Raw genomic sequence first — 144,179 nt, 5'->3', positions numbered from 1 at the left:
GTTGCACACGGTCGTAGCTTCTTGAAATCAGAACCTTGGGGCTCTCATACTTGCAGATATTTTTCCCCAGGGCCTGTTGTCTGGAAAGAAGGAAGTCTGGCCCAGAAGCCTTGGGTAGGACACAGAAGTTAATTTCAAATGTCTAGGGCATTCTTTGAATCATAGAAATTTAGAATTAGGAATTGTAGAGATCATTGAGTCCAATTCTACAGCAGCAAATCCCAAACATAAGCTCTCTCTGTGTCACCAGGGAAGTTAACAAAATACAGATATCCAGTTGCCACCCCTAGAGATTCTGGTTCTGTGGTTCTGGGGAAGGGGTAAGGCTGGGGGAGAATCTTTAACAGGCTTCCTAGGTGATTAGGCAGCAAGGTTCGGTGTAGCCGGCAGGTGATACCCAACATTCAGTGCAACCCAGCCAGTGACCAGAGTTCGCCACCTCCCAAGATGGCCATTCCTGCTATGGCGTTTGGTTGTGGTGCCCAGTAAGTTTCATCACCAGGATCAGACTGAAGACCCTGTTAAGTGTTGGAGGGGCATGGCATGGACCAACCTGTGAGGTGAAACATTGAGCTGTATGAACATTCACATTGTTCTCCCACTGAAGTCTCCCCTGGTCCCCGATCTTACCCGCTGGTCATTCGCACCCTGGCATTTACTTGCATCTCCAGTGTTGCCCTAAATCTGACCGCTAACTTCTGGTCTCCCTACTCAGTGTTAGTTGCCTTGACCTCTTTGACATGGCTCAACTGTTTCTATCTTTCTTCCTTTCCTTTTCTCTCCTCTCTTACCCTCTCCTCTCCATCTTTCTTAGGGTATCGGTGATGAACTGAACAATTTGATGAGTTTTGATGTACACAAACACCCCTGAAACCCCCACCACAATCAAGATAATGAACATACCAATGACTCCCGAAAGTTTCCTCATGCCCCTTAGTCATCCCTTCCTTCTACCTCCCATCTCCCAGTGGCCACTGAGGTGCTTTCTGTTTGACTGTTTTCTACCTGGTCTTGGCCCAGGCCAGTCACTCTCCTAAAACTGACCCCACATACCAGTGTTTGAGGGCTCCAGCCTCAGAATTCCTCCCAACCTTATACCCTGGCACGGCCCCTCACCTGGGTTTTGAGCCCTAGTTCTACCCTCTAGGTGATGCTGGATGCATTTAACTCATTTTACATATGATAATTCTTCAGTTAGTATTTCACTTTTGGTGGCCAGCAAAGTTACTAATAATAACCACCACTTACAGAATAGCTATTCTCTACCACAAATTAAAATATAAAATATGACAATAAAATTTTTCTCTATGTCCATAACCCTTATACTAGCTATATAAGGAAGATCTTCATTTCTCCATGCTGTCCATGAGGTACAGGACTGATTTAGTCAAATGCCATGCTGAATTCTAGACATACCACATTTGCAGATTCTTCTGCTGTAACAGTTTGAAATCTTAACCATAATAGATATTTTTTTCTTTTGGATTGCACTAATTCCCTCATTAGAAAATTTCCTGGTGCAGCCTACAGTGCCCAAGATAAAATAAAGGGTTCTGTAAATTCAGAGTCACTAACAATACACTCTTATTCTGTATTGATCTTATTTCCAGTAGACAAGTAATTTTAGATACTTCATAGGCAGTCAGCAGTTCAAATAAATATTGCGTGACTGCTGTGAAAGCCTCTTGATATGGCTGATATTTCCAAACTAATCAGAAAGAGATCTGTGTTTGCCTCGGCAGGGGGTGTGAGAGGCAGGATAACGCCTCCTAATCCCATAAGGACGATGTGTGAAGCAAATTCTCCCATTCAGAATTTATTTATATCAGCCCTGAATCTGTGGAACATTTGATACAGTTTTAGCATTTTCATCTTATGAGAGGTGGTTTTCTGGACAAAATGCAATTAGAACATTACAGATCAACTAGGATTTTTTTTAAGGACAAAGATGTTTTCTAAAGTCATAGTACACTTCACCCCCATATATAAAACAATATATTAAATCCATATTAAAGATTTGGATAATACAACGATGATGACAGCAAAACATATTTCTTGCAAAATGTATGAAGTGAGTTTACAGAATGTTATAAACATAAACTGTAAGTGAATCTAAGGTCACTTCACTGTAGGGCCTCCTTTCCTGTGTCACCCACTGGGACATGAGACTAGGGCCGGATATTAGCTTCTAGACTTTGCCCTCCGGCCTTCTGCCCAGCCAGTCTCTGGCTCCATTGAACCTCTAGGGAGTTACTTCCTGTCTGTCAGTGGTTAAGTACAGATGTGGTTTTCTGCAGTTTTTTCAGATTGAGCTCCTTTACATGCTCACTCTTTCATTCAACACATATTTATTGAACACCTACTCTATTTTAGATGCTTGGGATGCAACAATAAACAAAATAGAGAAAATCATGGAGATGATATTCTGGTATGGAGACAGTCAATGAAATATGTCAATAAGTGCATATACCTTAATGTATGGCAATAAAGGCTGAGATGAAAAATAAAGAAGGGGAGGGGAAGAGAAGTTGTGTTTATGTGTGCACATGTGTGTGTATATGAGCAGGTGTGTGTGTCCATTTACATGTGTGTGAATGTATGCATGCACGTGTGTGTTAGCAAGGGGCTTATAATTTTAGAAAGTGAAATTCACAGGAAACAGTGCTTAAAGCCAAAGCCTATGTGCTTTTACTTGCCAGATGAGAAAATTCTAGAGAAGCAAGAGCGAGGGGTGGGAGTAGTGAGGCAGAATATGTGGGAGAATCAACGCAAGGATGTGTTTCATAGCTGTTCACTCAGGGTGCCAAATGCAACTGATCTCTGGGTCTCACAGGACTGACTTCTGAGAGGCTGCATAAGCCATTACATCTCAGGGCACTTTGTCCAAAATGAGGAAGGGAGAAGAATTTGGCCACAGGTCCCTGTATCCCTTTGGGGCATTAACTACCCCACAATGCTGGGGTGCAAATATGTGGGCAGCAAGCAGGTCCTGTGGCATCTGTCACTGTGCACAGGTAGGAACCCCCTGAAGTTCAAGGTGAGTGGGGAGGAGGTGTCTGACACAGAGACTGGCCTGGGGCAGGAGGCCCATCAAGAAGGTGACATTTAAGTAAAGGCCTGAAGCTATGTGACTATGTGGGAGAGGACATTGCAGGGAGAGAGAATACATGCAAAGGCGGTCAGGTGGGGGCATGGCTGGCATGTTCCAGCAGCAGGGGAGGCCAGGGCAGCTGCAACAGTAAGAGAGGAAGGAAATGCTGGGGAGGTAGCAAGTGGTTAGGGCATGAGAGGATTTGGGTTTTACTCCAAGACTGATGGAAAACTGTTGGGCAAGGGAGGTTCCTGCAGAGTTCTGGCATGCAAGAATTCTGACTTACACTTCCTAAGGGTCACACTCTGGGCCTGCTCTGTGGAGGGTCAACTCAAGAGGTCAGGCAGAAGCAAGCAACCAATCAGGAGGCTGCTGTGGCATCCAGCAAAGTGGCGGTGACTCAGACCGGGATGAGGCGATGCAGGGCCTAAAAGGTGGCTGGATTCTGGATACACACTTGGAAGGACGGCTGATGGGCTGAACATACAGGCAGCTGAGCAAGAGAGGAGGCAATGATGATTTTAAGGTCTCTGTTCCGAGTAATTAGAAGAATGCACCAGCCATGTATGGAAATGACGAAGACCATGAAAAGAAATAGGTGCAGGCAGAAGAGCAGGAGCTCAGGTTTGGACATGTAACGTTTGAGAGAGCAAGCGGGCAGCTGGGTAGCGGAAGGATCCGGAGTAGACATGTGACTTTGGGAGCCACCGGCAAACAGACCACATTAACACCCGCTGGTCCTGGTGAGACGGCTCAGAGCGTGAGCAGGGGTGAAAAAGCACAGAGGTCTCAGGCCTGAGCTTAGAGGTAGTAAGAGGCTGGGAGGATGAGGAAAAACAGCAAGAGGGTTGAGAAGAAGCGGCCTGGGAGACAGAGGGAGAACGAGGGGGTACAGGGCCCCCAGGAGCCAAGTAAAGACAAGGCTTCAAATGTTGCTGATTGCAAAATAATGGCGATCCGGTAGAAGGCTGCCCCCTTCATTTGTGGGCACTTTGGAAAGTTAGCGATAGCCTCAAGTTCCTCTTTAGTTCCTTATCTGTGAAGTGGTGACAGTAACATCTTCAAGACTGTTGTTGGAAGCTTCCACAAAGAGCCTCGTAAACTGCTCATGGACTATGTGCCAAGTCGTTGTCTCATTTACTTCCATCAGCGATGCCAGCGCTGGTCCTTTTCTCTCCCTCTCCTTTGTGTCTCTTTTTCTTTCTTTCACTTTCTCCCTCTACCCCTCTTTATATCTTTTTCTTTTTGTTGGTCCTTTCCTCTCTCACCCTTCTTCTTCCTTTATTTTATTATATATTTTTTTCCCTATAGAGGAAGAAGAGCTGGGAGGACAGCGTTGTGCTTGGAGAGTGTTAACTCTAGGATGTATCACAGCGTGCTAAATGGGGCCTTTTAGGTTCTTTCTGAGTTTTCGGTTTTGGCCAAGGTGCCCAAAGGTTAAGAACAGTGGGTGTCAGATGACCCACGGAAGGAACATGAGGAGATTGTGAAGTAGGTATTGTGACCCTTGGCTCACAGTCCCCCTTGCGGTGTGTAAGGAATCCTTGCAAGAGGCAGAAGTCAGAGAGAGAGAGACAGAGACAGAGAGATAGAGAGACAGAGAGAAAGAGAGAAACAGAGAGATAGAGACAGAGAGAGAAAGAGAGACAGAGACAGAAAGAGACAGAGAGACAGAGACAGACAGACAGAGACAGAGACAGGGAGAGGAAGAGAGACAGAGAGACAGAGAGACAGAGACAGATACAGAGAGACAGTTAAAGAGAGACAGAGAGAGAAAGAGACAGAGAGAGACAGAGAGAGACAGAGAAAGAGACAGAGATAAAGAGAGACAGAGAGACAGAGAGAAATAAAGAGAGAGACAGAGACAGAGAGAGATAGAGATAGAGAGACAGAGAGGAAGAGAGACAGAGAGAGAAAGAGACAGAGACAGAGAGAGATAAAGAGAGACAGAGACAGAGAGACAGAGAGATAGAGAGAAAGAGAAAGAGACAGAGACAGAGATATAAAGAGAGAGAGACAGAGAGAGAGAGAGATGAGATATTCTTTGGAGAAAGATGTCAGGATGCTGGTGTTTCCTTCACATGAAGCCATGTGGGCCAAGGGTACCTTTCAGGGGCTTAACACATGTCCCTGGACATTTGAGAACTCCAGGGTCTTGTTCCTCATGCATGTCTGAGAACTAAAGGCCGGAGACTGACTGAGCAGCTAGCCGGTGGCAAAGCAGAAAGACAAGACTATTCCAGGAAGATCTGAGTACCCAGATTGGTGCTTTCCTGAGCCCCAGTTTTGACTGGACTGAAGAAATCCAACAGAGAGTCATCTGGGAAGGGTCCCTGGCACAGAGGACCCCTGGGCATGTCTAGGCAACCCTAGCAAGGGGTGTGTGGTATGAAGGTGGGGGAGTGCCTGGTGCCAGAGGAGGTGATAGGGAATGATATGAACAACATGAGGCATCGCTCAAGTCAAGGTGAACGAAATCTCCTTGCCAGTGGATGCCAGCGTGGATTGCCCAGGTTTAAATCCATTTTCTAACTGTGGGCAAGTGAGAGACTGTCTTTCTGCTTTAATTTCCCCACTGCACTATTATAAGTGTATTCCCAGGAGCATCAACACCAGACTACAGGCACGCATGCCTTGCAGACTGTTTCCTCTAACCCTTCCTGCCCTGAGCCCAAGCCTGAGGGGCTTAAACCAGACACTGTGAGCCGGAGGGGAAGCTGAAGGAGAGAAAGGGCTTCTTCCTTCCTGACTAAGATGTATAGTGCTCTAGTGCTCGTCCCCTGCCAATAGATTTCACAACCTAAGTTAGGCCCCAGCTGGGGGGAGAGAAGGAAGAAACTTTAAATAAACACAAGAAAAATAAAAAATAAAAATATGGGAAAGAGATGGCATTGGTCTGGTGTGGAGCTGTGCATGTCTGGGAGTAACAGGAAAAGCTATCAGCTCTGGTGGAGGGACTGACAGAGGAGAACCTCAGCCACAGGCGGTTTTAAGAGCATTTGTAGGAAGTAACCAAGTTATCTTCTGCTTGTAGCCAGTCACGTCTAAAAAACTCATTCAATAAATGCAAGTATAGATTGTCTTGAATCTGGTTTTTCCAGCAATTGCTTCCAATTCTGCCTATAGGCCTTTGGAGCAGAGAAAGGTCTTTCAACCCTTTCACTCTAGGGATTGGCTGAGCAATGTTATTATTTCTGGGGATAGTCACTTCCCTTCCATGACTCAAACAGTGCTGGAAATATTGGAATTTCAATTTTGTCTAGGAGAAACCTGGGCGTATTCTGTGTGAGGAAAGTTGGGACATGTTGGCCTTAATTTAAATCATCCGTGAAGAAGACTTGGAAAATCTTTGGAGTAGTTTTGATTTTTGACAAAACCCTTTGTTGAGTTATTCCCCAAGATACAGCAATTTTTCTCTGGGTTTTTCTAAGTGTCTTGCAAATTCCTTATTGTTTTCTAATTTAATTTATTATTATTTTGTGATCATTTTTCCAGGAGACACCCCTGTGGCTTGAAACTTCCAGCTGATTTAGTTAAAGTTGCCTCTGAATCATGGGCTTTCCTTGACTTACTGTTCAGGTATCTTTCATTTTGGCAAAGAACAGTTCCCAGCTGTGAGTGGAATCTGGAGCCAGTGCCTCAGGACTGACACAGAAGACAGTGTTCCTGCAGGACAGATGGCACCTCCAGCATTACTCAGACTGGCAGTCTAAGCCCATGTGGCCTTGGATGTATGCCTGAGGTCAAGGGTCAAGCCAACTTGTAAGTGGGCCCCAGGCCAGCTTAGCAGATGGGTAAGGATGGAGATAGCCAGACCACACAGGGCCTGAAAAGGATCTATTCACTGGGGAGAGGTTGTAGCATTTTATCATCTCCCTGAAGAGGCACAGGTACTTACACACAAAAATAATGATTTACTACAGGAATTTAAAGAGATTTCTATGCATCCCCAGTCAAATGCCCTCAAAGCTTGGAATCATGTGAGAGAATTCTGAATCTCAGCCTTTATGTGAATTGACCAAAACAGCTCCTTTTGGGCAGAAAACTGGAACTTCCCATAATCTGATCATTGTGTCTGTCCTGGCAAATCCTGAGCATAGACTGAGTGCCCTTGGCCTGGGTGATGTGGACACGGGAGTGGTAGCTCCTGATGGCTCTCACCAACAGAATGGGGTGGGGGACAGTGAGGCAGCGAGAGCCTGTAGAGGAAACAGGTTTTCAAAGCTTTCCCTCTTCCTCTGTTAGGACAGTCTCCTCCTCTCTCTCTCTTGTCTGTGCCATAAATACCCTGTCTGTTGTACAGCTGACATTCTGGAGTCTCTATCTGTGGCAGTTGGCTGACTCTGGGTCCTGCCAGCTGAGTGTCATGGGTGCCCTTGCAGGGGACATGGCTGGGACAATAAAGAGCATCATGTGCCAGTCTTGCAGATCTAAATTTATTTTTGTTCAACAGGCAACAGGCTTACCTGGCCTGGTTGGAAGCTTGGAAGGTTGGAAATGCAAAGCTTCCTGTGTGTGCATTCTGGGACATATGAGCGAATTTCTAGGGAAAGCTGGAGGCAGCCTAGCAAGGTGGTTCTGCTAGAGGTTTTGTAGATGGAGAAGGATGGGAAATGGACCCTTCACAGATGGAGGAGCTGTTAATGGCAAAGGAAATGCACTGTGATTGGCACATGCAGTTCCTCCTCTCAGAAAAAGCAAACAAGAGGGATGCTGAGTGCACTGCCGACCAACTCAACTCTACCTTGGGCTGCATATCTAAGTTTGAAAGACATGACTTCCTTCACCCAGAGAAGGTGTCTTATAATGTTGTGCAACAGTCAGGATAATTGAAGCACCGTTCGGCAGAACAGCTGGGAAGCTGGAGGGTACCCACATCACAGGTGTAAGGTAGCTGGATACCACCTTTATAAAAGTGTGTGTGTATGGAAAGGTGGTCAGGCCACATTCAAGACTGCACTCAAAGACTTGTTCATTTCCTCTATTTGGAACTTATTTAACAAACCTGTTTGTTAGACATAATCCTCAGCACTTTATAACTGTCAACACATTCTGTTCTCATCGCAACCCTATGACAAAGGTACTCTTACCATGTGTGTTTTACAGATGACAGATTAGGTAACTTCTGCAAGGTCACACAGCTACTGGGATGCTGACTGGGATTCAAACCCTTACTCCCGAGTCCATATTCTTAATTATGTGGCTTTGCTTTACACACCATAAGTATAGCTATGTTATATGGGCATGACTTCAGGCCTTCCTGCCTCATGGTTGGGGAGCTACCTATAGACAAGGATCATGTCCAGTTTACCTCTGTTTCCTCCCAACAAGTAACACAGTGCCTAGTACCTAGTTAGTGGACACTCAGTGAATGTGCTTTAAAGCCACAGTTTTTGGTGCCAATGGCCATGCCATTATCTCCTCTATGGCACAAATTATAGAATAAACAACTTTCATTTTTATTTCTCACCCTGGCTGCCAAGCAGACTGCCACGCTTTGCCTGGGACTCCGTGCCCTTGACTCTTCCTGAATGTCTATTACTGCAGGAAGCAGCTTGTAATGAACAGGCGGCTGCCAACTAGGTGTGACCAACCTCTCGGATCTGTTTGTTCCAGCCATGGAGAGCCACCCACTGCACAAAGCAGCACTTTTGAAAGCACCTCCTCCCTCAAGACTTCTCTCCTCTGCCCCTAGACGTTGCCTAGCAACCTCCCTCCTTCCTTCTCCCCGCTTCACGTGGAACAAGCGCTGTTCTTCCATTACCCCATCAGCAAACCTCCAAACTCTCTTCCCTACTTTAACCCCTTGATTCTCTCTGCCTTATCCCACAGTCAGACTTTGCATGGATTCCATTTTCAAAACAAACAGACTGACCCAGAAAGCATCCTGTACTTTCTTGTCTTTATCTCGATAGAAGTCTTTATAACATCCCTTTAACATTAACCTCAAGATCAAACTACCAAAGAAAGAGATAAAAACACCAAACCAAAGCAAAAAACCTACTGACTGGGGTTTCCTAAGAGGAAATGTATTCGAGCTTCAAATAACCTTTTTCCCCTTAAAAAGTCAGATCATGTCATACACCCATTGTGTATGATACCAATACAGATACCATTACAGGTGCCATCAATAGGACATAAAGATAAGATGGAATAATATAGGAAAGTAATGTGCAGTCTTTTCACTTATTCTGGTGTTAAAATAAAAAATAAATGGAGACCAGCCTTGAAAATTCCCTAAGCAGACAAAACCAGTTCAGTCATACAAACAAAGCTTAAGTTAGCTCATTTTGCAAGACTAAATCGACCTGCATCATTTCTTGCTAATGCCTCTGGAAATCAGAGGTGAAGCTCAAACTGTTTCCCAAGGTAGATGGGAGGTAAACCCTGACCAACTCCCTATGAGTAAGATGATTGTAATATAAGCTAACTGAGCTCACCCTGTCTTTACATTGCCTACCCACAAGCACAGCCCACCCCAGACTCTCAGCCAACTTGCACATGGCTTGCCACAGTTTGCGTGTCCAGAATTGCAATTCCAAGGCTATTCCAGAAAAACTCATCTCTTTGACAATTTTGAACTTGCCTCAGTTTACTTCTTTATCTTCACGTCAATACTGGCACCGTAAGATGCCTCTCCTTTGCTTGTTGTTGTCTAAAGACACAGCTACTGGAGACAGGCAACAGGTGGCATCTCCATCCCTGCTCCCTCTAGAGAGAAAGGCAGGTTCCACAGATGAAAGGGGAGAATCGCCTCTTGTTATTTCGGTCCAGGGCATCTACTTAGCTCCAGCCCTGAGTTTTCACAAGTACACACCTATCTCTCAGCTCCTGACCCTAGACTGTGTTTCATCTACTAGACAGAGAAAAATGCAGCATGCTACCACAGTCTTGCTTTCAGAAGGAGGAAACCAGAAGATGAACTGATTGGGGCCTAGGGCTTTATTTCACTGAGAACACACAACCAACAACCACCCCCCCAAGTGACAAACTGCTGATGCAATAATAGGACTCTGTCAAACAAAAATGCTGTGGTGGTTCCCACTGCTGCCTACTATTTTGAACAATCCTCCGACACAGATTTCCAACTCTGTGTCACCTCAGAAGGGACCTCTGCAGTCTGATCAGAGCTTCCTGGGAGCAGGGCACGCATGACTTCACATACAGCCTAGCTGGATGCGCCTTTGCCATTTGTCAGAGAGGAGGGGATTTTAGACTCTGTCTGGATTGCCATGTACAGTTGTTTAGATTGTACACCACACAGCCTGCACAGCCACTAGGGCAGCCCTGGACCTTTTAAAGCTCATTGTACTTCATCCGTAGAGAGTGTCCTTTACTCCTCCACCTTCATCCTTCCCGTTTTTCTGTCCCACATATTTGTTCTACTTAAGCAAGTAGTCATTTGTACAGCTACATTTGCATCATATTGGACTTTAAAATCAATTTTAAAAAATTTCAATCTGTATCTCTTCTTATTTAACTGAGGACTGGTTTCCCAGTAAAGGAGAGGTAAAGGGGAATGGAGGCAGGGGTACAGTCAGATCCAAGCCCAGCCTTGCCCTTCCTGGCTGAATCCAGTCTCAAGTTCTCTTTCTTCTATGAGTTCACAGCCCTGTGTCTAAATCCAGATCTGACAGCAGACATGTAGGGGTGGGCGGGAGGGAGAAGCTGATCCCAGCTGCAAAGGGATCTGCACAATTTCATACCAAGAGTCTTTATCTAAACTCCCATCCCCATGGTAGTTTCACTAGACTATGTAGTCATTTCTTCTTTATCTCTTAGGCCCAGAAGACCGGGTTCTGTTAAAATTACTGCCACAGTCCACGGTAGGAGAGCTGGAGGACACAGACATGGCAGGCAGAGTGACAGTACACACAAATTTCTGTCACAGAATTAATTCTTCCCTACAGTTTTTTGTGCTGAAGAATTTCTTTCAAATGTTCAGTGTTGAGCTTTGGGGGAAACTGCTAAATGGAATAAAACTGGGGGAAAAATGTCTGATCACCCTTGGGAAAGATAGGTAAAATATTCTTATTATTGCTACATTGATAATAGCCACTATTATTTGCTGAGCACTTACTCAATGCCAGGCACTTAGATAAGTAAATGTTTTACATGAACTTCCTCACCAGGTTCTTTCAACAGCCCTGTGAAGTTGGTATTATTGGCCTTTCCCATTACACAGATGAGAAAACTGAGGCTCATACAGACTAAGTAATCTCTGGAAATTTGTGATCATCCAGATGTCAGAGCCCAGATGCCTCCTTCCAAATGACCTAAAATGAACTTAAATAGTTCATTCTGTTCTAAGGCATTATTATTAACTTAAATAGTTGATTCTTTCCTGAAGCAGAAAAATGCACACCCAACAAAAGAAAAAATTGAGAAACACTGACAGTTACTAATATAGACAAGCAGCAGCTGGAAATTATACCTCCCTGGATCCTTCAAGCCCTCTGGTGGCCATGTCAGTTTTTTAACACACTTCTCTCTCTTCTCAAGCTCCTCTTAATGCACTCCCTTGGAGCACAAGTATCTGTTTGATTAACTTAAGGATGTTCCAGTGGACTTGTTTTCCTTCCATTTCTGACACTTCACAGTTTGCAGAGTAAAGGAGAGACAATGTGATCTCCAGACCCAGAGCCCTGAAGGATGGCTTGGCTGCATTTGCTGCAGCCTCTTCAGCTCCTCACTCTGCCAATGGACCTGGTAGATGCTTCCTTCTGCTCTTGCCTAAGGTTTATAATCTCAGCGCAGCTGCATTTCTGGAAGAAGTAAAATGAACTGCATGGTCAGGTTGCTACTCTTGAGGACTCAGAGTTCAAGTCAAAGGAACGGAAGCCAAGAGAAACAGTAAGGCAGTCCTCTCCTTCTGCAGTCATACGAAGCAGGTTTTGAGCAGAATAGGGAGACGTAGAACCACCAAACTCCCACAAAACACAAGAGTCCTCTGGGCCCCAAGTGTCAGCAATATAAGCCATTCATTATTAAACTTTGGATTAGATTCTCTATGACAATTTGCTCTTCCTCCCCAGGGCAGCCCCACACAGCTGTGCAGGTTGAACACTGACCAACCTAGTGAAGGCCATAGACATTATACCTATAGAAGACTTTAATATTTATTGCATCAAATTTCTGGCAGATAGCAGCAAAGATTTTGATAAAGGGGTGCTTTGTTCTAACTCATGCAAAGGTGCCATATGAACTGGCAGTGACTCTGCTACTCTTCCTGGTGAAGAAGGCAGATGGCTCAGTGGCAGGGAAACCCTGAGGTGGGGACAGCAGTAGACAGGAAGTCTTTGAAGAGAAGTAAAAGGGTACCGGGGTTTGAAGGTTACTTTGCCACTGATCAACATAATGTCTTCAGAAGTTCCTTAACTTCTAAGTCTAAGTTCTTATCTATCTCACGGGCATAATGGTAGTAGTACCAATATTGCAGGTTCATTGTTCAGATTAAGAATATGTATTATGACATAAAAGCATCAAGAAGTGAAATAAAATAAGAACAATCTGTAATGCCTCCACACCCCCCCACACACAGAATATACATGCATGAATACATGAGTATGTGTATATGTGCCAGGCTATCTATCAATCATTTATCTATCTATCCATCCATGTATCATCTATATTTCTGTCTATCTGTTATCTATCTGTTTAATCTCACCTTGCCTTATATTAGTCACTTAGAAATCATAGCTATCATTATTATAAGACAGAAGAGACCAAGTTCAAACCAAGATTCTTGGTTGGCAACATGCCACAGAAGTTCTGCTCATGTTTCCTAGCTAGCGCCCAAATAGGAAAATGATTTTCAGGTAATGAAATTGGTTAATAAATTCATTATTTATTGGTAAGATCAAGATTATCTATGATCAATACCCCATACATTAAATACCAACAATGATGATTTTAGAGCATTCATTGTTTGCTATGATGAAATTATGTTGGGTTGCGAGAAGAAAATTAATAGAAGATGGTTGGATTCGGAACTGGTACAGATATTCACTTATTCATTCTTTGACTAATTGCTTACTCTGTGGCGAGCACTGGGCTAGGAGCCGTGAAAGCAGAAGAGAAGGTGTTAGTGTAGGTCAGGCTAAGGTACCAAATCGAACTAAGTAAGAAGTGCCTCAAGACCATAGAAGATTGTATTTTTCTCACTTAAGTGTTCTGAGAGGGCACTCAGGTTGAGGGAGCAGGTTTTCCCTCATCTTTGGGTGCCTTTCATCTCTGGCTTCTTTATGCCTGAAGACCTCGTCACCAACTACAACAAGCCAAAGGAAGGGGAAGAGCAAAGAGGAACAGGTAGGGGGATTTTTCATGGGCTAGGCCAGGAAGTGGCCCACACACTTCTGCTTATCTTCCACTGGAGAGAACTGAGCCATGTGGCCATTCTTAACCAAAAGGAACCTGGGAAGTATCATTTAGCTTTGAGCTCATGAAGGGAAGAACACATATTGTCAGTCAGCTAGTGAGGACTTCCCCAGAAGGACCGTGCCTCCTGAAGGGGCCATACTGTAGGATGACTGAGAATTGCTGGACATGGAAAAAGAGCCTCTGAACAAACTATGATTGGAAATAGGGCGAGCAGCTGGGCTGTGTTCCCAGCAGTCACTGGGAAGATTATGAGGTAAAGAAGCGAGGATGCCAGCTTCCACAAAGGGAGTTGACAGCCTCAAATTGATGGGCCTATCTTTATCTGTGCACAGGGTGAAAAGATACAGTCAGCTGCCCAGGGGGAGTGTCCCCATCAGTGGTGCTGCTTTTGGGCACTCAGAATACCTTCCTGACCTTCATTATTGGTCCCAGTGAAGGTCAAGTTGCTCAATCTTAGGTTTGCTGAATATATTTCAACTATGTCCTCCATGTGAGGAGAGGGGATTCAAATGACTTTGAGGAGGAGCTCTACAAGGAACATGGATGTGATAAAGACCAGGTGTGTAGGAGTTCAAGGCCCCTCATGACCCACCTCTTCAGGTCACGTAGAAAACTGTTAGATCACCTAGATCTGAATTTTGATCCCTACAACAGATTTGTGGATCTGTGGAGGACAAACTCCACCCCCCAAGATTGGCCCCCAAGATTCCTGCTCTCTGCTGCACACACCCTGTATAATTCCCTTGTATGTGGGATCTGTGAATGTGATAGGAGAATGGCTCTCCTGAAAAGTTCATGTTAAATGGCAGGGTTACTGGCATAGGCACTCTCATTACTTTATATTATATAAGATTTCATCATAGCCCACTGGAGAGAGGTTCTCTTCTGGGTTTGAAGAAGTAAGTTGCCAGATTGTGAGAGGGCCCCAAACTAGGACCCAAGGGAGGTCTCTAGGAGCTGAGCCTGGTTCCTGATTAACAGCCACATGAAAACAGGAACCTCCACCCAACAAATGCAAGGAACTGAATCCTTCCAGCAACTATGTGAGCTTGGAAAAGAACTCCAAGCCCCACAGATCGCAGCTTCATCCAACAATTTCATTTCACAGCAGTGGACACAGCTAACTTGTGCCTGGACTCCTGATACACAGACACTTTGATATAGGAAATTTGTGTTGCTTTAAGTTGCTAAATTTGTGGGAATTTATTACATAGTAATAGAAAACCAAGAGGTTATTTAGGTAAGTTGTGTAACTTCCCTGAGCCTCCAGTTGTTTTGTTTTTTTGTTTTTGTTAATCTCTAAAATGGGTGTTACTTTTAGATTTATTCCAACAACCAAGTGAGATAACATATCTAAAAGTGTTTTAAAAATCATCAAGTTACCAACACTGGCAAAAAGGACTTATTAATAACAGGCAGTCATGCCATAAATTAATACTGAAGGGAAAAAGAAGGGACTAAGCACTTGTTTTATAAAAGTATACCTAATTAGTGTTTATTTTTAGAAATCATTCTAGTCTTCCCTGCTATTTAATGATCTATTTTTTCCTCTGTAGCAATCAGAGTTAGCAAGACCTTCTGGCATGAGATTCCATGTGATTCTGGGGATACAAACCAGAATGTCTCCAAGATGAATTGCACTGTGTAGGTTATTCCTATTTAAGAAGTAGCTGCAAGAAGGTTTTGAACATTATTTTGCCCTCCAGCCAACTCAGGTTCCCAATGTTGCCAGAGTTGCTTTCACAGTGAAAATAAGAACAGGCCTAAAGACTTAAGGACAGACAAAACCAACAGTAACTATTAGTGGCATTGGCACATTTTAGTTGAATGACCTTTTCATTTGTAAAGTCTTCCAAGGCTATGTCTGCTCGATTGGTCTTGGGGATTCCCAGGGGTCTGCAGACTGCAGTTTGAGAACTGGCACACAGAAGCCAATACTGCGAGAGCTAGGGAATCAAGTGGGAATGATTTGCAGCCTTTTTGATTGTTAGACATTACAGAGGCAGCTCCAGATAGCAAATACATTCTTGGAATAGACAAGACCTTTCGGGGAGTCTGTTGAGGTCAAAACTATTTTCATAGTAATATTAAGATATTTGTCTTTGTCTTGTCTTGACATTTTCCCTGATGCTTCAAAGACAATAGTGAGTAAAGCTGCTGGGTCTTTAGGCCCAGCCAAGGCAGTGGTACCAAACTGCCAGGAACTCTCAGTAAAATAAGCAAACATTTAGAAACCACTATAAAGCCAAAGCCATTTCCATTTTAAAATATTTATGATGAAGCAACAACAAGTATTAATTTTCTTAATTCTCAGCTCTTGAGTACATGCCTTTTTAATATTCTGTGTGACAAAATGGCAAGTATGGATAGAGCCCTTATGTTTGCCAGCCCAGTTATGACTGTCTCAAGGAAAAACACTTGTCTCAAGGAAAAACAATTGTCTGAGTTGTAAACTAACTATCCATTTTTTTCCCCCATGGATCACCATTTTTATTTGAAAGAAGAGCTAACCATGGCTATTTAGATGGGTATTAGGCAGACATTTTCTCAAAAATGACTAAGTGAGTCTGTCACTTCAAGGAAACAACTGACAGTATTTGCTGCCAAAGATAACATTTGAGTTTTCCAGCAAAAATTAGAAAAGTTATAATTTTGGGAAACTTCTTGGCAGCTTCCTAATTCTTAAAAACTTTACTGATAAACTCATGAACTGGTATTGATGACTGTGATTTTTAAATATTGTCTAATGAAATGTGTCAACATGTGGAAGATCTGCAGACCTTAGTGAACCAATATTTTCTAATAACCAGTATTATAATATGATATTGCAAGATCATGCATGGATAAAAGAGCCATTCAAAGTGGACCTAAAGTAGACCAATGGGTTTACTATAACAGGGTACAAAAGTTCATGGATATGTTCAGATTTTATGTGGCAACTAATCTTTAAGAAATTACCACTGAGTGCGTTTTGGTGTAGTATAAAAAAGAATAGCCACAAATTCTATGAAAAGACTATTAAAATATACCTTCCTTTTTAAAGTACATATCCGTAAGAGGCTAGATTTTCTTTACATACTTCAACCAAAAAAATTTCAACAGATATGAGAATCCAGCTGTCTTTTATTAATTTGAACATTAAAGAGATTTGTTTTTTCTTGCTGCCTTTTCTTTATGTTGTGACAAATAAAATTATTTTTCATTAAAATATGTTTTTAATGTTAACCTGTATGGGTTATTATTATTGTTTAGTGAACTAACTAAATAAATACTGTTTAAATCTCTTCTAATTTCTAGCATGACAGACATTGATAGATTCAATACACAAAAACTAAACCTCTATGGGATCTATGATAGGCTGATTAGTGTCCCTTTAAAGTTGTCCATGGCCTGTGAATGCAACCTGTGAATGTTACTTTATACAGCTAAGAGAACTTTCTAGGTGTGATTAAGGATTTTGAGATGGAGATTATCTTGGATCATCTGGATGGGACGGATGTAGTCACACAGGTCCTTATGAGAGACAGGGAGGTGATCAGAGGGAAGAGCAGGAGATAGACAAGAAAGTAGAGATTAGAGTGGTGTGAAGAAGGGACCATAAATCAAGGAATATAGTTGGCCTCAAGAAGTTGCAAAAAAACAAGGACACAGACTCTTTCCTCAAAGCCTTCAGAAGGAATCACCTCTGTTGACACCTTAACTTTAGCCCAGTGAAACTGATTTTGGATTTCTAACCTTCAAAATTATTATTGTTCTTTGCCATTCAGTATGTGGTAATTTGTTACAGCAGGAACAGAGAATATGGAGTCTTTAGTAATTTTTAAGAGTGTATAAGGGTCTTTCTGAAGAAAAAAAGGACCTTTTTGAGACCAAAATGTTTGAGAACCACTACTCAAGGATAGCTTCAATGGACTAAGATGTAGGTAGGGTGATGGTCCCATACCTCCCCATGGGAGGGGTCGTTGTGTAGGACTAATCCTGTTGCCTCCAGGGCCCCAGGTGATTGCAGATAACCTTGCTGCTCCTTCCAGGCCTAGAACATAGAATGTTCCATAATTTTATATAAATAAAGGAGGTAAAAAGTGACTGGACCCCTTGCTCTTTGTCACTTGAACAGGCTACAAAAGACAATATTATGATTTATGGAGCTCCTAGGCAATGCCAGACACTGTTAGGCCTTTTCACACTGTTATCTTTATTCCATTAAACAATGCTGCACGGTATGTCCGGGAGGGCCAAAGAACTCGTCTGAGTCAAACAGCTAGTAAGTGGCAGTGCCAGGTGTTGAATTGATGTCAGTCTGCCCCTCAAACCCATGTTCTCCATGGATTTGGATGAATTTACCCCATGTTGAATAAGGCAGTAAGCTACAGGTGGTATTTATGTATTATATCACATTATTCTTTTCTGGCCAGAAAGTAAAGAAGAATCTAATCATAAAGATGGGCCTGGGTTGAGTTAGGTAGAAAGAAGGGTGAGCAGGTAATTAATATTTCTTGAGGGCCTACTATGGTCATCAGCTACTTTTGCTGAACCAGGTATCCCGTCTTCTGCTTTGGCAAAAACTCTTCAGGCAGTTTATCCAAAAAGGTGACATGTTTTCATGTGGATGCGTTTCTTCCCCTCAGATTTTAAATGAAAGGGATAGAGAAGTTCATAGTAAGGAAGCAATGACTCAGTTGCTGGTATCTCTGGGACAAGCAGTATCTAATTTACCAGCAATTGTTATCATTTCTGCTTGTCTTCTGGCCACAGTACAGCACCGAGAGTGAAGTGTTACCATGGAGCCTCTGATCTTTAGCAATTTTCCCTTTGGTTCTGTTTCACTGGTAAATATTTCTTGCTTTGCCCTTAACCTAAAATAAAACATCAGTGGACTGACCAGTCCCTAAGTGACCTTTAGCAGTGTCTCCACTGTTGGATGGCTAATAAGTCAATTAAGCTTCCTGTTAATTAACTTCAATAATTAGCCTTGATACAGTCCTACCAAATGGTTATTACCTTGGCTACGGACTGTTAACTCAGCCTGTCAATCAGATTGTGTGTCCACATTGGCAAGGGGCATCCTGACCCTGTTGGGCGAGAAGTACAAACCTTCACCAGCTGCCTTTGTCTTGGGTCAGCAGAGCTCCAGAAATGGAAGAACGATTTGTGCCCAACTTTGTAATGTCCAAACTTCTGGTTTTCTTAAGGTAGCTCTATTTTAATGAGCCATTGGCAGAGTGAGTCATCTTGTCTTAATTTAAATCTAATTCCAAAAGGCAAATCTGGTTAAAAAGAAGTTGACAGATTTCAGAGGGTTTTTTTTTTTAAGGAAACTTTCCTGTTTCATAAAGACTGACTCACAAGAAGCCATCAGTGGTGTGTGCTAGAATTGCCTTTCAAGTAAAGTGTTTCCCAGCCCCACATTCGCGTGGCTCGTTCATGCCTTCAGACTCGATCTGCCCGGTAAGGGCACAGGCAGAGCCAGCTGATGAATAATGAACGTGGGCTTGAAAGCAGCCAGGAGCTCTCTCTGGCCACAACGCCTTGCTAATAACTTTTAGAGCTGCTTGATGTCAGGCTGCACATAGACTGGAAATGATACTTGTCAGCTAATTTGGCTTTTAATATGCTGAGCATCCTGACTGCTCTGAGGTTTCTCCATAGCCAACTTGTCTTGCCTGTTAAACTTGTAATGTATTTAGGAAACCTCATTTTGCATGTTTAGAAAAATGGCCTTGAAGTCTCCTGGCTGCTTGGGTAGGAGCACCGTGGGCCTCCTGGAGCCACCATGCACCCACGACGGGGCAAAGGAGCCCAGACCACCTCCCTCGGAGGACTTGTGCACTTCTGTTCGGGGCTGCAGAAGCAAAAAATCCAAATGCTGATATTTTTAGCTCCCACTCACTCTTTGACTATGAATAGGAATATGATTGAAATTTCTACCAGTCTTCAAAGCAGACTTACATTTAAAGTAAATGCCAAGGGTTTGAAAACTCATTCTAGATAGAATAACATTCACATAAACAGAGAGGGCCTTAAAGAAAGAATCACAGACAATAAAAGCCCTTGAGCTCTGAGCAGAGCTGGGTTAGAGTCCTGTCCCCAACCCTGTGCGCTCACGTGAAGACCAGCAGCGGCTTCCAGCTGGAAAGGCAGTGTATGTAATGGAAGGGAGGAAAGCCTGGAGCCCCAGCTTGCCCCAGGGCCTCAGCTTTCTCCCGGGTACTAGAGCACTGGCCGAACCAGGGCGGTACTAAAGAAATGACCTACAGGGCCATGCTGGGGTGGGTTCAAGAACCAGGGACTGGAGAGAAGCAGGGACAGAGAAGAGTGGGGGTAAAGGGGGAAAAGGGAGAGAAAGGCAGAAAATAAATTATAAAACATGGCTGAGGAGCAAACACCCACTAATGGAGTCCTGAGTAGGGTGGAGATTGCTCAAAGCCCTTTAGCTTTCATATATCTGTCATTCCTGTGACAGCTGAGTGCCAACAGAGGGAAGCCAAGTCAGGACGTGCCTTGTAAACTTTCAGTACCTCAGTCCTTCTGAGCAAGTCACCCACGAGCTCATTTCTTCTGCCTATGAAGCCTACTAGGAACTTTGTGTCAATGCCATTATCAAAAAAAATATTTCTTTGGCCATAAATAATAGCAACAACATCGATTACATGATCTTTCCTTTTCAGGTCACACACAGGAGAAATCACCATATTACATGTGTCAGTTCAAGAATTTGGAATATATGTAAAAGCTGCCAAAATCATCTAGAATCCAGCATAAAATGTTAGCAATGGTTAAACATTTCTCAAACTCTTAGCATATCTTCAATTCCTTTGTTCCCTTGCCCTTCCAGACCCACCCAACCAAATCCCAAATTTGGATCAGCTCTTCCGTGAGCATTACCTGCCCCTACATCCGGCCTGCAGAAACTGTCAACATCACACAGCTTGGGGCCAATATTACCTACAATTCACAGCCTCTCACTTCAGCTGGCCTTCCTTGGCACTTTTCATTCCCTTTCCTAAGCCTTGATCTCCAGCTGTTCCCAGTCTCCTCTGTGACTATTACAACCCCCACCAGGCCTGTCAATTCCCTTCCTCCTCCCACTCTGTTCCCTCTTCTAGCCTCTGCCCAAGCAGCCAGGTCAGAACCCAGGAAGGCACCCTCAATCTTACTGCACAGTCTCCCCTCATCAACATCTAATCTACAAAGTCTACCAGGGCTCTTTGCAAAATGGCTCACCCATTGCATCCATTCCCTCTGTCCCCACAGACACTGGGTGAATTCAGGTGCCTGTCACTTTTCCCTAGACCCTAAACTACTGCAATGGCTTCTGAATTGTTATCCCTTCCTAATGTCTGCTCACCTCTGTGTTTTGTCTTGCCTTGTCTCACATCTCCTGCCATGTCTTAAATGAGCCACTATTGTAGGAATCATCTCCCCAAAAGCACCTTACCTGGACTGCCCTAAGGCTTCTCTCACACAAGGTGTTTGGTGCCTGCCAGGGAGCCCTCCTCTGATGCACACCCCAAGCGACCTATTCAATGCAGGGTGGGAGCCTGAGAATGCATAATGCCCTTACGCCAGGTGGGGGCGGGGGGGGCTCAAGAACACACCCTGTGTTGTTTTCCCCTTCTTTACTTCTCCCTCCCTACGCCCCATCCCTATTCCTGAGACTCCTTCCCAGAGAAAGAACCTACATCAGTACCCATTTAGGTCTCAGCACAAATGTAAGTAAGCGTAAACCTCTTCCCACTGGGGCTCTCATCTGATGTAGAAACAGACCCACTGCTAGGAAAACATAAAACAACAGGGCCCTGGCAGGTATTTATTATGCACAGGGCTTCGATGGATGCCCTAAGGAAGACAGAGTACTCAGCCCCAGCGGGTCAGGAAGGTGTCCTTTGCTGGGCCAGAAGGTGGGCAGGATGAAGAGGATGGTGGGCCAGGAGGTGGGATGGCGGTTGGGGGGCGCAATATACAGTTAAATGCTAGTGAATGAACAAATTCAGTGTCCTCAGGCACCTGGATTTCTTAATAAGAAAAAAAAGTTCTAAGATGCATGCTTTATACCATAATATGCTCTCTGGCTCTCCCATATTTTAGGCTAGTTAATTCCCCCATGACAAGAATGTAACACACCTCACAGAGCTGGTTACTTAGTTGGTGTGTACTGAAGTGTTTTATGACAATGCTGTCGGAGCAGAGATGACTTGAAGGAGAAGAAAAATCGAGCTATCTTGTGAATCAACCTGGGCACTAGGGTGTTCGCTATCAAAGGCTAGCATGTTAAAATGGATTAGAAAGCTCCTTATTTGCCTGTTGCCTCTTTCACTATGAAGGGGGAATTTTTTGATTAACAGAAGTTCAGTATCCCTGCAACATGGAGCCGGAACAGCAGAGGGCTATACCAGGTACCCAGCTCCTGGCCAGCAGGAGTTACATTTCTCCTGGTAGCATTGATCTACAACAAATGGAGCTGTGATTAACACCCCTCTCCCACTCACCAGCCCTGTCATCACCTCTAGAGATGAACTCAGCTCTTAGCTCCAACATTGCTTTCTGAGTCACCACTCCTTTTTCTCACCTGGGATCTAACTTGAAGGCTTGACAAAGGATGATAGTAATTCACAGACACAGTGGACCTTACCATCTTGGTTTTAGTCTTCCATTCTGGTCTCAAGTGGTGCTCACTTTTAAGATTGGCTAGGAACATAGCTCCCTTTCTTTGCTTTTAAAATTTGTATCCTTCTTTCTTGTTCCCACTCCATTTGGGGTCACGTTCCCTCCCCGACATAAGCCTATGTTTGGAACTTCACGGAGTTCCGTGAAGCAGTTGCTGGATGCCTGCTGGCAGCATATCAACTGGAGAAAAGCATTTTCTCTTTCATCCTTTTTGGCTGTCCTTTCTTGCATTTAGGTAAAGTATATTGAATACCAAGCTGTGCCTCAGCTATATGTACCTTTTAAAAAATGACAGAAGCTTTATCTTCTGAGCAGTGCTTTTAAAATGTCCCTAAATTCTTTGATACTCCTCCTGTCAAAAGGTGGAGCTTAGTTCCCTTCCCCTTGAGGGTGGTCCACGCTTAGTGACTCACTTCTCATGAGCAGAATGCACTGGAAGTGACTGGTGTCTCCTGAGATTAGGTCATAAGAGGCATCGTGGCTTAGTCCTTGCTCTCTCTCGTGCATCCCTTGCTGGTGCAGGAGGCGGGGATCGGGAGGAGCCTCCCTGAAAGCTGACTGCCCCACTCAAGCCTTCTGACTGTAGGCCTGGGCACAACCTCTTGGCTGAAATCTCGAGAGAATCCAGAATACCTCGTTTAGCTGCCCCCACTTCTGCACACAGAAACTGTGTGAGATAACAGACGTGTTGTTTTAAGCTACTAAGCTTTTACAAATGTAACAATAAGTAAATAATAGAGTCTGCTCTCAAGTTATTTCCTATGGGGACTAGAGATGCTAAGGCTATGTCTCTCTGTCATGTCAGAGTGGCTAAGGTCATTAAAGCAATAACTAAGGACAGGGGTTATTTAGGAATTCTTAGTTTGAGAAGCTTGGTCCAGAGACAGACAATAGAACTTCTTTCTTTATACTTCATTTCCCAAAGAATACACAGAAATTTATAACAAAACTATGTGCAAGGAAGTCATAAATACAAACAGGAAAGAGAGAATCAGGACCAAACAAAGGGAATGATAATTAGAAGCATATAGCCAACATACTTGCAACAGTTAAATCTCAACCTGAGTTTCCTAGTAGCCATGGTCAAAGGGGAAACTTAAGTTCTATAGTTCTTATTACTGGAAAGGAAATGAAACTTTTCTTAGCATTGAATTTTAAAACAAAGTTCTCTTGTGGACCTCAATTCATACAGTGATTTAGGTAAAAAACAAGTCTCTCAGACATACTTTCAGAGATATTGTGTGAGCAAAATTCATTTGCTGCTACTTGTGTTCATTAGTAAAGGAGAAAGGAAAGGGATACAGCTAAGCACAATAGTGAATTATAGAAAATAAAAGGAATTTCTTTGACCTAAACTACTAGGCCTTTTGAAAGTGGCATGTAAATGTATGTAAAAAAAATTTTTATCTTAGCTAAGGCATTTGCTTTTTGTTCTCTTTTTCTGTTGGTATATATATAGCACAAAAGCACTTCTTGGGCAGCAATTTAAAATAGCCCAGTTTATCTCTTTGCTTATATTCTGGGTCTTGGCTTTGGTCTATAAATTCTTGCTGCTATCTTGGACTTTGCCTGAGAATGTGGCTCCTTCAGCACATTCCACCAATTCCTGACCTCCTACTATACTCATCAGCCACTCTGGGCTTTGTTTAAAGGCCTGTGGGGGGCTGCCCGGGTCACAGAATACACAGACTGCAGGAGCTGGCCTGGAGGGGCTGTGGGGCCCAACTGGCTGTGGCAAGCTTTCAGGGCCTGTGTGCCAGTGCAGTGCTTCGGAGAGAGAGCTTGCCGGGCCGCAGCATGGGTGGTCTGTGCAACCGGCCCCACCTTGGTGATAAGGAAGGCAAGTGCCAGGGCAGCTGTGGGGCCGGGACCGGGGTGGGGCACCTGCAGCATAGAAGTAAAGGAGGTATTGCCCCCTTAGGGTCCAGCAAGGGTGCCTCTCCTGCCTTGCAGTGGTCCTGTGTAGCTGTATTGGTTACAGTTGAAATATGAGCTGAATTATGTGAAGATGCCCAGCATATTGCCTGGCATATAGTAGATTTTGATTATTGTTTATTTTTTCCTTCTCTTCTCCCTCCCTTCTTCTCTTTCCCTACTTGCTTCCCTCCTTTTTCGGTCTCTGCTTCCTCCATTCTACAAGCATCGGAGAATGGTGTGTGTTGAGTCCTTTTCTTTACATCATTGTCCTGGCTCTTCCCTTCCTGGAGTCCTAGGCTTCCTCTATGCTCAGTTACCCCATCCTACTAGTCTTATGAGACTCAAGCCTTACTGACCTCCCTACTAGGTCAGGATCCCCTGTAAGTGTTTCCATTGCACTGTGTAACTCTCCTTTTTAGTTCTTACCACAGTTGTTATTTTAATTGTATTAGTATGATTAATTGATTAAAATAAATTGTACATTTATTTGTATGATTACTTCCCTGAGATTATAACATGGTTCTGGCCACCTCTGTATTCCCAGGACTCAGAACAGTGCCTGAGACATAAGCAAGAATCAATAATCATTGGTTGAATGAACCAGTGCCTCGGTGAATGAAAAAGTCTATTCCATGAGTTGTGCCGGGTGTGGGCCAGTGAATGACAGTTTCTGCAGATGAGGTTGACTATTTCTATCTACCAGGGTGTGCTTTGCACTGAGGAGACCATGGGCATCTCAGGCTGCTGGACGCCGGATGCCCAGGGGACCAGAGATGCTGCCATCTCACACTGAACACAGGAGAGACAGCAGGGCCATACTGGGAGGCTTCGTACATGAAGCACAGGGTCTCCAACTTCTTCAATACTTACTATGTACTTATACCCACTTGCTAGGCCTGCTGTAACAAAGCGCCACAGACTGAGTGGCTGAAGCAACAGAAATTAATTTTCTCATAGTCTGAGATCAGGTTGTTGGCAGAGTTGATTTCTTCTGAGGCCCTGTCCTTGGCTTGTAGATGGCCAAGCCCTCCCTGTGTCTTCAGTGGACTTCCCTCTATATAGGTCTGTCCAAATTTCCTCTTCTTATAAGGACATCCTAATATTGGATTAGGAGACACAGTAATGATGTCATTTAACTTAGTTACCTCTTTAAGACCCTGTCTCCAATGATAGTCACATTCCGAGGTACTGGTGGTTTGGACTTCAACATATGAATTTGAGAGGGATACTATGAGGCAATAATAGTAGTTCTAAAGTGACACTGCTGCTGACTAGATGAGCAACCACAGCCAAGGTATTTAACTGAGGAAATGCCTCCATTTCCTCATCTGGAGGTAATAAAAATATCACCCCATTGGTATCATGCACCCTGATTTCAAGCTCTACTACAAAGCTACAGTGATTAAAACAGTATGGTACTGTCATAAAAACAGACCCATAGATCAATAGAACAGAATACAGAGCCCAGAAAAAACACACACATATGGTCAATTATAATATGACAAAGGAGCCATGAATATACAATGGGGGAAAGATTCAATCAATGGTATTGGAAAAAGTGGACAGCTACATGTAAGAGAATGAAACTAGATTACAGTCTTATATCAAAAGTAAACTCTAAATGGATTAAAGACCTAAATGTAAGACCCAAAACCATAAAACTCCTAGAAGAAAACATAGGCAAGAATCTCATGAACATCAGCAGGAGGAATTTATTTCAGGATATATCATTCTGGGCAAGCGAAACAAAATAAAAAATGAACAAGTAGGATGACATCAAACTAAAAAGCTTTTGCACAAAAAAGGAAACCCTCAACAAAACAAAAAGGCTACCATATGGGAGAATATTTTTGCAAACGATATAGCTGATAAGGGGCTAATACCCAAAATATACATAGAACTCTTACAACAATTGCAAAAAAGCAAATAAGCCCATTAAAAAATAGGCAGAGGACCTGAATGAACATTTTTGCAAAGAAGACATACAGTTGGCCAACAGACATATGAAAAAATGCTCAACATCACTAATCATTAGGGAAATGCAAATCAAAACCACAATAAGATATCACCTCACACCAGTCAGAAAGGCTTCTATTCAAAAGACAAGAAATAACAAGTGTTGGTGAAGATGTGGAGAAAAGGGAACCCTCCTACACTGTTGGTGGGAATGTAAATTGGTCCAGCCACTATGGAAAACAATATGGAGATTCCTCTAAAAACTAGAAATAGAAATATCATATGAGCCAGCAATTCCACTTCTGGGAATTTACTAGAAGGAAATAAAATCATTAATTTGAAAAGATACATGCATACTTATGGTCATTTCAACATTATTTACAACAGCTAAGATATGGAAGAAACTCAAGGGACCTTTGATAGATGAATGGATAAAGAAGATGTGGTACATATACAAAATAGAATGTTACTCTGCCATAAAAAAGAAAGAAATCTTGCCATTTGCAACAACATGGTTGAACCAGAGATTATCATGTTAAGTGAAATAAGCGAGGCAGAGAAAGATAAATACCATATGACTTCCCTTATATGCCGAATCTAAAAAGCAAAACAAACAAAAAGAAATAGACCCACAAATATAGACAACAGACTATTGGTTACCATAGGGAAGAGGGTGGGGCCATGGGTGAAATAGGTGAGGAGATAAAGAGGTGCAAACTATAAAATAAGTTAGTCATAGGAATGAAAGTACAACATAGTGAATAAAACCAATAATACTGTAATATCTTGGTATGGTAATGGGGTAACTACACTTACTGTGGCAAGCATCTAGTAATGTATATACGTATTGAGTCACTATGTTGTACATCTGAAACTAGTATAATATTGTATATCAACTTTATTCCCCAACAAAAAAATATCACCCCACTGAGGGGAGTGAGGAGCAAATGGGTTGATACCCATGAAACCCTTGGGGCAATGGCATCTGGGGAGCACTCACTAAGTGTCAGCCATTATTATTGCTACTGATCCATAAGAATATTATCATGGAGGATTTGACTTTAAGAATTCGTCTCTGCCCTCAACACACTTACAGCCGCTTAGACTGCAGATGAAACTAATAAGACAACATGAGGCATTTTCCTTAATGGAGGGAAAGTTAAGGGGAGGAAGCAACCATGGCAACAAGATTCCGTCTTGGGTTGAGCCCCTCCCACCCCTCAGAGCTACAGAGCTTCTAGAAGCATCCAGACTCCTTGGCTCCCCAGCAGGTTGCTGGCTGGCAGGGGCCTTACTCCTTGCGCATTCAGCACTTTCAGTCCTGGGAGCCACTGCCCACAGCTCTCTGTCTTTCCCCAAGTGTCAGAGCCACTCTGTGGGCTACCCCGAGCTCTGCATTCCCTGCCTACAGGATGCCATGGATTTCATGCATGTATCTCTGTTGTTCATTATAATGTAAGCTCCATCTGAGCAGGGTGTGTTGTGAGCTTTGTTCATTGTTCTACATTTGGCTCATAGGTCAGTGCTCAGTATTTACCGGACACTCACTAAGTACTTATTCACTTGTTCAATGAATGAATGGATGGATGAAGTATGTATGGCACAGTGAGCTCTTGGCCCTCAGGAGCACACTGAAGGTCAGGGACAGTGGGTCTTCCTGCCCATTTACAGACTTTCACTGATTTCAACAGCCAGACATGAGAGGACTACATTTTCTTTTTTTCTTTTTTTTTAAATTTTTTATTAAGGTATGATTGATATACACTCTTATGAAGGTTACACATGAAAAAACAATGTGGTTACTACATTCACCCATATTATCAAGTCCCCACCCATACCCCAATGCAGTCACTGTCCATCAGTGTAGTAAGATGCCACAGATTCACTATGTGCCTTCTCTGTACTACACTGTTCTCCCTGTGATCCCCCACACCATGTGTACTAAACATAATCCCCCTCAGTCCCCTTCTTCCTCCCTCCCCACCCTCCCTACCACATCCCTCCCCTTTGGTAACCACTAGTTCATTCTTGGAGTCTCTGAGTCTGCTGCTATTTTGTTCCTTCAGTTTTGCTTCATTGTTATACCCCACAAATGAGGGAAATCATTTGGCATTTGTCTTTCTCTGCCTGGCTTATTTCACTGAGCATAATGTCCTCCAGCTCCATCCATGTTGTTGCAAATGGTAGGATTTGTTTCTTTCTTATGGCTAAGTAGTGTTCCATTGTATATATGTACCACCTCTTTATCCATTCATCTACTGATGGACACTTAGGTTGCTTCCATATCTTGGCAATTGTAAAAAGTGCTGTGATAAACATAGGGGTGCATTTGTCTTTTTGAATCTGAGAAGTTGTATTCTTTGGGTATATTCCAAGGAGTGGGATTCCAGGGTCAAATGGTATTTCTACTTATAGTGTTTTGAGGAACCTCCATATTGCTTTGAGTGGACTACATTTTCAATCCAGTTCCACCAGTCAGGAAGTTAGTGGACCGCCCCACAAAATCATGGCACTAGGTGGTCCATTCCAGCTGCAAGGGTAGTAGTTGTGATAGTTAAGATTTATGCTATTGAGACAGTTCATACTCATAATCAACTCATCTCCCAAACCCTGTAAGGTAGGTATCATTATTATTCCCAGAAATGAAGCATGGAGAGGTTACGTAACCCCTCCCCAAACTGCACAGCCAGTAAGTGCTAGGTTGAGAAATTGAATTTGGATCTGTTTGACTCCCAAGTCCTCGCTTTCACTCTGAGCTCTCATCTCTTTGTTTTTGTAGGTATTTTAAGCTGTGTCAGGGGCTGTTCACCAGATGGCTTTTTAATCTCTCTCCCGTTGCTACATTATTAATCTCTAAATTGTTTAGTGGAAAGAAGAACTGGTATAGAAACGAGGTATTTACATGGGAGAGGCTTCCTTGAAGAGCTTCTGACAGTCTGTGTGTGCCTCGAGGGCGGGCTGGGTCCGGGGAGAGGAAGGAGAGGCAGACGGCACTCTAGCTGGGGAACACTGGGACCCTTCCTACGGCAGCTGCCGTTATGGGGGTCAAACAGACACACCCTGTGTTAGCAACACAAAGCTCTGAACCTGAGTCAGTCAAATATTTAGCTGATGGTTGCTTCCTACTTTTGTCTGCTCAGAAAGGGAGAAAGAGCTCCATGCAGTCTTCCATTTTCTAAAAATCCACACTGTACTGGATTTCTGGAAAATGGTTGATGTTTCAGACAAGGTTCTGTGAGTAGCAAAATCCCACGAACCTGGAAGTTTTCCCAGGGAGAGCTCATGCCTTAAGACTGTGTCATGCAAAGCCCAGGACGTGCAGCTGCCACATGCCCTTTGAATAGGCTGTGTTAGGAGCAGATGAAGTTTGATGTGGCTCCTGAGAAACTGAGTTCCAGGAAACTCTCTGGTCCTTGCATCCCACAGAATGGAGCAGAAAGTACCCTCAGACGAGTAAAGTAGTTTGAGGTGGGGAATCTGCAAAGCTCATTTATTCTGCCAAGTATAAAGCATTTTGAACCTGCTCCACCCTTGCTATTTCCATCTGTCTCATTATTCATCACAGTAATATTTGGGCACTTTGAAAAGAGTGGTATTTTAACATGAAGCTATTCCAAAGAGAAAGAAAAATATCCTCATTTGGCATAAACCAGTCATGCAAATTAGCTAAATAAATATAAGACTAAAGGCAACTTAGAATATTACTGTGCTTTCCCAGACTCCTGTCAGTCTCTGCTGTCAGCTGTAGCCTTTCTCCATCCTGGTGACAATGTTGAGAAGTGGGGCTTATATTTCTGGAGAGGTTGATACTAAAGAACTCACTATAAAAGAATGGACATCAAAGATCCTGCACTCGGGTTACTTTGAAACCAGCCCTCGAAGGCTGCACCACGCACCATGATGGGGTTTCCTAGAAGTGCACCCTATATTGGGCTCATCTCAGACCAGCCCATCAAGGATTCTGACATTCATGCTGTTTGTGTTGCTCCTTGGACACTATTTAAGTAGTGTGTGTGTGTGTGTTTTGTGTGTGTTTATTAAGGGACCAGTATGTACAAGCTGACATAAAATGCAGCAAATTTTTTTCCTTCTGGAGAGAAGAGAATGTAATATTTCAAGACCTCTGGCACAGGAAGCCTTTTGAACATGGCTAGCAAACCCTTGTTCTCATGCTGCTGTTGACAATGAAGCAGTTTCTCTACTATCTCTCCATTTGCACCTCTTTCTTTGCTCACCTTCTCTTCTCTTTATTTTTCTCCTACTCTTCTTCTGTCTTGCCTCTCTTCTTCTTTTCTTTGTGTGCCTTATGCTCTGGGCTCCACAGTCACCCTAGCTTAAAGAGACATGCCCGTCCAAAATTGAGGGCATATTCCTTGGCCACCACTGACAGTGGATCATAATTTTTATTATTAATTTCCACAAGACATGGTTAAAATGGCATCACTGAATACATTCTCAAAATGCCTCCCTAAGCCTAGTTGTATTTGTGAACTGTTCTTAAAGGAGAACCTCACCCTGCTATATTTATTCCAAGGTTCTATTTCAATCAGACATTAAAACAACGGGGACAACACCCTTACAAGACTTGCAGCAAAAGAGACAAACATGTCACTCCAATCATTTCACTTCTTTAATTTCAAGCATCATAAGCAGGGAGGTGGTTATATACCCTTCTGCAGCTTTGATTTGTTGGAGGGGAATTTGCAAAGCTCCATGAACTCAGCAGTGCTGACTTTCCAACTTCCCTTTATAATCCCCCTTTTTTTTTATGAAGATCATGATCTTGTAATCTGGTTTTGATCTAAGAAATATTTCACTAAGGAATCATGCCAACAGATATTTGAAGAAGTGCTGAGGTGTTCAGTCTAGGAAGTTTTCTACTAAGTCAGGGAGGAGACTAACAGGATGTGTGAAGTATCACATGGATCTGGTTCCTTAGATGTTTTTGTTTACAGACTGTTTTCAGTCTCTTTATTTGTTTACCTGAGTGTTTACGTCTCCCTCACTAATGATGTTTTTTTTACATTCTCTCAAGCAGGCTCATTTTATTTCCTCTCACCTCAAATTCTCAATCTTTCTGACAGATCAGATTCCAGACCTCAGCCATGTTGATTTGTGAGGAAATCCTCCATATTTTGCATGCCCTTTGATCTAGTAATTCCACTCAGAATTATTTCTTTAAAGAGGTATGTGTAAATATTTGGGCATAAGGGCTCATTGGAGCATCAGTAATGAGGATAAAATTGGAAACAAGAAGACAATTGGTGCATAAATTATGAACACTGATGAAATGGAATATTATGCAGCCATTTCAAATGATGTGAAAGATTAATGACATGGAAAAATATCCCTAATGTATTATTTAGCAGAGCTGAAAAGAGAGTTACAAATAGCACTGTCCCATTTTAAGAACATGTACACATGGCTTTTCTTCCCCAAAGACTATTAGTATATACATCAAAATGTGGGCAATGGTTATGGTTATCTCTGAATGATAGGATTAGAGGTGATTTTTATAATTTTTTTGGTTATCTATTTTGTGATTTTTTTTGCTTGTATGTATCTTCTCATGCCTGGTGTATATATATATATACATGTCTGTACATGTAAATAGTATAGTTTAAATTTTATTTAAAAAATAAACTTTATCCTCTTACTAAAGTAAAATTTGCTATTCTTCAAGAAGTGAAGACTTAGCTAAGGAAATAATCAGGGAACTTGTAGAGGATTCAAAGGCAAGCCACAATAGTTTGGGCATGACAGGGGAGCAGAAATGGGAAGAAAGAAAGACAAGGATAAAAAGACAAGTGAAAGGTGCTGTGTTACTCAGTTTCACCAGAGGCTGGGGAAGAGCTCTGGTCCCTCTTTGGGTCCCTGAAGGCTCTCTCACCATGCAAGAAGATTGCTCTTTCTACAGGGGTGCAGACAAAGAAGTGGCTTCAAAGTCTAGTATAAGGCATGTGGGGAGGGTCCCTTTTTAGGACTGCAAGAGGATACCAAGAATTCTGTACTGCTGGGAGTTTCCATGTGTCTATGATGTTTTGTTACTTTGGAGATAGGCCAGAATCAGTGCTAAAAGACAAATTTCTGAGGGGACAAGAAGTCTGGACCAAAGGAAGTTACCAGAGAACATTGCCAGGGGATTACTGTGAGGATAAATAAAATCATCCAGGGAAAACCCACTGATGCTGAGTTACAACCCTCTTTTGAGGCTGTGGAAACCAGTGCTCTCTGACCAGTCTGTGCTTGTGACAGACTGTGGGTCCTCACGACACAAAAGTGGTCAGATAAATGGCTCTCACTTTTTCCCAAGGTTATGAAAGGTCTGGAGCAGCTTGTCAATCCAGCTCTTAACATTACTAGGGAACATGGGTTACACAGGAAGTTTAAGAGAGCATTACAATGGTCTCACCTAAAGGAATGATATTTGAAAGAAGAATTAAGACAACACTCCCCAGTCTCTTCCAGGCTGAAGTAAGAAAGTAAAACAGTCCTTTGAATGGCAATAGAAAAAAAGAAAGTCCAGAGACTTAATTTAATAAAGATAGTTAAACCATTAGGGGGAACTGGAAAAGAACCCAAAGAGAAGTCAAAATATGACCGTGGCAGAAGAAAATTTTTTTAAAGAAGTAAAACCTCTACTCATTGAAACCTAACTAGCCCATTCCTAAATTAATAGAGGGTTTACACTTGAGGAAAAATGTAGACCATTTAGCCCAGCAGAGAATACTTGGCAGGCTAAACCAGCAGTCTGAGCTGGTATGGCAATTCCCAAGTGCTTATTTATGTTTAAAAACTTTGAGTGTCTTGAAAGTCAGCTCTGTTTCCCACACCTAAGTTTAGAATGACATCCCTGAGTGTTACTAGATTCTCAGTCATCAAAGAAGTATTTCTTCATACTCTGTATAATCCTCTTAAAATGGTGGGAACAGCCGATGTTATACTTTAAGAAGAACTTTCAATCATGGGAGTAGAAGATCAAAGAGGATTTCTGTGATTGCTTTTCTTTGTGGATAAATCTTTGATGAGAAAATACTTCATTCATTCATTTATTCATGTATCCAGTCATTCACCAAATGGTTACAGTGCTGGAAATTAAGGATAAAGAATAAGGAACAGATCCCATCTTCAGCAAGTTCACAGTCTAACCAAAGGTTAGGCTATAACCTAATGTAACACCCTTAGAGGAAAAACTGGGAAGTGCTGTCATCACCTTCAGGTTCAATTACCAAAGGTAATTCCTAATTGGGTGCTTTTATGAGATGTACCACCAAAATTAAAATGCTAAGGCATAAAATGGAGCTGTCCATCAATTCCCCAAATGAATATTTTTATTCCTTTTGCAATATCTTTGAGGCATCAATAATATGAATGCTTTTCTCAGTGAAGAAGGTGTGCTGGTGACCTACTAGTTGCTTCTCCAGGCAATTTCCTACCCCTCTTCACCCTATCTGGGAAGCTGGCTTGTGCCCTCTGGCCTTTGGTTGAGTTCAGCCAGTGAGCGTGGTATCAGGAGATGAACAGTGAGTGAGAGGACCGTATGGCTGGGGTGTTTATTTTCCCATCTCTCCTGCTGCCACATGTCTCTGCAGAGACCAGTAGGGAACCGTGTCCTCATGCTGTCCTTCATGCTGAGGGTGGAGAGCTCCCCACCACTGACAGTGGGCCCGGCACTGTCCCTGTTGGTTTCCAAAATCCAGCCCACAGCTTCATAAGCAGGTCCTTTGTTCAACTCTCTTCAGATTACCTACTGTCAGGGTGCCCTCTGTTTGTGCCTTCCTGATACAGAGGGGGAAAAGACTGCCTCATTAAAGGAAAAAACAAGATATTTATTCTAGATTATTTCTGGGATTCATATTAATAGAATGATTAGAGGAAGTCTTAATTGTTCCTTTTCTGACATGTAAATCGGTAGCACCTTATGAGATGTTGGTAAATCACAGATTTTATAGTCTTTCTTGTTTCTTTCACCCCCCAGAAGGCCATAAACATGCTAATTCCCTGGCATTACCAGGTTTTCAGCCTTACCTATAACCCAGTGTAACACCCATAGAGGAACAGCTGAGAACTGCTCTCTTCACCTTCAGGTTCAGTCTGACCCGTGTTCCCGCAGCAGATGCTGACCTCAGGCACTGTGGCTTGGCACCAAGGCTTGCTGGCTACTGCACTGGCTGTGGCCTTGCACTCCTCTCCTTAGTCTAGTGCCTCTCAGCCATTCTCTCTGGGACGTGAAATCCTCCCCGACCAATTCCCCTCCCAGGAATCCTGTATCCTGTGGGTGGCTGCCCCCAGCTGGAGTACAGTGACCAGGAGCCGGCTCTCTGCTAAGCAGCCACCAGCGCTAACTGCCAGGGGGATTGGGCTTGGTTTATACTTCCAGATTCTGCCTTCAGAGTGGACCACAAGCACTCTGCCCAGAAAGAAATAGGATAATTCTATAAATGCCAATGTTCTAGGCACTGTTCTAGGTCCTGGGGAGACTGGTTGCATGTTGCATTTAGAAAGGAGGAATAAATGAAAAAATGCTACTTTTGGTAGCAAAAGGAAAGGGGATAACTTACATATCAGACCTTAGCTTTAATTCATCACATTGGTGTCTTGTTTATTCCATTGAACACATATCTACCACAACTCTACTTACTTCCTTTTAAAAATAATTGCTTTCCCTTAATAGGTAGTAAAGCAATTATATTTTTTAAAGATTGAATCCAAGTATCTGATTCAAGTATAATTCTAGAACTTGTGTTTACTTGCAAAGACCATAGGTCTAAAATCATAAAAGCTTTTAAAATTTGACAGTGTAGATTATGAGATATATTTCATATTTTGTCCATTTCCATATAATGAGGATATTTTCATTTTTTTACAAACTACACAAAATGCCTGCTTTGTTGAGCTGGAGTTAACAAATTCTTTTGAGTGAAATAGTCCATACAATAGCTTTAGTAACAGGTGTCTGTCCATTTAACAGATTTTAAAGTTTTATTTCATAAAGCTGTTTGAGAAAGTTGTTTTTTTTGGTATGGTTTGGGTGACATGTCTGTTTCTTAATTCAATGACTGATGATTTGGCTTTTATGACCACTCCTTTTTTAAGGTAAAGACAAATAGTATAAAGAGGGTTTTCTGCCTGTTGGTTCACCAGCAGGGGAGGGCAAAAAGGCCAGATCCTCTGAAGAGTTCGCAAGGCTATTAACCACATTAACAAGGCTTTAGTGCATCCCCTAGATGGAAATAATTGCTTTGTAAATGGGAAACTGGCCATGTCAAGAGTATCTACTCTGAGGCTAGAAGAGACAGAAACAGAAAACATGATTCCCGATTCATGCTCCATTACTTTGATCGCTAAACACCACTCAGTTTAAGCTAAAGAGATATAATGGTGCATTTGACAGATGCCTTCATATCAAGATTAGATAAGAGCCCTGAAAGTCTAATGTTGAATCCTTACCTTCTGCTGAGTACGTCACTCAAAATCTCTTCCCTAACTCCCTCTTCTCTGACTGATTATGAAATTCAGAGCCATTCCTACTGCAACCCAACACCTTCCCAGGTGAACCTTGATTTACACGATACACCTGTGTGTAAATAACAGCACTAATTCAAGTGGTATAGTCTGAATGCAACATAGGGATCTCACTATTGAAGGGAACAAAGAAGTAAATACTTTTATAAGGCAGAATACCTCTTTTGTAATGCAAACAATATAAATGTAGATAAAGCTTCCTATTTACCTAAGTTCAGATTTTTACATATTGGCTTTCATGAAAGCAGAACATATCTGTAAATGAAAATACTTTAAGCCTCAGCCATTTGCCCATCATAATGGTTTTTAAAAATGTCATTACAATAAAACCCATTAGCTTGAATAATTAAACACAAAAGAAGGCTTTCCATATGCATTAAAATTTCTGATTTTAATAGGAAAAATACCAACTGAATGCCTTGATTTTAAACTTCTATTTCAATCTTGTTTGAAAATGGCTGACAGTATAATGACTAGCATCACACAGAAAGTACACTGCAGAGTGAGGGGAGGACTGAGAAAATGTGGCCAGTGCCTAGGACACAAAGGAGCAGGTTCTGGGTGCTCCAGACCTTTGGAGAATGTACCAGCTACGTGGTCAGCCCGCATAACCTTATTTAAGTCTCTACAATGAAGCAGGTGCTTCTCCCCCCACCCCCCATTCTATGAAGAAATGGAAGCTTGGAAATGTTAAGTAAACTCATCCACAACATCACACAGGTTTTAAGCAGCAGTCAGAATTCAAATTCACATCTCTGCATCTCAAATAAGTGCTCTTAACTCCCTGCTATTAGATTGAAACTTAAATTGTCAATATTGTACATTTTTGACCAACAAAAGTGGAATTCCATATGGTCCAGTTAAAACCTCTCTACTACAGAATCCAAAGTACAAAAAGGTGGAGATGATCCCAGGTGACCTGAGTCTGTTTTGTGGGACAGGAAGAGCCCAGATCTCCGTGGTTTCTCACCTGCAGGCCTGCTCAGTTCATGCACCTACCTCCCACTTTTGGAGGAACTCTGCAAGTCCCCTTATTTATTGAAGAATCTTTATAGAGCACCATCTGCACTGCAGGTCCTGTGTGCGGTACCAGTGATACCTAGCTGAGTACAGCTTCATCCTTGACCTTGAGAAGTCTAACAGCCTCTCTCCTAAGGGTATATAAATCAGGAGTGTAAACGGCATGAGCAGAAAATCATTTCAAGGGTGGGTCCAACTGCCTTTGCTCACGCGGACACAGGCTCCCGGAAGGGTGTGTGTCCTCTCTAGGACCTCCTGATTTCCGGAGTCTTTTCACCTAGGAGGCGAAGGAAAGTAGCAAGTGACATGACAAGAAAATTAAAAGTCTAGAACCCAAAATGGAATGTAATTCCTCATCTCATTTGTCACTCTTAAACACCTATCATTTCACGGTCCAAGTGAAGCCACGTCTCACTGCAGTTTGTTTCCTTGGAGGCTGAAGCCAGACAGTATGGCTTCTATTCCACATACTGAATTTAAATTTTTACGAAATGCCAGCAAAAAAAATAATTTTGGAAGAGCCAAAAGTTAATGAGATTTAGCTTACCTATCCATGTACTTAGGTGTTCGCTCTGGAGAGTTCACTAAAGTAAACAGATAGTTCGTGTAGCTTTAAAACAAACAGACTAACTAACCAACTAACTCAGTTATTTCTTCTAGAACATTTCCTCACAGAACAGTGGATGGCATATTCCTGCCTAGTGTGCACGATTCACACACACCTTGAAATGTTTTTCCTCAGAACATGGTCTCTTCAGCTGTTTTAGATCAGACTTTGATTTAGTCAGTTATTGTGTTTAGTTCAGAGAAGAAAACAAACTCACCTTGAACATTCTGGAGGATTTCTTTTGTTTAGTGGAGATAAAGCTTTCTCTTATGGCTGGTCCTTAGTCCTAATAAACTCATTTCTCCTGAGCAGTCAGGTGGGATGTCATGGAGTTGGTAATTATTAATGACAATGAATGGTTGGTAGTTATTGATGACATTTGTGAGAGCAGGATAAAAATAATAATTATAATAATGTGAGGTGTCACGAACAAACAGCAATTGCAGTAATGATTGCTATTATAATAATGAGTGAGAAAATGATTTTAGGTTATTAAATCAATGAGGATAATAGAAGCCTGCATATGTGTGTGTGTGTGTGTGTGTGTGTGTGTGTGTGAGTGTGTGTGTATATACACACATATATGATGGTGGAAGTTTTCCAGATAAAAATAAAAGTCACACTTGATCAAAGACATACTATGTGCCAGGCACTGTGCCCAAGGCCTAGTAATACATTATCTCCTTTAGTTCACAGCAGCTCTGTGAGTAGATATTATTGATAGCATGATTATCCCAGTTATGTTAATGAGAAAACAGAAGTTTAGAGTAGTTACTCAATTTGACAATGGTAACTTAGCAGCTGGTAAATGGCAGAGAGGAAATTTAAATCTGGTCTAGCTAACACCAAAGCCCCTGCACTTAACCAGGATTCTAATGGTTACTGAAAAGCAATGGATACATCCTGTTATCTAGGACAACGTGACACCTGCTGAACTGCCAGGCACCCCAAGGGTATGGGTCAGCTTGGCAAGTTGTCTTAGACCCAAGAGTCCCAGCTGGTATTAGGCAAGTATGGTATGGAGCTGAAGGAGAGGCCTGCAGAACTGTCCAATGGAGACACCAGTATTTCTGTGAACGGGAGAGACTTGGCTTACTCCTGGGGTTGTATATAAAGTCTCATAAAAATATGCCTTCTTGGGGTTTTTTGATCAGAACTGTGACCCAAGCCATCTGTTGACTCTCTCCCTATAGGCAAGGGGTAAATTCACTGCACTCTAGTGATCTGACATGCACACGCAGAAAAGGCTGTGTGTTTGTATACATCTGTTTTGCCTTAAAAATGTGAGTGGAGCTGAAGCCCCATTATGAACATATCTATCAAAAACCAAAATTCTGAATCCTTTGGTGATTTATTTTCAAAATGGCTATCCTAGCTTCTATTTTTGAAAGATGTCAGTTATATTTTGGTTGTTGTTTGACAATGGGGCAACAGAATTGTTGGTTAATATTTCATCTAATCTGAAGTTACCTACATATCAACAAAAATCATCAGTTTGCAATGAATTACAGCAAAACCACAAACACTTAACTTTAAGTTTGTGGTGAGCATGATTTAGTCCTTGATGACTCTACAGGCACAGGATTTCTTCGTGCTTGAAATCATCATTAAGAACATCAATTGTCACTGTGCAGGAAAATATGGCCACTGGAGCATTGTTAAGGCTTTTGGACAAAGAGCACTCACTACTGACTTTGAAAAGTGATACATGGGAACTGGTAAGAGCTTGAAATGGTTGAAAAGTCACTTTAATGCAGATGAAATATAAGCTTTTTTACTAATAGCAAAATAGTGCACCTGTTCCCCTCATGAAAATATGATTATGTTCCAGGGAAAATGGGCCTAAGTGGAAGTGACATATACATCAGGGCTTCAGGGTCTGTCCCGCGGCTAGTTGTGCAGCATTTTCTGGTCTAATGCAGTCACACAGTTGCAAAATGTAGTTGGAGGTCTTTTCCTTAGACTTTACTTCCAAACCAAAGCAAGGAGACTCAAAATGACTTTGGCTGGCAGCCGTGGGGAGTTGTCCGAGAACCGGATTCTCTGGGACAAGGATACCCTGCTCTTGACTTAACTCAAGAGAGCCGAATGGGAGAATGCACCTCCCTCCCATGGGTAAAGATGAGCATAGCTCCCGTAAAGCATGCGTGCAAATACTGAACAGTCCTGTGATGCTAAAGTTAACTTTCTGAATTTTAGGCCAGCATGCTCTGGTTGCACAAATATAGCTTTCATAAAAAATTAAACAGTAGTGAAAGACACTGAATAATCAACATTATGAAATTTGAGTTTTCCCACCTCTTTGATTCCTGGGGTAAATTTTGTAAGTTAATATTTCATGAACGTTATTTTGGTCAGGTTTGCAGACACATTTATACAACACGGTGATCCTATAAAGCCATGTTGAGATGCCAGCAGCTAGGAATCTGGAAATGGTTCACGCTGTGGGCTTGCTCTTCGGTGGGGAGACAGTATTACTGCTCACAGTAAGACTTCTTGCAGGTATGAAGTGTTTGCTGGCAAAGCACATGCTGTCATTGATTCTTCACTGTACCCTCCAAGGTCGGTAGGGCGGGGATTGTGTTTGTGGTAAGAGTGATGAGATAAAAAATAATGGGAAAAAGAATTCCATAAAACCAGTTAAGCTCAATTATAATCAGACAACCCCAGTACACAGGGCAGAAATATATTGCAATGCTCAGTCTATAAAATGATAGTTCCTGTTTGGGTCAAGTTCTCATTAGTGATTCTCCCACCTACAACAACTGCGTGGATTGGACTCTTCCTCCTTTTGTTTATCTTCAGCAGGAACATTTTCATCCAAACTGAGTATTTGGTGCTTAAAGGGTTCTCCTGACACTGCTTCTTATTCACTAAATAGAGTCATAATCCTTAGTATGTAACTTTGAAACCCTTTACACAATAACTAATTGCTTCCCCTAAAAGGATTGTGACTTCAGATGGAGAAGAAGCTGCTGAAGGAAATTAACTCTCAAGAAATGAAAGCCTTGTTTCTGTGCACTTGGGGGCAGAAAAGAGAAATCCAGATGCTCTCACGCAAATGCCACAATCTCCTTTATTCTGCCTATAGAATGTTGAGACCAGACAGGCTACTTACAGGGTGACTCTGCCCCCTTAGCCACAGCTCGCAGAGGGATAAGACGGGTGGGACTCATTCTTTGAAATCACTCGGCCCCTCTCAGCAAACTTTCCTGAGAGGCTATGGATCTTAAAGACTTCCTTAATTCACTCACTGAAACAATACCCAAACCATCTCATTTACTTTCCCCTTTAGATTTTTACTTATGAGTGGAACCCTAGAAGATTTTCTGCTTTTTTGCACTTGAAGAAGGGAAAAATCTCAGAGATACAAGAAAACCAGCATGTGTCATTTAGTCGGGAAAAAAGAAAACACAGATACACATTCTGAAATGTGGTGTGTGCACTCACAGGGTTGACATGTTTGCTCCGAAGGCCAGATTAGCAAAGATTATGAAAACAAATCCACAAGAGCATAAACTGCTCCGTCATGTCACACAACTCGGTCTCTTCTGCATTTGGGCTTTCTAGGGGCACCAGTCAACACAGGATGGGCAGCTGTGCAGAGGGTGAAAGAGCCTGGTGACCAGGGTCGTACTCTGAGTGCCACGGCAACACTAATGGCCTGGCCGAGCTTGAGCAACTCGCCTCACCTCCTAACTCTAGTTTTCCTCCTCTGGACCATAAAGCATGGGATAGCATCTCCTCTTTCCTATGTCAGGGGTTGGTTTGAGGGCCAAATTAGATAATGGACATGAATGTGTTTTGTAAAGAGTGTGGTTAACATCCTTGCACAAAATGAAGAACCCAGATATCTGGAAGAGGGGAGTGGGAAGGGGTGCTAGCCAGTGCTCCCCAGAGCCAACACCACTGGTGCTTCTCCTCTGTATGGCTACCAGAATACAGTCCAAGTCCTTTACATCCACTATGTCCCTGGTGGTGTTCTGGGAAGCTGAGCCTGAGATGGTTATTCTCATGTAAGTGATTTTGGAGGGCGCACACTCAGGAGAGACACCCAGGAGGAAGTGAGGGCCACAGGAGAAGGCGGGAGAGGAAGCAAGCAGAGACATGGTATTAGGTGAAGTCCAGACTCAGTCAGATCCCACACAGGCCCTGCAGTGTGAAGGACAGACAGCCTGAGGCGAGGAGCTGGCTGGCGTAACCTATACCAGCCAGTCCCTCCCTGCCTGCACAGAGGGTGGATGGGCGTACCATCACTTTCAGCTGTTTCCAGGTGACATGGCTGTGTGGGCAGAGGACAAATTCCCTAAAGGGGCAGCTCTGAGCTCTTGGCAGCCAAACCTCACAGCGGCTGCTGCATGTGTATAGGCCACCACCAACTCTTACTACAGATATGGAAAGTAAGGCTCAGCTAAGGCTAAGGGACTTGGCCTCAGGGCCTTTGCTTCTGCCTAGAACTCTCCTTTCCTTCTACTTTACTTGCTAATTCTACTGATCATGTAAATTTCAGTTCAAGGGTCCCTCCTTTGAGAAACCTTCCTCCCTGCACCTCAGATGAGTCTAGGGCCTCCAGATGCTCTCATAGCACCTTGGACCTGCCCTTGGAGGCATTTATTAAATGTGTATTCAAATAATTATTTCAACAATTATTTTCCATCTGCCTTCTCCACAAGACTGTAAACTCTATGAGGGCAGGTATCATGTATGTCTTGTTTGTTGCTAGAATCTTTGAGCTATGTATCAAGCTCAGAGCTGACACATAGTAGGTGTTCAATAAATATGTGTTGAATTAAGAACTGGAACGCAGTTACTAAAAGAGTTTAAAACCTGGTCTCTCTGCCTTGAGATTCTTTTTCTTCTTTTCTCTTTTTCCACTCTGCCTTCAACCATGCAAAATCCTTGTTTGTTTATATTTAATGTCTGTACAAACTTTTGGAAATCCAGTCTTAGAAGTCAGTTTCCAGCTATATTTATTTTTACATTTATGCCATACTTTATGTCAGTAGTGAATGCTATAGAAAGTACTAATTTGGTTCTTTACCTTAAAACTACCTCTTTCAGGTTTCAGGATGTGCTCCTTTGTATGGTTTTGCAAGTTTGGGTGAGACAGACTGTCTCTTCTCGTCCTTCTGTCCCCTTCATAATATAAACTTTGATCACATCTTGTTCGGCCTTTGTGCTTCCAGGCTGAAGAGTTCCAATCATTTTAGCTTCTCCAACAAAAATCACATTTCCTTGATCATTTTTGTTCTTCTCCTGTGGACATTTTCCAGCCCTTTGTAGTTTTCTTGAGAAAAAATCCAACTTAGTTGGGCTCTAGGTAAGCAGTCCCTCTGTGGGCTTCCGTGGAGTCTCGAGTTAGCACAGAGAGCACAGCGATTATTTCAGAGCTTGTGGTCTCCCCTCCAGTCCCAAGTCCACCCCCACCCGGCAAGCTGAAGGGTTAACCCCTCACCTTCTGCTTGTTGAGAAGACTGGATCATCCAGTGGAGGCCCTCAATCTTGCCTCTTGTCCTCTCAGCCTTTCTCCCACTTCCAAGGGAGGAACTGTTCTTTCAAAATCCCATTCCTTCCTGAGTCCTGGCAAATGCTGCTCTCAGACTTTTCCTGCCCCTCTCTTTTCATGCCATCCTCTCTTTAGTCAGAATAATTGACACTAGCCGTTTCATCAGACAACACCCTAAATTTCAGTGGCTTAATGTAGCACAAACTTATGTCTCACCTTCACAAAGTCTGGTAAGGGTTCAGGGGGGCCCTCGTCCATTCTGAAGTGATGTTATCTGAAACATGTGACCTCTGGGGATGTCAGGTGATGGAGAAGGCTCACTGGCTCTTACTAGCCTCCACCCAGAGTTACATGCCACCCCTGCTCATAGTCCATGGTCAGGAATAACCACATAGCCCCAATCTCTTTGCAAAGTGGACTAGAAAAAAGTGGGAAAGCATTTGGGCTATTCAGTGAGCCCCAATTGTCTGTGCTACATCTTTACAAATGAAGAAGTTTCCCTTGACTTGAGAAAACATTGTTTGGTCCCCTTTGCCCTCAACTTCCTTTCAGGAAGAAGCTTCCCAAATGAGTGTGTGCTTCTCTCCATATTTTGTCATCAGCCACTCTTCCTGTCACTCCCTGCAGTGTGGCTTTCATCCCCATCCTTTAGTTGCAATACACTCTCAGAGGTCACTGGTCACTCTTCCTATAACTCCCAATTCTTGGGTCCATTGCAAGTCTTGAACATGTCAGCTTTCTTTTCCTAAGGACATTTTCTTCTCCCTTGGTAGAAATCATCACCTAACAAATTTTCTGGTTTCCCTCATACCTTTCTATTCACCTCTTTTCTTTCTTGTCTTTACCTGTAGGCAATTCCCCAAACGCAACCATGGGCTTTCTTCTTTGAATTTATATTCTCTGCATTGAAGAACTCACTGATGTTCATGCTTTGCGCTCCCAACCCCTCGCAAGAAGCCAGACAGAACTGACTCTGCTATTTACCTTGGACAAGTCATGTGATTCCTCTCAACTTCAGTTTCATCTGCAAGCATCGAATAATACAGCATAATTCACAGGATTAAAAGATGGATGAAGTGAAAGCATTCATTAAGTGCTGGATTTAAGAAAGGTACTCAGTAGATACTAGTTTCTCTTTACTTCTAGTTTTGCATGTCACCTGCATTTCATTCAGTTTAATTAATTCACTCATTCTTCCTTGAACACCTCAACACCTGTTATGTGCCAGATACAGTGCCAAGCTTTGGAAATAGACACAGGAATAAGGTAGACCCTTCAAGAGCCTAGTTCTGTCCAGGCTTCACCATCCATCAACCCCCTCACCAGCCTTTCCCCTGCCCTGGCTAACCCATCAGCCTCTCCCTTACCATCTTCTCCCTGACTGCTAACTCTTATTTATTTCTTCCCTCTAAAGCCCTAAGCCAGTGATTTTGATTGTATCTTATACTGGAGTACTCTATTACTCCAGTTATATGCACATGTAGAGCCTTCCCAACTAGCCTGAAAATCTCTTACTTTATGCTTTTGTTGCTGTAGTTTTTGTCCTACCACACTGCATCTATCACTGTAGATACTCCTTAAATATTATTCAGTTATGCTAAGATTGATACAGTGGTCTTATCAGGGCAAGGGATTATGGGAGTCTTTCTTTCCAAATATTTTTCATATTCTTTATAATGTGGCTGTATTACTTTTGTAATGAAAAAATTGCAAATAAAAACAAATAAAATACTTCTTTAATTCAATTTAATTGAAATCCAGAAATAATTGTTCTCATTAGGTAGCTAGACCTTGGCAGTGCTAGGGCTAATTTAGACCAGACTGGAAAAATTCAAAATTGGCTATTAACATACGCCAGTTCCTCCAAATATAAATTGCTCTTTCTCAATTACAGACCAGGTTTTCTGGGGCACACCTAATTTTGCCCTACTTCTGGGTTTCCTAGAATACCCTCTGGGGTCAGGTCAGGAGCTGCTGCCAGAAATGCCTGATATTAGGACCTTGCTTATAGACTGTTAAGACCAAAAACATACATTCATATAATTTTCTAGAAGGTGCCAATAGATCTTGAAGGAATTTTGCTTTTAGTGTATCCTATAATGGTAGTTGCGGAAAATTTAAGAAACCCAAATTACCAGTGATAGTTGGAGATGGTTCAATGCTGTTTGCCTCTACTGCTGTCAAAATAGGGAGGCAGGATTTGCATAGGATGATGGATTTCCTTAATTTAACTGGTTAATATTTTAAAGTAATGTAAGTGGGGAGGGGAACTGAGGTTGGAGGATCTCCTACAAAATTAACTACCAGCCTGAATTCTGCAGCTGAGCCAAGCAGGCTGGGGTGACACCTCGACATGACTAGGATCCCTACAGATCAAATATACACTTTTCCCAAGCACCGCTCCCCTCTACCGCCTGCCTCTCTGAGTGACTAATTGAGTAGTGAGTTTTATTGCTTTGATCACTTATGTCACATATTTTTATCTCTTTCCCACTTAACTCTCCCTGGTCCATGAAGGGCAGTTTTGATATCTCGCCCTGTTGAAATTTGCTGGACTGGTTCAATGGATCATATATCTGAAGTACTAACCTGCCAGTGCCTCTTCCCACCTGAGTTCTGCAGAAAAGAAAAACACATTTCCACCCCACTTTTCCGATAAAGAAAGCCCAGAGCATTGAGCTGTCTCTGGATGTAGATAATAAATAAGGAAGACAGAGCAGCTTAGAGGACTAAAGTACAGGCTGTTTCTTCTCAGATGTTCTTTGCTGTAAGATCATATCATGGAGGTATTAAGGGGTAGGAATTGAAAACTTCTGGATCAGACAAAATAAGCACACCAAATGCTTTATTTCTCTGAAGAGGTATGATGATCAAATTTAGGAAGGAAGGTGTCCCAGATGATAGATGTTCATTCTGGTCCAGCTCCCATCTCTTCTTACTCCTACAGAAGAGAAAATGTTTGCAGTGCTACAACGTGCCACACTGTTAACACCTCTCTCCTGTTAAGTCCAATTGCAAAATGAACTATGGTTAGAATGAGATAATATAGGGAAGTTGGGTGTCCACAGACTGCAAATTCCAGCATGTTCCCTGGTACCATCAGAGCTAAAGGATCCAAGGAGCTGAGAGGCCTCCAAGTGTGAATCAGATTCAGGATGAACAAGGCAAGCTGCCAATGGCCTTCCCCAGCAGGGTTACATAAGCACATTTCCACTTTTCCAAAAGTTAGAAACTCCATTGATTAGTGTTCACCATGCCTCTGTGTGATTTATGACCCACAAGATGTCTGACAGCATTTCAGGCTGCTCTGTGAGGTTCCAGGCCAAAAACACCATGAAGAAATGTAGAAAGAACTTTCCTCACTTGCACATAAGCATTAGAAAATCCCATCCTGTCTTTAAATTCTCCTCTGCTTTGCTTAAGGCCTCCTTTAGATAAATCATGGAGAAATTAAACTTCAAATTTGATCCCTTTCTCTGCAAATGTCTATCTCTTGGAACTGAAATACCATGACAGCTGCCTTATTCTGTTTTTTGATGGTTTCTTCAACTCTTTCCATACTCCTGGCTGAGATACTTTTTTAGGTACTTTTGATTATATCAACCAACATTTATTATACATCTGTTTCATGCCAGCACCATTATGAAACTAACAAAAATGAATGCATGAAAACAGAGCCTTTCCTTCAAAGAGCTGGTAATATAGTAAGTACATAGCAAAAATGGGTAGCTGGTCAACAGACTTCAAGCAACCTTCCATGGTATAGAAGGTCATTGGGACCACATTTCCTAACTTCCTTGCACCTAGGTGGAATCATGTGACTATTTCTAGCTCTAAATATGAGCAGAAGTGTTGATCTTCCAGTCCTAACCCATAACTGCCCCCATCCCACCACAACACACACACACACATGCATATATATACTTCTCCATGCTTTCTTCCTCTACTGTCAGGGCAGAATGAAAATGAGTTCCAAGGCAACCTCCAAAACCACGTAACGAAAACGGCAAAGCTACCATCCGTCTGGATCCCTGAATGACTTAATGGAGGAAGGATACCTACCAACTTATTCACCTGCCCTATAAGCTTAGTACATCAACAAGAAATATATTTCTATGGTATCTGAGCCAGTGTTCATTTATCAGGTCTCTTAATTATAGCATTTAACCTATCCTAACTAATGTAAGAGAAGAAATAAATATATTCAAATAATAAAAATTCAACATTGTGAACAGAGAAGTGGGGAAAAGTATGGATGTACACAAGGTTCAAAATGGGAACAATTTGCAGCAAAAGCCCTGGGACAGGAGCAGCATCTTGATGTTAAAGGAGCATAAAGGGTATAAGGACATCAATGTGAGGCAAAGGACTCTTTCTCCTAAGTTCAAAATTGTGTTTCCAGTGTGCTAAAGGTATTGTAAGTCAAATAAGTTGGAATAAATGGATTGAACAAAGCTTTACAGGTTTCTTCTCAGAAGTTCCCAATTTCATATTCCACTATGTATTAGACAGAAAATATTTAAAACCTTCCAATGACTACCTGTTTGAATCATAAAAGCCAAAGTCCTTACTATTATTTATGAGGCCTCACAGAATCCATCTCTGCCTTTTCTCTGATCTTACCTCATGCCACCCTCCATGAGAATCCAGGCACTGAATGACTTGTTTATCACCGTATCCCCAGCACTTGGAAATAATTTAGAAAGCATTTCCAAGCTTACTGGATCAAGGAATTCTAATTTGAAGAACATCTTGGAAACTAGTATTCTGTGGAACACATTTTAGAAAATGCTGGTTTAGAGGAAGTCCTAAATATATCCCCCTGTAACTTTACATGGCTTCAGATACATACAAATACAAGGGAGAATTTGTAGTTCATCTTATCAGGCACTGGGAATAAAGAGGAATCCTTGGCTGCTGCTTGGAAGGCTTTCAGAGCAACCTGACATAAAGGTTCATAAAGTGAATGGAAAAGGGAGGGCTTGACTCTCCAGGACTTTACTGCTTCTTTTCTCAGGTGCCAAGATCTTGATGATGAGTGTTTTTGCCAGGTCAAAGAATCCCCTTTGGGTTTAGTGGCCAAGTGTCAACAGCACTTAGCTGATTTAATCTCCAGTAATTCATCAAAGATCTGACCTGCCATTTGGTCCTGAACCAATTTAGTTATTATGGGTGGATTTGCTATGGCAAAGTAGGGTGTGTTTCGCCTTGGTGAGCCCCCAAGTTCCTTTTCTACCTCTGCAGCTTCCTCCAGCACTCCAAAGCAGATAGGACTCACCTTCCACAAGTGTTATCCTGCGGGCAGTGTGGCATTTGCTGAGAAGTCAAGTGAGTTTCATCATCATCATATTATCAGCGGGCACTTGCTGCTCACCTCCTCTGAGGCTCAGCATGCTGCACATTCTGCAAAGCAACCTCTGGCGAGGCTGGCATCTCGCGGTCACAAAAACGAGGGAACAGAGCAGTTAATCATGTGCAACTCCCATCTGTTAATAAACAGTGCAAATAGGGAAGAATTCATCATTTGCTTTTGGGGACACAAAGGTTAAGTGCTTTGTCCCACCCTACAAATCAAAACACTGTCAGAACCCAGAATGGAGTAGGGAGAACTGACAGGGCTCTTTTCAGTCCTCCAGCACCTTCCACCTCCATAGAAGTATTAGTTGGTTAAATACCTCCATGGTGGAAGCCAGAAAATGGTAGTTAAAAAAAAATGTAAAGCATTCAGAGAAATTGATGGATGCTTAAGGAAAAACTATGATAGAGAGTCCAAGAAGAAATATTCAGTCAATAGAATCAACTTTTCCACATTGAAAGGCAAGTTTGATTTGCTAAATTTCACCCCATCCATACCATAAAACAAATGAGTGTCATTTAAAGAAAGGGTTTCAAAATTCTCCAGTCATATCGACTCAATTACTCCTCATTTCCAGGCATGTTAAATAAGGCAGAATGCCATCTCATCACATCTGAAAGTAGTTTGGGCATGATCTAGAGAAAAATATTTCCTGGACATTAGTCTTTATATGATTTTTGTTTCTTAAAGTGCCAAGGGGCAGAGAGAAATATAAAAGCCAGAGTGTATTAGTTGGCTGTCAGCTCCCTCCCTGGACCCTAACACGTTTCTTGCAAGTTTCATACCATGTGGTTTAGGGACTTTGCTAAGAGACATTGTTTGGGCCAATGGGCCTCGGGATTTCAAGCTTCTAACTTTGGGGCCAATGTCTCATTTGATTCCTTCTATCTGATAAAGCTTCTTCTTTCCTAGACCACCACTATTTTTCCAAGGCTTGATCCTCAGGTGGATGTATTAGCTTCCCCCTGTGTCATGGGTGCCGAGCACACCATCTTGGAATCCCATTATTTAAGAGATGATAGAGTGAGTGAGTGTAGGTGAATCAGAAGAAAGTAACCTTCCTCCAAAGGCTGCTTGTTACCTTTAAGATCAAGTCGAAATCCCCAGGTATATTTGAAAGGATATACCATCATCGGGCCTTGATTGATAAGCCCAGCTCCATCTTTGTCACTCGCTCGTGAGAACCCTGGGCTCCAGCCTTGCTGATGCACTTGCAGTTGCCAGAGTGTTCCATGTTCCTTCTTTCCCTTCTGACTTTCACATTGCTGTTTGTAGTTGCTGGGAATTCCTCAAGGAAGTGCAAATGTCTTTTCCTCTGAGAAGCACATGCAGAGGCAGAGTTAAGGGCTTCCACCATTATGCATCCATGGTACCTTGAAATATACTTCTTTATAACATATCTTATTCTATGGAACTCTGTGTTCACATCTTTCTCCTCCACGAGATTAAGAGCTCCTGGAGGGGACTGGGATTGGCACAGTACAGGTACTCAACAAATGTTTACTAAATGGAGCATTTTAATATTAGAAATACAATCTACAAAGTACATTTCCTAAAGATAGTTGACTGGAAATCTTATTTTCCTGTATAATCTTACCCTTGGGTCTTAGATGTACATACTTAGATGTAGATCTTTCAGTTGTGAATTTGAGAATCTGCTCATGATTCTTTGGAATGAAATGAACATAGTCTTATAAATTTAATTAAGAAGAAAACTTAGTTAAAATTCCTATGGAACAGTATTTCAAATTACTTTAAATTTGCATACAGGATATAATATTTGTAAAAATTGTGCACCACATTAGTGAAATTCCATTTTGTTTCTGCCCATGAATGAGAGGTCCTGGGCAAGAAATTCACCAAGAAAAGAATGGTAAAGTAAGCTGAAGGTACTACATATGATTTTTTTTTAAGCTGCAACTTTGGAGGAAAGAACATTCCTAGACATATTATTGCATGATTTATAATCCTCTCACTTAAAGTCTAGCAGATGGTTCTCTGAAGTCCTGTAAGGCAGTTTGTCTGTAGCTGTAGTTACATGGTTTAGAGTCAGAAACATCTTAGTGAATTATTATTGAATTGTAGGGCTTCTTCTAAGATGCAGAAAGGCTTCCCCATCCAGAAGTGTTGGCCAGAGGATGTGTGCCTCTGAGGCAGCCAGTCCCTGTGGCTCATTTCCTGGCAAGAATTTTCCCAGCTGCCTGAGGGTCCCCTTCCCAGGCAGCTCTTGTCTCAAGGAACAAATCACATAAATAGCCTTGGTCCCATTTGATGGATGAGACTTGATGGCATAAAGCTGATCCCCCTGAATGTAAATTCTGTGAGGAGATAGATTTTGTTGGTTTTGTTCACAGATGTATCCCAGGCCCTTAAGTAGTGTTGCACACAGTAGCCATAAATCAACTTTGTTGAATGAATGAATGAATAAAAGATCCTGATAGTCTGACCTCTTCACCTCACCTAGGATGCTTCTGTGCAACCACTGTGCTCCCGTGAGTCAGGAGGGACAGGATTGCTGAACTTCTGGGCCTGAGTTCTAAAGAGTATGGGTGTGCTCTTCCATCCCCACCCAGGGCTCAGTGTGGTCCTTGCCCAGATTCCATTTCAAGTTTCATTCATCTTGATGGGTATCTATTTGCTCTTTTTTAGCCCCCCTGAGGGAATTATTTGCCTCTCGATGGCTGGAGATGGCTGCTGTTTGCTTTGCCTGCCCATCAAACTTCCATATGACACAATCCATGCCTCTGTTTTGGGGTACAATGACAAGTCCTGGTCAGAGTCCCATCTCTTGTAAGCAAACAGCCATCCTTGTCCAGAAGCCCTGAGCTATAAGTTTTGAGAGAAATTACGAGGCCACTGCTGCCCTGGCACTGAAGCAAATGAGGTCATCAGAGAGAATTATGGATGCATTGGTATCTTAAATGCGTTGGTATATTTTTCTGGTTCAGGCCTCCTTGCTTGAGATGTAAAACCAAAAGCCCCAGAAGACTCAGCTTCTCCCTTTCAGTGCTTTTCATACAACATCCTTTAGAGATTACCAAGGGTCATTTTAATCAAAGTGGAAGACATCTCTTATTATGATGGCTTTGCTGACAAATAATTAAGATGAATTACTAGCATATACTTGTCCCAGCTGCCTCATTGGTGTCCATTTGGAGTATGCATACGAAGCACATAGTCCATGCCTCAGCTCTTTAAAAGCAATTTATAACCTAACTCACCATCCTAACTACCTGCGAAGATTTTAATCCTAAACCTGTCACCACCCATTATTTTCACAGGGTCCTGACAGTTCTACATTAAAACAGTTTATAAGTAAAAGTTAACAAGGCCTAGAGAGGGTGATTTATGTTTCAGTGTGTGAAACAGTCAACATTCTTTTCCTGGCCAAAGATAGCCCAGAGCTCTTTGTGGACTGAAAGAAGAAAATTATCTGGGGAAAGATGAATGGCTTGTGCCTTTGGGCAGGTGGCTGATGTGTGGTCCTGGGCTGAGACCCAGGCTTCCAGCAAAGCTTAGGAATGTGAGAACCGAAGTGCAGCATCCCTGCCTTCCCACATTCCCACTCAGCATCACCACTGGGGACTGGGGCTACTTCTCAGGTATTGGGTGCGTGAAGGAAGTGTAAGCCTTTGTCTTTAGAAACTATTGATGACTCAGAAAGTATTCTTGATCCATCAAAGCCAATAGTGAAGCATCACAAAACTGTCTTGCTTGCCACAGGCAAATACACATGGTTGAGTCAGAGAAGGTAGGAGAGGTATTTATGATGTCAACATCCCATTCCCCCAAAAAAACCCTCCACACTTCAGGCAAGGTAGAACAACCAACTGATGCTTTCTTCAGCCCTGACCTTCCCCATTGTACTCATTAACACAGCTTCTGAGAAGCTCTCCTTCCTATGTAAGGATGCCTAGCTCCCCACTCCGTTGCATTAGTTTTCTGGGGCTGCCATAACAAAATACCACAGATTGGGTGGTTGATACAGCAGAAATTAGTTTCTCACAGCGCTAGACTGGAAGTCTGAAATCAAGATGTCTGCAGGTTTGGCTTCTCCTGAGGCCTCCCTCCTTGGCTTGCAGATGGCTGCCTTCCTGCTGTGTGTTCAGATTGCCTTCCCTCTGTGCAGGTCACCCCTGTAGTCTCTCTGGGTCTTAACTGCCTCGTTTTATAAGGACACCAGTCAGATTAGATTAGGACAGTAGCAGCCTCAGGTGAATGTAACCCCTTCTTTAAAGGCCCTATCTCCAAATAAAGTCACAATCTGAGGTATCAGGGTTTAGGGCTCCAACAAGTGAATTTGGAGTGTGACACAATTCAACCCATAACACCAGTCACCCGCCAAAGCACTCCAGCAGAAAGTATCTTCAGAGGTAGTAAGTATATCGAAGTTTCTCTAACTCTCTGATATAGCCAGTATAATCCTATTTTGAGGAATAAAGGACAACCCATCTCACAAAAGGAAATAGAAATGTCATCTTAGGGGAGCTATCAAAGCACTTCTAAATGGCACAGCAAAACAAACTCCTCCCCAAGACATTAATTGCATTTCCTCCCTTTAATGCATCATTAATCAAATTCTCTCTTTTTCTTTTTTTTTCTTTTTAAAGAAGAAGGCAGCCTGTCATTTCTTCTTTTATTCAAGTGTATCATTAAAGCCACATCCTCTTTGCCACAACCACATTCCATTTTTGGTGCTCAACTTTCTAAATGTGAACAGAAACTAATTTAGACTCCTTCTTCTAAAGCTGGTATGGTAGGTATTTTTCCCTCCATTATTTCAAGTTATAATAAGCGGGTGTGATTGGAGCTACTCCCAAGATAAGCAGGCCATAATATTTTCACTGTCACCATGATCACAGACTAAGATAAGAGGCAAACGTGCTATTTTTACTCCCTGTTTTTCACTCCTGGTGTTAAACACAAGGAGAACGAGTGCAAAACAAACTGGCTCAGCCCGGGCAGCAGAATACAACGCGCCCAACCTCTTTTCTTTTTTCAGGCTGGCCGTGATGTTCCGCAAGGATGACACAGATACTATTGAGGTGCTTCGGCGCTGCGGAGATGCCTCCTAATTGTGTTTGCAGCTCAGAGCAGAAAGCATGCCCATTAGAGGTACTTGTTGTATCATTTTTAAATCAAGGCCATCTTTTTCTCAGTGGTAAACGTGAAATGTTTTTAAAGGCCAGACTTAGCATAAAAAAAAAAATCTATTGGTTGCCATGGATACCACTTACCACACAGGACTGCGCTCTGTGTTCAACTGTGTGATTTTTCTCTATTCAAAGGTTCAGCATTGTCAAAAAACAAATTACTTTTTCTGTTGTTTATCGCGAAGTTCATTACAGGGAAGGCAATAAATAAGATATTCACATATGGAGGGGAGAGACGTGGGAAGTCAGTTGGGCACTCTGTCTTCAAATTCAGGATTTTACAATAATGATAGCCAAATTGGCGATTGTTAGAAAATAAAACGTATTTTGATCTTTTTCCTGTGTATGTGAATATAAAGGAAAGCAGGTACTTGGAAGTCTGCTCCCAACAAAATTACATAGTAATAAGGCTTTTCCCACCTACACAGCACTTAGGAAGCTCTGAAAGAGTGAGATTCAGCTCTGGTAGGCTTGAAACTTGGTCTGAGGCTTGTGGCTTTCCTCTTCAGGAGAGAGGACGTCGGTTTAGGATCTGTAGTGGCTGAATTATTCATGCCATCTTTCCACCGCATATCTTCAGGGTTGAAACCTGTTAGGCTGCTGTTATTAAGTGCACAGGTCCACCTGCGTGCAAGCAGCCAGACACACCCGCGCCGCCGGCCTCGGCGCCCTGCTATTTAGCCTGAATATTTGCAGCTGGGAACTCCTTCCCAGCACCACCCCTTCTCCCGTCCCACCTCCACTCCTCAAGGGAAAGGGAAGAAAACACCCACAAAGAACTGACAGAAGCACGGAGAGGGAGTTTCTCACATTACTGGAGGGTATGCAAAGATAATTTGGTGTCAGCAAGTTCCCATTGGCTGAAGCCTGGAGTATTTTGCAGTAACTCCCAATTAATCAAGGAATGCCCTGAACGCTGACTTTTTACTTAAGATGCTCTCCTGTCACCTCTCCAGTACTTTTTAGACGCCTTGATTTGGGCTATTTGCATGACAATGAGGTAAAGGGGCGACCTTAATGAAAGCATCTGGTTTTCAATGTGCTTGTTGGTATTGGATGTGTATAATAATAGCCTGAGGGAGTTTGAATTCTTCTGGTTCACAGGAAAGCAGTACACTGATGCCCGCTAATATGCAAATTACAACTAGTCACCAAAATTTTGCTTATAGCTGGTGGAGTTATCGAGGCTGCAGAGCAATAGTCAAATTGCTGCCCAGGCATAACCTACTTGCAAGATGCACTGGCAATTAATTTACATATTGCAAACATAAAAAGAAGGCAAAATAAAAAGGAGAATGTCCAGGGAACACATAAGTGGTATTGATAATCTCCTCGCTGCCCACTCTCCTTTGTGGGAAACTTGCCGAGTCCTACCTGGAGTTTGAGCCTCCCACCAAAGGAACTGAGAACAGAGAGCCTCGAGAGTCAGGAGTTTTACTCGCAGGAAATCAGAAGAGGCATCTGTGAAAGACTGCTCAGTGAGGGCAGGGTTTAACTCTGTTTCATTTACAATGTTTCCTAATGCCTAGAACACTACCTGGCACATAGTAGATGCACAAGAAATCTTTGAAATTCAATGAACAGCAGTAGGTGGTTATAAGAGGTAGCTGCATCAGTCACATCTTTCTTGAGAGCAGTGAACACCAACTCTGGTTAGCTTTAGCAGAGACAGTCTTTACAGCAATGCCATAGGGAAAGGTGAAACGAGACAGGTATTAGGGCAATTCCAGGAGTCTAAGAGGCAGAAATCAATGGAGGGTCCCTTCAGAAGGCTGCCCCTGGGATGGAGTGGCTCCAACCATTTTCAGTCTTTTTGTCATTCACATTTCTAGGGAGAGGGTCCTTTACCTTAGCTTGGATTATACATTCATCCTTGGGTAAGAGCATGGCTGGCACGCATGGGACCTGGCTAGAGACGCTAAGTTCCAGTCTCCCTTGCAGCTAAGTATGACCAGGTGACCACGCCCACACAATGGAATGGGGTGAAGTGATATGTAGTCATTTACAGGGTCACAGGGCTGGCACTCCTTGCTCCCTTTCCTTCCTGCTGGGTGGAATTGGCACAAACTGGGGCAACCTTGGAAACCACTCACTGAGGATGGCAGATCCACCCTCCTAGTCTATATCCCCAGTGACTGTATGAAGCTTGTCTACTGGCTCTGGATTGTAATATGAGAGAGAAAAAATTTCTATTTTGTTTGAGACATTATAATTTGGAGTCTCTTTGTTATGGCTACTAAGCTTTCACTTAAAAATATTGAAAGAGGGAAGAGAAACATCACCCCCTCCAAAGCAATCTGCGGGGTCACTTTCATCAGAAGAAGGAGAAATGGACACTTGAAAGCACAAATGACAAATGCCCACTACAGTAGTTGCTTCTATTGCCCATATGATCATCACACATGAGCTACATTTAGCCCAGGTAGTCACAGCTCCTGCTTACGGACTAGGCTGCCTGGTTAGACATTCCTAACCAGTAAGTGCCTCTCTTTTTTTGCCCCTCAAACACACAACTTGACCCATGTGTGCAGCTTTCCACTTACTGCAATACCAGCCATAGAATTTCTCATTAAAGGGAATGACGAGTTAAATCTCACCCACCATAAAATGAAAAGAAATGAAGTTTTGTGTCTGCCATCTTGTTTCTGTAGCTACCAGCACTTGGGGTACAGACTAATCTCTCATGAGCACAAGCCCAGCCTCAATAAGCTCTAAGAACCCCTTAAGGAAGGAGAAGCTATCACCAGGAAAATAAACAGCACGTTAGTCTGGAGAGGGAATGGCCAGCAGAGGCACAGACTCTTAATTTGTATTTTCATTTTGTGATTTCTTTTCAATCAGTTAGTACTTATTGATTGCTTACTATGTGCCATCACTGCTTTCTTTTTGAGTAGAAAGATGTATTATTTTCAACATGGGTTATTGTTGCTAGTGTTTAATGAAAAAAAAACATTATTGGATTTTTTCCTATTAAAATACACACACACACTCATGCATTTTAACTCTTGCTTCACTGTTAAGGGTAACTTTCCACTTACATGCTGGAAGTTTAAAAGGAAAATCGTATTTATTTAAAATAATTCCATTCTATAGTAAACATTGTGAAATGTGCTTATTCCATGGGCAAGACCTTCATTTTTTCTCTTTCTTCAATTTACTTTTATCCCATTTCTGGGTCAATAGCTCTGCCAATATTCTGGCATTACACAGTTTTGAGAACTTTTGTCATTAACTGCACAGGTTGTTTAACCAGTTCAGAGTTTTTGTCTTCGAATGAGAGAGTTGAAGTCAGCAAGCTTCTGTTCACTTCTCTCTCTCTGTCTGCAAATCCTTCGACACCATCTTTCCTGCTTTGCCCAAGAACCTGGTTCTGATTAGCCCAGCGCTGATCATCAGTGTCTGTACACAGACTCTTCCGGACTGCCCACCCAAGTCAAACCCTTAGATTTCTCCTTGGCCTTTGGCTCACTGGCCCCTGGGGGTGCTAGCTTGCCCCCTGCCTGCCCAGAAGAAAAAGAGGAATCGCTCCAATGATTCAGCATTCAGGCAGAGGTACAATTCTGATCAGAGGTGAAGAGGCAGCCCTTCCGGGTAGGGAAAACCTTTGAGCAAACTTTCCTTATGTAGAGATGGCTGGAACCTTGACTAGGGAAGAGGTTTAACCAAAAGAAATTGTGTTTTTTTGTGCCTTAATAACGGAATGGGAATATAGTGGGGAAGGGAGTCTGGAGCCAGAAAAGGAGTCAGGCACAAAGTCTAGATCAGAACTTCCTGCAGTAACGGAAGTGCTCCATTTCTCTGCTGCGCAACACAAGTGGCTATTGAACTCTTTTAATTTTATATAAGTTTAATTGATTTAAATGTGACTAGCCACACATGTGGCTGGAAACTACCCTGTTGGGCAGCCTAGGTCAAGAGGGAGAAGCCTCAGCAAACTCAACTTGAAGACTTAGGAAAAAAAAGCCAGTGAGAGATTGTGGTGCAGATGGCTGAAGGCCACTGGTTTTCTGTCCTGTGTCATCATGACAGTCTGCTAGGCAGAGGTAAGAAGGGAAGAGGAGGTCCTTGGATTTCTGGGGCAATGGAAGAAGGTACAGCAGATGAGAGGTGAGCAGGGGGACTCAGGCCAGACATGTCTCCCCCGTCCAGTACCCTGGCTTTGCCTCATTTCTCCAGGTCCCTAACACCTGTGAAGTGCCTTGGCTGACCCACATGACCCGTGGCTGCCCTTGGCTGGGAAGGGAGATCAGCACGCTCAGTAGCCCACAGTGCTCAAGCAGCAGAGACTGGATAGGGAGAGCAGAAGTGAAGTTTTATCTGCTTTTACCCACAGCCTTAGGACCCTGCTCTCAGCCAACCCAGTGCTACCTGGGCACAAGAAACTGTGGAAGGATGCAGCATGGCAGAGGAAGGACTGCTTCACTCTGCCGGCTGTTCCTTCAGCCCATGTCCTGAATGGCCACCAGAGGTGAGATTCTGTGGCTCCTCTTTCACCCTTGCCAGTCATCATCAAAGCCCATCCTAATGTGAACCCTCACTTGGATAAACTCCCACTGGTTCAGAAGACACAGAGCATCAAAGAGGCGGCCCTAGGAGGTGGGGAGGGTTTGTAAGAAAAATGATTTACCTGTGAGTACAAATGGAGAAACATCTCCACCTTTTCCCAACTTTCTGTGGTGTCAGCATCACTCCAGGCCGAGTGCAGTAGATGCAGCTCGAAGTTGATGGACCCAGCGATGGCAATAAGCAGATTATTTATGCTCACAGTGGTGGCTACAACAAGAATGATAACCTTTGCCCTCAGGGTGGGTGGGAAGATGGAGGAGAGAGAATTTTCTTATTTAATGCCTTCTTGTACAGTTTGAACTGGAATAAAATTTTCAAGATGAATCTGGCCATGTTTATACTGATGTTGGTGTTGAGGAGAAAGAGCAGGGCACAGGGTACCTTGTTCCTGAAGGAGCTTCCAGTAAGAATAGGCAATCGGGGGTCCAAGAGGGCATTTCTTGTGGGGTATGTGTCTAACAAAGGGAGGTAACATGCCACTGTTTTTCTAATGAAATGTGGATCTCACTGTGCGGAGGGACTGGATGACACAGTCTGGTTCTGAGCTCTGCACTGAGAATGTTGGCGTCTCATTTAGGGACATTCTCTGGACAAGATCCCTCGCAACCACCACATGGATTGGAAGAGGTACACGAGGAGAATCTGAGGTCTTGACAGAAGGGTGCTTTGAGGCTTAGTATCCAAAAGGATGTGAATCAGATGAAGCCAATTCACACAGAGGCTGGGGAAAGTCAGAAAAGGCCCTGGGAGGGGCCCTGAATGTTGATTTACAGGCTGACGTGGCAAAGCGAGGTGTGTGTAGTGATATTGGGCTTGCACCTTGTTAATGAAGTCTGTAGGGCTAGAGGTCCCCAGAATGCGGTTCCACGGCTGAACTTCAGAGATTGCTGTGGGGAGAAAGGGCCCACTAAAGCCTAGTTTGGGGGCAGAACTAGTGACCCCCTGAGTGGAGGGAGCTGTAAGTCACCCTAGCGGCGGCTGGGAGGCCTTCCCTTCAAAAGCTGGTAAGCTTTGCTGTCATCCCAGAAGGTCCTCTCCTCAAGGACTTCTCGCTTCATTTCTCCTCCTCCTTGTCTTGTATGACATCATCCTCAATACTTGCACAGTAGGGCAGAGCAGAATCACGCAGCACTCACAGGACAAACCTGCGCCTACAGTGATCAGCTGGCGGATAAACTGGAGGCAAAGCAGTGTGTGGCATTGCTGATGAGGGGCCGCAGGCCTGGGAGTTGCACAGAGCAATGTGAACCTCCAACCACTCCCAGTGGCTGGACTACCAAGACATATTCCACCTTAGCAGGAGGCCCGGGCTATCTCCAAGACAAAGGCCTCTGTTCCTCCTCCCATCTGTGGGGAAATATCTTTGCTGGCTTTCAGTTCTCAAGATACTGGCCCCAAAGTGCTTACACAGCCTCAGTGCCTCCAGAAACCCACTGCTGGCAAGCAGAGAGCTCAACTCTCTCGGGCTGCCAATTCAGGCCCTTTCCCCAACACTACATCTACTTAATTATTTTAATTGAAAAAAATAGGAAACTAATGATTACAGTTCTGTCAGCCAATACATAATGGACCCCCAAAGCTAAAGAAACTAGGGCCCTTGTAAAGGCCCACTGCTTCAGAATGGCCCTCACACTTGGCCTGGAGCAGGCAGGTCCCACTCCTGCGGGATGGGCTGCTTAACATAGTGTCAATTCATTCTTTCTCTCTTTTGTGGAAAACCCACCCCTTAACTCTGCCTGAGTCAAAAGGGTTCTGGAGTGCCTATGATTTCTTGCTTAAGAAAAAGAACAGCTTTTTTGGCATAATTCTGAGAGCAAGCAACATGACTCTCCACCACATCCTGGAAAATTCCAAGATACACAATGCATAACATGAATAGAGCTCCCAGCACGCAAGCCATGATAAGGAGGTGTGTGGCATTCCGCAGCCAGTCTCCTGCCTGTGAAGCTGCATAAAAGCCCAGTTACTGCTGCATAGCAGCTGTATTTTTCTTGTCTACAAGTTCCAGTTGTATGTAAGTGGCATGCAACAAGGAAACACCATGTCTGCCAATAATGGAAATTGCTTGAGATTTCTGAGGAACTGATGAATGAGAGGGGGTTGCAGAGAGAGCTTGGGAAGCTCCTGCCTTGACTTGAGAGTTTAGAGAGAGGTGTATTGATCTCAGTAGTCCGAAAGAGTGGTGAGGGAAAAGTTGGTGTATATGTGGGGCAGAGGGATTGTTGGGGTGGGTGTGTGTGGAATTTGAGGGTCTCATGGAGGCCAGAATTGCAACAAGGAGAGGAAGGGGATAGAATTCATGCCAAATCAGGTAGCAGGAGCCCCTGCTCAGATTCCCCCAATATCTGGCCAGTTGCCACCACATCCTGAGTTCTTCCACTCAGAGGGCCTTAGCAGGACTAGAGCACAGACACAAAAGTTAAGAAACTATTGCCTCTGGATCAAGGTGTCCCAGATAAGAAGCCTCCCCATTGCAGTTCTCATACCTACTAGATCTTATATTTGTGTGAGGGAAACACAGAGTGTGGAGCCTTATGAGTACCTATGGAGTGGGCATGGGTGGGCGTCATTATGTCTAGCTTTGCAGATGAAGAAATTAGGGCTTAAAGGTTTAAATGCCCACATCCTTGCAGCTAGCACAGACTCTGCAGAAGCAGGATTCAAGCTGGGCCTTTGGAGTCACTCTTACTCTCTTCATGACCTGCACTGCTCTTCCAGGTGTGATGGTTTCTGACCATTACCCACCCTTTTGGCCCCAACCTGGCTTTGCCCTTTTCTGTGTCCATCTGGCTCTGAACAGCCGCCTGCCTCAGCTCCACTGTCCACACATGCCCCCATTTCTGTCTATGAGACTTGGCTTAGAGACTTGGCTGGTGAGGGCTGTTTTCCCAGGTTTCCAAACTCCTGACACTGTATCTACCTCCTTTCTGACCCCAGCTTCAGCCGGCTCTAGGTCTGATAGTCTCTGAATTTTGCTCTGTCTAGATTTCATTGGTCATGTTTGCTAGAGGACTGTCCATGAAGCTGGGTCATGTTTGGTGGGAACTGGGCCAGGTGGCAGGTCGTTAGCCAATACTGCTTCACTGAGATGCTGGACCAGATGGGAGAAGCAATGTCAGAACCAGGAAATGGAGCCAAAGGTGCATCAGGTGCAGGCACTGGGGCAGGAGGCATCGAACCTGAGCAAAAGCCAGCATGTGAGAGCTGATGGGAGATGCCAGGCAAAGGTGGATAAAATGGGGGCAGCCCTGGGGTTACCTCTATGAGCATTGGGCATCTACCCATGGGGTGTTCCTTAAAAGCAAGGCAAACATGTTTTACTAGTGTTTTAACCACATTATCTCGGGTGAAATAATGGTGAGGCCAAATGCAGATCAAGAAAGAGAAGCTAGAAAGAGTTTTATAGTTTGTTTTCCTCACAGTTTCCTAGGAAGAACACAGGGCACCATGCAGGACCACATGGGGAAGCACCAGGGTCCATCAAGGCAAAGAGAGAAAGTGGGACTGTGTGAAGGAATGTGAAAGTCAGGGTAAGCAGATTTAGGACTGACTAGTTTGAATAATTTCACCAGACTCTGGGGCTTAGAGGCTGTCCCTGGTTGTCTGGTAATTAGGACCTGGCCCTCTGGCAATTAGGACAAGTGAACAGTGGCCTGGAGTGTGAGAGTCCCATGAAGGAGGTGGTAGGGGGTGTGGAATTAATTGGCTGCTCAAGAAGGGAAACTGATCCGCCTCTAGTCAAGGCCTCAAAAACTGAGTCAAGACAGCATTTAGACAAACATATAATTGGGTTGGGATAGACCCCTAGAGTTTTCTTTAAATGTGTAATTATAAAAGTAGTATATGGAGGTTGAGAATTCAACAATACACTGAAAACTGATTGTACAAGTGACTCCCCAACATCACAGGGAGTTCAACTTAATAGATAAATTATGTAAATAAATTCAATAGATAAACGTCTTTTTTTCAGAACTTTTGCTATGCCTGTAGGATATGTGTATCCATGAACACACACATACATCTACTCACACATATACACATTGTCTTGTAGTTTATACTAAAGATAAAAATAGGATCAATACTGTGGCATAAATTTCTTTTAGGTGCAATAGTAAAACATGAACCTTATTCTGTATATACAGCGACATCATTCTTTTCTAACATCTGCATAGTGATTCATAGTGTAGTTGAATCATAATACAGTAAGGATCACTCTACTATTAATTAATATTTATGTTGCTGTCATATTTTTTTCTTATTTCATTGGCTCAGTAAACATTGTACACACTTGCATGACTTTTCTGGTGAAAAAAATTCTCATAAGTGAAATTTCTGGATCAAAATTATATGCATTTTTAAATTTAATTAAGAACTGTTGAATTTCTCTCTGAAAGTATTATACCAGTTTTTATTCCCAGAACAGTTTATGGCTAGACATTAGACATTATTGATCTTTGTTTTTGCAATCTAATTGGTGAATAATGTGTCTCTTTGTTTTGGTTTATATGTATCTGATCACCGGGAAGGTTTGTGGGTCTTCTTAAATATTTATTGCTGTTTGAATATCCTCAAGTGTAAATGAATTCTTCAGGTCTTTTCCCAATTTAACTTTTTTTTTGGTATTTTAAGAATATTAACTTTTTAAGTGTAGATTTTTATTAGCCTATCACTTGCTTTTAATTTTGTTTATAGCATTTTTTTCTGTATAAAATCATTTTACTTTTATACAGTAAAATCTGCCCCTGTTTTATTTTTTATTTTTTTATTAATTATTTTTATTTTTTTTTTATTAAGGTATGATTGATATACACTCTTATGAAGGTTTCACATGAAAAAATAATGTGGTTACTACATTTATCCATATTATCAAGTCCCCATCCATACCCCAATGCAGTCACTGTCCATCAGTGTAGTAAGATGCCACAGATCCACTATGTGCCTTCTTTGTGCTACACTGTTTTCCCTGTGATCCCCTATACCATGTGTACTAAACATAATACCCCTCAATCCTCTTCTGCCTCCCTCCCCTTTGGTAACCATTATTTCATTCTTGGAGTCTCTGAGTCTGCTGCTACTTTGTTCCTTCAATTTTGCTTCATTGTTATACCCCACAAATGAGGAAAATCATTTGGCATTTGTCTTTCTCTTCCTGGCTTATTTCACTGAGCATAATGTCCTCCAGCTCCATCCATGTTGTTTCAAATGGTAGGATTTGTTTCTTTCTTATGGCCAAATAGTATTCCATTGTATATATGTACCACCTCTTCTTTATCCATTCATCTACTGATGGACACTTAGGTTGCTTCCATATCTTGGCTATTGTAAAAAGGGCTGCAATAAACATAGGGGTGCATATGTCTCTTTGAATCTGAGAAGTTGTGTTCTTTGTGTAAATTCCAAGGAGTGGGATTCCCGGTCAAATGGTATTTCTATTTTTCATTTTTTGAGGAACCTCCATATTGCTTTTCACAATGGTTGAACTAGCTCACATTCCCACCAGCAGTGTAGGAGGGTTCCCCTTTCTCCGCATCCTCACCAGCATTTGTTGTTCTTAGTCTTTTCGATGCTGGCCATCCTTACTGGTGTGAAGTGATATCTCATTGTGGTTTTAATTTGTGTTTCCCTGATGATTAGTGATGTGGAGCATCTTTTCATGTGTCTATTGGCCATCTGAATTTCTTCTTTGGAGAACTGTCTCTTCATATCCTCTGCCCATTTGTTAATCGGGTTATTTGCTTTTTCAGTGTTGAAGCGTTTAAGTTTTTTATATATTTTGGATGTTAACCCTTTGTTTGATATGCCATTTACAAATATATTCTCCCATATTGTAGGATGCCTTTTTGTTCTGTTGATGGTGTCCTTTGCCATACAGAAACTTTTTAGTTTGATGTAGTCCCATGAGGTCATTTCTGCTTTTGTTTCCCTTGCTTGAGGAGATGCATTCAGGAAGAAGTTGCTCATGCTTATATTCAGGAGATGTTTGCCTACTTTGTATTCTAAGAGTTTTATGGTTTCATGACTTACATTCAAGTCTTTAATCCATTTCGAGTTTACTTTTGTGTATGGGATTGAACAATAATCCAGTTTCATTCTATTGCAAGTAGCTGTCCAGTTTTGCCAACACCAGCTGTTGAAGAGGCTGTCATTTCCCCATTGTATATCCATGGCTCCTTTATCATGTGTTAATTGACCATATATGCTTGGGTTTATATCAGTGCTCTCTAGTATATTCCATTGGTCTATGGGTCTGTTCGTGTGCCAGTACCAAATTGTCTTGATTACTGTGGCTTTGTAGTAGAGCTTGAAGTTGGGGAGCATAATGCCCCCAGCTTTATTCTTCCTTCTTAGAATTGCTTTGGCTATTTGAGGTCTTTTGTGGTTCCATATGAATTTTGGAATGATTTTTCTCTAGCTTGTTGAAGAATGCTGTTGGTATTTTGATAGGAATTGCATTGAATATGTAGATTGCTTTAGGCAGGATGGCCATTTTGACAATATTAATTCTTCCTATCCATGAGCATGGGATGAGTTTCCATTTATTGGTATCTTCTTTAATTTCTCTTAAGAGTGTCTTATAGTTTTCAGGGTATAGGTCTTTTACTTCCATGGTTAGGTTTATTCCTAGGTATTTTATTCTTTTTGATGCAACTGTGAGTGGAACTGTCTTCCTGATTTCTCTCTCCACTAGTTCATTGTTAGTGTATAGGAATGCCACAGATTTCTGTGTATTAATTTTGTATCCTGCAACTTCGCTGAATTCAGATATTAGATATAGTAGTTTTGGAGTGGATTCTTTAGGTTTTTTTATGTACAATATCATGTCATCTGCAAACAGGGACAGTTTAACTTCTTCCTTGCCAATCTGGATGCCTTTTATTTCTTTGTGTTGTCTGATTGCCATCGCTAGGACCTCCAGTACTATGTTGAATAGAAGTGGGGAAAGTGGGCATCCTTGTCTTGTTTCCAATCTTAAAAGAAAAGCTTTCAGCTTCTCGCTGTTAAGTATGATGTTGGCTGTGGGTTTGTCATATATGGCCTTTATTATGTTGAGGTACTTGCCCTCTACACCCATTTTGTTAAGAGTTTTTATCATGAATGGATGTTGAATTTTGTCAAATGCTTTATTAGCATCTATGGAGATGATCATGTGGTTTTTGCCCTTCTTTTTGTTGATGTGGTGGATGATGTTGATACATTTTTGAATGTTGTACCATCCTTGCATCCCTGGAATAAATCCTACTTGATCATGATGGATGATCTTTCTGCTGTATTATGAATTTGGTTTGCTAATATTTTGTTGAGTATTTTTGCATCTATGTTCATCAGGGATATTGGTCTGTAATTTTCTTTTTCTGTCTCGTCTTTGCCTGGTTTTGGTATTAGAGTGATGCTGGCCTCATAGAATGAGTTTTGTCCCTGTTTTCTTTTATGGTCTCTGGATTTCCTGTCTTGCTTAGGAAGGCTTTCCCATGGGGCATAGACTTTAAAAGAGGAATAAGCCAGGCTGGGCAATATTCCTAGCACTCACATTATCCTGATGCAGAGCTGTTTCTGCTTTCCCTAAGTCTTCTGTTTGCCAGGGGGCTGGGTAGGGATGCCAAAAAAGCACAGATCACTGATTAAGTGGTTCTTTACTTTTCAAGTGCAACATACATCTTTGAGATTCTGGTAAAAGCAATGCACCCCACACATGAAATTTTGACTATAATTTCAGAGGTTTTATAGATCCCTGGAGTCTATCATAGAGCCCTGTTTATTCTGCTTCAGATTAAGAACCCTCTTCTACTGCATTTATAAATATCTGATCTAGTAAATATTTCAAATGATTTCTGCATCGAGTGTATAGTCCTGATTGTCTCCCCATGTAAAATGTCACCTGGGAAGCTCCTTATGCAACCCCTTTGCCCTCCCTGGATATTCATGACATCATTATGGCTTCAACTGTAAGAGTGAGTGTCACCCCAGCTCAGGACCAGCGTCCCCATCCATTTCCAGGAGGGTAGCCTTCTTCAGTCCACCCACATGTTCCCTTGGATTGCTCTGATTTCACACCTGAGTTCGGACCCAGAGAGATGACAGCTGGGGCTTCCACACACTACACACTCTGAGGTGGCTCATGGGGGAGAGGGGATTGGCAGGGAGGGCTGCCAGGGCTGCAAGAGAGTCATTGAGATTGGAACTCATCGATCTTCAGAAAGCCCATAATGAGGGATGATACATTTAGCAGCAGAATTTTACAAGGGCTCTGGAGGGGAGAGGCAAGGAAATTGGAGCTTACAGATCTCTTCTGGGAAAACCAATAGACTGTCATTGGGCAGTAAGGCCCCAAGACCTCTCCTGAATACTGGTCTTCCCGGAGTGCCAGGGAGAAAGGGAAATCCATTATGGGGGCCTTGAGTGCTTGACTGCCTGCGAGCTCCAGAGCATATGCCAGCATCCTCTGTGTTTCTCTCCCTCTGATAGAAAACTTCCTGGGCAAATCTAACCCGTACTTTCATAGCAACACAAAGGGGCTGCTCTCAGCTGAGAAATGTCAGCTTGAAATGGTTCTGAGTGCTTTTCATGGGGCTTTGGTCACCAAAGGGTCAGCTCAGAGCAGGAAGGCCAGCACATTCGGCACTTGAATTTAGGAATATTATCGAAACCCACCCTCTCAACAGGAGCTCACATCCTATCTGAAGCAGGCTCCAGCCCTCTATTGATCCGTTTTTCCTGGGCTTCCCTTTTACACCTCCAATTTCCTTCTGGTATTTATATGCAATGAATAAAATGTTTGATGATTTGTGCCTCCAAACATAACTCCTCTTGATCATAATCCTCCCAGAGAAGTCATTAGCTAAGGCTCAACTCTTAGAGAAATACAAAGAATAAGCCATGTAGCCCAAAGAAAAGCAGGCCATTGGCTCGATTTCTCCCAATTGACTGTATTTGTTTAATCTTCTTGCTCATAAAACATTTCAAATCAAGAGGACGAAGATTACTACCCACAAAGGGGATCAGGACAAAGTGGAGAAGGGCTGCTTGAGTTCCAGCATAAGCAGATGGCTTCCGGTGAGAGACCAGTTTCCTAATCCTGATTAGCATTTAGGTGAAGTGTTATGCCGGAGAAAATCCTGAGTTGAGTGTAATTCCTGCCCTCAAGGAACGTTCCATTTAAGAAGTTTCTATTAACAAAAGAAACACATGGGCAGTGGCGAATTGCCATTCAATGCACTTTCAGCTAAAGCTCTTGCTTCATGCACCAATCTAACGTGGAGCAGGCTGTATACACATAAACCCTGTTGGGAACGTGGTCTGGAATGATTGCTGATTGTCTATATTCCTGGGCACCAAATCTTAGCAGTAGTAGTGAGGTAAATACTTTAATCTACATGTTCAATCACTGAGCCCACATTTTAGAATGAGAACATTCTGGAGATACACATTTTACTCTAATGTTTTTTCATATACAGCTATGTATACAATATCTTGGCACTTCCCACTTTACATTACCTGTTTCTCCTCCTCAGGGAACAAGAACGGACCTGTATCAGTGAGAACAGTCTCTGTTCTGGTCAGATCTTGAGTCCTCTTTGTGCACCTTTGCCAGTTCCCCTTTCACAGGTCCTCAGGTAGTATTATATGGTAGAGACCTCAGTTGGGATAAAGTTGGAGTGTCTCTTGTTTCATCTGCAAAAAATTGTTAGTTTTAGCTTGCATCCTCTATTGACTAATTTCTTCAATGAAACTTTCTAGAACCCCTACAAAATGCTGTTTTCCCATAATGCACCCCTCTCTCTTTCTTCCCTGCTCTGGGTCTGTATTCTCTTTCCATTCCTTGCTGCTATCAGTATTTTTCACTCTGTGGAGATGAAAGGGGAACTTTATATTTCTTTTTATGGAACTCACTTCCTACTTAGATATAAAATCAGAATTAATTTCCTCAACTTCCCCTGTATTTGGGGCAGAAATATGAATGACTGGTGATTCCTATGTAGCAACCACCCCCGCCACACACACAACATATACACACGATTGTATAAAACTGCTTTGTCTAAGAAGGGCTCCTCCTTAACATTTCAAACCTGTTGTATGAGCCAAGGGGCAAACCTGGCTGAAAAGGGCAGTACTTCCAGGAACAGAGATTCCTGAGCTCACTCTGGACCTTTGGAGTGAGAACCTTTGCAGGTAAGCTTTGCAGTCCTGATGTCTAACCAATTTCTTTGCTGATTTACTTAGCACAGGTGTAAAAACTGGTACAGTTTATAACAGCTAAGAGTGTGTTGAGGACATTGCATAATCAAGCAAAGTAAAAGTTAGAGAAAACCTCCCTTTCTTGAAACTGGGGAACAATCCCTGGAAGACCAGCCTGAACAAAGAGAGCTCACGGAGGAGTGGGGCATTCTAGACAGAAATGGAGCTGGGGGGGATTCGAAAACAGGCACCCAAGAGAGGGGAATTCACTCATTTTCCTGGAGGAATGCAGAGGCCAGACTGAATGGCTCCAGGATTTGGGATCCTTCACTCCCCTGGGATTCTCTGCCTTTGGAGAAGAAGTACTTGAAAGCCACGAACCTGGGCAGAGGGAAGGCTGTGTTGATAATGATGAAATTCCCAAGAAAACCAGGTGAGGGCCCTATATCTGCCCTACCTCCCACCCCTGGATGGAGCTACACCTCCTGCCTGAGTAACCCAGCACTGGGAGCTCCAAGCCTACTTCCCTTGTTGCACACTAGAGTCACTTGGAAGCTTTAACAAATGCCAAATGCCTGATCCCTTCCCCAGTATTATGATTTAATTGGTCTGCAGTGGGACCCTCGCATAATTAAGAGTCCTAAGTTATTCTAATGTGCAGACAAAGCTGAGAACCACTGAACTGGCTGGTTGGAACCTACCCGTTGGGAAATTCTTGTTTGACACTGTGTTAATTTCCTCAGCTGTCCTGAAGGATGTTGCCGAGGAGATGCGGGTCTTCAGTGCTGTCCCACCCCTACTGTCCTTGCCTCTTCACAGGCAGCTGGTTTGGTCAGCAGCTCTCTCTGTTGTCCCCCTTCCATCTTTTCCACTTCCTATATTCTCTGTCGTGCTTTGGCTCCTCTGTGCCCTTGACCTCTGTTAAGTGACAAAGACTGCTAATTGCTTAATCAGATGAACGAATTGCTGTCAACACTACCTGGCTAGAGTATTCTCCAAGCCAGTCAGACCCAGGAGAAGTCACTACAAAGGGAATTTCAGGGGGGCCAGCAGTAAACAGTGGGGCTCTCAGTCCTTCCAGTCCTACCTTAGGGGGACAGGTCTAAGGGGAGAGGTCAAAACAGAGCTCTCTCCTTACTAGGTGTGTGAAACCGGGCCATTATTTGATCTCTGTGATTCAAGGCATAGCAACACTCCCCTTCTAGAATCATTGTAAGGGCCCATTAAAAGGTGTGGCCCATATTGGAGGTGTTCTATAAATATTACCTTCATTTTCCTTCCTGTCAAAGGCCAGATCCAATTACTTCTTTTGATAGCCACATTTCACTGTTAACACAAGGAGATTAAATTGGCAGCTAAGCCACATCTCTTTCATCCTGCTCTTGTGCAGTTCATTTTTTTTAGATCTAAATATTGAATTTTATATTTTTCCTGTTAAGTTTTCTCTTGTTATTTCCTGCCCAGCCCTTCAGCCTTTCCAGAACTTCTGAATCTTGATTCTATTACCTGACATGGTAGTTAAACTTTCTGGTCTGTGCCATCAGCAGAGAGAGAGAGAGGGCTCACAGAGACTTCAATCAAATCACAGATAACATTGTTGAACAGAAAGATAAAGCCCTTTTACATCCCAAGTCCCCAGCATGGTGCTGACAAGTTAACCAGATCTCTTTAGTTTTAATATTAGTTTCAAATTAACCAAAGCATACCTTCATTCAGTTTGCATGTCTACATTTCCCACTGTTAAGCTAGTTTCCTACCCCAATATGCATTCTTTTCTTCTCTCTTAGTAACAGAATGCTATAGTTAGCTGCTCTGATTGCCACCTCTCTTGCAGCTAGATATGGCTGTGTGTCTCTGATCTGGCCAATGAGTTTTAAGTACAATTGTTTTGTGGACTTGAGGCAGATCTGAAAGTAAATGATTCAGCTGGGAGGAGTTAACCCTTCTTCCTTCTTGAGGCTTGAATGGGGATATAATGGCTGAATACCCAGCAGCCATCCTGGACCATGAGGAGGCTTTGAGGGGAAATACAGAAGGAGCCTGGCCTTTGCTAAACCTGGAATCACCATAGCAGCCCATGGCTATCTAAAGATTTTCTTATAAGAGAGAAATAAGCTTTTATTTTATTTAAACTTTTGAATCTAATCCTAATGAATACATCTTATTAAAATCCAAATATTCTGTGTCTTTCTCAGGAAAAAGAAAGAAAGAAAAAGAAAGAGAGAGAGAGGGAGGGAAATATGGAGGGAGGAGAGAGAGAGGATGGAAGGAAGGAAGGAAGGAAGGAAGGAAGGAAGGAAGGAAGGAAGGAAGGATAAAGGGATCTTGAGTTTTCTGATAGGAATTTGGGATTTCTCCCATATCTGGACGAGTTCTATATATCCACAGTCCTTTTAACCTCTGAAAAATAGCTTGGGAAATCATGGTAAAAGAAGAGAAAAACAAGAAGGGAAATTTGTCAGATTGCATTTGAGTAGCTCTCCTAATGTTAGGAGCTAGAAAAGCCTTTCTTCGGAGACCTAGGCCATTTCTAACAGTTTCCTTTGAAAGCGCTAATTATGCTCTAAAGGAGAAGGCATCACTGGAGCCAGAACCAGCAGCCAATTACCCTCAAGAAATCGCTCACTGTGTGGGCTGCCTTCTCTCTGTTCGCATAATTTCAAAATGTAATTTCTAGAATCATGCTAAATAGTTGTAAACAGAGATTGGTTTAATTGCAAGGAGGAACAATTTTAGGAGATAAAAAAATGAGAGTTGTTTCTCATTTTGTCGAGAACAGAGCAATTCCCTTTGGGTCAGACTCGCAGTTCTCATCCGTCTTCCCACCCAAGTCAGGTCCCTGTGCAACCCCAGTGAGAGGTGCTGACGTCAGCAGAAGGTAGGGCTGCTGTGGAGTAGTGGAGAGAGTGCAGCAGTTGGAATCAGGAGAATCAGAAGAAAGAAGTTCAGTTCTTGGCTCTGGCACTTAGTAGGCTGTTGGCGGCAGCAATTAGCCTTCTGGAGCCTCTGCTTTGTCATCTCAAGAATGGGACTGCCGCAGAGGGATAGGAGGATGAAGCGGGTAATATATGTGTACAAACTGGGAAGTACTCTCCTGGGATGTAAGCCCCAGGAGAGTGGTGGCGCTCAGTTTTATGCCCTGCTGTTTCCTCCAGTGTTCTGAACATTTCCCGGACAATTAGGGCTGTGTATCAGTTAGTACAGCCACAAAATTGTAGCATAACAAAAATAATAAAATGGCAATGGCTTACCGCCATCAATGTTTGTTTTTCACAGGTCTGCTGGATCTAGCCCCACTGAGCCGGGCCTAGCTGATTTCCACTGGGCTGGCTCATACCTCTGCACTGGCTGGGGCAATTATCTGGGGTAGCTCTGCTCCATAGGTGTCACGTATGCCTTTGGGGACTAAGGGCTATCCTGGGCCAGCCCCTCTCATGGCGGTGGCAGAGCACAGGAGGAAGCAAGAGCAGAAGACTTGTGCTTTGTCTACTAACATCCGACGGGGCAGTGGAGAAAGGTGCACGGCCAAGCCCAGGGGTGGGAACTGCGCTCTGCTCGCAGAGCAGGAGGACCCTGCAGAGTCACACACGGCAAAGGGCAGGGGAGACAGAGGGGTGAAGAACGGGCCATTAACGCAGTCTCCCACAAGATGCAATGGGCTGTTTATTGCTGGAATGAATATACATGTTTTTTGAATGAAGATAAATAAATGTGGGACAGTTGAAGGTCTTAAAGCAAGCACTCACCTCACCCACCAAGGCTCCCCTTCTTCCCATGTGTGTCATCCTTTAACAAATGGGGGAGAAAGCAGCTCTGTGACCTGATAAAGCCACGCAGTAAAAGAAATCCATCTACTGCTCCTTTCCTCTTCCCTCTTCCCTCTTCCCCCCAAGAGGTCCCTCCTTCCTCTCTAGCCTTCCCTTGCTAGAGCAGCACCTAGCCCGATGTGCTTTTAGCTCACTCTTAACTAATTGTTGCTAAGATTGCAAATGACCTCTACACTAAAGACACTGAGCTCATTTAAGAAATAGAAGGATAGTCAAATTGAGAAAGAACATGTCTCCTTTCATCATAGGGAACTGTTAGCTTCTTGATTTGAAATAAACAATATGTATCATTTAAAATTATAATAACTATCAAAAGAACTAAGAGCTGAGACTGCTAATAATGGTGGCTCCTTTTGAGGCTTTAGAGTAGCAGCAAGGTAGATAAAGAGGGCGTTTCCTTTATAGTTTATCCTTCCTGTGCTATTGGAAAAAAAATGTTTAACCACATGCATGTTGTATTTAGAATATATTTTTTTAAACGTTTAAAGATACAGTCTGTGAAACTCCCTTCTTCCGTGTCCCTTCAAGCCCCAGAGGGATGCAGCTATAAAGGCGGAATGCAGGAATCAGTGACAGCAGGCAAACCCTTCCCTGTGGACGGCGGCTGGTCTCCTCTATCCACGAGGCCTCCGTGAAAAACAGGAAAAGAAAGCAATTCGCCCTCCCTCAAAAGAACACATAGAAGAGAGCATGAATGAAATTAACATTCTTGTCTGCTCACCTACAATAAAATGTCACTGAGTGGGTAAGAAAGCGATTACCTCCAAGGCTGAACGAGCAAACTATGGAGGCAGCTGGGGAAGTCCTGTTGTACTACTGATTTGGAGGTTATTTCCCTTGTCTTTCCATTTCTTCCTGCCCCCTCCAGGCTTCCTGTGGGGCTGGGTTTGCATAAAGAGTATGTTTGGGGGAGCATAGCCTGGGAAAGCGGTGGCCTCTTTTTAGAATTTGCAATTTGGTTTTTAAATGTTGCTGTACAGCAGGAAGGCACAGTAGGAGAAGGCTTATGAGACAGGATAGATTTTTTGGAAAATGCTGTTCACAGCTCTCATCTGGGTAAGGCTTGGTTGGTTCTGTTCTCAAAGTTTATTTCCACTGCAGAAGAATTCAGGTGGACAACAACCTGTCCAGAGTTATACTTTGCATAATGGCTGGATAGGGTCCTTCAGCCACCGAGTCCATTTCTGACATCACAGGCTGGCAGAAATCTGCTCATTTTCTCCTAGGGAGAGACTCCAGCCCACCCTCCTCTGAAACGATGGCTGGGGACCAGGCCCGAACACCTGAGCTCCTTATTCAGAACTGAGACTACAAGTTATCTGCGTGCGCATACTTGCGAATGTGTGTGAGGGAGTCGGGGGAGGGTAGGCACTTGGGACGAGGAAATCTTGGAGCAAAACGACTCTTCCAAGGAACATCGCCTGCCTCATGCTCCTGTCATTCCGGACCCGGAGAACCGAGCAGAACAGGAAAATGAAAGCTGCAGCCCCTGATAAACTAAGACAAACGACCGCAGGCCTCCAAGTCACTCCAACCTTGAGAACAGTAAGAATGGGTCCTGAGTGTCCGGTGACCTTGAGACTCCCAGCTGGGCAACAATCTTTCAGTAACAGGGAGCCACAAGTCATCCAGTCCTGGGGGATTTACCAGCTGGTGAGGACATGCTCTCCCAGAGGGGGTACCTGGAATAAGGGGTTTTCTTCAGCCCAAGTCACAGGCCCCAGGCCTCCCCTCCCCCACATTCTGCTTTACCATCTTTGCAGAGATTTTCAGCCTATTGCAGCATCTCCCCATTAAAATAAATAGTGCTTTCCTGAGAGCACATCTTTGCTATTTCTGCAATTGTGCCATAGCCAGCTAATGTGTAATGCTGTAGTTTAATAGTCTATTAAAACACAGCACTGCACATTAAAATCTCTACTGTATCACTGCAGATCTACTTAACAAAGGCAAGGTCCCCAGAAAGCACTATTCACTTGCTGAGAGTTGCTGCAACAGAACAGGGGAAGCCTCTTATGGCAGAAAAATTTCAAGGGGAAATGAGATGGTGAAGGGGTCAATAAACACCTCCCCGCCAGCCCCCTGCCCCAGTAGGGCAGCCCTCTTGCCTGTCTGGAAGGAACAAAATCTGCTGGTGCTGGTGTAGATGGCATCTGGAATTTCTTGGAGTTTAAGAACAAATCCCTTCAGATCAAATCTCATTACTTAGATCTTTATTTGGAAGCACTTCAGTTTCCCTTCTCTCCTTCTCAGAGAGAAGCCGGCTCAGGAAAGCTGCCCCCCACTGGGAACATGCACTACCTGGCTCCTCCCTCCAGAACAATTGCCAGGGTGGAGGAATTCTTCAAACAACTGTAAATCCTCCCACCAACATCTCCCTCCTTTAGAAACTACAACATAACCCACATCAAAGCCTCCTGTCAGCTGCCAAGAGAAAGAATCAATAGTGGAACAGAAACAAAGCAATGGAAATGCTGGGTGTGTGGTGTAGACACCTGTACTGTAAATAACCCAAATACCACCTTAGAAGCAGGAAGGAATCACACTCCTGGCACTATGGCTTCTGAGGGGCCCCACAGTGGTGTCAAAATGTGGGACTCCACAAGTGAGCTGTCAAAATAGCAGCGGGCTTTGTGCAGAGTTGCTCAGGGGAGTCAGGAAAGGAAAGATGGGAAGACAAGGATGGGAGTTGGAGGGTGGGAGGGCCAGGGCCGAAGGCCTGTGTAGACAAATGTGGAAGAGACCCGTGTATTAGAATGGCGTCCGGAGGTCTGCCACCCAGTCACCAAGTGGCTCAAGCCAGTAACTCTGCGATCTTCGTCCATATGAGGAAGCCAGTGAAGGAAGCTGCATATGTCACCCCAAATTATCCTCTTTGACATAAAGATAATTTGAGCTGTAGGCAACTTAGAAGCACTAAATACAGAAAGAGCATCTCCTTTTCTTCTTAAAGGCAAGAAGTAAATTCTCCTTTTATTGGAGACAGACTCACATCAGCCCAGAGAAGGCAGGAGAGGAACCCATGAGAAGCCTTGCTAACCTAACCCTGGTTCCCAGTTAAGGAAGACGAGGACTACTGAGTCCCGGAGGGACTAGCCCCGGCCCAAACCCTTCAGGCCTGTCAGTTCTTCACAAAGTCACTGCTTCTTGGACTAGGAGGTGTAAAGCTTTCTGCTCTGGTCACTTTGGGTCTCATTTTCTTGTGAAGGCTCCCATGTAAACGTATAAACTCCATACAATGTATATGCTTTTCTCCTGTTAAGGTGTCTTTGTCAGTTTAATCGTCAGGCCCAGCTAGGGTCCCTATGAGGATTGAGGAAGACTTTTTCCTCCCCTACATACTCTCAGAGTTGCCTTCCAGTGATCTGAGCCCATGAACTCCAAATAAACCTACACAGTGGATGAGTGTGAGTGTGTGTGTGTGTGTGTGTGTGTGTTTAGGGGTGTCCATCTTTAATCATCTTAGTTTTTGAACTCCCAGAGCAACTTAATAATTGTGTGCTGTTTAATTTACTGAGCTACTCTGATATCTAGAGTGGTGCCACGTCATGAAATTAGAGCTTGCTTGAATTTGTAGTGGAATTGCATTTCCAACAAAGCCCCAAGTTACCTTGATTTGGTAATTTAAACGAGGAGTATCTATTCCCTGGATACGAAGCACCTGACCCACATCTGACAGGAGACTACGCAGAAAGCAGTCATGGTTCCACCTCCTCCTAACCCTACATGCAGACATTAGTGCCCTCAACACTTTCCTGCCCATGTAAGAAATAAGGGGTGCTGTGAAGTTTGTCATGTTCAGGGGGACCCTGTGCATTGCATGGGCACTAAGCTTCCACATGTCCTTCAGTGGCCTGTGGCTTTCCTGTGCATTCTCACTGAGTCCTACCGTGATGCTTCCGGAGAGGGATTGTTCCCATTTATAGATGGACAAACTGAAGCAGAAAGGGAGTAATGGGCCCAAGGACACATACCAGCCATGGGCAAAAATTAGTACTTCTGTATAGCTCCTCTGATCGTCCAGTACTACGTCATGGGGCCACTTGGCCCACTAAAAACACTGGATTCTGAAATAATGAGTCAGCCAGTGTCTTCTCCCTTAAGCTGTGTAAAATCTGGAAGACGGAGGAAGAAAATCCAGCAATGCCTACTGGATAAAGAAGGCACGAGAAAAGATAAAACAACTGTTTCAGGATGATTCTGTTCAGTTAAAAGGACTTCTGAGGGAAGATGCAGGTAGAAGCAGGCCCCGTCCACGTTTCAGGTTCCACCATGGCCTCAAGTCTGGAAATGACCCAGATCCTCAAACAGCGTCTCCTGTGTCCTGGGAATTCCCCAGAGTTCTCCACTGGCCACACTGGCAGGCAGGCAGCCTGGAGGGCACAGAGGGGAGCATGGGGAGGAGGGGACACAGAGATCCTTGTGCCAGAGAGGCAAGGTTTGGGTTGGGAGCTAGAGCGGATTTCTCCTTCCCTCTCTCCACACTAGAGACCGGTAACTATAGGTGACTGTCTTTGTGTGAAGGCCCCCCAAACTGAAGAAGCCATAGTTAGACCCACAAATCCAGGGGAAGGGCTTTAAGGGAGGAACTGTGGTCCCTTCTCTCTGCCCCCAGCTGTGAGGCTGATTGTTGCTGTTAAAATTCCCAGGGAGCCTCTTTTAGCAGCATGTGTAGTATGTTGAGGTAGGGGGTGGGGGCAGGGCCAGGGTGGTGGGAATGTGCAGGGAGAGGGAAGGAGAGAAAGAGGGAGAAGCAGCCTGGGAAATGCTGGTTGATTTCCTTCTCAAAATAGTCCAGGTGGGAGGGTGATAAGTAAGGAATGGAAATGCACCACAGGAGGGTTTCACAGCTGTTGCCCACGATAGTGTGGGGTAAGTGCTATCTAAAGACCCCTGCTGCTACCTTGTACACAAGAATTTAGAACCATGTCTCTAAATTAGAATAACCAAATCAGTACAAAAGTCTTATCTCTCAGGCTCCCCTCTTTGGTTCCCAACACAGAATTGGAGGAGAATTTAGGAATAAAAATTCTAGGGCTCAAGTCTGTTTAGGCATATGACCTTGAAAATCTTTTTAATAACCTTTTTAGTCTAGATTATCCATCATCAACTTCATAGTAGTGTTATTAAAAGACAAAGAGAATGGATGTGAAGGCACTTTGCACCCTGTGGACTGTTATACAAATAATGTTTATTACAACCAGCATGCAGCCTTGAGAGGCCCCAGACAGCATAGGCCAGCTTCAGTGGGTCCCGGGATCCTATTGGAGGTCTGGCTCCCTTGCAACTGGCTTCACAGGGGTTTATACAAGATTCAGTTCCTGGATGCCCTCAGCAGTGTTCCTCGGGCTCTGCCAAGGAGAAACCCATCAACTACTCCAAGAAATCAACATGTGGCCAGTAGAGGAACCCCGAAAACCCTGCCCCCTAAATGAGTGCTTTGCTGATAAGTCCCACTCAGGCATGAGGCCTGGAAAAGAAATCCAAGGTGTGCTGGTGTTCCTCTGGCCAGGCAGGTAGAATGGATCATGGTGCATCTTTAAAGGACCCCCAGTTCCCTCTCTGCCAGGGAGAGGAGCTTGGTCCTGCCCTGTTCCAGGAAAAGGGGAGCTCAGATTGGCATCTGCCGTTCCCTTCACCCCAGGGTGAACACACAGCCAATCCTTAGCACAGCTGGAGAGACGGCGTGCAATCAGATGCCATCTCCAGGTCTCCTTGGTCCTTCTTTGGCAGGTGGGCTGGGGAGTCAACCAGTATTCCTCACCAAACATTGCGATGAGTTTGATAAGCACCCTTCTCCGTAAGCAAGCGCCTGTGTGCCTCTCTGTGTCTTCCAATTCCCCTCACTGGAGATCCTGGCCCCTGGTGCCCTCCCGCAGCCTGTCTCGCTGTTCTCTGCTGCCAGGTTCCTGAGGTACCGACTGCATGGGCGTAGCGTGCCCTTTGCCTGGGTACTTTCCTTCTGGGACTCTCAGCAGGCCCGTCAGTTATTCACGCCCCTCCCAGACCCTCCTTTGTGCTTTCCTCTCTGCTTCTACTGAGGCCGAGTGCATGGGAAGGGAAGGGTATTCCCAGTGTACCCACTGGGCCAGCCCAGGGGTCTCCTCGTCCTCCTCTGATTTCCTTGGCCGCCGCTGCCTCCTCTGCCTCCTCTCCCCCGTCCTCGGGCAGCCCCTCCTCCTTCTTGCCCCCTCCGCAGCCTCCTCTTCCTTGTTTTTCTCCTCTCTCTCTCCTCCTATTCCACTTCGTCCGTCCACTTTTGTAGTCAAACAAAACACCACCATGCAAGATGTAGGGTTTGGTTTCTGATATCAGGGTCTGAACATTATAATCTGGAAGTCTCAGAGAATAGCTCCCTTTGGGAAGAGATCCAACAAATGGGAGATGGGAGGTGGCTCCTCAGAAAACTCCCCCGCCTGTTTCCCTCCTGCACACTGTTCTGAGACACGAGGTGTGCTTCTCCTTGCTGTCTTTCCAGAGAAGTCCCTTGTATCAAGTAAGGCCCCTTGCTAAGCCCCAGGAGGCACATTGTACCAAATCACTGCTGACTGTGACTTACCTCACCTCCCGTTACCTGCCCCACCTGGCTTGCACCTCTCCTTTGCCCCCACAGTCCCTGCTCTTCTAGAAGACCAGGGCCAAGACACCATTCTATTTGACTGTGAGATGCAGGCATGCTTACTTACTTCTCAGAGATACTCAAGACAACTCTGTGGCCTTTATGTCTGATATTCACTGAAGAAGGGATAAGGAGGCAGGGGAGAAGGAGAAGCAGCAGGTCCCTGCCTTATTCCCAAAGCCCATTCGCAGAGACCCTCTTTTATCCTGAAGGGGAAATCTGCCATTTGTCTATATACAAAGTATCAAGTTTTTTAGAAAGAGGCAGGCCCGGAATGTAGAAACTTTCATGGGGTGAAACTTAGAACAGCTTGGCAAGCCTTTTCCAGGCTGAGAGGGGCTTAAGAAAAGGCTCTTTCTGTCCATTCACTAAAAATGTTCCCAGAAAGAAGAAATCATAGCGGGTGCAGCTCGTCCACTGTGAAGGGCCTCTGTTCTCTTTTTGTCTCTTCAGTCTCTCGCTCTCTCTTTTTTTATCTTTCCTCTGACAATATAATCAATGAGAGGATTTAGAAAAAATGCACTGTAGAGAGTATAAGGATTCTTGAGATGGACTTTTTATCTGCATTGCGTCTCTCACAGAAGTTTAATTTTATTTGCCTTTTGAAAGATGGGGCTGTGCCAATAGCAGCCCGTGAGTCCCTTAGCCAGGCTGACAGCGGAGCTCACAGAGGGAGATGGGGCACAGAGCTCGGGGTCTGGTGCCTTCCTGCTCGGGGCTCCTGGAATTCCGCGTGCAGCACATGCGCCTGTGATGGACTGCCGGGGGCAGTGACCAGCTCTACGCCGGGATCTGAGCAGCTCCTACGTGCAAATTGCACAAACTGGCTTCTCCTGCTCTGCTGCCAGGAAATGAAGAGCGCATGGAGGAGGAACATGGACTCGAAGAGGGATGTTTGTTTCTGTTTCACTGTCTCCAGGTCTTTTGCCTTTTGTGGATTCAGGAAGAGAGCAGGAGAGACCAGACCAGAAGTCGCTGGTGTTGACTTGGTCCAGCCATCAGGGCCAGGGAAGGCAATTTCAGCCACTACAAGGCAAAAATGTCACACAAACGCTCCGTATCTCTATGCGCATGCAGACTGAAACCCCAGTATGCCCCAGACTGAGCTGGCCGTGTGCTCTGCAAAGCCTGTTCCTCTTCCTCTCAAGCCAGCAGACCGTCATCAACCCCACCCAATGGAGCGTCAGGAGCTTGGGTCACCATTGACTCCCCTGTTCTTTAGCCTCACACCTATGACTGAATTACCAATTTTATTGCATAAGATTATAAGATTAGAGCATCTCTGGACATCTATCCTCCCATCTGCCCTCTCCCATCATAGCCTTACCTGGGTGACTGCAATGACATCATTCTGGCTATACTCCTACTATTTCTAAGCCTGCAGCACAATTCAGATATTTAAAAATACAAATCATAGTATTATCCCTTCTGCACTAAAGCCCTTAAATGTCTTCTCATTGTCCTGTAAGTTGAATTTAAGTGCCTTGTAAGTTTGAGGTCAAGTCCCACAGTCCTCAGCCAAAGTTTTCTAGGTACGGTCCTGACTGCCTCACTGGCCATCCTCTCCCCTCCAGGGCGCCTTTCAGTCTGTCACGTGCTCCATGCTGGCCTCAGGGCCTTGAAATATGCTGTTTCCTTTGCCTGGGAAGGCCTACCCCGCACTATGCCCCTTCATAGCACTCCTTGGCTCACTTATTTATTCAGCTAATTTTTGAATTCCTCACTAGATTCTCAGCTCTGAGGGAGAAGGTACTATGTCTGTTTTGGTGACTTCTGTATCCTTAGCACCCAACACAGTGCCTCGCACCTGTAGATGCTCAGAAAATTGGTGTATATATAATTGAGGAGATTTGGGTAAAACTGCTTTAGAACTGTAAAGTCTGTATAATACTGGGGATTTCTATTTCTGCTTTCTAGCTCAGGAGAGGCAGGATAGAATATTCTATTATCATCTGGACTTGAGTGGGACTTATTTATTTCTGTGTGTTAAGGCTTCCAGGTATTTGCATCTTAAGCTTTTTATTTATACCTGCAGAATGAAGGGATTTGTGCTTCTTTAAAGGAATTTCTGGCAATAGCTGGCAGATGTGCTCATTAAGGAAGCAGCACAACACTCTGAACCCTATTTTTATTTCTGCTTTATAGTTTGGAAACTGAAAAACAAAGAGACGTGTGGCTGTGGCCAAAGAAAGAAAATGTGACTACACTGGCTTTGGAGCTCCATTCTGACCCCTTTAAAGCATTAACCTGGGTTCCCCACCCTCAGGGAGGGGCTGCCGGCCTACTGGGGAGGCAGCTTTGTGGGGGATGTGGTGCTGGGCTGCCCCCAGGTATGCTAGGTCCAAACTTTGTTAATCCTGGGACTTTGAATGGTCACTTATTTTGTGCCTAAATTAAAGGGGGTAAGCTGATATTACTAAACCAGACTTCCCAAATACAAAACTAGGTCTGATATTTCTTTACCAAGAGCCACCCCCACCTTTGTAGCCCATGAACACGATCATGTGTCAGCAGCTTCAAGACCAAAACCAAGCATTTGCACTCTGTCCCACTGGTCTGTAAACTCACACATGGCTGCAAGCCATCTCACATCCCTAGTGACCTGCAATGTCAGATACTCAGGACATTTTTAATAAATGTTTGCTGAGTGAATATTAGGTGGGAAGCAAGGAACAGGAACCTATGAAGGACAAGGTCAGTAGGGCAGGAGTGGGCTAGATCCCCAGAGAAGGTTGCATTTTCTTAGAAGTCAGGGAGCTGAATTAACTGGGCTGGGCCCTCCTAACACCCTTGGTTCATATCCCAACTCCTTGAATTCTCCAGAACCAGGGCCAGCTTCAGGGATGGGGATGGAAAAAGAATGAGGTGCTCTTTGTTTAGGCTGAATTCATCTGCAGTGGCCTCTCCTTGGGGAGCCCTGCTGAACTGCTGGGAGGATGGTATAATAAGAATGCCCAGAATTACAGATTTGGGTGCCTTTCAAGAGATGCATGCCCTGGTCTTCCCCCAAACAAAGCTCACAGAGCCAAAATACAAAGAAACATTTCATCCCAGTCACCCACAACAAACTAAACATCTCTCCATCCATTATCATCTCTCAGGTCCCTGCTGTGAGCTGTACCAGGTGCTGGAGTGACATAAAATGAATCACACTCCATGCTGGTCTCATGCAGGGGGAGTGTGACTTCTCTTCCGTGGAGGAGGGACAAATGACACAGGTCCCGGGGCTGAGGGATATGTCCCTGACACCTGGCAACCCTGCCATGTCTCTCCACCGCTCTTGTGTCTTCACCTGTGGGTGCCAAAGGTACATACTGCCAGGACCTCAGGGGACTCCCTTGGACCGTCCCCCTTGCTGGGAAATTGCACACCCCCAAATAGGATGTTGGCCATGCAGCAGACTTTTGTAATTACTCAAGAGCTTTCTGCAGCAGTCTTTTCTGGAGCTGGCAAATAAGGAAATCATTCCTTTAGGATCCAAAGGAATTTTTTGGTGGAGGGGAGTGCTTGTCTATTACAAACTAAAACGAGGCCTCACCTTGGCTGGAATGGAGCCCATTTACCAGCAATACGTGAGGCCTGGGAGTTGAGGCTCCAGTTATTTTTCTAGAGTCAGAGAAAAATGACCCGAGGACCCATCTTCCCCACTGGCTACCTCTGACTAACATGGCATCCAAGTTTTGGGCAGTGCGGCCAGGAGCAGGGAGAGAATGGCCCTGAACTGGATCACCGAGTGTCCTCCAGCTGATAGAAGATCACTTCAGGGCAGATGGAGCCGCCACAGAAGAAGAAAATGGTAATCACTCAGCTGGTCCTGTGCCCCATATTGAAGCTGCTCTGCTCTTCAGCTCTCCACACACAAAATAAGAGGCTCTTTGTCATTTGAAAAGATTGCACCTGCGTCAGTGTTGACTGAGCCTTCTCTGTCGGAGCCACTTTCTCAATACATTTAACAAGAACGACCTGCCCAGGGCCCCCGGCCAGAGCCACAAGGCCTGGATGACACCCAAGTGAGGTTTTGCCACTGTTCTGGCTGAGCCCCTTCAAGCTCCATTTTTGGATGTGCTATAGCCAACTAGCTTTCAGCAAGGGGCCCCTCTACTCTCAAAGCTGATCTGTCAGGCAGCTTGACTGCAAAGCCTTTCTTCCTAGGCTTTGAGGAAAGGGCCCAGGGAAGCTGCCTCTGCTCATGCACGCCACATTTCTGAACAAAGGGGCCTGTGTGCAGCACAGCAACAGTGTCTCTGGATCCAGAGCACAGGCATTGCTTGGCAGGGTTCCCTGGAGGGCCAGAGACGTGGCCGAGGTTGTGCGTTGGAATACAGATTGCTGCCAAGCCTTTGGGGCAGTGCCCACCATGTGGCTGGGCCTGGCTTTGGCAGCTTGACATTTGGCTGTCAAGAGCTTGCAGGCCTGTTTGTTGCATGGCCAGCATCCTGTTTGGTGAGTTGACAAGAGTCCCAGGCTTTCTTTGCATATCAGAACTCCCATCTCATGCATCTGGACAGTGGAGATGTTCATTGCCATTGATCAGCCCCTTGCTGAACTCAGAAATATGGTACTGGAAGCTCTGCTAGAATCCTCTGCTTACTGGCCTTCACCCAGCCTCTCCCTGCAAAGTGGGGCATCATTATTCATGGAAAGACACAGGTATCTCTGACAGGTATCTGTCTTGGAAAAGGACTGAAATACTTGACCAGGTTCACATAAAGATAAGACAAATCAGATGGCCTTTTCCTTTATTTTCTAAAGATTCCCCCCACCCCATAATAATTAGTGATATCATCACATGGGACACAATCTAAAGGGCACTGTTCTAGCCAGCTGAGATGCATCTTATGTGCTTTCCCCTTTAATCCAGGTTTAATGTTCTTCGGTGAGCAGTTTGCAGAAGAAACATGAACTCGCTAGTGGGAGGTTTCCTGCTCACTTGTATCCTGCACCCAGTAGGACTGTAAGCAGGATAAGCACATCGCTTCTTGATCACATCTGTGTATCCCTTCAGTTCTCTCGTGTCTTTGCTTCCGCAGAGGCCTCCGTGCCCTCTCCGCTCCTCACAATTGTCCTGCGCTCCCCTCCTTCCCTCTCCCACCTGGAACCCAGTGGCTCATTAGGTCTCACCAGATCCCTCAGCAGCCCCCAACTCTCTCCAAGCACAATCCCAGCCTGGATGCATGGACACCTCACAGCCTGTGCCTTGGCTAGGTCTTTGAGACAGCAGACCTGGGACAGTGAGCACTCCTGTGCCTGTGGGACACCACAGGTTCATGGCCTGTGACCTCTGCTGGGCCCTGGGTGCTGCCTGTGTCCCCTTTGCCAGTCCTGGGACCGCTCCCTCCTCTGTGTCCCTCGGTGATCACACCAGCTCTTCCACTCTCTTGCCACAGCACCTACTCAACTTTTCATCTCTCATATTCAGCAGATAAACTTGTCTCCAACTTCAAGGTCATTGGGCTCACTTCCCTTTCCCCTTCCCACCGACTTCCTACAGACACCTCTACATCCACACCACCTTCGCTTTCTCTCTCACAGGTGCGTCCCTTCTCTCTGCCCTTTTCCTCTCCCCCTTGACACCTACTAACAGATTCTGCTAGTTATCCCTTCTGCTTCATTTTTACAAAGCTCTTCCACCTCCCTTTGTGCCTCTAAATACACTCACATTTCATGCGCCATGCCTTCCTCTAGTCACTTCTCAGCAACCTTTGCCCTGCTCTCTTCCAAACACCTTGCTGTCTACACATCCACTCCTTCTCAGCTCTCTGTACTCTGGTTTCTGTTCCCACCCTCCACATCACTAAAACCGTTGTCATGGAAGTGACCAACCACTTCCCTCATAACACACTGAATATTCTAGTTTCAGTCCTTTCCTTACTAGAACTTTCTAAGGCATTTGAAGAGCTGGATTACCCTAAATTGAAGCTTTCTGATTCCTTATCTTCCATATGCCACATTCTCCATTCTCTACTGGCCCCACCTCCTCTGCCCGTCCCTGGCACGTGGGGGTCTCCAGATGCTGTTCTGACTCGCTGCTTGTCTTGGTTTGCTACACATGCTCCCTGGTGATGCTCATTGTCCCTGTGGGATATACAAATTACTTCCAAATCCCTCTCTCTAACTGAGATCTTCACCCCCATCTTCCCCCAGAGGCACCAGTAATCCAACACGTCCCCAGTGGCAATTGGGGGCAATTTCCCTGTTAAACTACCTGTTTGCTAAATTGTTGAAGGTCCCAGGGCCTCCCTGCTGGGGTGGGGATGCTGCAGCTCTGCCTGTTCCCCATCTCTCCACTCCTTCTCTGCATCACCGAGTCCTTCAAGAGTCTCTCAAACGTCTCCTTCCTCTCCCTACTATCTATGGGTGGTTCCGCTCTTATACCTGGCCAATCCAGCAGCCTTCTGGATGTTTGTGCTGTTGGAGAGCTGTCTTTCTCCTAGCTGCTGGACCCCTTTAAGAGGGAAACTGGGTGTGTCAAGCCCCTCCTTAAACTCCTTCCACCAGACCTGTCTGGTCTAGACTCTGCAGATAGCCTAAGGCCATCTGCGACCAGAGCTGCTGGGCCTCCTCTGCAACCTGGAGCTTTCTGCTCCCTCAGTGCCAAGTTGCCAGGTCTCTCACTTGTTTTCCCCTGGTGCCTGGTCCTCCTCCTCCTCCTCTGCTCACTCATCTCCTCACTGGCTGACTCTTACTCATCCTTTAAAACCACGTCGGTTGCCCTCTCTTCAATCCCCCTCCACAGCCATGGTGTGTGCTCCCATAATTCCCTGAGCCTAGCCCACTATTATAGGCTGAATTCTACCCACAAACAGTTGATGTCCTGACCTCCAACACTTCTGAATGTGATCTTATTTGGAAATAGGATCATTACAGATTACAGCTGTAAGTGTTGAGATGAGATCAGACCGGAGTAGGGTCAGCTCCTAATCCAATGTAAGTAGTGTCCTTAGAAAAGGGGGAAATTTGGGCACAGATGCACGCACAGGGAGAATGTTATGTGAAGATGAAGGCCTGGATTGGGATTTGGGATGATGCTTCTCCAAACCAAGGAATGCCAGAGATTGCCAGCAACCACCCGAGCCTAGGGAGGCCTGGAGCAGATTCTCCCTCACAGCCCTCAGAAGGAAAGCCCTGCTCACACCTGGAGCTCACATTTCCAGCCTCCGGAAATGTGAGACAACAAATTCCTGTTATTAAAGCCACCTAGTTCATGGCACTTTGCTACAGCAGCCCTAGGAAATGGACACACCCACCATTGCACTATTGGCGTGTACTGTCATTGCCCGCCTATGTCCCCCATGCCCTACTGTGAGCTTCCTTAGGGCAGGAAATGTGTCCTGTTCATCCTTCTATCTCCGGCGTCAAAAACAGTGTCTTACAACCTAAGAAAGACCCAAGTATCCAATGAATAAACTGAAGAAAGCACAATATTCCAAAACAGTCGGACCAGCTGTAGACTAAGCAGCTTAACTGATCTGTGGCACCTAAATTTCTTTATTCTGGTGAGTTATTGTTGAATCTTCTTGTTCCTCATGGGTGGGTATGCTGGTGATTCTCTGCCTGGCCTGCCAAAGGGTGCGCCTGCCCTCTCCTGCCCATTTCATGCCCATGGCCCTGTCTCAAGTTTCCAGCTCTCACAAGGTTCCGGCCGCCCTGCTCTGTCCCCTGGACCCTTCAAGTTTAGGGTTGGTTAGGACATCTCACTATTGCTAGTCCCAGGACTTCATTCCTTGTTGTCCCATTAGTAGTGCCCACTTCTCTGGAAATAGTTTCTCCATTTAACTCTGGTGTGCCATCTGTTTTCTGCTGGGACCCTGAGGAATACAGTCAGTAGGCAGGTAAGTGGGGACTAAGATGGTAAATATGGTGCAAAAATAGTTGCTTGGTTTTTTAAAAAATGATCTTTCTAATCCCATTGCTTAATTCCATCCTAGTTCTGTTTTCAAAGCACCTAGGTCATGCCTAGCGTTTTACATGAAGCCTGCTATTTGACCTTACCTATGCATTTGACTAAATACAGAAAATGCTTAGTTTACTTTGACTAATTTATTGAATATCTGCAATTTGTCAGGCACAGTGAAGGACATTGGGAAACCAAAGAGGAAAATATCCTGTTTCTGCTTGAGAAGACCCAGAATTTAGTGGGGGAGACAGACACATTGTCGACAGAGCAGGGGGCTCTGGGAGAACTGAGGAGGCACTGAAGCTGGCCTTAGGTCAGGTCCCACATCTGCATTAGCGCTGGAATGTGGATCATATCCTCCCAGTGTAGACATCTCATGGCACACTGGTCCTTCAATTCCTGTTGTTTTTCATAGAATCATCTTCAGGGTTTTTTTTTTTAACAGAGAGATGCTCTCTGAGGGCTAAATACACATAAGATGATCATTTAATATGTTTGGGGGTCAAACTTCCAAGCATACAGTTTTTCTCTTTTCCTAATATTATAGATCCCTTGTATTGGTAAGGACTTTAAATGATCACCTAGACCAGCAATTACCAATTGTGGATGAACATGGGAGTGGTTCTTTAAAAACAGAGACAGTAAACTGAATAGCCATCTACTGAATCAAAACCTGAGGACAGGAGAGGGGATGGGGGAGAGGGATACCTGGATCTCTGGATTTTTTTCTTTTTGAAGCCCCTGCAATGATTCTGATGGTTAGTTTGGTTGGGAACCACTGTTCTAGATTACCTCTTATTTGCAGCAGTAGTAATTTAGACCAAGGTTGTTCCAAACGGTTCATTATCCATCTGAGTGTGTTGTATAGTCATAAGGATAGTCATATCTATATACACACACACACATATCAATGAGATATAATAGTCCAGAAATAACCTTTACATTTACGGTCTACTGATTTTCTATAAGGTGTCAAGGTCATTCAGTGGGGGTAAAAATAGCCTTTTAAACAAATGGTGCAAGGACAACTGGATATCCACATACAAAAGAATGAGGCTAGACCCTTAACCTTACAACATATAAAAAAGGTAATTCAAAATGGATTCATGACATAAATGTAAGAGCTAAAACTATTAAACTCTTAGAAGAAAATACAGGCATATATTTTCATGACCTTGAATTAGGCATTTGTTTTTTAGATATGACACCAAATGCTTGCAAAGTAAAAGAAAAATAGATAAATGGACTTCATCGAAATTAAAAATTCTTATGCATCAAAAGACTGTCAAGAGAATGAAAAGATAACTCACAGAATGGGTGAAAATATTTGTAAATCATATAGCTGATAAGGGATTAATATCTAGAATATATAAAGAATTCTTACTACTCAGCAACAATCAAAATGCCCAAAAAGCCCAAATAAAAAATGGGCAAAGCACTTGAATAGACTTTACTCCAAAGAACATATACAAATGGTCAATAAACACATGGAAGATGTTCAACATGACTAGTCATTTGAAAAATGCAAATCAAAACCCCAAAAAACTATCACTTCATATCCATTACGATGAGCTATTCACTTCATGCCCAATAGGTAGCTGTAATAAAAAAGAAAGACAATAACAAGCATTGATGAGGATATGGGGAAACTGAGACCCTCATGCATTGCTGATGGTAATGCAAAACAATTCAGCAGCTATGAAAAGCAGTTTTGGCAATTACTCATTACCCATGAAAATTGAAGACATATGTCCATACAAAAATTTGTATGGACAAATGTTCAAATCAGCATTATTCATAATAGGAAAAGAGTGCAAACAATCCAAATGACCTTCAACTGACAAATGGAAAAACAAAATGTGGTATAAATCCATAGAATGAAACATTATTTAGCCATAAAAAGGAATGCAGTACTGACACATGCTATAAAATGGATGAACCTTCAAAACATGCCAAGTGAAATAAGCTAGTCACAGAAGACCATATATTGTATAATTCCACTAATAAGAAATATTCAGGCAAATTTATAGAGACAGAAAGTAATTTAATGATTGCCAGGGGCTGAGGGGAAGGGTACATGGGGAGTGACTGCTAATGAATGAGTTTCTTTTGGAGATGATAAAAATGTTTTGGTGATGATTGCAGAAATTTGTGAATGTACTAAACATGGAATTGTATCTTTTAAAAGGGTGAATTTTATTTTATGTGAACTATTTCTCAGTTTTTAAACATTAGTTAATTAAATTGATGAAAAGTAATTAATTTTTAAAAACTACAGGGGCATTTGGGGCCTGGGGATGTGCATCTGAAACAAGTCCACAAGATGCTTCTTAGGCACATTGAGAGTTGAAAACCACAGTGTCTCATTTTTATTACTTTGTCACCTGAAAAATTTGAAGAATTTAAAATCAGTTAAAAAGCAAAATAAACAAAAAACAAAAAACCCCCAGACAACCCAGGGAATGGTAAGTGGTGGTTTCATTGAACAAACATTTAGCTGCTATCTGTTAGGTAGCAGGTCGCATGCTACACCAGATAAGCTGGTCACCAACCATGCCATATAGGAGTTGAGAGTCCAGGAGGGTTGCAGACACGTATACAAATAGTTACAGTACAAAAGGACAACTGTGACATCTGCTTTAATGGAGGCATGCTCAGAGCAGGTCAAGGTCAATAAGGAGCCCCAGAGTCAGCCTGGATTTACCAAAGGATGAGACAGTATTTGAGGAGCAAGATCTGGACACTTAGAAAAGAGGAAGAGAGTATGAAAGAGGGACGGGAGGGCCTTCAAGGCAGAAGAATAGCATGCACGAAAGCACAGAGGTTTGGAAGAGCGTGATGTATTAAAGCAATTGTAGCAGGTTGAAACAAAAATGCCCACTGGAGAACAGGCAAGAGAAGAAGCAAAGAATTAGTTTATTGTACAGGAAGGAGCCACTGGAGAACTTAGAAAAATAGGAGAGTCCTAGTTTGGGAAGATGGGTCTGATGGCAGAGTGGGAGACTGGGTCAGAGGGAACGGGGAAGTGGGAGGCAGGTGGGCAAAAGGCTTTGTCTGAAATGCTGAAGGTCCAAACTAAGGCAGTAGGAAGAAGAGGAGACTGATTCTGTACTTGTTTAGGAAGGAGTGTGTAGCATCCTGGGGACTGAAAAAATGCACCGCGGAATGGTTAGCACCATCTCTGGCCTCTCCCCATTACATGCTAGAAGCACCTTCCCAGTTGTGAAATCAAAAAACCTGCCTAGAGGGCGAAATCTGGGGGACAACATCTGTTCCATTTGAGAACCACTGGTCTAGGTTACTGTAATCCTGCGATGGGATATGGCCACGTCTCCGTCAAGGTGAACCTTTCATGCAAGGTGCTTTTGAATGACCAGACGATAGGAAGCTGGGGCTCCATTGAGCTTAACAGAGCTGGTCGTGTGACCATTTTTGCACTTGTTGACTAATAAATGTCTGTATGCGAGGCAGAATCTGGCCTGAGGCGTGCTCTGCTGTCAGGTTGTGATTGGCTTACAGAAATTCTCACCCCAAACTCATGGACCTGTGATTACCACAGCATGACCCAAGCATAGCTCTGCCGAGCTTTTATGCCAAGATTTTCTCAACAAGAGCTCCCCCTTGACAGCCAGAGCACCCAGGTAATAGTCACAGAATGCCTGGGCAGGAAGGGACCTGAGAGAGAACTCCCCTGTCGCCACTCACAGCAGTGCTGAGCCCCACATCAACACTAGATCTGCAATGTGTCCACCCTCTCTGCCCCCTCCACCAGCACCCTGGTCCAAGCCAGCATCAGCTTCCCACCTGGACTGCTGTGATTGCTCCCTGACTATAGTTCAGTTTCCTTCTTCTTCCCCTATGCCTTGTTCTCCACACTGCCTCCAGAATGATCATTGGTGCATAAATTTTTCAACTCCTGATGACATCCCTTTGAAGATCTCCCATTGTATTTAGAATGAATCTATGGTCCTTGTTTTACAAAGTCTGCCTCCCAGCCTCCTCCAACTGTTGCCCATCCACTGAACTCCAGCTATAGTGGAGACCTTTTAGATTCTGGAATGTGCTTAAATCTTTCCCAACCAAGGGCCTTCAATTCTGATGGTTCCTTTTCCAGAAGTGCCTGATGCCAAGTCTTTCCAGGCCGCCTTCTCATCCATCAGACCCCCCAGCTGAGACCAAACACACTCAGGAAGGCTTCACATACCTCCTTATCTATGGAGGCTCCTGGGGTCCCCACTCTCCACGTCACTTCACTCTTTTACTCCTTTGTTGCCACTTTCACTGCAGTAAATTTTCTTGTTTGTTGATTCATTGTTTGCTCCTCCCTCTGAAATGCAAAATCCTTGAGAACAAGAGACTTCTCAGACCTTGGTCTGCATATTATCTCCATAGTCTAGACCATGGCCTGATGTGTCCCACATGCTCAACTGATATTTGGTAGAAAGATGAATGAACTTTAGGGTTTGCACCAGAGTAAATCTAATCCACTGGTTATGTGCACATGATGGCCAATGCAAGATCTCTTTGTACCCTTGTCTGCTCTGTACCTTTGTCTTTACTGACCACTGTGAAGGCCTGCTTGCAGATGTCTGATCATTTTGGAGGCCCCAGCCACCCCTGCCCCACACGAGAGTGGCAATGTCCTTACTTAAAGGCAGATTCTGGGTCCTTCAGTCAGACTTCTCAAAATTGTTGTTCCTCTTAATGTGATTCTCCTATTCTTTCCCTCCCTCCCTTCCTCCATCTCTGTCTCTGTCTCTGTCTCTGGCTTATTCCTGAAAAGTTGTACATTAATTGAATAGCTTAACACCGAATCCTTCTTCCTGTTAACTTACAGAGTAGCTTCAGAAGCCTTGCGATTCTGTTCTACAGGCTCTGATTGGCTGTACTTTAGCTTTTGGCTTGTTTGAAATGATTAATGATCTGTAAATACGCACTTACATGGATTGGCTAAAGTACCTGCTATATAGAGGCCTCTTGTGGTGAATTCTTTCTGTAAATGGAAGAGCTGTCCACTTCATCTCCTCTGTAAATGTGGATTTTCTTCTGGAAGCTTGTTGGCTGTACCTGTCCCATTTATATGAATCCAAAATGTGTTGCTACCTGCTCTTCCCTTTCATCTGATCATTCCATCCAGTCAAAAGACCTTAACTGAGCAACTTCTATGTACCACAGAGATTAACAAAAGAGCCTCTGTACTCAGTGATGCACATCTGGCAGGAGAAATGGACAAAATAATAATCTCAATATGAAAAGAACGTCTAGCTAAACCCCAGGAGGTCAGGGGGTATATTCATAATAATCCCTGGGCTGTGAAGGTGAGTGGCAGGTTGCCAAGCAGATGAAAGGCAGCAGGTCAGGAGGGGCAGGGGACCTCCACATTCAAAGGTATGGGGGTGTTAGAGAGTGGCTTTCCAGAGTGACTGATGCTAAGTGTGAACGGAGAGCACTGAAGGGCTAAGTCTGGAGGGATAAGCAGCACCATACAACCCCACAGGTGACTCAGGATTTTATTCATAAGGTGGGTACCTGAATTCCTGTGAATACTATGTGAATACCAGACAGGCATTACAGGAGACACATAGGGGTCCGCTTGGATAAACCTGCCCTGTTAAAAGATTACTTAGGCAGCTCTTGTGGGTAGGGGATCAAAAGAGGAGCAGGATCGGTAGCAGGGAGACCTGTCAGAGGACATTGTCTTAGTACATTCTGGCTGCTGTGCAGAATTTCATAAACAGGGTTGTATATAAATAACCAACATTTATTTCTCATAGGCATCGAGGCTGGGATGTCCAAAATCAAAGTGCCAACTGATTTGTGTCTAATGAGAACTTGCTTCCTCATTGACAGCTGCCTTTTCCATGTGAACTCACAAGAAGGAAGGGATGAACTAGCTTTCAGAGTCTCTTTTATAAGGGCACTAATCCCATCCATGAAGGCCCTGCCCCCAGACCTAATGGCCTCCCAAAGGCCCCACCTCCTAATACCATCACACTGGGGGTTAGGATTTCAACATATGCATTTGGTGGGGGGCACAAACATTCAGACCACAGCAGACATCAGAGATTACAGATGAGAAATAAGAAGGCTTTGGGCCAGAGATTTTTATCCTTGGACACAGTAGCACTTGGGGAGGAGGGTCCTCACTGGCCTTTGGAGCATCTAGAAACTGTTCTAAGAAAAATGTGGTGTTTTTGTGAGTATTTTCCTGAGAAGAGGGCCTGTAGCTTTTATCAAATTTGAAGAGAGCTCTACGACATTGAACCAAGGCCATGAGCAGTGAGGATGGAGGAATCAAAGGCAGTAGGAAAAAGATTTAGAAAGAATCAGTGGAGGGCATGACAAATGAGATGTGGGTGGAAAAGAGAGGGAGAGGATGAGGCCAAAGGCCAGGTTTCTGGCTTGGGCTGTGAATAGGAAAATCATGCATCTTTTACCTAGAATCAAAAGGAAAGTTTGGGGGCAAGGAGTAAGAGATAAGTTAATCATCCATTCATCAATTATTTACTGAGTTCTTGCTTTGTCTCAAGTACTGTTCTAGGTGCTGAGGATTCAGCTAAATAAATAAACTATTATTCTAGTGAGGATGAGCAGACACGAAACACATTCATGTAAGGTGGTGATAACTGCTTTCAAGAAAAATGAAGGAGGCTAAAGAGAAAGAGAGGGACAGGAACACTACTTTGATAGGCTGGTCAGAGAAGTGTCTGTAGGCGGCTGATATTTTACCAGAAGCCCGAGCGATGTGAGGAAGAGGGGTTTCTGGCTATCTGATCGGGGTATTTCAGGCAGAGGGAATAACTGGGACAAATGCCTGTGATGAGCACACTCTTGGCTAATGGGGAGATCAGCAAGGGAGCCGCGCGGCTTGAGCAGAGGAAATCCTGGAAAGCCTGGATGACGGAGTGGTTGAGGGAAATAGAGGCAGATCATTTAGACCCCAGGACCTCCAAGACCAGACAACAGTCAAGTTTTTTCTAGTGCAATTGAAAACCATTGGAGAACACCAGCTAGGGAGAAACATCCAACTTCAGTTTGGGACACGTTGAATTTGAAACAGTGGAAGACACATCCATTGGATATGAACTCACAAAGCGTTGAGAACTTAGGGTAGATCTGTAAGAATCATCATCAGGCAGATGGTAGTGGAAACCAGGAGTGCGGAAAGGTTTGCCCTAAAATGTGGTAGAGTGCGAGAGGAAGGGGAGGAACCCGAGGACATCGGCTATTAAGGAAGAGAAAAGAAAATAATTTATGAAGAAGCTCGAAAAGCAGTGGCAAGAGAAGATGGAGGAACTAGGGAAAAGGTAGTCATCAAAGTGAGAGAGGGGAAGTTTTGAAGGTCAATAGCCTCAGATGCTACAGAGACACTAAAATAAGGCCTGAGTATGCTTTGCAATTCTGTCTCTAAGTAGTACAGAGGGCTTGGATGTGGGAAGCTTCCAGTGGGCTAAGGAATAAACCGCCCATGGTGGCTCAGCATAGGCATCATCCCAAATTGATAGGCAGGGCCCGGACACTCTAACGTCTACACTTTCTGGGCCATGCCCGTTGGGCTGGTGGCCAAACTACATCTCAGTTTCCAGGAGGACAGAGCCAAAACATCTCATGCCAAGTACTGGTCTGGTAGATAGATCAGGAGGTTATGATCACAGAGTCTGTGTTGATTGGAGAGGAAGCCAAACTGGGAAGATTTGGACCAAGGAGTGGCAGTGGAAGAGTAAGGGTTTGAAGCTCCTAATATGCTTGAAAAAGGCAAGTGGGTATAAGAGGATGTGCAGCTGGAGGAACAGGGCTGATGTCGGGGGAGATACTGGAATTACAGATTTTCAAGATGAAGTAGAGAAAAAGCTGAAGGTGTGGTTTTAGGAGATTATGTGAACTGGAGCAGAGGTGAATTTCTCCTTGAGGGGAGGAAAAATAATCCTGTTCATGTCAGCTAGTGATTGGGGAAGCTAGTAGATTATACCTTGGAGGATGGTTTGCCTAAACAGTTTAGGAGGTCCTAAGCAGCATGTGCTTGTTTGTTTTTAATGGAATGAAATATAATTTAACAGAAATTATCAGTGCATCATGCTTAATAAAAAAAGACTGTTTCAAAAAACTTTGTGTCTGTGTATGTGTCCTGGGTCAAAATGTAAATAAAATGTATTTCATACTGTGGGTCATAAAAAAAACATTGAAGCTGAGATGATATGAGCTCCAGAGCATAATTTTTTCAGGAAGTGGAAGGGTATGGAAGGTGAACCAGGAAGCTTATGGCCTGAGCCAGAGCTGCACAGAGCCTGGGAGAATGAGCAGCAGTCCAGTGGTGCACCCACAAGAGTGGTGGGTACTTGGTTTAAATATGCCAATAAAGGAATCTATTCTTCTGAGGTCAGGAAACTTTAAGAACTGAGGTGTCTTAGAACAAGGTATGATCAGTAGAAATGGTATTATTTGGGGATGTAGGCTCGAGTCACAACATCCAGGAATCGTTAACACCAGAACAATCAATCAAACACCCTTGTTTGGGGAGAGAAGCACGGTCTGGCTTAAACTTAGCTCTTTCTCAACATGACAAAAATCTGTTGATGCAGCTCTTTGGATCTCAGAGGCTTCATCTTCGGAGGCCTGTGTAAGCAGCAAGGATGATGCTGATTTTTCCCTTTTAGTGTAAATTTCACTTGACTTTTCCCTTTTAGAGACCTTATTTGTTTTCCCTTTTATTCTCCAGCCTAGTTTGTTACTGTGCTGTGTGAATTTGCCTGTGATACCATGGATCTGGGGACTAAATATGTGGGCTGAGTTGCAAGAATGGAGACAAGGCAGAGTGATACAGCAGGGAGTATCCCTTGAGTTCGCAGGTACCATGTTTGCAGAGCCTCCTATGCAATTAGGTATGACCACATGACTAAATTTTAGCCAATGGAGTGAGGAGGTAGAGGTGGCCTTCCAGGCCGGGCCCATAAAAACTTCTCACATTCAATCCTGTGCTGCTTCCCCCACCTGTGGGCTGGATGTCTATGCCAGGGAAGAATTGGGAAACTCACATTAAAGATGGCAGAGACTCAGCTAGCCAGGACCCTGAAGGACTGCATGGAGCAGAGACCCCTTCCGCATCCTTCCCATCTCCAGTTGGTTAGACTGTATGTGAATGACAAGGCAGCATTTTCTTTGGGGGTCTATCTGTTACAGCAGCTTGTATGACCTGAACTACTACACTTGGTTCTTGTGCATACTTAGATGATCAACCTCGGTTAACAACTGGATACCCATGTTCATTTATAGTTTGCCTTTGGAGCAGAACAAATTGGTGAGCTCATTTTCTCTCTCTACAGAGGCTTAGCCTCATGTTTTGAAAATAAGCTTTCTTAGTTGGGTTTTCATTTTAATTTGCGATTTAACTTTCTCACTGTCATTGAAAAAGCAGGCAGTGGAGTGTTCCCCGCTTCTCCACTCCCAGTGACATCCAGAGCAGTGCTATCTACTAGGCAGATAGTTAGTGTTTCTTAGTTGCTTGTTGATTTTGCTTTGCGAAATTATTTTTCCTCACTTGTGGAAGTCCTCAAGTTAATCTGCAACTGAGACATGCCCAGGGTTAGTGGAAATCCCCAGTGATTGTAAATAATGACAGTTGCCACGTGTTGGGCAATGCAAGATGCCAGGCATGGTGCTAGACATGTTACATACATGACCAGCAATCTAACAACCCTGCAAGGTAAGTATCAGTACATCATTTTAGTGATTTTGAAACAGAAACAGAATAGCTGCAGGATTTACCAAGGTTACATAGCTTGTGATTGGTGGGAGCCAGTTTCTGAATTGGATCTGACTGGCTCCAAAGCCCATTCTTGATGCTTTTTGCTTCCCAAACACGTGCTATTCCCTTGCTTACGTTACATCTGCTCATTCCTTTCTCCTACTTTCCATTGATACCGATTTTCTGCTCATTGACTGAATTCAGCCAGGGCCACTTCATTTTAACATAGGAAGTAGAACTCAGTCCATTCAGTGCAGAGAGCTTCAGGACTGCCTTGATGGGTGTTAGGATATGTACATATTTGCATAATTCCTCTGGCGAACATATGAGTATCCACTGCTCACTGTTACAGAGCAGTGGCAAAAGGTACCACTTAGCAGTGTTGTTCAAATCTGTCTGCTTTAAAGTAAAAGACCACTGGTGGACTTGGAAATGCTTAAGGTCACAAACTATGCTGCACACGAACTGTGCACACCAACCTTGCCTCATCACAGGCCTGAAACTTGAAATATGTCTTGTTCCAAGTTTACATTTGAACACATTTCTGTTCAAAAGGGGTGCCCATGCTAATTAAGTAAGGGCAAGGTGCTAGGTGGCACGCTCTGCTCTGGAGCAGAGAAAGGGGCTGACTCGCTGCTTCTTTGAGGGGGTCACTGAAGGCTTACTGGATTGCTGCAAGATGAGCTTGGCCACTGTCCTGGCTACAGACACAGGGCACTCAGTCGGCTTCACCTCCTTACCTCCAGAGAGTTTCTAAACTCTCTGGGAATAAAATCCTGCCCACGGGTGTGAGTTGGTGCTGGGAGTCCCTTCCAACACTATAGCAGGAGCTGGGAGGATTGGCTCTGAAGCTATACCATCCAGGGTAAAATCCTGGCCCTTTACCCTAACCATGTGCCTTGGGGCATATGGCTCCGCCCTCCTACCCCTCATATTCCTCAGCACAGAAATAGGCTGATGCTATCATCTCCACCCCAGATCATCTTAGGGGCTGAGTCACCCCCATACAAGCTCTGGCCGGTGCTTGGCATACAGATAGCACCCTGTGCTTTTCTGTGAGCCATGTTTATTCAACTGTGTTTTTCTTCCTGCTCCGTCCCTGACACTTTACCTCACTTAGGAAAGGAAGGATTCTGCACTGGGCACTACGAGCTGCACACCAAAAAAGGTCCTTGCCTTTAAGGAGCTTTGAGTTTCCATGCAGGATTTTTATACTGAGACTCATGGGACCTTGAGCAAGTGACTGTTCACCTCTGTACCTGAGCTTCCAAGTGAGGGAGGAGAGAGCAGACAGGAGAATTTTCCGACACAGCTTATCCACAGACCTCGAAGTTGGCTGGAACTCAATCCCAGACAGAGGAAGGAATGATTAGTCACTACTCTGTAAACATAGGAAGGTTACCATCCCCTCTCATTAATAGACTGGGCTATGTAAGCCATAAAAATAGGGCAGCCTCAAAATTTTAGTTCTTTGAATTTTTGCTTTTGTTTCATCTCCTGAAATGTGAAGACAGAATCATGTTATGTATGGATTTGTATAATGGTCTACCTCATGCTGCAAATCAGTTACTTACTAGCTGTTATTGCCAAGGAAAGAAAAATAAATTACTATTCATTTTAGCCTTTTCCTTATCGATTCTAAGAGTATAGTATTAGTTCTTTAAGAAAAATGATTCTATACATTCTTCCATTACAAAGGACCTGTGCCACATCATATAAAATTAAAATGGGAAAAAAGCAGTAAAATAATTAGCTTACCATGCTATTCAGTCACTGTTAGTGTTGAAGCATTTTACTTCCATTTTTCTTCTGCATGTGTTTACACTGGGTATTTCAGTTTTCACTAAACACTATATAAAGAGCATTTATCATGTTACTACATAGAGTTTGTAATGCTTTTAATTGTAAAATAATATCCCAGACTACTTCCTTATTCTTGTCAGAAGGCAGCAGAGAGGGGGTACAGGATCTGGAACCAGGGCTGGCTGAGATACAGCTCTGCCACTTCCTAGCAGTGTGACCTTGCTCCAGCCACTTAATGTCTCCAGGCTTCAGTGTCCTGTGAAAACCCTAGGCTGTTCTAGTACCAATCCTGTCGAGTTATTGTGAAGACTAAGTGAGATTGTGTTTGCAGAAGGCTCACCAGTGTCTGGAACACAGTAGGTTTCACTGATGTCGGAGCTCGCTGATGCTTTGTAGCCTACCCTCCAGTCTGCTGAATGATTTGATTTTTATAAACACCCCACAGAAAATGCACAGCAAATATCAGGCCATGGCACTTCATCTTCCTGGGCCTGCCTCCTCATCTGCAAAGTGAAGTGGTCAGATTATAAAGTGTGGCCTCAAAGGCCACTTTCACCACCAGTGTTCCTGGGTTCTCGGTCATTACTAAAAGCAGCCGTAAGCCCCACAGGGAAGTGACCCATGGTCACATTCAGCCTTGATCATGAAGAAAGAAGCCAGCAAAGGCCTGAGGGCTCGTGTACATCAGTTTCTCTTTTCATCCACATAACCCTTTGGGGTTTGCTCCCCTCCCTCCCATCTAAAGGCTTCTTCTGGTTTTGTTTGTTGCTCCTCCCATCTCCATTTTTCAAATGGGTCCAGCAGCCCGTGTGCTCAACCAGGGTCTTATTTATCCATTTCATATTTCTAATGTCGCTTTACTACTGTGATCATTTTCCTATGTGGTCATTTAAGGAAGATTAATTGGACTGCAAATCTCAGTAGAACAGGCGTTGCTCTTAGTCCCCAAGGGACAGAGAAGATTTTTTTCCCACTCTTAACACTACCTGCTTATGCTCTCCTTATCACCTCCCAAGAAGAGTTTTTAATTAAAAAGAGAAAATTCTGATGCCGGAGTAGTTGGATGGGTCCCCTTCATGGTATGTGTACTGTTTTCTCTAACATTCAGACTTCTCTGATTCCCAAAACCAAGTGCCAAATGAAATGGAATGAATCTCACATTAGTACCAAAGGTACCACTGAAGGAAACAGATGTCATTAGCATAGAACTGCCAGCCGCCACTTCTGATACCTTGTTCCCAGGGATTTTCAGTGGAGCCAGCCTTCCAGCCCACTCACCCCCAGTTCCTCCCCAGTGGGCACACTAATGCACTAGAAAGGAAGGAAACATGGTATGGAAGAGACCTGACTCTCATGGGCACCCACTGGGAGGTGATGTACAACACAGTCTCTGGATCCAGACTGCCTGGGTTGGAATCCTTGTCCTACTGTGTGACTTCAAGTAGGTCATTTAACTTCTCTGTGCCTCAATTTCAAAAATAAGAATAAGAAAAAAGGCTCTCATAATTATGAGAAAACTAAAAGAGTTAATGCATGCAGAACGTACACTGTGCCAGGCACGTGCTGAATAAACAGCAGCTCATACCATGAGTGCCCATGGGTTATGTGCTAGATGAATGACAGTTGCTTTAAGGGACAGTCAGCAGTGGTGGAAAGTAGAAGGAGCAGTGGGAAGTGTTAGAGAGACAGACCTGAGTCTGAAACCCACCTACAGTTGTATTTATCTTGGAATAAATTGCTGAGCCCCCTCAGTGTCCTCATCTGTCTAATGGGAACCCTTTTTTGATCTTGGAGGCTGGCTGTGAGGACTAAATGGGAGATGGTATGTTAAGTGACCAACACGGTACCTGGCAGATAATCATGCTGCTGAGGCAAGCTCCTGACGGGGCCCAGCGGGATAGGGCCAGACTCTCACCAGGGTTTTAGAGGCGAGCATTCCTGCAGCTGCTTCTGCTGTTGGCGCCGTTGCTGCCAGCCTACTTCTGGCAGTTTCTGGGGCTTGGGCCATCAAAGCCAGTCACAGTCTTCATGTCCTCTTGCGTCTCCTTCCCGGTGGAGAGCTGCCTGCCGCCAGTGAGGTGGCCTCTGTTTCTGGGCTGCTCCACAGCTCCCTGGTGCCAGGACTGCTTTATCCTTGTACAGACCGACCGTCCAGAGCCTGCCCTTCCCCTCAGGGGCAGTGTGACTACCCTTAACCAGGGAGACACAAAACGGTTCTCTTAAAGCCAACAGGGCCCTGTTCCCTGTCCTCATCCTTCCTGCCTCTGTGGAGAGTTGGGGCCATGGAGCAGAAACTCCTTCCTGGTCTCTTCTCCTCCTACGACTTTGTTGCCTCCTCTTTTTCCTGACCCTGGGCATCTTCCCAGCACCTGAAGGCTCTCCCTGCATCCCCATCCCGTTCCCACTTCCTCAGGAGAGCCTGCAGGGTCAGCTAAAGTCCTATCTTTCTCAAAAAGATTTCTAGACCTCTCCACATTCCAGAGAGCTCTCTCCACTGAGCTTCCAAAGGTACTTACCCTTCATATTACTCAGTAAGGCCGTGGGAGGATGGGTGCTGCCTGAGTTTGTGGTGCTTCTCTATCCTCCTGATTTGTAAGCTCCTTGCAGGCGGATACCTTCTGTATGAGAGGGGCTCTCTCAGTATTGGTCCTAGTGACATACTGTGGCTAGTTCCTGAGTGAGGCCAGGGGTTCTATCTAATCTATCTATCTATCTATCTATCTATCTATCTATCTATCTATCTATCATCATCATCATCTGTCATCTAGTTTTCTATCTATTTCTATCTACTATCCATCTTATTTGGTCATCACAACATCCCCATGAAGTGACTATTACTATGTTCATTTTATACTTTAACAAATTGAGGTTCAGAGAGGAAAAAGAACTTGACTAAGTCCAAACAGCTAGAAAGGAAGAGGGCCCAGGATGAGAATTAAAGTACATTTCCCAGGCATATGCATTGCACAAATAGTCTCTAGACTTTCTGTATTGGATATCACTTTGAGAAAATATGTGTATCTTTGTTTGCCATTATGAACTGAACCTCAGTTTTGACAAATAGCTAATGAGACAATTCTCTCATTACAGAATCTTCTACTATAGTATTGCACTAAGAAATGAAAGTAGATAGAATTAGAATAACCACACTTCACAATCCCCAGTGAATTAAAGGACTTGGCCATGATCATCAAGGATTGCTGGTATCACAGAAAAAGAGAAAACCAAACATTAATATGTGTTCATAACACCATCAACAAAGTGCTCTTCCCAGAGACATTTAATTTGAACCTCTTCAAAAGGGAGTCTCTTGATTTTTCATTTACAGGAAATACAAGGGATGGAGGCACATGATAAATGATTCCATGGGAACACAATTGGCAAAATCCAGCCTGTAGAAGATTAGCCAGTAAAAACAATTCAAGTTCTTCAACAAAAAGATTGCAAAAATAGAGAATAAGAAATTGAGAGAGAGACAAATAGATTAAAAGGGACTTAAGGAACATATTTATCCACCACAATGTATGGACTTTGTTTCAATTCAAACTGTAAGATACACACACACACACACACACACACACACGTATATATATATGGAATGTGAATGTGATTGGATATTCAATTATATTGAGGAATTATTGTTGATGCCACTGGAGGACAGTGCTAGTATTGTGGTTATGTGTTAAAGGACGACTTATTTTTTATAGACTTGTTTTTTAATCCATATATTGAAAGATTTATATATTTTATAATCAAAAATATAAATTTTGATATATTATATTGAAATAGTGTCCAGCAGAACACAGAGCACTGGTTTTCAGTCCCAGGGCAGGACACTGTACACCAGTGATGAATCCCAGGGATGGACTCCACCTGCTTCTGCCCACCGCACCCTGGTACTGGAGTCACCGGAGAAAGTCCTGGATGGAGCAGTGCTTTAATTACAGAGGGAAGAAACAGAGTAATAGCAGCTTTGATAGCGGCTGTTGGTCCTCATGGCCATGGGGTCTCTCTCAGGAGCCAATGCAGAGCACCTGGCCTGTGTGCACCCCTTTTAAAATAGAAGGACCCCAAAGAACCAGCCCCCTAGCATCTGAACTACTGCAGGCTGGGGATGTGCATGCCTAAGCAGAACAAAGGAACATTCACTGAGCCTGAAGCAGGCAGAGCTATCTCCACACAAGGCAATAAACCTAGCATGGGCCATGGGGCCTCATCATCTCTCGATAAGTAAGTTTCAGGAGAGGGTAGAAAGACTGCGTGCACAAGGCTGCCTTTCTCAACACAGAGTGTCTGGGATTTGCTTCAAATAACATGGGAGAAAGAGAGGGGAAAAGACTAGCTATGAATTGATAATGCTTGAAGTTGAATCATGGTACATAGGTACATGCGAAGTTCATTATATTATTTCACTTTTATATAGATTTGAACTTTAACAGCAAAAATGGCTGTGTGGTAATAACATAAAAATACATATAAAAAGTGTTAATATTTTTATTTCCTTACTTCCAACAGATTGTTTGGGAATGGCACCCTCTGGGCGAGACACCCCACTTTGGAGACCATTGCTCCAGTCTGCTATGCAGCGCCACCTCTCCGCCCAGGGCCCACAGGAGGCATGACCATCAGAGGGATCTCCCCCACCCCAGAACCAAGGTTTGCATCCCATCTAAAGGCTTCCCGGAGGTGAAGCCATGCAAGTCAGCAGTACTTACAGCTCTGTCATCAGGAATCCTCCTCCTGAGCAAGCTTTACCCTTTTATAACGAAGGAAGGAATCTGCTCTTCAAGATCCCTTCAGAAGGAAAGATTTGCCTTGTTTAAAGTAAAAAAATACAGTGTTTAAGGAAAAGGAAGAAGATGAAGTTCTCCTTCAAAAAGTAACAACCCTGCCAGCTTACTCTGGGTGTGAAATAATGCCTTTGGCAATGAGATTGGGGTGTTCTATCACAGTCTCAATAAACTCTCTCTCCCCTGGGCAGTATTTTATAGTCACTGCTTCTACGCCCCATTGGCACAGGCATAACTTATTATTTGTTTACATGTTCACTTACTCTGCTAAGGTGGAAGTCCAGTGATGCATTATTGCTGTGCGCGTGTGTGTATGTGTGTGTGCGTGCCATGCACACGTACACACGTTGAAAGATATGAGGAGATCTGGCATGTTCTGAACCTTCTATTTTCACAGCACAAGTAGCCTTGCCAGGACTACAGGTGCCTCCTTGGGCTCTTGGCTTAGGTCAAATGTGTCATGTGTCCCCAGAGTCCCTTCTCCTGTGAGAAGCAGCAGGACAGACCCACAAAGATGCATGGCCCCTGAGACTCAGTTCCGTGTTATCATCTGTCCTTTGTCTCCATATAAGACTCAGCAAGGGCAAGGGTGTGTGCAAGTTCAAAGAGCCAGAGAGTCATCCAGGCCTGGCCAGCTCTGACGGCACTGGAACGTGGATGCTGGCCCTGTCGCTCACCAGCTCTGTGACCTAGGGGGAGTCACTGGACATTCAGGTTCTTCACTGTTAAAAGACGGAAATGATAGTACTTTGCATAGGGCTGTTTCTGAAATGACAGATTATTTGGAATGTTCTGCAGAAAGACTGGCATGCCGTATATGTGTCATAAATATTCCCGACATTAGTGATCTTTCCAAAGCATTATGTCTGTAAAAGCTCTGGGACCTTGTTACAGCAACAATAACACAAGGTAACTCTTGTAATAATAATAATAATAATAACAGCAACAATAGGTGCTTTACTACATACCAGGCACCATTTGAAACCCTTTTTGTGAATTAACCCATTTATTCATCACAACAGACCTATCTGGTAAGTACTATTATTACTGCCATGTACACAGGAGGAACACGTAAGGCTGTTAGGGTTAAGTAACCTGACAATTTCCTTGCCTTTTAAAGAATTAGTCTACACTTGGAGCCTTTCCTCTCTGACATCTTTTCTATCATCATTCAAGGTGCAGGGTCCTGTGACTACCATCAAGGTCTCCAAGCTCCCCACGGGCCTTGTGAGGGCTCACCTCCCGCATAGGTGTGTTTCGCCCGTGGTATTAATACTCACTTTATGGGCCAGGGGTTCTTTTGATGAGGAGACGGAGGCCCAGGGGGAGGAGTGGCTTGCCCAGCTCTGCATGGTGAGCTCCGAATATCAGATCTGTATCCTTACGCTTTCCCCCCATGCGCCTGGGGTACCCTGAGAAGCCTCCCTTCAGGGCCTCGACTATGGCGCTAGGCTGCTACAGGTGTCGGGGCCAGAGGGGCAGAAACATTCAGTAGGGGGCGCCTGAGAGCCCAGATGGCTGCCTGCCAGACAGAAAGCTGCTGGCTGCCCTCCCTCACCGCCCAGCCCACAGGGAAGGGCTTGGAATTTAATCCTCCACATTCCATTCAGGGTTCCTGTGACATAATAAAGCCCAAGGAGGGATCTCTGAGTGACTTGTCAGCAGAACCCTCAGAGGGATTTTCTATAGATAGCCAGGGTGTGTCTCGAGCTCTGTCCCTCTCTGCGGGAAGAAAGTTCTTTGATGCCTGGGCTGGGCAATGCCCCGTGCAGCAGGTGGGTGGGGTGGGGGGCTGGCCAGGCACTGGGCCCAGGGGACTTCCTAAGGCTGGGAGATGTGTGGCAGCAGGGGAATGAGGGGGAGCAAGGAACCCAGGCCAGGAGAGGGAATTCCGACTATGGCGTTTTGGAGAAAACTATTTAGTTATTTGCCCTCACTGACCTCACCCCTCGTTGGGACTGCGGCTGCACTGAGATGTCCCAAATACTGAGCCTCACGCAGCCTTTGATGCTGGCTCTGGAAAGATTCCGTGGCTTGGGCCAGGCTCTCTTCGAGGAGAGGCGTGTTTGGAATGCCGGCGTGTCGCTGCTGTGATTGGCGGTTTGGGGCTTCAGAGTCCCTTCATTTGCATGGCCAGGCCACAGTTATTCCTTTCCACAAGAGAGGCTTGAAATTTGAAACTCGGTTCACCTTCCAGATTCCAAAGAAGCAACATTCCTATCAACAATGTCACATAAGTATGGGCATGATAGCACAGAATCCTATCATTACTAATGCTTTTTTCATCCCGTTTGCTGGTGGAGAGGAATTCTCAGAAGCCATGCAAATATTTTACATAAAATAATAGCTAAGCTGCCAAGGGCTTTAACAATATAGTTTCATCATTGGATTCTGGGAGCTTTGGTTTATGCTGCCATCTGAACCCCAAGACGTAATTAATTCATGTAACTGGGACAAACCCAAGTGCTGTTTCTCCATTCCCCTTATAAATGAATTCAACTATTTTAATTGCCCAAACATTTGGTGTGTAGGGTATGAAAGGGAAAAGGCTGTCTGATGGATTCATTAGCTTCAGAATAAACTCATTAGGGGCAGCATGAACATTCGGCTCAAACAGTCTGGGCTTGAATCCTGACTTGGCCTCAAAGTCGTGAAAACCTGAGCCAGTTATGGATGCTCTCTGAGCCTCCATTTACTCATCTGTGATATGTGGTTGCTAATATCTACCTCTCAGGATTGTTGAGATAGTTAAATGCTATCAAATTGATGGAAGGCAAGATCTGTCAGAGGTCCTTCATGTAGTGCGGGAGCACAATAACTGTCAATACGTGGCTGCTTTATTATTAGATCCACAGCAAAACAAAACATTCCTGAAACTGTTTGCTGATACCACGAAGATCCAGGAATCTTAGCCACTTCTAGCCAGGAGCTACACTCTTTTTAGCCCCTAAATTCCCCAGATGCTCCACTCCACATTTGTGCATTGTATTATTCCCAGCCAGAGAGAGCAGGGTGGGAGCGCCTGGCCTGTCTGGAATCCCAGAGCACCTCCGAGATTCTGACCCAGCACAACCGCCTGTCGCAAGTAATTTAGGAAACATGAAACAGAACATACTGCAGTTCCACAGAAAAGTCTGGAGAATGAACTTTGTGTGTCTGTCATGGGTCTGCTTTCTCCTGCAGAGGAACCAAATGCTGCCCTCCTGCCCTACCAGGCATGAAGGGGGATCTCCTCAAATGCAAAAGATGGGGGTCTGTGAGGGTCCCATTTCCCCCTAAAGTTTGTTATACTGCTACATTGTTCATGGTGTTTAGAAGGACTTCTCAGTAGATACAAACACAGTTCCTACTGTGAGTAGATCTTAGCTTTGTAATACAAAGTTATGGCTTCACACCTTGCCTCCACTGTGTATTAGCTGGGCAAGGAATGTAATGTCTCTGAACCTGTGTGCTCTTAAAATCAGAGCGATGAAGGAAAACCTAAGCCCCTCACTGGACGGTCGAGTAGGTAGATTAAATGGTTTACTGCATGTAAAAAGCCCAGTACAGCTCTGGGCACATGGGAGACCTCCTGTGAACCTTGTTCTCCTTCCAAACAGCCAAGAAGACTGAAGCGGAGCCAAAGTCCACTCAGCTCCCTCCTATCCTGCTCCAAGAGAAAAGTGGGAGAAGACCACACAGCAGAAGGAGCAAAAACTGAACACGACTTCAGAGAGAAACGGATCGTGATTTGAGTTTTAAGGGGAGCAAACTATGCCTCCCCAGAATATGCCTCTTCGGCATGTGGATTATTCTGAGGTGAAGGCGATCAAGACCTCATGGGCAGAAAAAGCTTATTCCTCCTCCTTAACTGCCTGAAAGAATTTAAAGAGAGAGGCTGTACCAGGAAGTGAGCTATTACCAGAGATAACTTTTTCATCTGAGGACTTAGCTGCATGGCAAGGCAAACTTTACCAAAGTTTTCCCTTCTCACATCCCTGTAGATGGACTTATTTCTTCCCCTTGATGCTCAGACCCCTCTCCCTTTCCTTAGCCTAGAGTGGTGTACAAGCATTAATTGCCAGAGTTCCTTTTAGTCTTATATCTTTGTGGTGCTTCCATATGTGTGCATGTAATAAAATGTGTTTTTCTCTTGTTAATTTGCCTGTTTATTATAGGGGGATCTCAGCTAAGAACCGAGAAAAATAAGGGAAAATTATTTTCAAATCATTTTTTCTCCCCTACAATGTCAGTGTCACCTGTCAAGTGGTGGAGACATGCAGAGTTTCTGAAATGCACTGTCCTGTGGCCCATACCCAGCAAGCTGCAGGACCCTTGTCGTCACAAGCAGCCCAGTGGCTGATGCCACTCTCTGTCCTGAGGCCTTCTCTGAATACATTAACCTAAATGACCTGAGAAAAAGTGTTTCAGGGGGCCAGATATCACTGTTAACTGTCAGAGTGAAAGGAAATGTTCTCTTAAAAAAAGGTTTTTTTGGTTTGATATCTGGTCACCTGATTACCTAGCTGTGACCTTTAGAGCCAGGAGTCCCAGTCGGCTGGGAGTAGAGCTTAGTCTTTAAATGTTCCCACCCATTTTCCCTGTCAAATAATGGTAGCAGAGAGCATTAAATGGAGGGGGGTAGTGACATGCCCCACAGACTGCTGCCAGGGTCCCATATAGAATACATGTTGAGATTTTTCTTCATAACCAGAGTGACTGCTGCTTCCTAATAGCCAAGAATTTGTGTTGGATTTATGTAATCTCAAGCCTTTTTACTGCTTTCATACAACTGTTTTTTTATGTACCTCTGCTCTCTCTGAGGATATTTTCTTCTCACCTCTGTGAATGAAGTGGGCACAGTCATTTTTTTGGAACTGTGAAAGCAGTTGAATTTATTTGTGGGTCAACACTGCAGCTGCCAGGTGCCCAGAGCAGACCTTTGGAGAGAACAAACCCTAGCTACAAAGGAAAATAAATGTAAACTTGCTTGTTTTCACCTCTAAAGCAGGTACAATGCCTGGTAAATTCTGTGTATTTCCCCCACAGCACATAGAATAGTTCTCCCTAGTGGCCAGCATTCCATAAATAGTACCGTCTAATTTCAGGGTCAGAGGTAAATGGAGATGGGAGGGGGCTGCAGAAAATGGAGTCCTCTCTTTTTAGTGACCCGGTGGGAAGCCCTCACACATTTCATAGAGGTAAGTATAGAGTTTATAGTAAATCATTCTGAGAAAGTGTTAATATAAAGGATACTCCACAAAATAGCCACTGGACCCTCTTTTAGATTATAATCAGCAAAGAGGCTGAGCCTCGGCCTGGTTCTTTGAATCATGCCCAGTACTATGCATGTTAGTTATAAAAAGGCTCAAAAATAAATACTGTTAGAAATGGACAGTGATGCTGGGAAGAGCTCTGGCTGGGAGTGCCTCCACGTTTGTAGTGAACCAATATATCTCTTTGGTAAATCTCTTGTCCTTTATGGGTCTTAGTTGCATTTGTGAAATTACCAGATTATTGTTTCTCAGGCTTTGTAACAATAAAAAAATAAAAAATTCTTGGACACCCTCTCCTAGCCCTGCCACCGCATTCATTCATTTGCTTAACAAATATTTACTGCTTAACAGATATTTACTTACTATGTGCCAGGCTCTGTACTAGGAACTGGGAATACAATTTGCAAGAAAAATAGATATATTCTTTGCCCATAAATGGCCATGCAAATAGACATACAATTAAAAATTGTGTTAAATGCTCTGAAGGAAAACAGATCTGTGAGTGTAACATGGCAACCTAATAGGAGATGAAGGAGCAAGACAAGGCCCTTGGCTATATTTTTACTGCACTTTGAGAAATCCCATAATAATAAAAATCTACTGGCAATTGAATAATGCTTTAAAATCATTTGTATTGTACTAATCACAACAGCACATACATACATGTGGAAAAAGGTAGTTTGCATGTCTGAGACAGCTAGAATCCATGAACGCTTTGTATGTGAATGTATACATGGACACCTGACATCCTCCAAAGTCTGGGGTCTGAGGACTGAGGACCACTTAGCTGGAATATCCCTCATCTCCCACTGGCTCTAATGACAAGTTTGATGGTTCCTCAGGAGGGATCTTAGAGAAAGACATTTGGTTTCCTAATGAGGAGTCACATCAACACTCAGTGAAGGCTGGGTCAGCTTTCGCCTCCCCAAAGGCTAACATACCCATCAGCTGGTGACCAAGGACAGCCTCCTGACCTGAATGCAGTCCCCATCACCTGACAGAACACTTACCTCCTGGCTGTCTGAGCCAAATCAACCCAAACATTAGAAAACTACAGTCCTTTCAACATTCTGGGAAGAGGAGCCATCGAGGGCCCCGTCGGCTCCCTCCCCCCAAGCTCTAAGGATGTCAGTCTATATTTTATTTCTCAGGCCTCAATTAGATGATTGTGTGTTACCTCTTAGAGGCAAACATGTATGTCTTCCACAAGGGCCTCCTTGTTATGTAAATGGCTCTACATATTTGATTTATGTTTCCAGATTGTTTCCTTAAGGCTTTCTGTCAAGCTCCCCATTGGAACTAGAAGTTCTCAATATTCTGATTCTTCTTGCTTAACCAGGAAGCAATGAATGCAGATAAGAAGCTGGGTCCAGGATGGGAATGATCCCCTGTAATAGGCAAAACCACCTCAGGATGGATGAGGAATTCACATTCTGTCCTCTCTAGGAGGAGGAGGGAGAGAGGAGGTTCTGTCTGTGTGAGGCCAGGATGGAGGCTGGAGCAGCTCCATCCCTTACTGGAGAGGATCTGTAGCAAAGTTGGCCTTTGTTGGGCTGGGAATACCTCACTTAGACCCTGGATGGCAGGGAGGGGACCACTGTCATACAGTCCCAGGGGTGGGTAGGCCAGGGGACATACAGTCACTGTTTTTTTGAAAGAGTGAATGGTTCTGGAAAGGCATTGCAGTGAAGTCACTGAGGCCAGTAAGTGGAAAGAAATATAAGCCTCAAAAGTACCCGGGGGAGTGAAAGCAAAGAAGTGCAGGACGGCCTGCCTGAGAGGCCGAGCAGGAGGAAGGAGGAAGGAGGATGACGTGGACAGCACCGCTCCACCAAGCTGCCCATGACAGGGTGGCCAAGACGCCCTTTCAGAAAACACAATGCAAGCACATGTGAATCTCCACATGCTGGAGCTGGTGCTCCCAGGCAAACTGCTCACCTTGCAGAAGGTTTGACTTCACCCTCCCTTTCAACAGGAAATGCCTCACATTGGTTTGAAATATGGTTGCATCTACTATTTATTCTTCAGAGACTGCACCTGAGAACATTCCAATATGTAAAGGGCACGTTTGTTTTTATTTAGATCCCATCAAAGTTTAATAAAGGATTTGCTGTGACCAAGTGCTCACAGGCAACTGGTGAGTTCAGGCACATGGAGAAGTAGAAGTAGTGCCCTACAGAGCGTGTCCTCACACCTACTCGAGCCTCACCTGGCCCTATACATCAGGCACCCATAGAAGAACTGCGTTCAAATTCCAGCCCTGCCACTTATCAGCCATTAGCCAATGTGAATTGGGACAAATCAGAGAGTAGAGAGTTTTTCTGCTTTCTCTCTCTTTATTGTGAATATTTTACTTATTTTGTAACCAGTTTAAGTATTTTTATGATGCAGCAGGAAAACAGGTTTCCAGGACTTAAATTCAAATTCTATCACAGTGATTCATGAGCATGATTAAAACATCATAGTCCAAAAGGTTTTGTAATGTAAAGAAACAGTATCCTGACCCGCCTCCCTCACCCACATTCCACTTCCCATAGACTTTAACCAGTCTCTGTTTTTAGTTATGTCTGTGGTTTGTTCGGCATCTCCAAATAGTATATTTACACTGCCACGTCTTGATCACAGGCTTGGTAGACATTATCTTTCTAGGGTAGATAAAGTCTTAATTCATGTCCCCCACTCCCTCCCATGTCTTGAGAGTTTTAGCTTTTTAGTTTCTCTGTTACTGCTGTAAATGAAGACAAACCTCTAATTCTTGTTCCATCAACAATCAGATACTTTTGATAGCTCCTTCAGTAAAATAGACACAGAATGTCTTTTTCTTCCACCTCTCTACCCACTTCTACCTCCCAAATTCTATCTATTCTGTAATCACAATTAAATTTGCCCTGCTTTATTTACAGGTTGATTCTAAAAATTGGAAACTAGAAAGCAGTGTTTACATTATGGCTATGTAAATATTGTTACACATCTAAGTAGTATCCATGATTACATTTCTTCCCTATGGTTCTAATATCATGACCCCAGTGCCACTAAAAGCAAAATGTTTCCACATCAAGAACAAATAGTCTTCTTTCTCATAAGTGTCCAAAGGCTCAAAATAATGCCACATTTTAGTTTAGTTCCTATTTAGACTATGAGTTAACTGTACATTTTTTGTTGTTGTTGGACTTTATGGTTGCCTTTTTACTGATTGGTAAAAGAAATATATGCTTTTTTAAAAAAACATATTCAGTTTTTACTCATTTTACTTATTTCTTGGAATCCATTCCATTCTTCTTGAAAACATTTTTCTTAGAGTCTATTGATCTTTTCTTTTAATTTGCACTGATTGCTTGCTAGATCAGCTGACAACAGGCATCCAGAAATTTCATAAGTAAATTCTATTATTTCTAATATTTAACACTTTTTCTTTTATGGGATTTTTGTCTTAGTTTTGCTGATGTTGACACAGAAGTAACCTCCCCAGAAAGGATATATGGGAGGAAAGTTTTCATTCTGGAACATCTGAAACAGACTTTATTAGACACTCAAATTTAAATGTTTGGTGTGTTATAGAATTTCAGTTTTCAAATAATTTCCTCTCAGAATGTTAAAAGATATTACTCTACTGCATTTTTTCATCTGTGGTTTTGAATTAGAAATCCAATGTCAGTTGGATTCTCTTCCTTGCAAGGGATGAATTTTTTTTCTCTTTGGAGCCTTTTAGAATCTTCCAATCCCTAGTATTCTGAAATTTAACAGTGAGTGCATAAAAGCAGAAGAGTGGTTTGTTTTTCCTTGCTGGGCATTTGGTAGGCCTTTTGTTTGGAAAATTCTGAGCCATTTCTTCTATTATTTCCTCAATTATTTTCCCTTTGTGTTTTAATTGCTCTCTGTTTTGAACCCTTAAAAAGCAGATGCCCAGACTTTGGAATTATTATTCTATGATTTTTTCCTTCATATTTTCCATATTATTCTCTTTTCCTCTATGTTCTGGAAGATTTTCTCAAGTTTATATTCTATCATTTCAGTTTTAATTTTGCAATCAATTTTTTTAATTTCTGAGAATTCTTTCTTGATTTCTGGTTGTTCCTTTTTCTTAGCATCCTGTTCTCATTACATATGCAATACCTACTCAGATCTTTCTGGAGTAGGGTGATGTCTTAGCTCAAGTTGCTATAACAAAAATACCATAGACTGAGTAGCTTAAACAAAAAACATTTATTTCTTACAATTCTGGAGGCTTAGAAGACTAAGACCAAGAAGCCATCAGGTTCAGTGACTGGTGAGATCTCCACCAGGTCCTCATGACCTAATCAGCTTGCAGAGGCCCTACCTCTTAGTACCATCACAGTGTGGGTTAGGATTTCAACATACGAATTTGGAGGGGACACAAACACTCATCCAGAACAGCAACTATATATCTTTCTTTGTTGGGGATAGTCACGGTTTACACCTGTTATCCTGGCATGAATATTAATAGGTCTCTCCATATTGCTCTCAAAATTATCCCAGGTTGGATGATAAATTACATGGTCATGTAACTCTGAAGATATTGATGACAATTTTTTTTTTAAGTTCTCTTCTGCTCTTGAATTATTTCCTTTTTTTTTCAGGGTGCCATTTTCAGGTTGTTGTTCTGATTGTCTTTTGATTTTTCAAAATATGAAGATAAGAATCAGGAGCTCTGAGTACACAAGGCTTGTTGACTGGTGGACTTTGCTCTAGTGGGGCTAGACAGGAAGCTGACTCCTGTTCTGGAAACTTCTGAAAGAAAGAAGGTCTGTACTTTGTGATATCAATAACCCACTGTCCAAGTTCTTCTCAGATCATTTAAAAATTTTCTTTAGGGATAGGTAAAAAATGTTAAGTGGTGATCATTTGGGGGCTGTTATGCATTCTTTGTGTTGGGGACGGGGTGGGTGGGAGTGGGAAGCAGTTGCTTCATATGCGGACTGCTGATCAGTTTCCCCTTTTCAGGTATAGTTCTGTCCCCTTTTCTGCCTTACCTTCCACCACAGGCCAGCACCTCTCCCAGGTTCTGCTAGGCAGAATGATTTCATCTTCTGCTGCACCCCCCACCAAAGTTTCTCAATGCGCTTTCTGACTGCCAGAAGTTTCCTAAGACCACTCATCCACAGATCATGTCCCCTCTCTAGCTCTTTTGGGTTTATATTTTCTCTCCTTTCCTATCTTTTTGTGTGTGTGTGAGGTAACAGAAGGGAGGAGATGTGCTCAGTTCAACATCTTAAACAGGAAGATAGTTGCATTTAAAAAAAAATCATTTATAATGAGGATAGTGATGCCCCTCCTATTTATTTTTCTGGAAGTTTTTAGGTTGAACCCCAATATCCATTCTTCTTCATTTATAATAGAGCCCCCTCACCACCGCCATTTTTAGCTGGCACATGGCAACTAGGACAATTCTAGCTTCCCTTGCAACTTGATGTGGCCATGTGAGTAAGTTCTGGCAATATGGGCTATAAGGAGAAGAGCCTTGTAGCTGTCCCTGGAACTGTCCTTCAAAACTAGGAAGCATGTCTTGGGCCATGAGGTGGAAGCTACATAAAGAGGCTTGGCCTTGTTTGTACTATAATGTACACTTAATTTCCACAGAATGCAACCATTGTGGCAATCAAGGGAAGACTATTCTTTATCTTGTTTGGAACTTTATCAGGTAGACACATCACTGACTATGAAACCAGTTATAGCTTTGGGTCACCAATGTAATGTACACTCAGTCCACATTTGTGTGAGAATGCTGATGGATTCATGAGATTGCATATGGGAGCAAGCATGTGAACACTGCCTTATATATAGTAGTGATGTCATTTGTATGTTGAGGTAGGTGTTGTTTTATTGGGTTACCTTCCTTATATGGTCTGTCCTATTTTTCTGGGTTTTGGGGGAATGCGGATGAAACTGTACATCTCTGGCTTGATTTTCTACCCATAGAGATAAATACTCCTGGTCAAACCACATCATCCTCATCACCATCATCAAACAAATTTTCTGAGGGCCTGGATATTTCTATTGGGCAAGATAGTGATTTTTTTTGAAATTAGGTATGCATTTGGTTATAGCATCTGTGAATTTCACTTCAGGAAAGGAAGGGGACATAATAAACTAGTAGTTGTTTTAAAAAGGATCACCAGGGCTGATGCATCAGAACTGCCTCTCAAGTACCCATGTGGAAGGAGGCAGTGAGTGCATGCACAGCAAACCCACAGTACTGCAGGGACAGAGCCAAGCAGGCAGGGACAAAGCCTGCACCAATCACAGCCCTGCTTAATTACCACGTTGCAGATAATGATCAGGTTGCTGCCCTGCCCTGTGAGCGGCTGCAGGAAATCAATCTGGCTGAGGGCATGCTTTACTCTGAGTTGCTGGAGTCAACTTTGGCTTTGATTTACAAGAGCTGGCAATTGCACTAAGTACATGACAGATCAACAAAAGTCTTTCCATTTGCAAAGCACCTGGAAAAACCTCCTAATAGGCCTACGACACGACTGGCACTTAATGAATATGTAACAGAAGTGTGGTGTGATTGAAGTAGGAGATTCTGGCCTATTTTTCTGGGTTTGGGAGGAATGCTGATGAAATTCTACATCTCTGGAATGATTTTTCTAACCATAGAGATGTTCCTAGTCAAAGACTTCATCATCGTCCACAATTTGCTGTGTGTCTAATTATTGTTCACGAGAGCAGAGCAGGAGACAGCTCACCTTGGTAGTACTGAGTATTATCATTACAATTTTCATTACCCAACCCAGTTATCCAACATCCAGCAAATATCTTTGGAATACCTACTCTGTGCCAGGTAAGAACAAAAAGATGTAGGTCCTTCTCTCATGGAGTTCATGGATTTTGGGAATAAGTGGATTTTAATAATTATGGAATTATGTGTGCATTTGTAGCTGATTTATGAAAAGAAGGAGAAAAATTACTTGAATACCCTATAGGCACCTTAAACGCATACCTTCCAATCTTGCTTCTCCCTAAAATCCTGATCTTAGCTATTTGGACTTCTATCCAACCAGTTTCCCAAGTCAGAAAGCAGAGTCATCTTAGCAATTACCTTTTTCTCATTTCCTACCCCTAACAACCAATCAATCACCAAGGACTACTAATTTTACCTCCCAAATGTTTTCATAATGTGCCCTTTTCTTTCTGTTCCTACAACTGTCTTTATCTTCAGCCTGGACACTGGCAACTGCTCAAGGACAAGTCCCTGAGCCTTAAGTCTTGCCCTGATATCAGTCAGGATTCAGGTGCAGAAAACAGCATCTGTTCCATCTACTATGGGCAGAAGGTGATTTGTTAGAGGGCAGTACCTGGCTTACAGAATTGTTGGAAAAGCTGAAGAAATAGGCTGAGCTTGTGAAAATGGCTTTGAGAGCCACATTGCAGAACCTGGATGCCAAGGGAACGACTGCCTCTTTAACAATCAGAATGCTGCTTGCCAGACAGAGAAGACAGCACTTCCGCTAGCAGCTCCAGAACCAAGCCTCCACTGCTGTAATCAGGATGCCAGCATGATTAGGAAGCCATGAAAATTAGGAAACAGCCATGATTAGGAGCAATCACGATCATGAAACCACCACAGGAAACTCCAACACCTCCATAAGTGAGCTGGCCGGCATAATCGGTAGAGGTTGGCCTCTGCCTTGGTTCCATGTTCCAAATCTCAGGCATGTATTTCTGATTAATAAAACCTGATCATCTCCAGAACCCTAGCTTCAGTGGAGGCTCAGCTGTGGAGTGTGTAGCTCTCTAGCCACTCAGCACTGCAGTGCAGGAAGGCTGTCCAGGAGAAGGGTGGAGTACCTGGGCAAACCCATCACACCCACTCTACTCCCTTCAGGTCACCAGAGTGATGTATCTGAAACATAACACTGACCATGTCAGCCCTGTGCTGAAACCCTTTCTATGGCTCTCCACCCCTCATAAAATAAAGTCCAAGTTCTTTGGCCCAACTTCTCTTCCAGTGTATCACCCAGCCACACTGGGACTCTCTAATAGCACCACAGTGCATATTCTAGGCTCATTCAAGACCCCATGTTCTTGTCCCTGCCATTCCCTCTGTCGGGAGGATTCCTGCTATGTCGCCTGGCAAATTTTTACTCATCCTTCCAGATTCTAGGAAGTCTTCTTGGACTTAAGGGGGTACATGCTACCACTGCTCCTTCCCTTGGCATGCCTAGATCTTGAAATTATCTGCTCATATTTCGGCCTATGCCATTAGATATGTGTGCTCTTGGCATGACCACTAATTCATGTTTATACTTTCAGTGCCTAGCATGGTTCCTGGCCCCAAGTATGTGCTAAATAAGAATTTGTTAAACTGGAAGGAACGGTACTCCACTAGGCATGCCTTACCTCTCCAGGAATCAGACTCTGAGACAGAGTTTGCAGGCATGCAGTTTACAGCCAGGATCAGCAGGTGGGGGGTGGGAGTGTGCAGGAGTCATGAGGGGGCAAGCTGGGGCAGGGGGAGATGTTGGACTGTCGTGTGGTCACAGTAGGCTTCAGTCAGCCCCACACTGGGTTCAGGAGCTAGAAAGCCCCTTTAAAGTTGCCCCACCTTGAAGCAAGAGGGCTGGGCCTTTATATCCCCATGTTCACTGGTCACTGGATGTGGGGAGAGGGTGTCACCTCAGACTCAGCAGCTTCTATCAGCTGAGGGCGATTGCTAGAAGGTGAATGCAGCAACCAGAGGCTGATCATGGAAAGAGAACCCCTAGGATGGACAGGTGGATGGAAGATAGAGGGATGGACAGAGAGCATTTATAGCTGATTTAATTATGAATAACTGGATAGATAAGACAATGTATTTATTTGCCAAAGAGGTCTGACTTAGTGCTATCATGGGAGCTGGCTATATAATTTATGGAGACTATTGTTTCTATGACTGGTGCTGGAGCCTGAAGTTCTTGGGACAGGAGTTCAGAAAAGAAGATGGAAATGAAGTGGGGAAAATAGGACAAACTGGAACCCCAGAGGATGGACTGGACTCCATGTCAGTCTCTCTATCCAAGCCTCCATCTTAGCCAAAGGGTGTGGAGAGAAGGTAACCCGCTTCACCAGGGACCTAAGAGCTATTGGCCACCCACACTCCCACATCTGGGGAAATTAGCGCCTCAGTACCCGACCAGCGGACCTGGACAGACAGCCACAGCCATTCCAGAGTGCTATCTGAAGAACACCACTCAGCCAGGCTGCTTCCCTCTACGGCCTCACAACTCAAGGATGACAAAACTGGCCTGGGAAAACTGGCAAATCACAAAGAGGCCATGCATAGCAAAGGAAATAAAAATGAAACTGGTCAACAAATATTGCATGCATTCACATACTGTGAAATCTGAAGTGAAAGGGGAGAGAACTAACATCCGTGGGCCAGAGGGAGTTTTCAAGATTAAAAATGATAGTGAGAGGGAGACCTCAGCTGTTATAAAAATGTATGATGTGGTGGTGTTTTGATGGGGAATGTGGGAGGTGGGGTTTGGAGGATGAAAGTCTGGGAAACATTAACTATAAAACAGCATATTCTGCCAGTTAGCTGTGCATGTCTAGGGGAACTTCTAGAGATCTATTCACTCATCTTTTCTTTGTGCTTCCAACTCCTTGACCATCATCTTAGCCAAGGGCAGTAGAGCGGTAGAGCGTTGTTTCTTGGCTTCCCTTGCTCATGGCTAACGTCACTAATTGGTCATGGTATCATTTCTAGATGGTCCGAATAAGGTTTCAGAATCCTTTTTATGGAGCTTTCCAGATTGCCACACCAATTGATTGGATGGAACTTGAAAACATCCCTGCCCATAATCCATTCCGTTCATTTATACCTAATTTACCATTTCCCCTAAAAATGCCTGTTGCTCACACCACCTTTATCTGCAACACCAGAGCTAGAAATCCAGGATTCTATTCTATGTTTTGCACCCCTGGCCTTGAGGAAACAGAGTGAAATGCCTGGGAGCTTTTAATCCTGTTTCTCTGGCTACTTCACCATACTGGCCTGCCTCTGAGACACATGGATTTAGGGCCCAGGATTAGCATTAGTGAGAAGAAAGGTGCACGTAGCGGGGTGAAGCCCACCTGCCATTTTCTAAATAGAAGTTGTTCTTGAGAAGTAGGCATTGGAAAGAAATGGGGTGAAAGGAAAAATAAAGTAACTATATATGCAAAAATAATAGGGAAACTTTTGTTTTCATTAATAACAGTTATGAAGACGTATTTCGAATTGTACATTGCTTTCAGAGATGGATAGATGTGAACTGAATTTCTAAAATCAGCCTATTGACTTAGATGATCATTTCAGAAACCTGAAACTCCGATTTATTACCTTAATATCTTAACAGTGCATTAATAGTGCATCCCTCTGCTCTTAGTCCCCAATTAACTTTCTGTAAGCAAGCATTTAAATGTGAAGGAGTCCCTTTGTAAGGCAAATGATTCCTTTGTTGTGTAAGTAACCCCCTCAGTTGATCTACTATTGATATTACCTGGTGCTGTTATAGAAATTATACTTTCAAAGCACTACCACACTTAAAATGTATTCCATCATCCACAGGACTCTGTAGGGTTAGTGTGGTGCCTCTGTTACTCCCACTCTGTGAAGAAGAAACAGGAAATATGTTTACACGTGCTTTGCTCAACTAAGTTTCTATGGTTACTTAGTGACAGTTAAGCTTTGCTTCCATGTTATCTGACTTTGACTTGGGGCTGCGTTTTCCTTTGGAATGTTCTATGTCAAGTTACATGTCTGCCTGTTTACTTTTTAAGGTGACATCAATTCTGAATTCGAGTCTATCCCAAAATTATCTGCTTGTGGAGGAACTGAACTATGGTCTTAGTCAATGATTCTTCAACTTTGGAGCTCACCAGACTTATCACCCCTTGCTCTGAGATGCTTCCTAAAAATGCAGGGGCTGGGTCCCACCTTGTCAAATCCACATTTCTGTATGGTGGGAGGGAAGACGTTTGTATTTTAACAGGGTTTTCAGTTCATCCTAAAAGACACTGATGTTTGAGAGCCATGATTAAACTTACCTACCTGTCTTCAGGTGAGCACAGATGACCATCATCAGCTTAGACAGCACAGTAGCCAGACTCAGAAAGGGAACATGAGTCCGTCAGCTGTAGACATACTGATCTGGGATACATAGACTGATCTGGGACTTTGTCCATGGGCCTATGGTGATCAGAAGGACCAAAAAGATTTTACAGCACTGTTTGCCACCACAAAATCATGAAATAGCTTTTCTCCCCACACTTAGATACAGACCAAGGGAAAAGGACTTGATCCCCCAGGACTTTCTTGGGACCTCCAAGAAGTAGGTCCTATTAGCATTTGAGGGAGGTCTTGGGGATCAACTTTTGGAGAACCAGGGGTATTAACTCCAGACATTACTCCCTCCGAAGCCCTTGGGTGTGCTGTAGTATCAGCCGCCAGATGGGAAGGAATGTGTTATGGGCAGAGATGACAGGGGAAATGCCTCAGTCTTCCTTACTCAGGAGCTGTGTGATCTTGAGTGAGTTAACTGACCTTTCCGGGCCTTAGTTCCTAGATCCATTAAATAAGGATGTGTTAGTGTCAACCTCATAGGTCTGGTGGAGGATCAAATAAAAAAGTGCCTGCAGAGGGCTTAGCTCCTGGCACCTAGTAAGTGTCTGTGAATGTGAACTGTAGGGGTGGGATCGTGCTGCTGGTGGTTATTATTTCATCTGGATTTCTTCATCTTCTGGTTTTGGTGACTGTCCAGCCACTCTACAGCAAGACCTTGTCCCCAACTACAGCTAATCAACAACTTTCTAGATTTTTAGAGATAACGTGAAAGCACTCATTGCACAGGTGAGGGTCCATGGCCCAAGAGGGGAAGGGGGTGCCTTAGCAACTTGATGCGCTGGTCGCAGAGCTGAGGCTTCTCCTCCAGGGTTTTCCTGCCACTCCAGACTTCCAGGGGGCTTTTCCTACAACCCTCGGGTTCTGAAACTGGACCTCCTATATCTGCATCCTGCTTTTGCCTATTCCTAACTGTACAGTCATAGGCACGACCCTAAACCTCAGGGGGCTCTGATGCATCCTTGTCCAGGGAGAGGGGAATAACACTTGTAGCTCATGCGGTTTTGAAGAGGATTGATGGGAACAGTCTCTGGTTCACAGAGCGCTCAGTGAATATGAACTGTGCTTAGCAGTCCAAGACGGGGACACAGGCTGAGTTGCCTTCCCCCCTAGAGCCTTGAGAGCCTCAGGACGCCCAGACCACAGCTGTGCCAACATGTAATGTTCCGAGCACCAAGGCTGACCCCTAACCCTGATAGTCTTTAGCATTCTAGCAAGTTTCCCTAGCTACTCTGCTGAGGGCACAGCCTGCCTGCCAGCTTTGCAAAATCAATCTAAAATGACTTCATGAGGGTGATGGGTCAGGATTAGCTGTCATTTCTGATGGACCAGAAAATGGAGACCCAAAGAGTGTGAACCCCATGTCACCTCCTGTGTGCTGAGTCAGGAACAAAAGCCTGGCCAGGGTGGAGCCCTCCTAGGCCCTGATGGGGACCCTAGGGGCTGTTCCTGTGACCCCACTCCCGTCTCCATGTCTGCCCTCACACTGCCAACCCTGAACTTCCCTGGACCTCACCTTGTTTTGACGTGTCACAGACAAATGCTATAGTCAGAAAACAGCAATCAGAGTCCTCAGAACTCCCAATGAGCAGAAAATCCTCCCTCCCTGCAAAGAACCAGGTAGAAGTGGGGTGAGTGGAGGAGAGGGAAAGAAGTCTCCCACAGATACTCCTGAACCCTATTTGATAAGAACTGGAGAGGCGCTAGTGGTAAGACACCTCAGCCAGATTTCCCTGGGACTAAATTTGCTCTTACAATGGCAGATTGGATGATCTCAGCCTATTTGTCCAAATCGTAAAAGCAATCACAGTGGCCACCGAGCTGGGGTTTTCTAAAGAGGAAACCACAGACCTCATTTCTCATTGTTCTTGCCTCAAACCTATTTCCCAGAACTCTTCTCTCCAGCAGAGAGCCACTGATCAAGTTTCCACTCCAAACAACATTGTATGACTGACCCCTTCAGAGAAGGGGCCTGGGGTCCGAACCAGTGTGGCATAAATTTAAGCAGTTCTGCTTTCCAGGTATTCCTCTCTCAGCTTCAGCTTTTGCAATGGGGTGGGCAGCCTGTTTCAGGAACTAATGAGAGAAGTCCTTACCTGAGCCCCAAGGCCCCCAGCCTGGCCCCCAATGGCCGGACCTCCAAGCCCAGGAGGCAAAGCCCCGATGCAGCGTCTCTCAGATAGCATCCAGCAGAGGATTTGCGGCTGGTGTGTTTGGGGCAGAATCATCAAAGCCGTTGATGATAACTGCCAGTGAGCACATCCCAGGGCCCCGGAGCGCTGAGGAGGACTATTGGGCTCGGTAAGGAAACATAAATCTTAGGGTTTCCAGCCTCATCAGCCACTTTCCTTCTATGACAGTTCGGCCTTAACAGTAACAGACCAAACTCCATCCTGAAGGTGCTGCCTTCTTCTGATCTCTCCCACTCTGAAGGTGGCGTTTGCTCTAGGCTGAGACAAGAGGTGGCATTTCCAGTGCTCAAGCCCTTTGTCCAGCACAGGATGTGTTGCCCTTGACCCCAGTGAGCCCTCACTCCTTGGCCTCCCTCACTCCCCTCTTCTAATCAGTGAGACAGTATTGTAATTCTGGTTAGAAAGAATGTTAAGCCATGTGGCCAGCGTATCAAAGTAATCCCCAGACTTAATGGCAAATAAAAGCGGTCTCCGAGGAGGCCTTGAAATGGGGGAGGCTGAGGATGGGATCTGCAGCACAAGCCGCTGCCCACACATCGCTCGCTGCTGCGCATTGAGGGTGATTTGTAACGGAGAAGGGGAAAAGCCCATGCCATCTCCAGAATCATTTCGGTTTTGTTAGCAAAGACCCGATAAGCAAAACATTCTGCCTATAATACTCAATTATTTTTCTTTCCTGGCTAATTCATTTAGCCTTGTTTATCACAGAGACTGAGACGTCAAGTCTCTGTGGGTGGTGCTCCCCCCACTGTGATGTTGTTGTGCAATGAGGAAACAAGCCAGTCCCACCGAGGTCACCCAGCAGTCACATGGCACCACTTCACGGGAGCCTGCACGTCTGGGTCGCTGCTGCTTGCAGGCTCCTGCAAGCTTACCTTTGCTGCGGAGCTTCTCTGCACACAGGGCCCAGCTTTTTGCTTTCTGATACCTCTCTCTCTTCCCTGCCCTGCTGCCTTAGGAGAAGCCCTCTTCCTCCACTCCTATTTTTAATAAAGGATTTTTGCAATTGAAAAGCTACATTCTTTGTCCACAGAATTTTCTGAGAATATTGTAACATAGAACCTTTGGCTTAAGGCAGCCGAAAGTTAAAGAGATTAGTTAATTAAGTCTCAGAACACTGTCATCATTGTCTATTTCCTCTCCCCGCTAAGAGACTAAAGAATCACAGTGCATCCGGTCACGGCCAAAGGACAAGACAGCGGGGACTGAAATTCCTCCAGTCCTAGTATTCACACCTTAGTGTTCTCAGAAAAGACTGGATTCCAGATGTGGGTGCCCAAGAGTGGGGCTGCCTCGGGGTGGAATGGGCTGTACCTGCACTCAGTTCAGAGACCTGCAAACAAATCAGACTCTGCCTCTTCCCAGCTGGGTGACTTTGGGTGAGGATCCTAACTTCTCTGAGCCTGTTTTGCATCTGAAGAATGGAGCCCTTAATACATAAGGTTGCTGGAAGAATCATCTACAGGAATACACGAAAGTGCTGCAGGAATATTTACACCATTGAGTCCCACGGGCCTCAAAGGGGCAGGTGACTTGCTGAGGTTTCCTTTAGATTCCCTGGGTACACCTAAAAGGCAACCACAGAAATGAACTGAAAAATCCAAAGCGGTTCAGAGCTAAAGGGCCCACGTTAGAGACTGCTGCGGCAATCTTCCAGTTCCTTCCTTTACAAAGTGACAGAAACTCTTCTTTAAGAAATAACTTTCTAAGACAGGTTCAGGTAAATTTCTAAATCTGTTCCTCAAATTTTAAAAGGCTAATTTCTGAAGCTGACTTCTCTCCCCGAAGTATGCTGAGCATGCTCGAAAGTGTCCTTTTTGCTGCTTTGATACCCCTCTGTGGAGCCACTTGATGCCATCCACGGCTTGCACAAACACTCAGATTATGAGCAAATGACAGAGCGGGCTTTCAAGGTGCTAAATGAGAAATGTGCAATTTAGGCATGCATTCATATGTTTGAATGAAGGACAGGAACTGTTGAAGCTGCTGCCGTTGACAGGAAATTGATGTCCCCATTGCTATTTACCTAGCAGAAATTACTTCTCAAAGATCAGCCTTAGCAAAAGGGCTGGAAGGGCAAGTGGGTTGAGGAAGAAAGCGAATTCTATTGAAGGGTTCCCCCTTTGTCATTTGCACTGCCTGGTGCACCCCTGCCTGTAGTCTGCCTCATGGGTCTGTGCTGGTTACCTTAGTAAATCTGATTCAACTTCCAAAGAAGAGTGTGAAGTAGCAGAAACATTATAAAGGAGGGCAAGGGATGCCCAGCAGAGACCCAGGTCACTTGTGAAACACTGAAGTCTGAGAACCGCACGTACGTACCTTGAGCAGAAGGGCTTACTGGCGACCACTGGCTAAGCAGACCCCCTTTGCTGGTGTTAGGACTTTGTCCCTGCCATGCCTGGCGGAGAAGGAAGCAGCATTACTGAGCTGGAGGAATGCCGTTGGCAGGGTCCTGAAACCCCTGCTTCTCACAGCTCCCGTCCTGGGGCCCAGGCGCACCCGATGGCCCAGGAGCACCCGATGGCCCAGTGACACTGTGGGGACCCGCTGGGAGACTGGCTGAATCCAAATGCATCTAGGGTAAGGCAGGGCTTGCGGCTCCTGGTTGAGATGCCTCAGCGTCTCCTCTGGGAAGCAGGGAAGCAGAGGCACTGAGCTGGAATCACTAAGCTCACAAGGCTGTACGTCTCCTCTCTGCTTCAGTAACCGAAGAACGTTCAGCATCAGGCTGGCCTCATGCTTTCACCGGACGCTAGATCCCTTTGCATGACTCCTTTTTGATGGCAACTATTTTTACATCTGTCCCTCACATGCTGGAAATAAGCACTCCGGCACGAGCAGCCCTTTCTGAATAAAAGGGCCCTAATAAATCTCATGCTACCAGTCAGTCATCACAGCTCCCGGGTGGGTGTCCATTCTCAACAGGTCTGGGTGTGCGGTGGTGGTGGGTGGAGGTGGGCATGGGGCAGGGACTGTTCACAGACACCTTTGGGAATCTGATAAGAGCTACAGATTCCGTGTATGGAAAAATGTGCAGGCATGCTAAAAGCTGTATGAAGCTTCAGGAGGTTCACACATTCCTAAACTTCAAATTAAGAACTCCACCTTCCATTGTTTTCAAACTTAGGGAGGTGCTTTGTTGAATGCCACTATCCTGGGCCCAGGGGGACGTTTGTACAGCATTTTGGTGAAAGGAGGGATTACCCATACCCTCAACCCCCTCTACGTGGGCTGGACAAATGACCTTTCTGATGTGAGTCTCTTTGCTGTTTAAGGAAACTGCTTGTACTGCTAACAGGAGCCTCATCTATAAATGAATGGATCCAGGACATAGTGTGTGTGTGTGTGTGTGTGTGTGTGTAAGCATCAGGATAAAAATTTAAAAAATCACTCCTCTCACGCTTTAGATAGCAATGAAATTTGATGGAGATTGGTTTTTCTTTTGATTTAGGGCTCTAAAAATGAAAACATAAACTATATTTTCATAAACTGCTTCTTAAAAGCTTTCCAAAAGGCTTTATGCCTCTATTCAGGCGCATCCACATCCGCATGCTGTCAGGTACCTGCTGGAAGGTAAGTGCCTTTTTCTTGAAGGTTAATTCCCAAGTGAGCTATAGAAAAATGATCAGGAAATACCTAAAGGGGTCGGGATTTCTGATCCAGGCAAAAGGACTGCCTGTGATTTCTTACCTGCCCTTACACTGGTTCACAGAAAAGTAGGGGTTCAGCAACTTGAGCTCGTTAGCAATTCAGAACCCACAGAGGTGAGGGGACTCCAGGGCTGATGGCACATCTTTAGGGCAGCTCTGTTTGAACTGGGTGCTCAGAGAAAAAAAAGAAAGCTGAGGAAGAATGAACAGCTTTGTAAAGAAAAATGGAGAGAAGTGCCAGGTGAAGTGACAGGGAGGAAGACAGAGCGACCCAGTGCTTGGGGCCAGCTGGGAAGATTCTCTGCAAAGGTGTTGTTGACAGTGCCTCCCACCTCAGGTGCACGTGCTGCTCTCCCCATGATGGGGGGGTGGGGGAGTCTGCTTACCCTCCCACAGCTGGCCTTGTGATTGGCTTTGACTGACAGCACGTTGGGGAGTGCCGCTGTGTTCCTTCCAGCAAAGGCCTTCACACGCCTTGCCGTTTCCACTTCTATCCTCTTGGAAACCAGTCAACATGCAGAGATGCTCGGAATAGGTCGCTACATGATGAAAGACCATGAACAAGAGAGTTTATGTGAAGGGGAACTGAGGGGCCCCAGCCCACAGCCAGCACCCAGCCCCAGACATGGCGATGTGGCTGCCTTGGATATCCAGCCCCAGTCCAGCCACCCCAGTGGACATCATGAGAAGGGAGAGGGCCAGCCACACTTGCCTGCCCATGTGTGAGCCACCACAGCTGAAACCCCAGCTGTTGTAGGACAAAGACAAACCATCCATCCTATACCTGACCTTTCTCAAAGTCATGAGAAAATAAAGTAGCTGTTGCTTTAAGCCACTAGGTCTGGGGGCAGTTTGTTACATAGCAGAAGACAACTGCTACCCCAAATCCCTTCCTGTTTCTTCCTTACCAGCAGAAATCCGACCGTACTCCAGGTAGCAATATGTCTACTTTTAAAAAGATAGCTTCCTCCTCTTTTTTTTTAGCCCACTTCCTTTCATCTTTCTTTCTAAATTTTGGCCAAGAATAAGTTACTGGGTGGAACCTCTAGCAGAGCTTTCCAAAAGGTTAGATGTGCCCAGCATTCATTTTCACTTTAAGCCCTTTTCCCCTTTACCCCACCCTCTTCTTTCAGAATGGGACTCAGATACCATGTTTGGATGGACAGCAGTCACTTTGCAACAATGAGGGTAAAAGTCCCACCTCTGTATTCCTAATGACATGAATGATTTCCCTGATGAATGTTTCATAAGAAAAATAAGCTTTTTGGTGGCTTAAGCCAATATAACTGGTTGTTTTACTCTTTGTTATTATTTTGCTGGATTTTTGCTGTTGTTTGTTTGCTTTGGTTACTCACATCAAGCACATTTGTAACTTGCAAGTTACAAATTCCAGGACCTCAAGAGACCCAGCTGTATTTCTTCCCTTGAATTCTGTAAGATATCCCTATATCTTAAAATTTCTTTATTTCTGTTCTTCACCTAGCTTGTGTAGCTTTCTGTTATCAGCAGTTAAGCAATCCCTTGTCAAGACAAGGATGCTTGAATTAAGGGTACAAAGGAAGAGTTTTGCAAGGATACTGTTTTCTCTCACGGATGACAAGGCCAGAGACCATTTTTCAGTAGCAGAAGGGGTCAGGGCTATGACCTACTCAGGTCATGAGCCCCTGCAAAGATTGCCAAGGGTCTTTGTTATAACCTCTTTTCTTGGAACTGATTTGAGTAAGCTAGGCAGCCGCTTTTGGGGGCTGGATTTGGGAGGTATGGTCCTCCCTGCAGGCAGGGCACCAAAGAGCTGACCTTGGATGTCTGAGATGCAGTGCCTTCATGTGTCCAACAGGCAGGTCAAGCAAAGCAGACAGGCCTTGACCTTCCCTCTGCATTCTGGTGAGGCTTCACAGGATGAATCATCAAACTGAAGCGAGCATTGTGCATGCTTCTTCTATTGCTATTCTATGTCTATCAGCTTCAGAGATCCACTTAACACCATAGGGTGGAATGGGCCCATTTGACATTCTTTAGTTCTGGTTTCTTGGAAGCAACTTCCCCATAAACTCCTCTGATTGCAGGTTTCCTACCTTAGTGAAGAAGTGGCATAAGATTTTTAGATCTGACTGCTCATGTCCCCTCAGTGGGGGTCGATCCTGGGTAAGGCCGTGTCAGCTGCTGCAGAACATGTAGACTCTGAGGGCTCTGGGTCTGTTTGGATGTGGGCTGCTGTGGTTGGGGGTGGTCTTTCTAAAATCCTGGCCAGTCCACATCCCGGGAGGTCAGTGAATGACAAGGTGCTGCTGCTCCCTGTGAGGAAGGGTCACTGTTCTCTGCTCTCCTCCTTGTAGGGTCTTTCCAATTTTTAAAAGTCATCCAGGAAGAACAAGCATTCGTTTCCTCCACAGAACAGCTGAAAGCCTCCCTTTTTTATACAACCACAAACTTCCTTCCAGTAAAATTATCAATATTGAAATGTCATCTCAATAGTAACAGAAAATTTTGACTTCTTAGTTATTTGGGAGGAGGTGATGGGGAAAACTGAGAAGGAGAAAATATGATAGCTCTTGTTAAAATGCCTTACATAAAAGCATTTTCTGAAAGATATTGTTTTGTTACTATCCAACATTCAAACCCAAAGAGAAAATTGCATCCTGACAGAAAACTAGAAATTCATTTCTGAGCACTAAATTGTAGATATTTATCTGGAAAGATGCCCAACATGTATTTTTAAGTGAAAAAATTTGGGTTACAAACTGCACAGAATGGCATTAATTTGGCCTAAATAGGGAGAGAAAAGAAAGAGAAAGGACAAAAGGAAGAGAGAGAGAGAGAGAGAAAGAGAGAGAAAGAAAAAAAAAAAAAGAAGAAAGAAAGAAAAAGAGAAAGAAAGAAAGAAAGAAAGAAAGAAAGAAAGAAAGAAAGAAAGAAAGAAAGAAAGAAAGAAAGAAAGAAAGAAAGAAAGAAAGAGAAAGAAAGAAAGAAAGAAAAGAAAAAAGAAAGGAAGAAACAGGGAAGAAGGGAGGACAAAATCATTTCAAAGATATTCTTCTGTAGCTCAAAAAATGACAAGAAATTTTAAATATTAAAAATCACTAGTATTCATTAGTGGAGGGGTGGAACTATTTGTGATTTTTAAAATTTCTTTTACTTCATTTTTCAGATTTTCTATAATGAACAAGTATTACTTTGATGTTATTAAAAGTTACTTTAGCTGACATTAATCTCATATCTAATTTCTAAAAGCCTTATATTGTTGGTTTCTTAGAATATGAACACATACATGGATTGGCAGTTTTGCCTTTGCTAATGAATGGGACAAAGAATGCAACAGATAAACAAAAGTACACCAAGGTTTCAAAATTATTATCTTAGAATCTTGTCTTCCATTCTCCAAGATCATGTGTAAGTTTCCAGTTGAATTTACCATGTTTCTATTACTAGTCATGACCTTTCATTCACTCAATAAATATTTTTGGCAACTAGAGAGAAACTGTGACTAGGAGAGACATAGTCTCTCTGGGGGTTTACTCAGGATACATAGTAAGTTCCATTCCTAACATGAGCTTCTGCTAGTGGTCAATGGTTGCAAGAGCACATGTGGAGAGGTCTGAGACCATGTATAAACTCAGGGCAAAGTGGCCCATGATCTACTAGTAGGATCTGCCACTGCTGTAGGAAGGAAAAATGACAGCCAGCGAGCAGGCTGACCATTTCTGGTTGATGTTCACAATCAGGGAAAGAAAGAAAAGCAGGGAAGGAGCAAAAGAAAAGGAGCAAAACAACTGGCTTAACCTATGGAAGAAATAATTTAACTTTGCCTAAGAGAAAGCATCCTCTGTCTTGTCCTCACTCTCACCCCTAATGCTGCTGTTTTTCTCATTTGCTTTTGCTAAACACTGAAGTTCTTCACGGGAAGCCAAGAGCCACGCCTGGCTAATATATTTGACCTTCCTGCCCCTTTTCTCCCACTTCCCCAAGGTGAGCATCTTCCGAGGCAAGGCTCCCACCAGGACCTGGATCCATTGTGTCCCCACTGGCATCCTGTATCCGTACCTAGCATAGTATGATGCCCACTGGAGTCTTGTTTCTTTTCCATTCAGGAAATCAAAGATCAAGGTTAAGTACTCAGGCTCAACAAAAAGAAAATAAATTTGAAAATGCTGGAGATATGTAGTTTGCTGGTTCCCACCCCCACAGCCACAACCATTTACAAATCTTTCTAATGTTTTGTCAGGTTCTGGAGCCAATGCCTTGCCGTCATGCAGAGCTGCCCATAATGGTTATTTATGTGCTTGGTTAGTTTATGTCCCCCATTCTGCTAGGGTCATTTATTTCCACAGGAGGGTGATATATACAATATTGATTTTCATGAGGTGCTGCTCTGACATTTTGGTACTGCGGGAGGGATGGGGGCTTAGGGGGTTAGACTGAGGTCAAGGGTACCCAGCTTGGGAACAGGTCAGACTGAGGAGTCTGCGCTTGCCTCCCTTTCCTTCTTCTATGCTCTCTCCTTAAAGTGGGTGTGTTTGTGGCAAATTCTAAGCATTGGGTTTTTGGTTTGCTTCTCAGAGGGGTGTCGCAAGCAGGCCTAATTCAGAGGAACTCACCTCGCCTCTGTGCTTGGCTCATCTCAGCCCTCAAACTCTAGAGTCTAAAGCGAAGGAAAATTAGCAAAGGAAGGCCTGTGAGTAAATTTACTCTGTAACTTTTAAAGAATTCCCGAGGAAAAGCACAAAAGCTTTGGAACTCAGAATGATTTAGGCAGATGAAACCTCTCTCCAGTTTGGGACACACCCAATCAGATGGATTCTGCCTCAGCCAGCTTCTTTAATGGCTGGAGTGCCAAGGAAAACAGAGATTTTTCTTACTGAGTTAGAGTTAATAAACAGTGTAGGTTAATGTTTGATGGGTTGTGTGAAATCCCCAGAAGTCTCAGGGCATTAAACAGCACAGTAGATTAAATGACACCAATTACCATTATATTACCGTGAGAGAATGATTAAAGTGCAAACCATCACAACAAATCTGAGTGATCTACATGACTCAATCAAGAAAGCAACGACACCATGAGAAGCTTTTGAGGCTAATGGAGAAGCCCCCCTGCATGTCAAGGAGCAAACATCACATTACAATTCACCCTGCTCTAGGAGCTCAGGTACTCACAAGCCACTCAACATAAGGATATATCAACTCCTAAAAATTAACGCTATGGTGTCCTAATAACCTACGTTGGAATAGCTCTTTGCAGACACTCAATATAGTAGTTTTCATTAAAAAGTTGACACATATTATTGCACAGCATTTCTCCTCCAATGACAACTCATTATAAGGATAGAAAACTCACAACAGAGAAATATCATTATTAATAAGCATTTATTATAGCCCCACAGCATGCCACTTGCTGGAGAGGATATATATATAGAGGGGGACTCCACACCCAACTAAATTAAAATCTAAATAAAGGAATATTAACAAAAATAATACATGGGGCTGATTGTGGGGTATATGGAACAAGTGCTGGTTATGAAAAATCCAGAGGGCCTTTGAGTGGGTGAAGGGAGAATGAGCCTGAACACGTACCTTCCATTGATAATGAGAGTGAACAAGAGGACATGCCCTCCTAGCTTATTTTCTTCCCATCCTAGTTCTAGGAATAGAAAGAAAGGCAACTGCATATAGAACTTTTTCCATGTAGGCAGCTATTTCTAGGACGGTCTCTGTTGGCCAACCTGTCCCAATGACACTTCATATGGAAATTGTCAATAGCCTTGCCCCAGTAGAGGATCTTGATATTACCCAGCTGAAGAGAAACACTGTGGAATCATTGCATTCTTCCTTTAATTTCCTCAGTCAAATGCAGTTCCTGCCTGATAAACCACCTCTCACTCTGCCTAAGTCCTCTGACCTACTTTAACCAAACAAAATAACATCCATATTTGAAATATTTTATCCCCACTGACCAGACAAATCCTCTTTAGAGGGAACGCTAGTCTGCAATGCCGTCTTTCTACATTTTTCACACTATATCCTGTGGTCAGTCTTGTAAATCAAGGATTTCTTGGGGTATAAGTTATATAAGTCAGGCTCTGCTACTGACCAGCTATGTGGCCTTGAGCAAGATGTTACCTCTTGGAGTCTAGTTCTCCCACACATGAATAAACACAGTAATTTCTCCCTTAAAGGGTAGCTACAAGGATTATATGAAATAACACATATCAAGTTTTGGGCATATCATTGAGGATCAAGGTTAGTTACCAATTTCTTGCTTCTCTGGTAATCCTGGGGCCCAGGTCCTGGCTGCTTCACACGCACTTGGCTTCATCGTGATCTGTTAATGAGGTTGCCTGTTGTTGATCTGTTTCTTGTCTTTAAGAATGTAACAGTTTAAAGTATGTAAAGGAGAAGTGCACAAAATGTAAACAGGTCACTCTGTTTCTCCATTTCAAAATACTGGTATACTCTTTATATATTAGAAACGGTGATTTCTGAAGTACACTGAGAATTTAGTGACTAAAGCATTTTTTTTAACAGGAAATAATTTGGTTGCTGGAACTAGGCTGAAAAATGGTACAACCTAATATAACAAGGAAAAGCATATTTTTTATGCTATATATGTAGTCAAAAGGGGGAATCAGGATGATTTTAACAGTGTTTGTCAAACTTTAGTGTACGTGGGAATCACCCTAATATTCCTAGTGGGTGCTGAAGAGCAACCTCCATTTTTTACAAGCTTACCACATGATTCTGATGTAGAAGTACCACACTTTGATAGCTACTAACTTAGAACCCCACAACTGGCAAAAGAGACCAGCAACACAACACAAGTGCCAAAAATATCTCCTTCCTTTTCTCATTTACCCCCTTCTTCCTCCTCATCTTCCTCCCCTTGATGTCTTTCTCTGTGTTTCTGTCCCTGTCTCTCAAAATGGCTCAGCCATGAGACTGGAAAAGAAATAGATATATAACTGTTTCCCACATGTATACAGTAGAGGTGGGAATAGAATTAGGAGAAAGTAGCTGAGCATACTTGCTGAGTGAGAAAACCTGGTGCAATCAAATGGTTCTTTTCCTGGAAAAGTTAAATTCTGCAGCAGAAGAAAAGCTACAAAAGTTAACTCTTTGGTGGGACTACTAAAATTCCTAGATTCCTTGTCAACCTTGGAAGAGGAAAAGAAGATAAATAAATTCTCCTCAAACCTAAGGCCAAAGAAAACAGGGATAGATTAAGCAGTGTTTAAGAAGACTTAAAGATTGCTGAAGAGGTGCCTCAATTTACATAAGCATTTATATATCTCCAGAATCATGGTTTTCACACTTTTAAAAGTTATATGTATCAGTCAGAATAGTCTGGGTTATGCTGCAGTAACAAATCAACCCTGAAATTTTAGTGGCTTAAAACCACTGAATTATTTCAAGCTCATGCTGAATATTTAGGGTTGACTGAATGCTCTTCTCTGTGTTACTCATCCTCACCTGCAGTCACTACCTGAAATATTGCCATTGACCATTTGTCTCAGTCTGTTGTATATAAAACAAAACACCATACACTGAATGGCTTAAACAACAAGTTTTTATTTCTCAGTACTAGAGGCAAGTGAATTCAAGCTCAAGGTACTGGCAGATCCAGTATCTAATAAGAGCTTGGATCTCTCCCTGGGTCATAGACCCTCATATTTTTACTGTGCCTTCACATGGCCTAGAGCAAAGAAAAGCCAGCTCTCTCTTGTCTCTTCTTATAAAAACATTAATCCCATCATGAGTGCTCCACTCTCATGATCTAATTATCTCCTGAAGGCACCATTTGCAGAGAGCATCACATTGAGGATTAGGGGTGCAACTCTGGGGGGAAATATTTTCCCAGCCCGGGGCAAATCACCTTTGAAACTGAAATCAGTCAAAGGGAGAAATAAAGTGGGGGAAACCTGTTTATTGCTTATAAGCAGTCATTCACTTCCACTCACCAGTGTCTCTCGTGACCCAGATGGGCAAAGGGACCCCACACAACCTCTCCAGTCCAGATACGCCCTCACTCCCCTTGTACTTACCTATTGATATGGAGAAGGACTATTTCTCTCCACTTCTTGGAAACACCTGTTAATATGGAGATGCACTAAGGTGAGAGATTCTGGAAATACTGCAATTTTATCCACAAGGGCTAAACATACGAATTTTGGGAGGACACAAACATGCGATCTTTGACGCCATAGCAAAGGGAAAAGGCAGGGTGGTCTGGAGGATCTTGCATTGGGAATTAAATGCTCCAGACCAGAATGATACCCTCATTGACCAGAATTTGTCCCATAGCTCAACCCAACCATCAGAAGGTCAGAAACTGCAACTCTGCCACATGCCTGGAACTGGGGAGAACCACCAGATGTGGTGGACAGCATAAAAATCAACACACTATGGAAGCTTTTTTATTCAAACAAAATATTATGCAAGACCCCACAATATCAGATATGCATCTGGAGCCACTCTGACTAAAGCTAGGGGCCAAGATCGGAGTGCACTGCCCCAGTCCCTTCCTCCATGACCCTTGGCAGAGGACATCTCTGAAGATCTAGGCTTCCTGGAGACAGGTTGAAAACCACTGTTCTAAAGCATACACTGTACTGTACATCTTCTTTAAATAATGTTCTCTATATACTGGTGATTTTTTTTCCAATTATTTTATTTTAATGGAAAAAAAGCATAATTTAATGGTAAAGTACTGCTCTGTGGCAAGCCTCACTTTTTGAACAGGGTGGTTGTAAACAAAGCATTATTTTTTACACATCATAAACACAGACAAAATGCTTCTTAAAAAAATATACATCTCTAAAAATACCCTCTGCACCTTACCCAGTCACATGAAGCATACATGAAGATCAGTTTTAAAACGTGTACCCATGCTACAACATGGATGAAACCTTGAGGACATTATGCCAAGTGAAATAAGCCAGACATGAAAAGATATGTACTGCATGACTCTACTGCATGAGGTACCTAGAGAAGTCACATTCCTAGACAGGAGGCAGAATGGCAGTTTCCAGGGGTTGAGGGGAGGGGAGAATGGGTAGTTTTGTTTAATGGGTACAAAGTTTCAGTTTTATAAGAGGAAAAATTTCTGGAGATTGTTTGCATAACAATGTGTATATACTTAACACAACTGTACACTTAAAAATGGTTAAGATGGTAAATTGTATGTTAGGTGTATTTTACCAAAATTTAAACAAAGAAAATAAGAGCACCAACAGGTCTAAACTCATTCTCAAAAAAAAAAGGGTAATTTTTTATTATACCAGTTCAGTAGCTAATATTAAAACACTTTACTTTCTCTTCTACTCTCTTATTGAAATTAAACATAAAATGTAACCTCTTGACCATAACAGTGAGAAATCTGCTAAAGTCCAGTCTTTATTTGCTGAAATCTTCACCATCCATTTTATGTCAAAATAAAAGGTTTCACTTGTTATTCCCAGCTCTGTCTGGGGGAGAGGGAGCTTACCTACAATGGGCCTAGCCAAGAGTGTGATAAGCCTGCACTCAGGTCTTGGGAGAATCTGTCCCTTGTAGAGCTTTCTGGCCCAGAAGGGAAGGAGGTGTTGCCTTTTCTAGGAGTCCTACCTGACGATAGCCCGGCATCTTAGGAATCTGCTGAACTTGCTTTTGTGGAGGCTGGAGTGCCGTGGAAGTCTTCCACCCCAAAGACTCGAGTGAGCTGTAGTGGAGGGGCTGTGTGATGCTGGAGGGGGGCCCTCAGAACGTCAGTCGTCACCATGGGTGGGAGCACATATTGGAGTAAGGCACATGAGCTTCAGGGCTTGGGGGACCAGCTGTGTGATCTCAGGCAGCTTGTTTAGACTTAAGCTTCAGTTGCCCCCACCTATAAAACAGGAGTTAACTGTGATCTCAGTACCTATAAGAATTGACTCAATTATTCAAAAAATACTTAATGGGTACCTTATTATATGCCAAGTGCTAGGAATATACCAATAAGTGAAGTCAGTGAAAGTCCCTGTTCTCATGGAGCTTAGAGTCTCTGTTGGGGGAGACTGACTGACAATAATGAATAAGTAAGTTCAACATAAGACATATTAATGGTGGTAAGTGCTGTGGAGATAAAGCCTGTGTGTGTGTGTGTGTGTGTGTGTGTGTGTGTGTGTGTGTGTGTGCATGTGCACATAATTTTAAGTAGGGTGGCCAGGGAAGCCCTCACTGGGAAAGCAATACGTGAGTAAAGAAAGACTTGAATTTAGGCCAGGGAGCAAGCCATGTAGATATCTGCGAAAGAGAACACCAACTGCAAAGGCCCTGTGGCCAGGGTGGCCAGATCAGAGCAAAGAGTGGCCAGTGGTAGGAGATGTAGTCAGGGCAGTGACACAGGGTGTGGGGACAGATGGCTCAGGGGACTATAGGTCACTGTAGCGACTCTGACTCCGCCTGGCATCAAAAAAAGAGGTGCCAGGGCAGTGGGGAATAACAAGATCTAACTCACATTTAAATGGGATCTTTCTGGCTTTGTTGAGAGTACCCTGAGGGGGGCAAGGACAGAAGGGAGACCTGTTAGGGAGCCTTTGCAATGGTCCAGGTGAGAGATGGTGGCTTGGAGCAAAGCAATAGCTGTGGAGGTGGTGAGATTAAATTTAGATAGCACCGGAAAAGCTCTCAGTACTGTTTCTGGTGCACGTAAGAGCTCAGTGGGTGGAGGTGTGGTTATTAGCATTATTAGCAAAGTATGCAAGGAAAAGTGTGAAATTAGGGGCAAAAAAGACACAATGCTCTGTGTGCCAGGCATTATCTGGATAAGAGGAAGGCAGAGCCAGAAACCTGGGATAATGACAGCCGGGGCATCAGGAGTAATCAGAGGCACTATTTTTGGACCAGGAAAAAAGATTGTTCTAAGCTTCAATGGCACCGTTTGGGTGCTACAGGGAGGAATCTGTCTCCATGCCAAAGCCTCCAGAGAAGCAGAGAATTAAGAAAAGTCAAGGTCAGCTGGATTCAGTGACACAGAGAGATGTGAGAACATTTAGTTTATATGATTTTATACATCAAGATACGTAAAATAGAAACCTCCCGGAGAAGGTAGAAACTACATAAGCATCTAATACCCCATATTTAGAGACTTTAATTTCTCTAAATCAGTATAATAAAAGGAACAAATGTAAACAAGTTTGGCCTTACAAGACCTAGGTGATTCCTCGCCCTTTCTGCTTAGGGTAGATACTGTGACTTCTTGCCATGGGCCAGGCTAGAAGGGCAACTCCATTTGGGGAAGTCAATGCTTTTAGGGCAATAGTTCCTTGAGGTATTTGAAATCCATCACCTCCCCCCGACCCCACCCATTAGTGACTGAGTCACACCCCTGAATGTACACACACATTTAGAGTAAAGGACATTGCCAATTGCTCTGTGTTTACCTGTATTTCTGGGTAACTGTATGAGACACTCCCAGGGCAACACACGCAGGGGCTAGAAAAGGTCGACCCAGGGAAGGGTCACCACTGAGAGCCACCCCTCTGAAAAGAATACTTAGTTTAAATTGTAAGAAATGGTTGCCATGCAGCAATGCCTCTGTTTTGCATCAGTCCCCATGTAGATAGAAAAAAACTAAAATCCCTCTAGAAAAGCAATGATGAATAGTTCTTTCTGTGATGATGGAAATGTACACTTGAGCTACCAAGATACGGGTTCTACTAGCCACCTGTGGCTACTGAGCACTTGGAATGTGGCTAGTGAATCTGAGGAATGGATTTTTAACTTTACTTCCTTTTATTAACTGAAATGCTAAAAAAATAAAGGAGCATATGTGGGCAGGGGTTACCTATTTGGATAACACAGCTCTGGAAGGTTTACAAGCTTTAATCTCATCTCCCCTCCTCTCAACTCAGTAAGGAATGTAAGTGTCCCAGGGTTGGGGGATCTTAGTTTTAGTAGCTTAGGGAGTGTGGGACCGGGTGACATGTGGTCCCATGAGGACTGTACACTATTCCAGGAGAAGCAGGTGTGGTAGTTCCATTGTAGGCCCAGGCCAGGTCGTGGCATCTCTCTCAGTCTGTTTCTTCACCATCTTCCTCATAAGGACTGGTGAGAATCAAACTGCTCTAAAAAGTGAAGATTTTTTTTTCTCCCAAAGGGATTGTACTTTTATAAGGGCCTCCAGGCTTTTAAACAAATGGGAAACCATTTAATGATAAAGACATGTAGAATATCTGGTATTCTTCATTGGTTTCTAAATCCATCCCATCCAAAGGCAGGAAGAAAACCAAGTAGCCTTTTTTGGCCATCTTCCCTATATTTACAATGCAAAGCCTCAAGGCTAGCGCAAGCCTCAGTGGCAGAAACACAAACAGTGCCAAGCTCTGAAAATAGCTACCACAACAGCCAATCGAAGGACTGACATGGAGTGTTGTGCTCTTGTTTGCATAACTTACCTTCCCAGTTAAAATCCCAGGAGCCCAGGGTGACAGCTTGATGTCAGTTACATTATCCTTAAATGGAAAAGTAAACAATAAACATAAGAATCTATGTTAAAGTGAATAGTTGTTCATAGTATTGGCAAGTGGCTAATGCAGACCCTAGTCAGAGGGAACACAGAACTGTGGACTTAGTAACCAGGGCTGGACATGGAAGCAGAAAATGCATGTATGATGCACCTATTATGGGGTAGACACAGAAAGGTGCTTTCATTGAAGTATCGCTCCTTATCTGATCCTTTCAACATCCCTATAAGGTAGCAATTATTATTCCAAGAGAGGTTAAGTAACAAGCCCAAGGTCACACTGATGATAAGTGGCCGAGCTGAAATGCTAATCCAGGTGCCTCCATCCCAGAGCCCAGGCGCTTGGCGTTCAACTACAGAAGATGGCTTAGAATAACATTAAGAGCTTTTTATTTTTTTTAAGTTAAGATTTGTATGCTACTTACTTCTGCAAGACTCGAGGCAGCTTAAAGATTAAAACACAGCACAAGTGAAGGCATTTAAGGATAACACTCCTGCAGAAAAGAAAGCAAAAGAAATAGATGGTTTCAGACACCTGAGTGGAGTGGATTCTAACACCAGGGCATTTAATTTGGTTCTGACTTTTCCGACAGCTAAGCCAAAAAGAGAAGCTTATTGGGTTGCATAGATTTTTGTTTTCTTGACAATATATAGCATACATATTCATCCACAGAGAGTAAATGTTTTCCTGGAATTAAACCTAGGTAGGAATTCATCACATAGGTCCTTGGATAAAGGACATTGAATAACACAAACTTACTCTCCTCATTTGCAAAACAAGGGAGCTTCATTAAAGTCACCTTCCAGGGCAGTGAGTGTACACAATAGTGCTAACTAAAGTTCCCTCAAAGAGTTGGGAACACTGTTTAATGGGGCACTACTTTATTGACCCTCCGTAAAGTCAGAAGACATAATATACTAAAGCATAACTTAGTGAAGGGATTTCTACAAGGAGCTGAGAGAGTGTGAACTGGGACTCTGATTTATATGGGGTCCAGCAATTCAAAGAGAGACTCAGAGAATGTCAAGAGAATGTCAGTGATGAAGGGTTACCACAGCCATGAGCCCTTCTAGGCACTAATGGGCGTGTCACGGGAAAACTGTGAACAAGGGATCATTCTTGGGGCAGTTGGCATCTATATCCAAGTTCAAAACAGGATATGTAAATATATATTAAATATTTATAGTCATTCATTTAAAACAATTGAACAATATTTTATTTCAACACTGCATTCTGCAGCAAATAAAAAGAATAGGAAGCTTGGTTTCTGCCCTCAAGAAGCTTATAACCTACTATAGGGTTTCTTAGCTTTGGCAGCATTGATGCCGTGGGCTCAGTCCTTTGTTGTGGGGCTGCCCTGTGCATTGTAGGGTGTTCATAGCAGGCATCCCTGGCTGCAATACTAGATGTCAGTAGCACCCCCCTAGTGTGTGTAACTCCAGGGGGAAAAATCCTGGGGCGAAATACCTTTGAAATCAAAATCAGTCAAAGGGAGTCATCCCACGTCTCTCTTGACCTGGCTGCAGAAGAAGGGACCCTATTCAACCTCTCTGGTCCAGATATGCCCTTGCTGGCCCTTATAATTACCTATGGCTATGGAGATGGACTACGTCTCTCCACCCCTTGGAAACACCTATTGATATGGAGATGCACTAAAGCCAGGCTAAAGATTCTGGAAATATTGCAATTTTACCCACAGTGTGGCAACCAGGAATGTCTCAAAACACCGGCAAATATGTCCTGGGTAGAGATGAAGAATCACCCCCTGGTTGAAACCCACTATCCAGAAAGGGAAAAAATTACACACAAAGCAAATTGCAGCCATTCTAGTGCAATGAGTATCAATTGTTACAACGATCCAGAGGCAGGAAGAGGCATGGGGAAAAGAGATCACAGAGCATGAATCACTTCCGATGAGCACACAATGCACATGCAAGGGACAGGCCATGATGAGGCTGCACATCCGGGGGCAGAGAAGGGAAGGCTTTAAAATATCAGGCCGCAGAATGGGGTCCTGATTCAGTAGTCCAGGGAGAGCTTTGAAAGTTTTGAGTAGAGAAAAGAATCATCCACAGACTAAATAGCGGATGTCTGTGCAAAGGCTGGGTAAGAGGGAGATAAATGACAATCGGGGAGGAGGAAGGGGATGAAAATGCAGATGAGTCTGTGAGTGGCAAAGCCAGCAGAATGCAGGCAGTGCCCCGTGGCAGGGAAAAGCAAGGTGTCTGCAGGTGATGGCTTCCCCAAACCCACACAGCCCTCCAAAGGACTTACTTTATAAAGACCCCACCATCGCAGCCCTTAAAAGTGTGGGCTTTCCCATGCGATCCTCTAAGCCAAGGGAGCCGAGTGACCCCTGGAGACACGGGATCCTCTGCATTTGAGATGAGCTGCCTGGCGTGCAGGTCCGAGCTGCACTGAACGCAGCCCTGGCTCTGGCCCCATTTACTGGATTGCCCCAGCCCCTTTCCTCCTCAAGGGCCCCAGAGCTCTGCTGTGCTGAGGACTGTTTTGCAGTGAGAGCACGCAAAAGCCCCTTTCCTCCAGCATGATTTCAAGCTTCAGTATAGAAGACATTTTATAGTCTCTCTGTTCCTTACGGTCCACTGCTCTATTGGGGCTGAATATATTGACCAGTGTATAAAACGTAAGGCCTTTTATTTATATGCCCTCCTGCTCTGAGGACTGTGCTAGAGCCCAGACGGCGACAACACGTGTGTGTGTGTGTGTGTGTGTGTGTGTGTGTGTGTGTGTATGTGTGTGTATAGAGTGCTGGGGGTCACCACTGCAGAGCTGAGCAGCGGCCATGGCTGTCAGCACAAGGTCTGTCTTTTCTGGGGTGCTCTGGGGCAGGTGTAAGGGTTGAGCAGGCAGCCTGGAGGTATCTGTGGCTCTGTGTCAGTTAGGAATGGTTATTTTGTATCAGATGGGAATGCTTTGGGTTACAAATAGCAGAATACCCAATTGCTGCTAGTAACGTAGCAATTAAAACAGTTATTCCCATTCAAGAAGAGCAGAGACAGGAGCCAGGGACTGTGGAGTTCCTGAGGAATCCTGGCTCTCTCTTGGCTTTGTTGCCCTTGGCTGTTGGCTTTTCATCCTGACCGGTGTTGCGTTGGTCCCACGGTGGCTGCTGAAAATCCAAGCTAGAAGCTAACACTTTCTCCTTGCCGAAGAGGAGGCCCCCACTCAGTTCTTTCTATCTTTCTGCCCCATGTCTTTCTGTTTTTCTGTTTCGTTGGCTGTGATCGAGTCACATGTCCAGTCATTGGCAGAAGGGAGACAGATAAATAAGGCTGGTTTACACGGATCATGATTCATGCCCTGGGCTTGTGGGGAAAGGTTTGCTTTGCCCAAGACTAAGAGACCTTTGTCTTACCCAGTTCTGAGGTACCATCTGTAGGAAAGAAGCAAGATGATGGCTGCAGGGAACGCACTGAATGAGCACTGCCAGCTGCCTTCAGCAGTAGCGCCGACAGGCAGAGGTGCTATTGCAAACTGACATCAGGTTTTCAGCAGCAAGGGTGACCCTCCCCAGAGAACCACCAGGACCCTGTCTTCCTGCTCTATCATGAAGGGTGAGCAGGTCTTCTCAGCGGGCTCAGTGGTCAGAGCTAACCCCATTTTCCCCCCGCAGACATCCTAGGGTTAACCGTAACAGAACAAAGGCAGGGGGTCAGCGGCACCAGCCTGTGAGCCCAGCTCCGCCATTCTCTCAGCTGTGTGGCCACAGTGCATGAGGCATGGGCCGGCCAGGGGACAGTAGCACACTTGTTGTTGTGACTGGGACAGTTTTATGTAATGAATTGTTAACTAGAAAATTGAAAGAGTAGAAAGAACACAGAGATCATGAAGACAGCAACTTTAGGAAGCAGCCAGCACCCCTCCCTCAACTCCCACCTGGCATCCCACACTGCTTCCCTCTACCCCCAGCCTGTAGGAGGAACTAAGGGTTGGAATTAGAAACACACAGTTTTGAGGAGCGGTCTGCAGAACTGGGGCTCAGATCTCTGGGGAGGGGGCGCTGCTCGGCTGGTGCTGGAGTCTCAGAAGGGGTACATACACCCAGGCTGGTTCTGCTCATGTGGGAAATCGGCAAACTGGGCTCCTGCACTGCTGTAACAACATGCAGTGACTGCTGGATGGAAGCAGCAAAGAAATTCCCAGAAAGCACCTGGGCAGGGCAAGCCCCTTCTCCTCCTCTCCAGCCTGCCAGCCTCCTTCTAGCGCCCCCTACCCGCGGAACCCACCAGCCAGCACGAGAAAGGGACATAAACACGGTGGACCCAGGGCAGCTCCAGCATCACAAAGCTCTGACGGGAAGACTTGAGCTGAGAGGAAACAACAGGCATGACACGGCAAGTACTTTAAATGCTACAACTCAATTTTCTAAATCTTAATGACTTCAGCTGTAGAATGGGGACAGGGTTACCCAGATGAAGATCATCAGCTACAAGCTACCTGAAGAGCACACAGGTTGTCCACTCACTTACCACTCTTTTTCTAGCTCTTAGAACTGTGCCTCACCCATAGCGGGCATTCAAGAGTAGTGGTAGTAAGTGTCATTGTTATATTATTCTAACAAGTGGGTATCCCAAAGGCTAGAAATTAAAAATCATTTTTTTTCATTAAAAAGAAAAGGTGGGAGGACTTGCCCAAGATAATATTAAGTCAGCCAACTAAGTCAGTGCCAGGATTAAGAACAGAGCCCAGACTTGTTCTGAACCCTGATGGGGACATTAATGTGCTAGTAGTGGCTTTGCTTTATGGACTAGTGATGAGAATGTTATAGAATAGTTTAGCCAGGGCAGAGATGAGGCATTATCTGCTTTCCTATGAGGATGTTTGCTCATCAGTTGCTTTTACTGGTGTCTGGCACTACTTATGCTTAGCCAATGACGTGTATCCCTGAGTCCTGGGAGGCAGTTTCTCCCAGGCTGGGTGTGTGGCCTCAGTGGGGCAGAGTAAGGGATTTGCCTTCTCTCTCTGCTTCCAGGGCACTGATGCACTCTGTCCAGCTCAGCCCCTCTTGCTCTGTGTCCTTCATAGACATTCCTTGCCTACAGGCCAATATCCACCTGCTTAGGGAGCAGGACTGGTCTCCTCAGAGAGCGTGTAATAAGCTGGCCCAGGCTGCTGTGGATATGTCCAGACTGTCTTGCAGGCTGTTGGATGTTGGCCAGGTTGACTATGAGTAACTTTCCTTTTCACTTTGTGAAAGGGCTTTGGAGGAGGAGAAATGGCTGGATAATCCTGGCACCTCCTCCCTGGGACAGAGCGGGGAATTTGTTCCAGCTGCCTTCTGGAAGAAGAGAAATCCAAGCCACAGCTACTCCGTCAGCTAGCTCTGGCTCAGGCTGCCCTAGGAGCTGCCTCTTCTCCTGAGGAGGTGAGAGCAGAGCCTGGCAAACCCTCTTTGGGACTCATAGGGCTTCACCCAACAAGAGTCTGCCAGCACACGTGGCTACCTTTCCCTCCCAGGTTCAGGGGAAACTTCCCCAGCATTCTCTAATTCCAGCTCAGCAAGTTTCTGCCCAGGCAAGGAGTCACCAGATGTGACACTCACAGACAGCTGTGTTCCTCTGTCTCTGTCAAAATGCATAGTCGAACAAAGAAAACCAGTCAGATGTAAGAGCAATTGGGAAGAGACTGGGAATGAACAAACAGGGTGAAGATGTGCATGAAACCATATCTATCACCTTCTTTGACCCAGAAATGATCTTAACATCCTTGCGGGAATGGCACATTGAACATTCCAGGGAATTCCAATGCTGAAAATGGAGAAGGAGACTTACTATAAAGTCTCAAGAGAAAGATGAGGGGGTCACCAGGGTCTGGGCGTTCTACCGGAACAAAGGGCTAACCCCAGGGCAGGCCCCAAGTAGTCACAGAAAGGGACCGCCCCTGACCTGGGGGTCCGAGACTCAGGTCATCCCTCTGACCCCAGATCTCACTGGGATGCTGTATTTCCTTGGGTTTTCTCTGGCTCCCTAGGACTTACGGCTGGCACCAGGGAAATGGACCAGTTCTCTCACCTTTCTCATTCTCCCAGCTGCTTTTCCCAGGGCAGATGTGGGGTTCATTGTCCCAGCTCAGTGGGCTGACATGCCTGCAAGGGATATACAGGCCTTCTTCAGGATGGAGCCTGGCCCTGAATCTCGAGTCCCTGACCCCCAATTTGCTCTGCCTCGGGTCCTGCCGGGCACCTCACATACTTCTCAAGGGGCAGCGGGGAGAGTAGCAGAGGGAGAAGCACTTTTCACCCTCTCCCCAAACACACAATTTCAATAAGGCAGTTTCACTTTTATCTATGAATGTATACTGAGGTTGCATTCATTCATTCATTCATTCATTCATTCATTCATTCATTCATTCATAAGTGTTTACTGAGTGCCTACTGTATGCCAGGCACCATGCTAAGCGTCTGGGGAAGGATACAGAGGTGAGAAAGACAAACAACATCCCTGCCCTCATGGAGCTTAAGCCTTAGTTGGGGAGACAGCAAAGAAGCAAGTAAGGAAACAAACATAACCTCAGGTAGTGGCCCATAGGTCAGGTTCCATAGGAAGTAGGTCCGGACACAGATTTTCAGGAGGCTTGTAGGGTGTGCACTAAGGAAGAGCACAGGTGAGGGGCACAGGACGGGCAGAAGGAAAGGCCAGGCTGTCACACTTTTGCAGCAAAGACTCCCCGAGTCCTACGGGGGAGCTCTGGAGCTTGGGACAACAGGGTTGTCTCCCCTGAGAGCAGAATATTGATCATTGGTACTCCCATGTGACCGCCACCGGATGCCTTCAGGGAGTGGGTGGAGCAGCTTCTCTGGGCAAATGCAATGCCTGGAAAGTGTCTCCAGTGTGCGCTGTTGGCAGTCCACACTCTCAGTGCTAAAACAATGAGTCTCAGTCCTGAA

At 44.0% G+C, this 144,179-nt stretch overlaps 2 long non-coding RNA genes across 4 annotated transcripts; one reads left to right on the top strand and one right to left on the bottom strand.

Moving 5' to 3' along the window:
• Window positions 1-23,803: 23,803 nt before the first annotated feature.
• On the top strand, window positions 23,804-102,476 carry LOC108401164 (uncharacterized). Of its 3 annotated transcripts, none has more exons than XR_005056279.2 (4): window positions 23,804-23,978; window positions 43,521-43,780; window positions 53,028-53,140; window positions 102,321-102,476. It is a non-coding gene; the product is annotated as an uncharacterized lncRNA (long non-coding RNA). The 3 variants fall into 3 exon arrangements; XR_012128811.1 differs by lacking the exon at window positions 102,321-102,476 and adding an exon at window positions 71,194-71,534; XR_001854152.3 differs by lacking the exon at window positions 102,321-102,476 and adding an exon at window positions 57,512-58,002.
• On the bottom strand, window positions 88,456-91,466 carry LOC140848242 (uncharacterized). Its single transcript, XR_012128810.1, has 3 exons — window positions 91,220-91,466; window positions 90,465-90,587; window positions 88,456-88,644 (listed from the first exon to the last, which is right to left on the bottom strand). It is a non-coding gene; the product is annotated as an uncharacterized lncRNA (long non-coding RNA).
• Window positions 102,477-144,179: the final 41,703 nt, after the last annotated feature.

This window comes from Manis javanica, chromosome 3, assembly GCF_040802235.1.
Source record: "Manis javanica isolate MJ-LG chromosome 3, MJ_LKY, whole genome shotgun sequence".
In the NCBI taxonomy this organism is placed as follows: Eukaryota; Metazoa; Chordata; class Mammalia; order Pholidota; family Manidae; genus Manis; species Manis javanica.
The sequence above is the reverse complement of the archived record's forward strand: the minus strand, read 5'-3'. Positions and strand labels throughout refer to the sequence as shown.